General features: G+C 38.6%; 4 protein-coding genes across 7 annotated transcripts; 1 reads left to right on the plus strand and 3 right to left on the minus strand.

Annotated features, from left to right (window-relative positions):
- The first annotated feature begins 31,888 nt into the window (after positions 1 to 31,888).
- On the plus strand, positions 31,889 to 40,449 carry LOC131455229 (polypeptide N-acetylgalactosaminyltransferase 5). The gene is made up of 10 exons (XM_058622737.1): positions 31,889 to 33,406; positions 33,490 to 33,656; positions 34,212 to 34,331; positions 34,991 to 35,126; positions 35,268 to 35,387; positions 35,489 to 35,606; positions 35,679 to 36,008; positions 37,202 to 37,282; positions 37,656 to 37,805; positions 38,699 to 40,449. The coding sequence occupies exons 1-10, from the start codon at positions 32,385 to 32,387 to the stop codon at positions 38,831 to 38,833; spliced, it is 2,379 nt and encodes a 792-aa protein (XP_058478720.1). The 5' UTR covers positions 31,889 to 32,384; the 3' UTR covers positions 38,834 to 40,449.
- Positions 40,450 to 42,345: 1,896 nt separating this feature from the next.
- Positions 42,346 to 45,017, minus strand: cytip (cytohesin 1 interacting protein). Its single transcript, XM_058622580.1, has 8 exons — positions 44,701 to 45,017; positions 44,370 to 44,419; positions 44,198 to 44,252; positions 43,979 to 44,081; positions 43,682 to 43,775; positions 43,523 to 43,589; positions 43,340 to 43,406; positions 42,346 to 43,120 (listed from the first exon to the last, which is right to left on the minus strand). The coding sequence occupies exons 1-8, from the start codon at positions 44,866 to 44,868 to the stop codon at positions 42,648 to 42,650; spliced, it is 1,077 nt and encodes a 358-aa protein (XP_058478563.1). The 5' UTR covers positions 44,869 to 45,017; the 3' UTR covers positions 42,346 to 42,647.
- A 32,184-nt stretch (positions 45,018 to 77,201) lies between these two features.
- On the minus strand, positions 77,202 to 92,067 carry LOC131474392 (activin receptor type-1C). Of its 2 annotated transcripts, XM_058652239.1 has the most exons (9): positions 91,772 to 92,064; positions 85,837 to 86,070; positions 82,008 to 82,250; positions 81,566 to 81,796; positions 81,287 to 81,454; positions 80,376 to 80,532; positions 79,947 to 80,071; positions 79,620 to 79,750; positions 77,202 to 79,354 (listed from the first exon to the last, which is right to left on the minus strand). In XM_058652239.1, exons 1-9 carry the CDS (start codon positions 91,839 to 91,841, stop codon positions 79,229 to 79,231), a joined length of 1,485 nt encoding a protein of 494 aa, XP_058508222.1. In that variant the 5' UTR covers positions 91,842 to 92,064; the 3' UTR covers positions 77,202 to 79,228. The 2 variants fall into 2 exon arrangements, with proteins under 2 accessions (XP_058508222.1, XP_058508214.1); XM_058652231.1 differs by having other exon boundaries at positions 81,287 to 81,796; positions 91,772 to 92,067.
- Positions 92,068 to 98,228: 6,161 nt separating this feature from the next.
- On the minus strand, positions 98,229 to 118,554 carry LOC131448927 (activin receptor type-1-like). 3 transcript variants are annotated; one of them, XM_058621769.1, is made up of 13 exons: positions 118,226 to 118,554; positions 113,987 to 114,058; positions 108,444 to 108,517; positions 107,683 to 107,934; positions 105,965 to 106,237; positions 105,099 to 105,365; positions 103,711 to 103,916; positions 101,503 to 101,602; positions 100,343 to 100,489; positions 99,970 to 100,245; positions 98,884 to 99,081; positions 98,468 to 98,598; positions 98,229 to 98,376 (listed from the first exon to the last, which is right to left on the minus strand). In XM_058621769.1, the coding sequence occupies exons 3-13, from the start codon at positions 108,508 to 108,510 to the stop codon at positions 98,242 to 98,244; spliced, it is 2,052 nt and encodes a 683-aa protein (XP_058477752.1). In that variant the 5' UTR covers positions 108,511 to 108,517; positions 113,987 to 114,058; positions 118,226 to 118,554; the 3' UTR covers positions 98,229 to 98,241. The 3 variants fall into 3 exon arrangements, with proteins under 3 accessions (XP_058477752.1, XP_058477744.1, XP_058477735.1); XM_058621761.1 differs by having other exon boundaries at positions 113,987 to 114,061; XM_058621752.1 differs by lacking the exon at positions 113,987 to 114,058.
- Positions 118,555 to 121,591: the final 3,037 nt, after the last annotated feature.

A 121,591-nucleotide genomic window follows, 5' to 3' on the forward strand; every position in this document is an offset into this window, starting at 1 on the left:
TGTGACATCTGCACTGAAAGATAATCCTCCATGTGATTGTCAGACAAATTGGGGGTCAGCGGCATTGCAGACAAGGGAGTGTGGCAGGGGACACGGAGGAAATGTTCAATCACAAGCCAGCCCATGCGGAAGCCTCCCTTTTCAGCTTCTCCAGCCTATGGTTCATCTCTCTTTCGTGCTCTCGCCGTCTCTTTCTCTGCCCACAGCTGCTGGGCTTCCACTGGGAGGGAGCTGTATTATGGCTGGGTTAATTTACTGATTAATATCCAGCCACTAGATCCAGCTTTCCCCAGATGGCCAATTAAAAACTACAACTGGCAGTGCACATAGGCCTGGCAGCAGGTTGCCGTCGGGCCCAGGGCTGGAGGCTGTGACAGAAGGTGTGGGTTCTGTTCGGCCTGAATAAGACCTCTGACTACCTCTGACACCAGAAGGACAAACTACAGCCGTAACACGGAGAGGACACGGACGAGACACCAAAGCCGTTCATGAGACACTCACTGCGTTGTACTCGTACTTTCCGCAAGTCCAACGGAGTTGATCACAACTGAAACTACCATGTAACTTAACCATGTCGTCATTAGTTGTCATTGTTGATTGAAAAATGACATGCAAAATAAAATAATAGTGATGGAGCATGAGTAAACAGCTAAAAATATGTGGTAAGAATCAGTAATGTAGAAGCCAGGTGTATCTATCAATAAACACAGTTGAATAACAGAATCAAATAAACAGGATAGAAAAGGCGAAAATAAATAAATAATGAACAATAAAACTATGTTTACTTAATCCTAAGTCCACCTTTATATTACATCTTGCATAAAAATTGTAATTTTTACTCTGTATATCTGCATAATATTTAGATGTTTGCAGACCATACAGTCTTAGTCATCGGTGGGCCTTAGATTTATGCAAATACTTTTTCTTGTGAAGCATAAAAAAGCAAATGTTTATTAATATGTACTCTATCTGTTAATATTATGCATTTGATGCACTCTGAAATCAAACCTAATTTGAATACTTAAACCAATCTAAAAGCCCCTTTTTCTATATTTCCTCTGCGAGATGCACAAGTGCTAAATATTACCAGTCTGTAACGTAATCCAGGCTGCAACGGCGCAGTGTTAATTTCACGATAATAACCCTCGCATTATGAGACACTGCTATATTTAGATGGAGGCCATTTGAATACAGGTCTTGTCTTAACACTGACACAAACCTTATACAAATGGGCTGGGGTCACCATGGAAACACTCTAGATACAATGGCCCCTGCTGCTCTGAGAGGAAGGGTAATTAATAACTGAATTACAGAACAGCGATAGAAAGCCAGGCAGACCCAATGTATGCAGCTTCTCAGTCCCTTGATAAAGGAGAGTTTAATACAAACAGTTGTACTTCTACCGGGTCAGCTAAACCATTGATATCTGGGCCATCTCTGTTCAAAGAGGAGGGGAAAAAAAAAAGCCACGGACAGAATTGATGGCCCATTTCATTATGTAATTGCCTCTTTAACTTCCTTGTTCTGAGCAATCGCTCTTTAAACTCAAGCTCAAGGTAATATATGCAGAGATATGAGTCTAGTCTCACCGACAGATAATTCAGTAAATAGCTGTAATCTTTGCATCACCTTTAACCACCCGCGGCTTGCTAATATGTCATTTTAAAACTGCAGAGTGTTAGAAATGAGGTATGGTACAGTAACAAAACAAAAAACAAAACAAACTGGTGTAGCAGAGAGTTGTACATCAACACAGAGCTGAGCTCTGTGGCTCCTGCATCAGGACCAGAGGACGAGGTTTGGATGTGGATATCAAAAAGTCTGGTCCAGTGGTGGAATAAGACTCCAGACAGCCTTTAAGCTGCCACCCTCAGTGTCAGGGTACAGGGTGCACAAAGCTGGATATGATTACCTACAAGAGAGTGATGCTCGCTGCCCTCCAACCTCTGAACTTAAGGTGTACCCTACATGGAATCAAAGTAAACACCGAGCCCCTGTTCAGAGCCTCTGAAGTGACTGGATGTGAGAACACAACACGAGTGACCCGCTTCCTTTCATTTCCCTCTTCATAAAGATTCCACAAATGAAAAAAAGAAGAAGAAGAAGAAGTGATGCAACACACAAAGCAGTGGCGGGTAGGCTGCGCGCTTATTGAAGGGTCAGTAGTAGGATCACTGAGAGAAGGTCACCAAAGAGCTCAAACTCACACCCCATAATTGAGAAACCGGGGTCGCTGATTACAAGGCGAGCAGCAGAGAGGAACACGGGACAGTGACTGGAGAGCTGCTCACAGCAACCAGACAAAACGCCGAGAGGCTCTGGGAAGACAGAATAGTGGATGTCTTTCCCAGGTCCACCTCTGTGATAAAGAATGAAGACTTAATTAACTGAACAGCCAGATCTAACAGGAGCCTCTATATCAGGGAGACAGAGAGGGAGAACATTCCCTTTATGTAATTAGATCAATTGGGCATGAAGTGAAGAGGCTTCATCCAAGAGCAGTGTGTGGTTCTGAAGTGGGATCACTGGCTGACGTTTGATTACCTTTTGATTGTTCGAGCCACAGCAGTATAAACCTCTTACTTTGTAATTAAGTTTTTTAGGGGGGGGTTTTGTTTTGTGCTTATTTTTGCAATGACTGGTGCGCACATGAATCTTGGTTTTAAGAAAAGCTTGACCTTAATGTTGCGCCGTAAATAGTTTTTATAGCAAATGTGTGTGTCACATTCGTATCATTAGAGGTAATTAACGGCTTCTCTGATAATTCACCTGAGTGCTTTATGTCCACTTATTTGGCCTATAAATTACCTTCAGAAGGACTCACTTCAGCTGAGCCCTTTTTCCTTCATAACTCCACCATGCACTGGTGGAACACACAGTGTCACAATGCGGCGCGTCCCGCATTGTTGGTAAAAATCAAAAAATTTCACATGCGCTCTGGTGAAACATAAAAAAAAAAAAAAAAGTAAATTACATCGGTGCCACCAAAGTAATAAATCTCTTAATTATGTCTCCACTGTTTGGTTGAGAAAGTACTTTGTCTCTTAAATAAGGACTCGGAGTCAGAGGCTGGTCCCACCACGAGGCTCCCCAGGGAGCAGATAGTTCTGTGGCCCAGTGGAGCAGTAGAGTGCCTCTGTCTGTGTCTGTCTCTCCACACCTCCAGTCACAGACAGAGGACGTGCGTGAGGGATGGGCCCCGTCGTCCGGGGGAAACGGCTTGTGTCAGCCGCCCACACTGCGCCTCCTCTGTGTGAAATTGGCTGAGAGGATGTAGACATATTCCACGCAATGATCCATGGCTGAGTATAAACAAGAGAGGATCTCGCTTTCACTCCTAGAAGGTCAGGAAGCGTCCCCATGAAACAGTAAGTGACACTGCCTCTTCCACGCTCGCTAACAGTCTGACCGGTAGGACTTGAACTCCAAACCCACCCCCCCACACACACACACACACACCCTAGCTGTGCTGTCACACTTCTGTGTGAGGGTGTCGTGTGTACAGGCAATTCCTCCTCTCTCAGTGGGGTGCACTGATATTTAGTGGCTGGATGTGCCAACTTAATCAACTATTCCGGCGACAGATTCTCAAATCCACACTGAGAGTGCAAGCATTCGGCCTGTGAGTGAAGATCCACTGACCTGCTGCATGGAAACACCTGACGTTATCCAAACACTGCTCATATATCATCAGGTCAAACGACACATGTGGAAAATAAGGTCTAAAATATCATGTTAGAAGCATGCCAGATTCTCACCTCACTACTCACAGACAGAGGTACCAGGTCTGTGCATGAAATCTGATTGCGGCTGCAGTAAAATGGACTGGGGAAGGCATGAATGTAATTAAAGTGGCTGACACTTTTATGCTGGGTAATGGGAGTCCAGGGCCCAGCTATTCCCTGACGAGCTCCCCTCACAGTATGGAGTACATTTTAATATCACCCTGCACGATGACTTAAATGCAACTCTCAAGGCCTTCGCCGAGATGTAACATTGATGTGTAAATAGGATAAATGCCAACAACCTAGGGTTTAAGGGACACAGTAAATAAACACTACCTAATACACAAAATATTTAAAACCCGCTCAAGCATCTGGGAGCTGCCGAGGACGATGGCAACGCGAGGGCAGTGTGACGCTCACACAGTTGCGGTACTAGAAAACATAATGCAGCTGCAGGTAATTAAAATACACCACAATATTAATATGATTAACCCGCGGGGAAAAATTGCATCGCAACAGATTCCCGGTTATTAACAAAACATCTGGGAGGAAAAACAAAAGAAACTAAACTTCTCCGTGTGAAATTAGCCTTAATGAAATCACAGTCCGTCCTAAGTAGAGGTCACACACGCGTTGTGGCGTGTCCCGGCGCTAATGTTTGGAAACAAATGCGATAGAGTGAAAAAAACAGTTAGGCGTCGTCCAATCAGTAATGTATTTGTTAACGGTGAGAGGAAAGAAGGGAGCTTTTACATCACAGTGGGGCAGATAATGAAGAAGTTAATAAGAGGAATGGTACTTTGAAATGTTCCTCAACCACCCAGGTCCCACAATTTAATCTGTAATAAATAATCTGGCATCATCGCAAGATGGCATCTCATAATGGCAAATGAAATATGCTGGTATGATAGGTACAATAAATCTGGATTTTCCTATGGTTCCCTCAGGCTAGGACAATATGCAACTATAGTGCTCTCTGTCAGGAAGAGCAGATCTCCGAGCCGTCATAAAATCTAAATGGGCACTAATTAGGCAAGCCTTCCCTCTCACACTTACTATTTCTATTGACATTTTCGGCGCGCCGCCCCCCTCCCCCTGCACTACCATAAGTCACTGAGAGGAGAACTCCCAGGATTTCAGAGCACACGGCTGTTAAAGGGAAGTTCAACTTAGTGGTAATGAATAAATTTGCCCTCCCATGCAGTACTGTTTCTTTTGTCTTGGACCCAAGCATATTCATGAATCTAAATGGTAATTTGCTTTCTAACAACCAACACCGCCGTGGCAGACGCCACAGCCATAAATATACGCCGTAATTGTCTTTGAATTGTGACAAACTAATTCCCTTTTTTAAAGAAGACTAAAGGAACGAGGGCACGTTTTTTTAATTGTCATCAAAGTATTTCTTTGATGCAATAATCAGGTACGGCACAGTTTTGGGTTTGTATTAAAAAAAAAGGTTCCATTAAAAGTGTGGTCACTATAAATATCTTTTTTTTAAATTTGTGATATTTTCTTGCTTCAGACACAAGTGGAGTCTAGCTTCTCTGGGGGCATATGGGGGGGGGGGGGGCGAGGAGTGGGGGGGGATCAGGTAAATATATATACGTATGCATTCCTGCCTGCTTCAAATTAATAAAAACCTAATGCATGCTTGGCACAGCCCTGCTTGTTGAACATATGTTGCAAGCATGGCTAAGCCATCTGGCTCAGAGTCAAGTATTCCCACCAACTGTAGTCTTATGCTACCTGACAGTGGAAAAGCTTTATTCCCCTGGCATCGGGGGCACAAATGGAGAAATATTATTGAAATGATTATCTGCATCAAGACTCAGATTTGGGCTGACATTTCGCTGGCTCTGTGTAATCCGAGGGGTTGTCTAGGAGAGAGCGGATAGGGGGTTTGCCGGTAAGCCTTGGCGGGATGATTAATGAAGCCAGTATACTGGGTGGACCCAGCCCACCTCCACTCAGACCCAGAGGCCGAGCCCTGCATATGAAATTGGCCTATGAAGCTCATCTCCCTGGGAGAGAGCCACTGATGATCCTCCAGACGCCGCTCTGCCTTCAGTCACCAAACAGTGCTCCAAAGCCATGCCAGATCCAGACTTGGGAGATGCTCTGCTCTCTCTGTGTGCCTCTCACAGGGAGGCTGCGTGATGACGAACTGCATCCACACACCTGCTCCTCCTGTCAAGTGCATTTCACTCGCAAAGACACAGAGTCTGTTTTATTCTATTCTCTCGGCAGCTTTCGTGAAAACTCTTGTGCGACGTATTTAAAATGCGAGTTTAAAAACAGGGGAATCAATGTTCCCGCTGAAGTTTCAATGACTTTTGCCACATTTTGGGCAAAAAGACACTGTCGCCTTTATAAAGTCACATCATGGCACACTGCATGACAAGCCTTGTGTATTTCTATATCACCGCGTGCTTACGTTTTAATAACCATGGCTCCTCGGTGCTTTACATCACTGCAGCGCCGCAGTCGACGCTCTCCCTCATCCCCTTAGTCTTGATGGATGGGCTCGCGGTCGGATAACAGTGGGCCAAATTCTTGACCAAAGAGAGAAAAAGAGCCAGTGACATGTAGCTCATGAATGAACACTGACGAAGGAGAGGCGAGTAATTCCAAACAAGCGAACGTCCTTAATCATTCTGTGTCGATGATTAGTCATAGACAATGTCGCTTTGTTAAAAAAGTGTGCAGTAATTAATAACTGGGCCAGGACAGAACAATTGAGGGAGCAAGTGTCATGTGTTGTACAATACTGAAGAGGTGATTTCTAAATAGTGTAAATTAGGTGTTTACCTATTGTGATCCACACTGTGACACTGCAGCCTCTCTTTTTTTTTTCTTGCCTTGAGAACCAGACCAAAGAGAATGATTAATTGCAAGCTCACGGGTTTTACAGCTTCAAGAGTAAATCAACTTCTAAGAAGTGCTAACTTGCTAAAATATAAACTAATTTTAGGCCCCAGATATTAAAATATAATCCATCTTCTTCCTCCACAGGGAAAGCTAATTAGAAAATGTGACTGGCATAAGAGAGGAGAGGTGGAGGAATGGTGGGATTAGGCTCGGGAACAGGAAATCACACACCTCCCTACTAAATCTTGGGATTTCTGTACACCTGAAATCTGCTATTTCCCACAGATTGTCACATTTACGAAACAAAAGCTTGGGAAAAAATATTTGACTGTATAAATAGTAAATAAGCAATAAATCTGTTTTATTCCTTGTCCCCTTTGACAAATATTTATGCCTTTTCTCCATGGGTTTTTATTTGAGGATCTACCTACTTTTTAATGTAATAGCCAATAAACAACAGTTGCCCCGAGGCAGAGATAGAACCTGACTGAGGCACAAACAGCACTCTGCTCATGTGCCTTCTATGTGTTGACCTTATGCAGAGGAACATCCATAGCACACTGTACAGTCCTATTTAATGTTGTAAAGAATTTTTTTTAAAAAAATGCTCCGAGAAACGAGAAAAGCTGACTTAGACGTTCACAGAAAACAGAATGAAGCTGCTGAAACAATTACTGCTGAAAATTATTATTTTATTCCCCCCCCCCCCAATTAAATTCCAACTTAACTTGAGCACTCCTCGCACTGATATTTGAAATGTTAGAGGGCATGTTTTCCGTATAAATCAGTGGAAAATAAGCAGCGTGACAGGATTTGTGTGCAACATGTAGCAGCGCAGCGGCAGTCTGCTACAGAGCCGAGTGCTGCCATGCAGCCGGGCTCTCTCGAGTCCCACAAGACAATCCCCAGAGAGAGGAAATGCTCTGAGTGGTGACAGCTTAAAGGCAATAAGCCAATAATAAAGACCAGCAAAGTGGCCATGAGAGAGAGTTCTGTTTCCTGCTCTGTTCAAAACAACCGAGCAAACAAGTGTTACTCAGAAGTCCAGGTGTACAAAGTTAAAGTTGTCCCTTGTATTCGTGTATGCTGTAATTAATGAACGTGTTGTGTCCTCTCTATTGTCCTTTTTTTTTTTTTTCTCTCCCCATCTAAGTCATTGCTTCGTTGAGAGCAGCAAATAGACAATTTATTTTCAGCAGAGTTGTCCTGGTAACCCTTTCAGTAATGGGCATAACTTCATAATGCACTTACAGAGGGGACATTTCAAGTATTTCAGAGCTATAATAGCTTTCCAATTGCTACCCTGCTGGGTGTCTATTTGACTACTGCACCAAATGCATTGAAATGCTCTCCTGTTGTCCGCATCTGCTGAGCAACCCTCACTCAAAATCTGCCGATTGTAAATGGCATCAAAGCTATAGCTAAACTAAGTTAAAATCCAAATGTCAAGAGTCGGGTTTGTGAAGAACAAAATCATTTTCACAACAACCACGGATATTGATCTGCACCAGGACAAAATGCATACAAATCCAAACAGAAAGAAAATGTAATATTAAAAATAATATTCTAACACGGCCTGAAAACTAGAAAGAGTTCCCTCGTCCGGTGAAATTGGCCAGAGACGAAGCACAAATTGGATCCGAAGCAGAAAACTCCACAACATGACAAAAGTGCCTCCGATGCATTGTGGCCCAGTTCCTTCAACAATACCACACCAAACTTTGTCCCTTCATATGTCCTCTGCTGTGTGTAATCAACTTTTCGCTGTGGCTCTTAAGTGGCCAGCTCTAACATTATTCCTACACTTCAGTGCAGATTTATTCTGTGCGGTTGACACATTTCTGGGATGGTTTGGAAAGAAGAGTGCTGTAAGGGAAGGCAGTGAGTGGCGAGTGTGCAAAATGGGGGGAACACAAAGTAGAAAACTCATTTGGAATTCAGCACTGCAACATTGCCATCTTTTGGCCAGAGTGTATACTATAAAATCCCAGAGATGCTCCATCTCCACAACGCTACTGAGGTCCTTAGGCAGCAGCCTGACACAAAGGTATGTACTGGATTTATTTATTTATTTTATAAAGAAACAAAGGCATTACATCTTAGCTGACAATACAATAAATTCATATTTTTCACATGTTACAAATTAATGTTGTTGGTTTTTTTTTGGCTCAAACACAAGAATATTGATTGTAATCCCTTATTACGGTTCATTTAATTTCATCTTCACAACAACACAGTCTCAGTGTCATCTACAAATTAAAACACTGATACCTGAAGCCGGAGTACAACAAAAGCTTCAACTTCCTGTGACTAAATAAAGAATAATGGTCAGTTAGGTCAATTGTATCACTCAAAATATTGCATTTCATGGGATTGCTTTCAAAAACAACTGGACACTCCACGGCTCGCCGTCTGTAATCCTCTCTTCTTCTGGGAGTAAATTTACAAACATGCAGAGCGAACAGAAACGCTTGAGAGGCTCTACTTGTCCTCCACGTGAATAAATATTTGTCTGAAGCGCCCGCGCCGTCCTCCGTTCCCACGGTGGTGTATGGGACATCATGGATAAGCGAGAGGATGGGCTCTGACAGAGAGTGACAATTCATCCCTTCATCCCCCCCCTAACTGACATGTCACATTCTCTGATGACTTTATTGTGCTCCCTGTCACTGCACTTAATCTGTGTGTCAGTCAAGGCGGAGCAGCGCCACACCACTACCACCAGACAGCAAAAGCTAATCCCCACCCTTTTAATGACATTAGATTTGGAGTAATGCCATTCAGTGTAGCACTGATATTATCTTCTATTTGCATCATTCAGCCACCGACGCAGCCAGAGCTCGGCCAAGAGAGAGCTGGTCATTTCCCCATCCATTTCCACTTGGATGACAGATGTCAAGATGGAAACTGGCTATTATTTACTGTAGCTGTGTTTTTATCACAGGCAGACATGATGGCTCACTTTACACCGGGCTGTCAGCCAATGTGTCACAACCAAAGTCCTTTCTGTCGTAGTTGGGACAGTACAGTGTGGCACTGCAGTGTGTAGTAATATGTTGTTTTGTTTTTTTTATAATTAAAATGATTTATTTTGTTGTGGTTTTCCTATTTTGTCGGGGTACAAATTAATAGGAACTATATGATGCAAGTCTAAGACGATATAGGAACTTTTGGTGCAACACATACCGTCAGTTGTTTTTTTTTTTTGTTCTGCAAGAAGAAAAATACCATCATCACACACACAATATGCTGCTCTGTTTTTCACTCTTGCAAACTTGACAGTGTCTTTTGGATGCTGAGCAAAAAGTTTACCTGCTTATTAATGCCAAGGGACTGTCCTCCTCTCAATAAGCATCCGTGCTCTGCTCATCAGGTGCTATGATGACTCTGTAATGAACATGCCACGACTGATTTTGAGTTATTCAAATTCCCTCTGCCGTGTGTTCCGTCCTCCTGTCACTTAGAATGAGTAAGCAGCATTACCAGCCTATCAGCGTTAGAGGTAACACAATCTTTTCTTCTTTTCTTTTTTTCTTTCTTTCTCTTTTACTGACAGTGCATTTTCTCTGCCATCAGAGCTCCCAGAGCCTAATTAAATGTATTTAGCATCATAAATATTCCAGGGGGACAGGTTGACACAATGAATTAATGTCTCGCCTCAATACCAGAGTCTCTCTATTGGCTGTGGAGAGAGAGAGAGTTCGCCCCAATGCCAGGTAAATGCTGCTGCTGCTGCTGCTGGTGTTATACAGTGACGCTGTGGTGCATTTGATGTCTAATACTGTTTGCATACATTGATCATTTGGTGAAACGACAAGGGACTAGTGGTATATAGTATTTTACGTCTAATTGTAGCAATCCCATCAAGATTTTTATTTTGGGTGTTGTTTAAAAGAAAACACTTTATTGGTTGAACAGGTATATGCCAAACTTATATGTGTAAGGCAGATAAATAGTTGCATAACATCTGGAAGACTGGGAGCCAGAAATAAAACAGTAAAACTCTCCAAATGTTAGAAAAAAGAAAAAGAAATCCACCCCCAGCACCTCTAAATAACACATTACCTCTAATTCGTTTATTACATCCCAAACAAAAAAGTGTCAATGTAATGGTGCCAGCCAGACAACAAGCGAGTGCAGTTAATTTATTGTGCCAGACTAAGAAGAAATTCATAACAAAAAAAAAACCCAGCAACACTAAAAATGTGATACTCTTACACTGAGGCTCAGTCACAACTGAAAATTCATTGAAGAAATCTGGAGAATATTTATAGTGTGGATACTGGATCCTTAACTGACAGCAACATTAGCTACTGTGGGAAACGTGTCTGACCATTTTGTTTTTTCTAGAAGTTAAAAAAGTGTGCACTTATTCAGGATCTGCACATGTACTATAGTGTTTAAACACTATGGTTCACAGTTTTCATGTCCCGGCAGATTGCTGTGCCAGGGTGAGGCACAGCCATAAGCCGATATCCGCTGCTAAATTGGGGTATTTGTGTGACACAGCCCCCCTCACCTTGCAGCTACATTCACCAGTGCCCTCTGCTCAACAATGTCCCCTTCAAACCCCCTTTGGGGAGCGACAGGGAATTTTTGGACGACTTCCTTGGGTTTTGAAGCCTTTTCCCAATTCTTCACACATGGAGAAGAAAATATGTCACACTTTATTTTTTTTCTTGCGTGTCACTGGAACAAATAGGTGCATTTGCTCACGGGCTGACGGGTTTGTCGAGGACAGAATTACATGTTGTTATGTTCATTTTAACTCGAGATATTTGTCCCAATTTTCCTCACATTTTCTCCTGCCTATAAAAATTAACAGACGTCGTTTTTCTCTCCTTAACATGTGTAATTGCAATTTGCAGGAGCTAAACTAATTTTATGACACAGGGGCGCTTGTATTCATCTCCATATTAATAGAAAACAGGAAGTATAAATCCCAATTTCCCAGCAGCCAATGTCAGTGGGGATGTTCCTTGAGGGAGAAGACTGTCTCTTCTCCATTAAAATATTGGTGCTCTTCCCCCACTTTCCCTCCTTTTGAGCCGAAATCAGATGCTATAATTATGAATGGCACCTGAACTACATCACTGGGCTTGACACTTCTAATATCCATATATGCCATGCATGAACATTTAAGCTCTCACTGTTGAGGTGTTCTCCATGTTGAGTTATTGTGGCACCGTTCTGGAATATAGGCTCCTGTGAGTCTCATTTAGCTGTGGTTTGACTGATGGGCTCATTTCAATTAAGCATACGACTGCTGTCCCTTAGAAAAGAAGAGAACAAAACTTTTAATTTTCTCGTGAAGCCACTAAAATGAGATAATTTTACTCGGTCAGTCTTACCTATGTCCTCATTAAATCAAGATATCGTCCAATAAAGGGGCCATATGTACGTTTTTGTTCATGCGAAACAAGCAAACCAAGAACTTGAGCCATTGTTGCCTTCAATGGCCTTTTTATAGCTTCTTCATCCATGAATCTGCTTAGGTCCACTATGGTCCAACGTGACGTAAACGTTGTCACCCACTCACATCTACAATAAGTGCATACCAAATATCAGACTGCCCACAACTATGGGTAGGTACTTGTTTCCTAAAATGTGTACAACATTCTGTGTGGACACAGAACACATAGCAAGGCCTAAAGTGAAGAGGTTAGAATACACAATCTTTTCAACGCTACTTCCTCATCCTTATTGATGGGCCAAGGGCACACTGGATACTAATAAAGTAATTTATGCTATTTTTAGAATAACAAGATCAGGTTCTTATTTAAATAAATGGGGAGAGAGTCAAAACTTCACTTTTATTTGTCTCTGGGACATGAAACCTACATTTATGGAATGCTTAAAGATGTGAAGAAGTGTAGTTTCCCTGAATACAACACTTTTTTGTACATGCTATTTCTGCTGTGTTCCACAGATATCAATTTTGGCTTATTGATATCCTTTAATAACATGTTTGTTGAAACTTTTGTTAACCTCAACTGTATAATTGCATCAGCACAACAACATGAGTGGTGGAGCAAGTGGCAAAAATACTTGCAATTTGACTGTCCCCATGTTGAGATTTTTCACAGCCATCACAGACAGCTGTCAATAACTCTGCTGTGCCATGCTTTATCATCTGTTTTGCTCTGAATGGGAACATCCTTTACAAAATAGACATCATGTTTTATTGAAGAAGACCTGAAACTAGTGACTGAGACCATTAACTGCTTGGGGAAATGTTTACTGATACATTTTCCCGTACACTACCTTTCAAAATGAGTGTTGTTTTTTGTTTTTACAACCCCTGGTGGCTATTCAGGATATTCCTACTTCCTGGTTGGCCTCAAACACCAAACTGGAAGACCAGATACATTTTCAATGTAAAATGATATAAGTGGTCTGTCTCTTCTCCTTAATGTCTTTAACAGTAACTTACTAATGCTATTGCTACAAGATGGGACAACACAGGACTCATGCAAACTTCAGTACAAGCAAAACTTGGATTGACTTGGATAGAATCAAACAAGAGTTAACATTGGTTACTTGAAATGTGTCTTCTTAGTAAGCACTATAGTCAATGCTACTGCTTTAATCTTTTCTAATAATGATCATTACATTTAGAAGGCGAACCGTCATCAATGAGTGTGGGCCTCACTCTCAAATGCAGCCGTCTCTGACTGCATGTCATTACACCACAGACAGGAAAGCACGGGAACCAATGTCAGGTCAGGCTCTACAAAGCTACAGCTGATGTCGGTGGTCTCCGTTGCCTCATTAGTAACAACACGAGCAGTGAACTTAAGACAATGCTAATTAATGGAAGGGAACAATGGCTTAACATTTTTAGGAAGTGTGAAGCACTGAATCTGCTTGTATGACAGCGTTTAAGACACCTTAATCCGCTTGTGATGCGGAGCATGGTGCCTCGACCGCGCGCTGCCTCGACCGCACAGTGCTGGGGCCAGGTCAGGGGGAGCAGCTCCATACCTTAGCTGATATAGTCACCTGTGACAATCCTTTATGGGCTGATAAAGTAAGGGAAGTCTCTCAAGGAACACTGCACTGACTTGGCGGAGGGTCTCCCCCGGGAGCAGGTGTCAGGGTTGTCTATCAGAAGGCTGAAAGGAGAAAAGGGACATCTATTGTATCGCAGTTGTCATTGACTGATCGGGTCCATTTAGCTGGCTTTCACAGTGAATGAAACCACCTGAATAGATGAAAGCGAGACAGCCTTCCCGACAAACAAGGAGCCCTGGAATATTCATGGAGGATCTGTGAGGAAAAGATTAATGTATTAGAAATTAAAATGGGACCCGGACGTATGATCTTGCTCTAACACTTGGCCAGACCTGTGTCACCCGCCGCTAGTGCCTGAAGTCGGCACATGCCGCTGCCAAGGTGGAGAGGAATCATTAAGCACCCTGCCATTGTGTGAGCAGAATAATCAAACTCCCCCACCCCTCCCACCCCCCGCCATTCTTTCCCACAGCACTGACAATGAATAATTCTGGAGCCATTTGCAATGTTAACGGCACCTATCTAGGCCATCCATGCCTTTATGATAAGAGCTCCAAATATGCATTTCAACGGTCTGAACAGAAGCAGCTTCACCGGCATTTCAAAGGACACCTGTCAGTCATCTGAAAGAGCTGTCAGTCTCTGTCATGCAACGGTGCCGGTGAAATGGCCCAAAAGATAATCTTTACTCTCTCTCTTTCTCTCTCCCCACCTCTCTCTTTCAGATCCGAGCAGTTACATTTGCAATAGAGTGACAAGTGATTTACACTGGAAAATGGATTGTGTTTAAACTGGAAAAAAAGGGGGGGGGGTGTATTCTTTTAGGCCGCGTTATTCTTTGCTGGTGTACAGCTGTATCAAATATGCTATCGTAAATGTGATCTGGGCGACACCGAATGCCATTATGTGTGATACCACGAGCACTAGACAGGCTACTGAGCTCAAAGGTGACTTTGATAATTCCTATCTCTCTAAGCAGAGCTCTGTGTCTGCGAGGAGCACGAGCCGCGATGAGTGGAATCAAACAGGTATGTGTTTCCAAAAAGTTTGACCTTCTGTTGTTTTTAACAAGAACGCATCTTTAAATATCTCCCTATGGAGTTTTACTTCATCAGTTCTCTCTTTCCCAGCACTGCCCCTAGATGCATGTAAATGATTATTATTTTTATTCTTTTTTTTAATAAATACCATAAACCAGTTTGTGCAAAGCCACTTGGTTGGCATGGAGGCAAATGAAGCCCACTACCCCTCCGCATGAAGGCCAGTCATTTGTTAAGCACGACTAACTCTTGTGCCACCAGCTGTTGGTGATATTTACAGTTGAGTGCAGAGGATGTGTTTGGACTGAGGCTTCTGGGGCCAAGGCTGCACTAGGCCTCAGTCCCACTCTCACAATGGCCACTCCATGGGCAAGAACAGCCAGGGCTCACAGCACAAGACCACAGTACCATAAAAATCATAATTCAAAAGTACACGAGATAACACAAAACAAAACCGTACACACCCCGGACAGCTTGCTGGCTCAGCAGAGTCAGGAGGAAGCCAATGACCTTTGCGACAACTCATCCTCTCCAAAAGCTCCCTTGTCAATCTCCAAAACATACAATCCAATAAAGTAGGGGAGACCCTGAGTATAGACGGCCCATTTGTTTCCCCCGCTGTACGCCACTCTTCCCGATCATGGAGAGATCACAGTCATGGAGCATTATATCATGCATACCAGACATCAGTAGAACATTTTGATCACTGAAGTCTGCTACAACTGCCCGAAAACTGTCTTCAATGTGCTCATTTGCCAAACGCCAGAGTCACTTTAGTTCATCCAGCACAAGCCAATACAAAAGCTCTGTGGAAACCCCTTGTGCTTACCCATCCGAAATTCTTTGTTGTTTTCCAGCGAGTCAGGCCATTTTCAGACAGAACAAAAAGCAATTTTATAAGCAATTTGAATTTTGGGCACTCCTCTTTGTCACATAGTTTCCACACCATGTCCGCTCCTCCAACAATCTCCTCATTGTGGCTCAAGGAGGACACGGTTCAAGAAGTGAGTCACTCGATGAATGTTCACTTTCATTTCAGAGCGCAGTAGGCTGGCATAATCCCTGATACTGAACCCTGACTCACCGGGTCCCTGCTATATCGTGAGTTCTGTCCTTCTTCCATTGTGAAAAAGGACTTGCCCTCACACTTTTGACTGGACAAAGTTCAACAACACACTGGCTGATGAAGTTACATGTGTCAGGAAGACAACGAGGCCATTGTGAGGCAAAAACATTACAACGGAAAACCCAATGAAGACAAATGAGTGCACACGTTCAAGTAATTCGCCAGTGAATAAGATGTTGTGAGTTAATCAAATGAAGTGAATAAAGGAACAAAAGCGTGGAGCTACCCCCCCACCCCCACCCCCACCACCACCACCAAACTGCTCACACAAATGTCAATAGATGTGCTTGTACAACAGCTTTTTTAACAAATTATTCAGTGACTACAATTTTGCAGTTGAAAAAGTCACACACAGAAAGCCATTTACCTGAGTCACAAATGAGTATGTAATTGAGTCCTTAGGGAAAATAACTCAGCTTAACTACTGGAAATAATGTGTAAATTCAATACATTTCCTAATGAGCTCATTTGATTTTGCTGCAATTATATCTGCTAGTCAAGGAGCAGATAGGATTCCGCAGCTGAGTTGAGGTGAATAAAACCACCGCTGTATTCATTAAAATTAGCATATGGACCTGTCAACACTTCTCAGCGGCTCGTTGTAACAATGCCATTTAGCCCTGCATCAAGCAATGCCAGTGGAATGAATGCATGTGGTGAGTAAATGCCTCCCCACCCCTACCGTCAGGGTTGGAACAGGACTGGCGTGCAGGCTCTGACGCATAAAAGAGGCTGCCTTTTAACAGCCAGGCCTTGGCCTCTGACCAGGGGCCATCCACATCAACACCGCTTACACTCCACCATATACCTCCCAGCTACTCGCCCGGCCGACCAGCGTTCCATGCACGCTGAGACAGACAGAAAAGAGGAGCACGGCGGGAGAAATTAAGACGGCCAGTGTGTGGTCGCATGTGTCTGTGTGCTGTGTGTGTGTGTGTGTGTGGAGGTGTGCAAGATAACAGCGGGGGGGGGGGGGGGGGGGGGGGGGGGTGGAGAAAAGAAAAGATAGACGTAAAGATAGGACACTCCCTGCAAAAGTGAGCCTTTGTGCCGCCCTTTCATCAGCTGTCTACTGATCTTCATTGACAAGCTGCTTTTGTTTATCAAAACAACAACACTAAAACTACGTTATTTTCTAATAAATACCCGTGGTATTATCTGTGGCGAAACTTAAAAAAAAAAATATGCTTATCAAAAGGTGCCAGGAATGACAGGCCCATGGAAAAAAAAAAAGGAGAGCTCCTTCATTGTTGTTTGTCATCGTTATGCCGAAGCTGCCAGTGAGAGAAGGTATTGTTGCTCAGTGGAGCACACAAGACCCTAGTTACATTGTTGTGCCAGGATTTTAAAACAGGCACGAGTTATCAATAGACCACAGACTATTCGACTCACTCAGCTGTGCCTCTCGATACACTTCAGAACATCGCATGCCGAATAGCCAGCCACGATCTCACACAATTGGGCTGCTATACTGACAGACACTTTGTTTCCAGATGGACTCAGGTCTATGTCTAATGGATAGACGGTGCCATCATTCCAAAGCTCTCAGAGTCTCCATTCAGTACATATATGTGTCACCACGAGACTGACAACACAGTTCATCATATCTCATTATTGTCTTTTTGGATATTAATAGCCACACTTATTAAAGAGATGATAAGATTTAATGATTTGCTGGAAAGTAAAGATTTTTCAATTTCCCTGATTGAAAAAGTGTGCCTTGTGATGCATTATTTATAACTTTTCATTTGTTCATACAAAAATCATTAGTATAGTACGAAAGAGTGAGGAAGGAAAAAACAGCATGATTTCAGAGCTCTGAGGAAAAAAGACAGAAATATGAGATTGACATTTTTCTCACAGATCTAATTTTAATTGCTGTTTTCTTTCTTTCTTTCTTTCTTTCTGTTTTTTTAAACGTGGCCCTAAAATTCCTTTATTATATACACATTTTTGGATCAGTAACTGATTCCTCCTCTCTTAATTGTATCTCAAGTACTTTCTTTCATATTTACTGATGACTTTACCTATGGCTGAATGGTTTGACCAAAAACACACTTTTAGATTTTCAAATCAATTGGTATCAGTCATTAGTGTGTCAGATAATTAAAGACTGATTTTTGCTCCTGTGTAAAAGACAAAGAGACCAGTTGATTTTAAACTTCTTTATTGACCGGAAACAGCAAACAACATTTCATACATAAAACATTTAACATGTGTTACATACATTACTTAAAGTTTGTTTGAGGTTGCTTTATGTGTATCTTTAATCTATCACCACATCAGTGCATTGAGATGTGTCTCATCAGCCTCACCGACGAGGATTTACATTAAGACTTTGGCTGTAACCTGTGATTTGCTTTTAATAGCATTCAGTAAATTCAGCCCCATAAAAGTGGGAATAAGAGACCGGGCTAAGGAGAAGACAAGGCCTCAGCTGTGCACTGATCTACACACTGTGATTACCTGGAGCAGAAAACTGAATGTAAAGGCCTTGGGCTGGCTTTGATATTTCCATCGTCCTTTTGTCTGCTATGACCTGGACTGCATCTAACAGACCTAGACTGGAGGTCAGTAGGAATCAAGGGAGAGGAGAGGAGAGGAGAGGAGAGAGGAGAGGAGAGGATGAATTTAGAAATTAAGCTCAGTTGAAGGTTTCTTCTCGATGTTTTACCTCAGATACTGACTCTTGAAATGGCCAAGCACATACTGGGCTGATGTCCCCCCCTCCCCCCTCACTCTCTCTCTAACCCACACACACACACACACACACTGACACTCATTACAGTTACCTCTTGTCCAGAATTACCACTCCCACCCCAGTACTAAAAGAACTGGGGCTAACTTTCTTCTGTCAGGGTGCTTATTAAAAGATTACATATTCACACTTCTGTAGAACAGACCCTTAATGATGATAAAGGGAGACTCCCACAGTTTGTCCTCGCTTTATGACAAACTATAGGGGAAAAAGGTGTAGATGAAAAGGCGTCTCAGTCAAGGCACAGTATATACCATTGGTTAATGGTACACATGGATGAAAAGAATACTGTTTGATTTTAAAGTGTACCTTTGGTATGAATACTCTTTCTTTGTCTTAGTTGTCATTTCTTTTTTAATGGCACAAGGATGTTAAGGACCGTAGTAACAGGTACATACATATACAGTATGGCTGCAGGCAGATGGGAAGGTGGGTGACTCTAAATTGAGAACACCAATTATCAAGGTGTCATTCTGTTGAAGCTATAAGTACGCCCCGCTCTGTGGCCTCTCTGGCCTTATAGAGGAGACAACACTTCACTAAGAGCAGAGAATTGGTCCAAAGTTTGAGGTTGATTGGGTAAAAAAAAAAAAAAGAAAAAAAAAAAATCAACAAAAGTTTTAAACTTGGCTTCATGGCTCTTTGTGACCTGAGATCAACGGTTTGCATTAAAGTAGAGTGGTTTGTACATGTTAAACAACCAGTAAAATGATCATTGTGTGCTCCTAAAGCTACAGAGTATCTCTAAATAAATATGTAATAAACTATGTGGTTTAGATTTATGTAATACATTTGTAAAATGATGAATCAATAGAAAAGCTTGATCGGGTAACCAGATGTTACAAGTACTGTACAAATAGTGGAGAGATCAAAGATCCAATTGATGCACAGATTATTCAATGAACAAAATATATCAGAAACTATACTTTGTTGATCAATTTATAATTTTCTTAATCTCAAATGTTCACAGCATTCTGCTTTTTAATTCAATGGATTTGCTGCTTTCAGAAAGCTTGAGCTGTGGGAATATCTTTTTTATTTAATAGACCAAACAATGAATATGAAATAGGTACAAAAATAAATATTTTACACATCTACACCAGTGATAACTGTGGCTGCAGGAATAATGAAGCATTTCACTAAGATGTAAAGTTATTTAAAATATAAATTGAACTCTAGTTAACCTGTTATTTAATTATCTGGCTTATCTTAACTTTTAACTATTAGCAGAGGTTAGGGGGAAGAACAAAAAGCTCCTTCTGTCAATTCTCCACTCATATCAAAGGTTTTTTTTTTTTTTTTTTTTACTTTAATACTGTTTTCAATTTGCTTGTAACCTGTCTCCCTTATGTTATGTCATTACTTCCCACTGAGACTAAATAAATAAATAAATGAAGGCTTTACAAAACCTGAGATTAATTTATCATTCATTCATTCATTTATCACACAGTCAAGGACAGATGAAATGAAGTTGGATTCATGTTTGTATTATTATAATATTATTTTATATATTATATTAGTATATATATTATTGCAAACATGCATGAAGGAATGTTCTGACAGTATCTTCACTGAATTTGAGACAACAAATATTCAGGCTCATAACTTCCATCACAGACGCATAGAAAATAGCGTTTGCTTAAACTTTTCATCAGCTATTTAAGGTCAATATTAAGTCAGTGGGGGAGGGGGGGGGGGGGGTGCATGGAATTTAACTGCATTTTTGAAAAACTGTCATAGCCTTCAATGACAGCTCAGAAGCGTTTCTTAAAACATGTTTTTGTGTGTAGAGTAATCCAGCCGAGCTCAAATTTCTCTCGTCCCTTCAAGCGCAAAATACAAAAGGCCTATGCTGCCACTACCTGATTCAATCAAGTGTGTTACATTGTATACCCATGGGCAACAAGGCGACTTGTATTTTAATTAATAATGTAATACCCTGGTCTCAAAGGCTTGGCCCTTGGCATTTTTGTGTGTGTGTGTGTGTGTGTGTGTGTAAATACTCTCAAGATCCCAGCAAAAGATGCTGGGAGCATTTTTCTACACTCATGCAACTGGATGTGATACATAATGTTTGAAACTAAGACTCTACATCACTTCAAGCATTGCGTAACTGATGGCGTCATGTTTGTTAAAGCAGGTTTAAGCTTATAGGAACTGAGGGAAGTAGAGTATTTGTTATTGTTGAGATGAAGATTAATTGGAAGGAGAAGTTGCAGCAGCAGAAGCAAGTGCGATAAGAGAGGGCTAAAATGATATGGTTTAAATGAGGCAGAGATATAGCTGTGGGTGCATTGTTTTGAGGAATAATGACGCAGTGAAGGGTTAACACACACTCCTGGACCGGAAAAGAAGCCCGAGGGAGCTCATGGACTGACGGGACACGGGCTGTGTTCAACCTTTCTCTGCAGCCACACACGAGAACAAAGAAATGAAGGCACTTTTACAGTATGCCATGAGAATCGCTGACTCATTTGTTCACACATAAGAGACAACTGACTTACATCACTTCATGAAACACATCAAGACATGATGGAGGCACTTTGGAGTCTTATTTTTTAGCTGCATTGTTCAAATCTTTCATTGAGGAAATACAGATGTAACGTCAAACATCAAGTCTGTCAGTCAACTGTTAAAAAAAAATCTACAACTTGGTCTATATCAGTAATTTTTTACAAGGTTCCACAGCTGATGAGAAATCCAACAAATAACCGTAAAACATTTTTCTTACATGACAAATGACGTTTTTTTTAATAGAATAAACAGTATAATTAGCTAACAGGAGCACAGCCACAAGTAAATCTAAAGTGATTATTCCTGCCCTGAGAGGAAGTCTGTCTCCCTGCGCTCTGTCAAAAGGTCAATTATGGCCCCAAACCGGCATGCAATGACAGTGACCTGGAAGCAGTACTGATGACCCCACATCCAGGGGCCCAAAAGAGTTGATCATCTAACATGCAAGCTGCCTGGAGCCATGGAAATCTGACATTTGTCCTTATTCAAATGAACACAAACAATATGCATCTCATGTCTCTCCCTAACCTGTGCCAAATCTAAGGCAAAGGGACCAGCAGTCTTACTGCATTGTCCTCCATTCTAAGGCTGCGTACCCTTCCCTATGAATACAGCCACAAATCAGTCACATGGAGCCTGTGGGAAGACCAGACTGCAGAAAAGGTGCCATTGTCACCAACATCTTACAACACTGGTCATTCAGTTTTAGCCAGGGTCACAAACTGAGAGATGGTTAACGAAAACGTTAAAGGTTAGAATAAGTTAGAATAGTGAATAATGAGAGAATGGTGCAACATGGTATAACAGATTAAGATTTATTGTTGCTGTTGTTGGAACATTTTGTTTCATGTTTCCTTCACTGAAAGATCTAAATCACTGAAATGGCTACTATCAATGTTTTCATAATGACAATGGGGCTCACTTGTAGAGGATTATCAACTAAACTTTGCTCCAGCTGTTCCCTTAGCTCTTACTGTTGCCACTGACCACTCTCATAGCATCAACTAATAAGTCTTTAAGTCTGTTGCCCACAGCACACACATGTCTAACACTAAACAGCAGATTAACACATTAACCAAGAGTAGTAACAGCTACACAATGTATCTTGGACGTAAAGAAATTGGTAGTTATTTGTTATCTAAGTCCCTGTATCAGCTTAGATGCTCATAATATGTCAATGTTTTCTGTCTCTGGGTACATTGGTGGTTTTATTCTTTATATTTCCTTCGGTCAAAAAAAAAAGAATGTTAAAATGTGCATTAGTCCATCTCTTAAACATTTAATAACCTGCACTTTGACTTTCAGAAAATGAAAGTCAAATGAAATCTGAAAATGTAACTCTGTTTCCAGTCATCTTCTAAAAAAAAAAGCCTGGGCATTCTTTGTTTATTTATTTTTATTTTATTATATTTGACCTTTATTTAACCGGGTAAGTCGGTTGAGAACCAATCCTCATTTACAATGACGACCTGGGCGAGAGGCAGCACAACAAGGGGGGGCCACATAAACAACAAGAAGAGAATCATCAGCAACAAACAATATTAAACAATGTGTCAAGAGTCACATGTTGAATAAAAATGGTTAAAAGCAGGTGCAACAGTCACAAATTGTTGCCCACACTACATTTTTAAAAGAAGAAAGTGGAACGAATGAGCTGAGTTTTAGTGTCTGTTACTACGACCAAAAGTAGTGCAGACTTTGGGTAAGGTCTGTTGTTCAAACAGACTGCTGACATAGATATACACTATATATATCAACTCATAATATGAGTTAATTGCTGCTTCTGGTCTTTCCGTGTCATATTTTAATAATAAAAACTAGATTTATCATTAAGTTTTCTTATATAAAAAAAATATCCATTTATATACATCCATATACTATATATATATATACATAGCCTTTCAAGCTGAGGCCAACGTGAGCCCATTTACTACACTGGAGTAAAAAGCTTTTGCAAACACACCTCTATAAGAAGGTTATTGCCGTAACAACGCTATACACAGTAAATTCCCCCTGAATATCACTTGCCTGAAGCAACACCTACCACAGAAAACGTTTATCCATGTGGACTTCCCATCTCATGCTGTTTTTGTCTGTGTGTGCAGAAGGTAGCGGCCTGGCCTGGAACTGTATGACACAGAGCAAAGGCTCTCATGTCTTTAGGGCGTTCCACAGAGCATGATCATGAAAAGCAGAAACATGAAGAAAACTGCAAAAGGTTGAGCCACGGAGACGTCCTTCTTCAGTACGTCAGTTAATTTCCTTTTTTTTCCACCCCCCCCCCCCCCCCCTTTTGGTTCCACATCACTTTTCTATTATGTTTTGAACACAGTGAAAACATAATACAAATCATGCCGCTGAAAAAAAAAAAATCTAATCATTACACCCTCAAATGAAAAAAATGGATACCAATGAAAAATGTGAGGGAAATTGTTATTTTTCACATTCTATTGTTTGGTGCCTTTTGCCCCAAGCCATGCAGCACACACTGATATTAGTTTTAAATACAGATTGCTAGCAATAATAGAACAGAAGAGCCCATGCCTGCCACATAGGCCCAGGCTGGAGTGCCTCACACTGGCTGCGTCGCCAAGACAGCTTCAATCAAAAAGCTCAAATAAATGTAGTTCTTTGAGCTCTGTCAACTGTAAACTGTTATTGATCCCAACAAATGAAATTTGTTCAAGTTGATCGATCAAACACATTATCTGTGTTTTCCAGTCTATTACCAGCAAGTGGAAACTCAGAAGGCATCAATAAATAGAGTTGGGTCACCCTGGGTAGATTCCTTTTCAAGGTAGAGGGGCTGTAAAAACAGGCGACCAAACATAAGTACTCGTACTTAAAGGTAATGGACCTGCATCATGACTAAACGCTAAGTGCCTGGGGTGTCTAGATGTGGAAAGCACTTCTGTCACACCTTCAAGGTCTACAGACACTTGTGTATATACTGTATACTTGTCCTCCTCTCTTCTGCCCCCGCTAATACCCCCACCCTTGCGCACCAACATATGAAAGCCTTCCAGCTGGCAACCAAAGCCTGTACTTGGCAGGTCGGGGGTAACATGAGAATTAAATCTATATCGCCCCAGCTACCACTTCTCAAATATCAGTGGAGTCCAGCATTTCACGAGGGACTGGTGAGAGGAAAGCATGTCAGTGGAACAAAGAGCTCCTTCTGGCATTTCTCCATTCAACTGTTCTGCTTATTGCTATTACAGGAGTTAAGTTTTCATGTGGAAGTTTTATTGTAGGTGCAAATGATCCTGTGAAAGTGCTCCACTGGATGTTTGAACATCAAGGTTTTATTATAATGTACTTTCATCGACAAGATCTACCTGGGAATGAAGCACGATGTGTATTTGGACGACAAATATGATCAATTTCACTTGATGACTTGGTTTTCTCCTGACTTTTAAGTCTCTAGGACTACGGGAAGGCCCAGTGATGGACTGGTGACCTGTCCAGGGTGTAGCCTGTCTGGGTTTGGCATCAGCGGCCTCCACGACCCTCATGCAGAGGATAAAGTGGCAGAAGATGAGTGAGTGAGTGAGTGAGTGAGTGAGTGAGTGACTAAGGGAAATACAGAGTTCAGCTCAAACTGGCTCAAACATGAATACAGTCAAATGCAACAAGCTTACAGTAAATGCTATTGTCGTGAAAGTTAGTGTTGAGGTTTTGAGAGGTGCAAAGTCAACTTCATGGCAAATTGTGAGTCCACACATTGTGGTATATTGTTGAATTGTGTTGTGTTGTGACCTGTCACTAAGTGTAAGTTTGTACTATACAGTATTTGGACCTAAATGTGTATTTTCTCACCAAACACTGAAACAAAATGGCCATTTTAAACCGTCAAATTAGATTTTGCACGATCAGATCAGGAAAAGGATAAACACAGTGGAGTAGTGGCTACGTAGCGCTGTTGCCATGTAGCAAAACGACACGGTTGAATGGTTGTTAATCTCTGTGCGTTGACCCTGTGATGGACTGGTGACCTGTCCAGGGTGAACTCCGCCTTTCACCCTATCTCAGTTGGGATTGGCTCCAGCGGCCCCTGTGGTCCTCTTGAGGAGGATAAAGCTGTAGAGAATGAATGAATATCATACACTCACTGGCCACTTTATTAGGTACAACTGTTCAACTGCATGTTAATGCAAATATCTAACCAGCCAATGACATGGGAGCAACTCCGGATCTTGGGTCATCTTGGGTCATCTTCAATCCTCTTCCTAACCCCTCTTGAATTCAGCTGCCCACTTTTGCACCGTTAATAAAGCTGCAGCAGCATCCCCTAATTCACAGAATGTACTCATTTAGTCTCAATTAGCTATCAAATGTGGGTTTATCTGGAAGGAAACAACGCAGTCAGTATCACGAAAGGTTGAATTTAATGCATGCCAAGTTTAATTGCGCTGGTATTAATCCTTCTTAGTCAGGGTATGAACTTGTTTGAGCCCACCCTCGTACATGGTCAAGACTACCAGCTGAGGCTCAAACCAAATCCAAACATAAGAATGAGGAGGAAAAGTGATTTGTGACTTTAAATGTGGCGTGTTTGTTGGTGTTGGTCTGAGTATTTCAGAAAATGCTGATCTACTGGGATTTTCATGCACAACCATCTCTGCGGTTTACAGAGAACGGTCCAAAAAGGAGAAAATACCCACTTGCAGTTCTCTGCGGGGAAAATGCCTTGTTGATGCCAGAGGTCAGAGGACAATGGTCAGGCTGGTTCAAGATGATAGAAAGGTGTACCTAATTAAGTGGCCAGTAAGTTTAATATTTGAGGCAATGCATGTACAAGTAATTTCTCTGTGTGAGTTTCAGAAACCTGATTCAAACTTGACTAAACCTTCTTCCTCCATCTTTTCACATTTCTTCAGACTAAGAGGGGATTGACAGCTTGTCCACAAACCAGAGGCTGTCTTACTAGAAATGGGTCTACCCGCCTCTACAGCGATAGAGCAGCTCGGATAGCTCCTTTATTATGGAAAATTATTTTAAACAGCATAAAACGGCAGAGGCTCGTTCCTTCCGTGTTTCTGTCACTATCACTCCAGCTATTGATAAGATGTCTAAATTTATTGCAGAATAATTCTGCAGGAAAAGAGATAAAAGGTTGCTGAATAAAATATGAGGCAAAGGCTGTAAATTGTAGCAATGCATATCATTTCATTCAAATGTAGGACGCAATTACCATCTGCTACACTCATCAGTCCCCTCCTTTATGACTTAATTATATGTTTAATGCTATCAGATCAAGGAAAGGGCAAAACAGATGAATGAGAGAGAAAGAGAAAAGATTCCGCAACAAGACAAAAGGCAAATGAAAAGTAACATAAAGGGACGGAATTGATTTCATTCACCAGGAAATAGAAAAAGTTAATTTAGATACAATGTTCCCTCATCTCCTGTGCCTCCGTGAGATAATAAACCCATGGCATGTTGTCACTTGGTCTCAAACAAAAGAAGTCAACTTCCTCAAAACTGGAAGTCTTCCTGTTTTCTGTTAGACAGACAGCAGGTTGGTGAAGGTTCACGCTCATCAGTCCATGTATCAGTGTGTTATACTGTATTGATAAACTGTAAAACACAAGGATAATTAGTTCATTGCAAAATTGCATTTAAAGTTTGTTATTTCAGGACATCTGCCGGATTTTCGTCGTTCATTTCTTTTTTTGCTTTGTCTCGATATACTGTCCGTGATCTCTGCTATTTTCGCCCTTCTGTTCCCATTCTGTTGTCCTCTACTGCCGGGTTGAACTGGAACTTCACAACAACACTTAAACTTTTTGTTCGGATGCAGATCGTGTACAGCAGTGTTCACAAAGGAAAACTGGGGTTGTCCAAATGGCTGTGGGCTAAAAAGCTAGCCACTGGGCATCCCAGGTGCCAGCGGGCACTGTCCTAACTGTGTACCTTTGGCCAGAACTCATTATAGGGTGACATTTAGGACTGCTGCTGTCCATGCCAAGTCAGCCCTCTGGATTGAGACAAATTATGTAGTTATTTTTTATGTCAGACATTAAGTCATGTCCAGGGGGAGCAAAATCAGTATCACCTTCATGTCACCTGACCAAAAAAAAAGAAAGAAAAAAGATAAAGGTTGTCGACTTCTTAAACAGGGGGGTGTTATTGAACTTATTTCCAGGAATTTTCTATATTAAACAAGATTTAATCAAATTAAGGCCTCATCGGTGATGCAGAGACGGTAGAAACGGTCGTATAAAGATGCATGAGATTAGAAACAGTGATATAGCAAAAATTGCGAGAGCAAAATACATGTATGGATTCATTTTCAAAGAATTAACATACATACAATGATGGGAAAAATGATGGTCTTGTCTCCTCTATGGTCAAAATAAGATTTATTTTTGCTCCGTGGTGGTAATTTCTTCCAAGATGGATGAAAAGCAAACAATTGACAGAATTTGTAAAGAAAATATATCTGAAATTTTGCTCATTATTAAGATGAATCTACAATGTTGTAGACAACATGTATGTTGTTGCACAGCCACTGAATATCATGGAACGCTTCCAGTGCACAACATGAGCAGAACTAAAGCTCCATCTTGTGGAGTAAAGCAGGTACAACTATATAGACTCGTAGGTTTTCCACTTACAGGTTTGGCAAAGAAAAATGCATCAGATTGAAAAAATAAAATGTGTGTAAAATAGAGAGAGAGAAAAACAAGGCATTTGTTCACACTGTGTGTAATTATATTGTATAGTAAAATGTGCAGTAAAGGTATCAATAATTCATATGTTTAAGGTATTTTCTCTCAGAATGGTGGGAGAAATATTCATGATTAGGGAAACACACAAACACACATCAAACAGAGGAGGTAAATAGCCAAACACTGATGAAACATGGTCCCATGCCTAAGTGAATGGACCACACAAGCGTACAGGTGTGTATCTCACAGAGCATGAAATGAACCAAAGTTGTTGCTGCTTTGAATTATTGGACAAATTAAAGATAATTGCTCATTTGATGTATTCCGAGTAAAGCATTTATTTGATGCATATGCTGTGGATATTTTTCTTCAAGACGTAACAAACAGCAAAAAAAAAAGAAGGATGTAATTGATTATAAGTTAATTGTGCAAAGGTCTCCCTGATGGGAACCATCTGTCAAAACAAGCTGTACATTCACTAACTCTAATCATAATTAATTAAATGGCTAACAAATTATATACATCATAGTTAGCACAGGGGCGAAAATACCGCAGGATCTGTTATGAAACAAATTAGCTTTAACAATGAAAGAAAATTACATCACATAACTAAATATTACACTCGTTTCCGCAAGCCATATTTCTTAATGAATTCTCTAATTAATTTAATTCACACAATGTGCATAATTTGGAGCTGGAAATGTCAGTGGGTCAGACTTAACCATATTGTTGCTGGCTGTCGTTTTCAACGAGTGCCATATTAGCACAACATGACCTCTATGTAAATTACACATACCAACTGTTGTCATTTTAATTCCAGGGTCTAAATAACATGTTCTGAAGATATCATACAAATGCGTTTAACACTTTTAACATGTGCCTGTGTCACTGCACGATTCCCAGTTGCATTCATTTTGTCTAATCCCTTCTGATGGGAGACGCCGTGACCATTTATTTTATAGATGTCAATTACACCAAAAAGCAATTTTATTTTTTTTAATAAGTGTTGAACTTTGTTGACCGTGTGACTCTCTTGAATACTGGAAATGTGAGCGTTATTGAGCTCACTCAGAAAGCTATTTTTCAGTAATTATATAAGGAATCTGGAGTTGCATGTTAGTGTTTTTGTTCTGGTTTTTCTTTTTTCTACTTGCACAATGACCTTGGGTTTCGTGAAAGGTGCTTTATAAATCAAAGTTATCATCGTTATTATTATTATTAGAAGAAGAATTTTCCCTCAGATAACAGCTGAAGGACCATAAGGTACAAGGATAGTTCATATCAACCCTGTATATGCTGCTGATCACAATAAAATTTAAATAAATTAAATGAAATCCAAATCATCAACTGTACCACGTACTAAGACTTATTGTACTGATTAGGCTTTCAAATATTTATGTTATTGTTTTATATGTTATGTCCGTAAAAGTTGCGAGAAATGCCCTTTACTATTTTCTAGAGACCAAAATAACACGTCTTAAATTTTCAATGTAACTGATCTACAAACCAAAGGCGTTTTAATGAAACTAAATTGTATATTTTAGAAGCCAGATAGTAAAAAATAGGTCTTAGCTTGTAAAATAAGTACATTTATTGAAATTAATCAAAGGGTAATCTAGTAGTTTCAGTTCTATGTGGGTGTTTGCACTCAACACAAGAACATCAGAAAACAAATAGAAGTAATTGTGAGATAAAAAAGAAATAAAGAATGGAACTTAAAATCTTGACTTTTCTATTAAAACTAACTGAATTACGATGCAGGTCAAAAGACTGTGTTGCTCCAAGGTCCAGTGGCTTCTGACCTATTTTCACTGGCGCTTATTTTTTTTCATCTCAATCTAATAACCAATCAAAATGCTTTAAGTCAATATTATTATGTCAATATTCATATTCCTATATCACATTTGTAACACAGAATGATGTCAGTCTAGAAAATAGCTCTCTCATGATACAAAATTAGGATTTACATAAACTTAAATTATATTCAAAGAAACAGTGTTGCATGGACATTCACACACTGGTGACTGACTTTCACTGGTGTGTCACCTCTTGTTTTGCGGGTGTCTGTCCCTCTGCCTGATCAATTAAGAAAGAATACACTCACATTAACCAAATGAAGGCCGTAACCGAGTGTGACTGTAGAACTGGATGAATAAATTAAAGAATTGCCCGATGGCTGGAGCACATATATATATATATATACTGTATATACGCTAACACATGTATTGCATGGCTCGGGGCTGTCCTGAGGGCAAGCATTTAGCTAACACACTAATGAAAGAGTGTGTAGTGTGGCTAAGGGCAGCCACCATGGGAGGCAGCGCTCCCCTCCCTCCACATGTTGGGGACTGTTAATAGGCTGGATGGGACCAATCAGACTCCCAGGAGAGGCCTGCTGATGAAGAGGAAAACCTGTCGTTGTCTTCACTAATCACTGCCTAATGGCTGCAGTAACACAGGTTTTACAAATGTGATTGTGCATGTGTGTCTGTGCCCGTCTGTGGGTGTGTATCTTTTAGAATACTGTTAATCTCACTCAAATGTTCATTGGAGGCCGTTTCTATCGTGCTTTGTTATATTAATATGCTTCATTACAGACAGAGATATTTGGTAAAACTTCCATTGCATGCATTTCAACCATTATTTTTAGTTATTTCCAATGTTATTCTTAATCAATTTTTTACTGTAAAATCAATAATGAAAATAACAAATCCTTGCTTACAATAACAAAGATAAACAAAACAGCAGAAAAAACACGTCTGTTGTTAGTGGTTAGGACACAAATTAGTAATATTAATAATGATAGATCAATTTAGATCATGATTAAATGATTTACAGGGATGGATATTTCATTTAATAGAATAGAATAGAAATACTTTATTCATCCCCAAGGGGAAATTGTTTTAACATAGCAGCAATGCAACAAATATTATAAACATAAAACGTAAAATGTGCAACAGTGGGAAAAAATAGTGCAATAATGAAGGAGTGCAATGTCATACTGTATGTCACAGAGAGAAAATGTCCATTGTGCAAATGAGCAGGTTTTTTTTTTTTTTGGTTTTTTTTGACTATTACAGAGAGTTATTGTAAGTTTTGATGGCTGATGGCAGGAATGACTTCCTGAATCTGTCCTTGTGACAGCGGAGCTGTCTGAATCGCTTGGAGAATGTGCTCTCCTGGGCCTGGAGGATGTGGTGGAGAGGATGATCGGGGTTATCCATGATGGAAAAAAGTTTATTCAGCATCCTCCTCTCCACCACCGTTTCCACGGTGTCCTGTTTGCAGCCGATGATGGAGCCGGCCTTCTTTATCAGTTTGTTGAGTTTGTTAGTTTCACCGGCTCCAATGCTGCTCCCCCAGCACACCACAGCAAAGAACAGTGCACTGGCCACAACAGACTGGTAAAATACCTCCAACATCTAATGGACTTCCTTAATTAATTTAGCATTTAATTTAACATGGAGATAGTAAATAAAATCCTACCGGTCTGTCAGGTTTGTGTTCTCATGGAGCCTAAATAAATAAAAGCTCACCTGTGTTGATTTGCTATGACACATCACATCACATGAAAGCACACATTGTCAGAGAGGCTCAGTGGTAAAGCAAGTTATGCAACATTTCTACTTCCTATACCTATAATCTGCTCAACCTGTTTATTTGAATTGGAGTATCACTGCAATGTGCTGCTGCTCACCAATTAACCACAAATCAAATGTTAATGTATTCTTATATTTTCAATAATACTAATGGTAACAATGATAATGACTTATGTCTCTCATTGACAATACTTTTGGTTACATTTTCTGGGGAAGTATGTTATGGTCCAAGAAGTTCAAAATTACAATTTTATAATGATGTGGACAAGTCTTAAGATTCAGAATTTATTTAAAACATATCATAATATTGATAGGTCAGATATTGACATGGAGCAATCTTGTAGTTTTGCTACTAATTTTGCTTTTTTATATATACATAAAAGGTTGGCCCCTTTTTTCACCTTTTTCAACCGAAATAATATGAATTTAATGCATTTGCTGGAGGTTTGTCATTCCACCAAGCCGCTAAGTAAAAAAATATTTGACTTGTTACATAATCTTCACTTTGATGGTTCTATTTTGAAGGAAGGACACCTCGCTTCCGGCGCTACTTCCGGCTTACTTGACTTGAGTCGCTGACTCCGTGCACTTTTTTTTCCTGTCAATCTGTCCAATCACAGTTTAGTGACAAAGCGTTAGCCTTTCGCCGAGTCTTCATACAAAACCGTGTCAGTCACATTTTTGCCACCGTGGAACTTTAGCGGAAGAACTTCAGCGACTTTGACCAAGTTTATTTTTCCTCCGGGCAGAAGTTAGTGAGACACACGCGATGTCCCCGGACTGTTGGACGTGATTGGAGCGACACGGTACAGAGAAGTAACTTTACACTGTGTGTGAGTGCGAGTGTGTGTGTGTGTGAGTGTTGGACTATGGGTGTCCGACCCTGCTGTACTTGTGAGTGACAACACTGACTCCTGCTGCCGCCGCTCTCCCTCTCCGTGTCTAGCATGCCACGCAGGCAGCTAACCTCTCTAATCCCGAGGAAACTTTGCCTTCAGAACAAAAGTGTCCTCCGCTCTTTTACGACCTGACACTTAATTCATTCCACAGTACACTTTCCCTAATGCCTAAAACAATGATGAAGGTGAGGAGATACTTGAGAGGGAGTGGGAGGGTTCTCGCCTTCGTGTTCGTCGCCTCTGTCATCTGGCTGCTGTTTGACATGGCTGCACTCCGTATATCAATAAACGACTCCAACAGTCAGCTGCTGAAGGAGAGAGTTATAAAAGAGAGGGAGGTTTATAAACATCAGGTCAGGGTGACACAGTTGATGAAGAGGAGGTTTATAAGCCCAGTGCAGAGGGTGGATGTGGACCCAGACATCGACTTAGACCCGGTGTACAGACTGGGGAATCGTCTTGCCAAAGGTCGTGGCTCTGACTCCAAACATCAAGAAGAAGCTGCTCTGCAAAATGTTGCATCGAAGCACCGTGGTCCTGCAGAGAAGAAAGCTGTAGACCTGGACCTGAATGTAGACAAGTTAGAGAAAAGTAAAGTAGATGTTCCTCATAAAGAGACATTTCCTGAAAAGGTGGGTGATAAAACTCCACAGCCAAATGTTCAGAAAGTGAACCGCGCTCCTCTACCAAACAATGTGGACAAAGGGGATTCGATGACAAATGAAAAAGTCAAGGACAATCGTGACAAGACTGGAACAAACGAGAACCGGCTTCAGAACAAGGAGGGAGAGCCTCTAAAAGTAATGTCCAAGTCTTCCAACAAGGATGTCAAAGAAAATGGGTTGACTATGAATCAAGAGCAGAAAAAGGAGATGGCAATTATTAAGACTCACCTTAACATAACAAAGGAGTTCACTAAACCTGTAATGAAGCTCAAAGCAGGAGAGGCCTCCAAGAATAACTCCACTGCTGTCAGAAAACCTGCAGGTGTCCACAGAGTGCTTTCTCTCGATGTGACACTCGCTCCCAGAAATGCCAAGGCTGTGGGTCAGTTTGGTCAGGCAGCATTCGTTGCCAGTAAAGAAAACTCAGAGGTGAGGAGGAGATGGGATGAAGGGCATTTTAATGTCTACCTGAGTGACCAGATCCCAGTGGACCGTGCCCTCCCAGACACCAGGCCTGAAACGTGAGTTTTCTCTGGAACATTTGTTTTTCTCCTAAAGCTTGGGTCGCAAAGCTGCATCAGCCTTTTTTTGCGCTTCTTTCCAGGTGCGCACGGAATCTGGTTCACGACGACTTGCCCTCCACCAGTGTGATTTTCTGCTTCGTAGACGAAGTGTGGTCCACGCTTCTCCGCTCTGTGCACAGTGTCCTCAACAGATCTCCACCACACCTGCTCAAAGAGATCATTCTGGTGGATGATTTCAGCACCAGAGGTAAAAGAGTGTCTCTGTGTTCTTCACACGTAGAACATATGACCTGGATTTAGCTAGATTTAGGAAGTCTAAACTTCTTGGCTAGTCTGTAGAATATACGTTGTTACTTAAATTACTAGATAAACTAAAATATTAAAGATGACACATGAGAGTGATTTTAAAATATGAAGTACAGGAGGTTTTCACCGTGTTTTTACAAAAGCGCTCACAAGCTTTTCAAGGTTTAATTGATTAACTCATTAGAGGCTCTTTAGAGAACTCTTTTTTTATAGCTAACTAGTAGTTTTTCTATGCACTGTTTGTGTCCAGTCTTCATTTACTCATAACACCAGGGCAACAAATTGCCACAAAGGGGATTGTTGTTAAAATACAGTTATTGTTTATGAATTTACAGTTAACAGCAATTGGACAGGTTAGTTTCGTTATTCTCAGTGAATAATTATGAATAATGTGAAGTGCTATAGGCTTCCCCTTTCCTTCTTAATCTTTATGTACTTTTGTCTACATGTTAGAACTTGTCTGTAGTAGTTTCACAGCTTACTTGTACTCTGGCAGACTACCTAAAAGCGCCACTGGACGCGTACATGTCCCAGTTTCCCAAAGTGCGGATCGTACGTTTGAAGGAGCGAGAGGGTCTGATCAGAGCCAGACTTGCTGGAGCTGCTGTTGCCAAAGGTAAGTACAGCTGGATTGGATACGTAGCGTGACATAGTACCAGTGCGCTGACAACAAACAAACGACATTGAACACTACACAACAGACGACAACACAATGGACAGCTGCTGAACAGACTATTTTATAATGTTACTCAACATGACGAGAAATACTGGTCAGTGTCCAAGTATATGCCTTAAAATAGAATGTTTTAGTTTTGTGGCACGGACCCGAAAACCAGAAGTTACGTAGTGCCAATGCAGGGGAAGCAGACCTGCTTAGGCTTTGACTGAGGTGTCATTCACCCTGTTGGAAATTCATGTACCATCAATATAATCAATATATAAAGGTTGAAATGCTGCATTCTCTATTCTCTATAGTCATCTCGGTTTCTGGAATCAATATTTTAGATTTAGAACAGAAGGTTGGTGAACTAGATTTAAAATCAACACAATATCTTGCATAAATGATGTATTTTATTTCGTATCATATGTCTTTGTAGAAACCTCTTGCAGACTTTCACCTGTTCCCTAGTGTATTTATAGTGTACTATTATACATCTTATTCATAGTACACACTGTGTATGTGCATCGCCATATACCACCTGCCTTTCTTTGACAGGATATTAAATATCACACAGATAAACTGCAGATGTGACTATTTGTTGTCCTCTCATGTAGGTGAGGTCCTTACCTTCCTAGACTCCCACGTTGAGTGTAACGTGGGCTGGTTGGAGCCACTTTTGGAGAGAGTCTATCTAGATCGCAAGACGGTGCCGTGTCCGGTTATTGAAGTCATCAACGATAAGGACATGAGGTGACTGAATCATGAGATCATGTCTAAGGACATACTACATCTGCTGTGATTAAGTTCAATGCTGAATGTCATATAGAAGAGAAAACCAAAAAAAATGTTCACTTTGACATTGGAGATTGTGCTCTTCCTCTTTCTCTTCAGTTATATGCTGGTTGACACCTTCCAAAGAGGCATTTTCAAGTGGCCTTTGGTGTTTGGCTGGAGCACGGTTCCAGCAGACTACATTAAGAAGCACAACTTGACCATCGCAGATCCCATCAGGTCCCAAGTTTTTGCTCATTGTTTTTACTTTTCTGTTCATATTTCATTGATATTTGTGTTTTTTTGTTTGTTTTTTTAAATTAATTTATTCCGTCTTACAGGTGTCCAGTTATGGCTGGAGGCCTTTTCTCCATTGACAAAAACTACTTCTATGAGCTTGGTTCTTATGACCCAGGCCTGGATGTATGGGGCGGGGAGAACATGGAGATTTCATTTAAGGTATATTGCTCATTTAGAAAATTGGTTGTTTGGGATCTTTTCTTTCTTTGTCTAACATGTTGCCTTGGACAGATCTGGATGTGTGGAGGGGAAATTGAGATCATCCCCTGCTCTCGAGTGGGACACATTTTCCGAGGGCAGAACCCGTACAAGTTCCCCAAAGACAGGCAGAAGACCGTGGAGCGCAACTTGGCGAGAGTGGCCGAGGTCTGGCTGGACGAGTACAAGGACCTCTTCTATGGACACGGCTTCCAACACCTGCTGAATAGGAAGGTCATCGACATCGGCAACCTCACCGACCAGATCGAGCTGAGGAAGAAGCTGAAGTGCAATAGTTTCAAGTGGTACCTGGACAACGTGTATCCAGATATGAAAGCTCCTATAGTCAAAGCCGAGGGCATGGTATGTGATTTCCCTACACTTTCTGTGCATCTCGCTAAATTAGCAGTTAAAAAACTAAATGCTTGCCATGAATTTATTATTAGCCAAGTCAACTTTATTTATTTATTTATTTATTTATTTAAAAACAACCAGGGTTGACATAAAACATAAAAGTAAAACTAGTCAAATAATAAATGGTAAATGGTAAAAATCTATCAAAAAAGTGTCCTGGTTGATCATCTTGAAGTGAAGGCCAAGGAGAAGATGTGGGTCTTCAAAAGTGATTTAAAATGTTTAATAGTTGGGATTTAATAGTGCAGATTTAATGTCAATGGGTAAATGGTTGAATTGTTTGGGGACAGCTACAGAAAAGGCCCCGGCTCTTTAGCCGGGCTTTTGGGCTAAAAAGCAAAGTCATCAGACCTCAGAGTTCGGGCTGGGGTGTGAAGATGAAGGAGAGGTAATGTGGTTCCAAACCATTAAGAGCTTTAAAAAACAACAATAAAATTTAAAAATCAATCGAATGGGAAGCCAGTGGAGCAGGTGCAACCCAGGTGTGATGTGCTCTCTCTTCTTTTTTCCAGTCAAAAGGCAAGCGATGAGATGACTGGTCAAAGCTCACATACAGAGAATTACAATAATCCAGCCGAGATGTGATAAAAGCATGGATCAGTGTCTCTGAAACTCTGAGAGGGAGACAGGCCTTCCCCAATGCCGAGATTTTCTTATCAATTCTCGGAAGTTGTTCAGAAATGTTAGTGTCTCCACAAGACAGTTTATTAGAAAAGAGCGTATGTGGGAAAAAAAAAAGGTACTTCACAGTGAAGTAAGTGTTCCAATATGTGCTCTCTTCAAACGCACTTCTCCGCAGTCTTTATGAGGCAGGAAATCAGTGCTCCACTCAGACTTTCAGACAGACTTTAATTTGCATTTCTACATCAAACATAATTCTGTCACACAGCAATAACAACACATTCCATCACATGAGAACTAATGAGAAGTAATTAACTGAATACATGTTACTGTTTCCACCTTGTGGTAATAGTTGCACCACACTCTAGACATTGGAGAATAAAGATTTTTGTTTTGTTATCATTGCAATCGCTGATAATATATGTTGATATATATATATATATATATATATATATATATATATGTGTGTGTGTGTGTATATGTACAATTGTATAATTTAACCAGGATGTGTTTCCGTGTAGGTCTTCAATCGTGGCTTAAGAAAATGCCTAACACTGCAGAACAGCTCTCTGTCCTTCGAGATGTGTGATCTCAGTAAGAAGGTAAGTGCTTTTATTTTACTTCACACGTTATGTAACAGCAAATCGGCAATCTCATTCTGAGTGGAAGTGCCCCAATTTGTTTGATTTCTCTGTGTTGCTGAGGAATGTAGGCACATGGAGTGCACTTTTAGCCTCATGAGCATGGTAATTATGGAGGCGATACCATAAAAATATCCAAGAATCTACTTATGCAGAGTCCAAGACAGGACCCAAGCCACGATAAACAAGGGTGGAGTTCAAGAGCAGACCAAGCCTTTTCTAACTGTGGTCTTCTTGGACTCAGCACACTGAGCCATTATTTCAACATCTCTCTTGTTTCCACACAGCATAATTACAACCTTTGGCACTCCCTGCCTCTTTTTCTGGTTTTTAGAGTCAGCACTTTAATTACACCTGGATGAAGCTTATTCGCCAGCAGGACCTGTGTGTTGCACCACAAGGCGAGAATGGCTTTGCTTTACAGCCGTGCGATAACACCGAGCCGGCACAGCGCTGGTTCCACAAATCCACCACCACAGCTCTGGTAGGTTGATGTTGAGTCTGTGCTGTTTTGCTTGGTCTATGTGATGTGTAATCAAAGGACAGAATTTGCCTGCTTCCATATCCTGCAGAAAGTAAATGTTGCCATCAGTTTAAACTTAAAGGAATACTTCACTGATTTGCATTTATTACTAGAATAGGGGTAGTATTTTTGAAAAATTGTGCTTCCCAACCTCAGTTTCCCCTGAGTTGAGAAATATCTTCATTCTTTTTTTTGTTACGTGCCTTGGGAAGCACAATTTTTCTATTCTAGTAATACAAAGCTAAATGCAAATCGGTGAAGTATTCCTTTAATTGTGCTAAGGCCAGCGAGTATTCAGAAGCCAGTGTCAGAGTGTCCAACTCAAAAAGACTTAGGGGGCCAATGAGTCAATGTGTCTATACTGGTCATGAGGTCTATGGAAAAAAGCAAGTGTCAGTTAGCTAGCTAGTTAGATAGCAGGGGAGCAGTATGAGCTTAAAATTATAATGCAATATTCCACCATGATGTCGCCCTAAAGATATCCATGATGATATTTCACAGATTTTCAAAGTAAAAGTTCTTGTATTGATACAAACATATTTATGATAAATTTATGATAAATCTATTATTATCAAAAACAGAAATCTAAAATTAAGTAAATAATAAAGCATACATGCTGGTATATATGTAAATTAATGTTGGATGTAATACATTTAATGGTGTGATAATTACAACCAAATGTCTAATTGTTACTATTCCAACAAATCTATTCATATATATATATTTATATATATATATATATATACATACACATGTCTATCACCTCAGCCACACCCACTGTGCCCACAGACCGCCAGTTTGACACCTCTGCTTTATATTAATTAATTCTGTCTCCTGTTTTCATCTTTGTTAAGGCGGAGCACATCATAACGGAGTTTCTGAATCACTTGTGCCTGGAGGCGGGACCTAAGGGGGACACTGTTTACCTCAACACTTGTGATTCTCGCAACAGCCTCCAGAAGTGGCAGTTCACACACTACAATTTTTAGGCATGAGGCTGACGCTGATTTGTTTTTTTACGTGTCAAATTTGCACTATAGAGCGCTTCAGTGGCCTCACACTTTTGGAATCATCTGTGGTCCAACCTCAAAACACAGGACTGTACGGAGGAACTTTCATATTATGTGGAGTGTGTGGGAGACGTGCAATGTTTCTAATTTCCTTTTTTGGATTCATTCAGCGGGGACTGATCTTGATTTATAACACAGAGAAAAAGAAAAAAGAAAAGAAAAAATTGTTCCCTGGTTAAGGACATTTTTTAAGGTACTTTGCACTGGTATTTTGGTAAAAGGGCCTATTTTTTCTTTCTTATTATTGTTATTTTAACTGGGCTACAGGTTTGAGGTTCAAGTGTTATTCTGAATCTTTTTTGAAACCAAAGACATACACAGTGCCTCAGAGATCGCAAAGTGTTTTTACTTAAACACTAGAGGTAAATACGCATGGAAAATAGAATTTAATTTTTTGTATAAATGCGCCGCATCTACTTATTAGATGTCATATACTTTATATTTGGTGAGGCACTTGGGTGAAATGGATGCTTCTGTTCTGTGGTTTTTATTGCTGTGTTATTTCCGTGTAGATTTGGTTGTGAACTTTCTTTGTCACTAGGGGGAAGTGTTGGTTCATTCTGCCAAATGAACTTGTGCTGTGATTTCATGATTTTGTGATCTTTTATCAGACGCTTTAACCATAAACTGTCGGAAATGCATTTTCCCCCAGAATGTAAAACAGATGACGATAAGATTTGTTTATTTTATCATGTTTTTTTTTAATCCACTACACATCAGGACATGTGTGGACAAGTGTGCACTCCTAGTTAGGTTCACTCCAAAGGTTCAGGTGCAATAAACTCTAACACCAAACAACACCTTCATTACGGCTAGTAGGATTATAATCTCAGAGCATTCCATTCAGTAAATCTGCCGTTCAAACAATTTCCCTAATGTAACAACATTTTTAGACTACAACATCATTTACCTTGTTAGCATGAGATGATTTGTTTGGCATTCCTCTACAGTTACAGACTAAACAACACATTTCATTAAGAAACCATATGTGTGAGGTTTGTGTGAACAGGAGAGTTATTGCCCAAACTGCCTGAAAGAAAACATGTTGTGGTTCATGTCCACCCGAGAAACCGTCTTATAAATTCATCATCATGTGCTCGAACTCCTCTATCTTCTTGCGAGTGTTTCCTCTGCCGATTTTGCGGTAGGACAGGGTGCTGTACTTGGAGGAGGAGGAGGAGATGTGGTCGAAGGATTCCTGGTGACTGCCGCCGCTGTCCCTGGATTTCTTCAGCAGAGGCAGCGTAGCGTAGCCTGTGCTGGACGTGGCCTGATGAAACCCCACAGGAAAATGGAAGTTGTCCTCCCGCTCTGGCTCCTGCTCTAACGTAATTTGTCCATCGCCTGATATCTGGAGTTCAACACCTGACATCTCTTTGGGGACTTGTTCCTTTCCGTCCACCCTTGCATGACACCCCTCATTAGTTACATCAGTGGCTTCAAGGTTTGATATGTGAGCCTCTTGCACCAATTGTTCCTTTTTTTGTTCCTTGTTTTGAGTTACTGTAAAGAGAATAAAGAGCAAAATCTATTGTGTTTCTCAAAGAACTTCCACATTTATTAATTGTATTGCTAAACAATTTAAAGTTCCTCTTACCTGTTTCTGATGATGCATTCTGCTCTGTTGGATCAGCTTCTGCTCCTGGACCTGTAGAGTCTGACTTATTCTTAAGTTCAGTTTTTTGGGTCTGGAGCTCTTTGCATTCCTCTTCTTCAGCAGTCAGAATGGACTGCAAAGGTGTTTCTGTCTCCATCGCTAAATTCAATTTGCCATTTAAGACTTCTCCCTCTTGATCGCCCTTCTTCTGTGGGATTGTATTTTCCACGCCTTCACTTTTAATAAGATATTTGCCCTCGTTGGCATCAAACCCACACAGTGTGTTGGCCAACTCGCATTCCTGATTAGTCTGATCCTCATCGCTGTAGAACACAGAGTCGTCTCCCTCCTCCATCAAACACCCGGCTCTCTCCGCAGGCTCATCCATGGTCTGTAAGGCCTCACGTGTGATGCCGCCAATGATCTCCAGTACCTGCGACACCAGTGCATTCTCTTCTTCTGATGTGAGTCTCTGGTCCTTTGGAAGCACTGGGCTTGTCTCCATCTCCGTCTGTTCTTCCCCGCTGTGATGTTGAATGTAGTCAAACTGCACTGATGTGCTGCGATGCTGCGATGCTGCTCTTTGCAGAGGAGTTCTTAAATTGAAAAGATAAACATCCTCAGACCTCACATCGTCAGATCCAGTGTTATCAAAACACTATTCTGCATTGTAAATCGGTGCAAGGTCCAGCTCTCGTGTGCGACCACCATGTCAATCAGTATGTGCGCTGTAATCACTGAAGAACAGTGGTTTTGTTGTGGACCCATTACAAAGGTTCTTTGTTGCTCTGGCATCTGCATATACTGCATTGTACACCAGCTCTAATCTCTGCCGGTTGACAACGTGCATTCTGTAGTCTGGATCAACATTCTCCTATAGGCAAGAGCTTTATGTAAGTAAAGATCATTAGTAAAGCGCCTGAGATGCTGATGTAATGTTCTCTGCACACAGCGGTGGAAAGAACATTCACTGTTGTGCTGATTTAAAATTTTGAGTTTTAAGAAATAAAAAATATCAGATTAAGATTAGGTATTTCTTTCAAATGACAATAATTTATTAACTTTTCCACCAAACACTAATTTCTCTTGAAAATTCTGACATGGATTCATTGATAGATGTGCAGCACTTGTGAAACTTCTATATTTTTATGCAAAACGTGTTTTTTTTGTGGGTTTTTTTTTAAAACATAAAATTTAGTCAGTTTATTTTGACAAGTGGATCAACGTGATGTAAATTGTAACAAGAGTGACAAGGGTGTGAATATCAATAAGATGCATGATGCCCCATTAAGTGTCTGTGTCTCTCGCTCTACGCGATAGCAGGAAACAGACCTATTACAGGAAATGTATATGTAAATAACTATTGCACTCACCCAAAACAAAACCAGTGCTCGTTTGTGTTAAAACTGTTTATTACCTGCATCATTCCACACTTTAAAGCCACACTCAACCTGTTATAAGTAATTTTTTTTTCCCCCTATTGAAATTGCAACTTCAAATAGAGCATGCTGTATTGCTCTTTAGTATCTGAGCAGAAAATACAAGTAGGTTTATAAAACTCACACAAGCATGTGCATACATTTTATTTTTTATTCATAATCTCCTTTTGCAAATGTGTGAACATACACTGACTGTACTGTACAAGAAACAGTTTCAGGGCTTCTGAATACTGAAAGTGACTGGTGTATAAATTATTTTTGAAATGAAAACAGGTGAGTAGTACTGACATACCCACATCCTGTTTTGCTTGAGCAGACATCTGTGTGGTGAGAAGCTTTATATGTAAGCCATTCTCATGAATGCAGGTACTGCATTTCAGACGGTTACAATGGTATGAGGGGGGGTAAAGACATTTATTCAGTCAAATACAGTACATAATTACATTTCTTCAGCCATGACAATGTGAGGAATACATTAATTTACACATTTAAAGACAAACTATTTGACATTTTCATAATGCTTTTGTGCCAAGCAGTGACTCCTCTTCCTGTACAGTCTGAGACCGTCTTCACAATATCGGTCTTTTCCGTGTCTCTGTTAAAGCAAACACTAAACCCAGCCTTTTGAGTGTGTGCAAACACTTCATTATCAATCACTTCAGTATCAAGTAGAGTCAAGAAGCACGAGAGCAACGGGTCACTGAGTGTTTGCCCCTGTCTCCTCCTCCTCAACTGAGCGTTGGAGTCCAGGAATTAACTTGAGGATGTGTTTGCGTACATTGCTTCTCCTGCTTTTTCTGGGCAGAGTACCAAACAAGGAGGAGATCCTTGTTTCCTCCCATGAGGGAGAGAGGGAGCTGCTGCTGCCGGCGTAGCTGGAGCTGCTGGAGCGGCTGAGGGACTGGTGATGGAGGCTCGAGCTCAGTGAAAACCTGCCTCCGCTGTCCTGTGAAGGGAAATCTCTGGAGAAGAAGCAGCTGTCGTCCGTGGTGCTGGCTGCACTGCAGGGGCTGGGAGAGCACATGTCCCCGAACACGCTGGCCTGGTCACTGTCATCTGTCACCGCGCTCCTGTAGCTGCTGTCACTGGAGAAACGCCGGCTGCAGCGGCCTGTGGGGGAACTCAACGAGGAGTCCATGGAGAGGCGGAAGCTGCTGTTGCTCGAGTTACCTGAAAACATAATTAAGTCCCCAGTTAGCAAAAGCTCCAGTTGTCAAGAAGTTTGAGACAGGATGTTCGTCAGCAGCTGCTTTTCTCAGGGGAACTCCTTTCATCTACATTATCTGGAGTTTACACTTCAATTCACATTGTTAACGGTGTGGCTTTAGAGACGTGTAATCGGTGATGTGAAAGGAAGTGCTGTGGTCTGACAGCTGAGCCAACACTCACCAGGCATCAGACGCTTTTCCTGTAATGTCAGCTCTTGCAGCTCAACCAGTTTCTCGTGTAGTGAGTGCTGTATGGGCAAAATAAGAAGGAGAAAAAAAAGAGACGCATTCAGAATTTGCATCTACAAATACTCAGACCATCACAGAGCAACTGAGAGAGTCAGTGTTGCAGAGACGTGTGTACCTTCAGCTGTTTCATCTTCTTCTCCAGTTCTATCTGCTTCACTATATTCCCACACACAGTCTCCATCCTGGAACAAAAACAAAAAAATAATGCATCATCCTTCCACCAGAAACACCGCGATTAGTTGTAAATGTTGGCTTTAGAATCGCTGCCACTCACTTTAGGCTGTTGGTTGATTCCTTTATCAGGCCAAGTATGTCGTGGTGCGATGACCCTTCGATGCTGAGCCCGTTTATTGTAACGATAACATCTCCTACAGTAAATGAAGGCAAAAAAGGGAAGTCATCAGTTATGAGAACTCGATTGCTATCTATTGTGCTTAAGCGTCAGCGGGTATGTGCGCGTGTGTGTGGGAGTTGACCAGATGTACATCTGTCACACTATCTACACCAGAAAATGTGATGGGTTCTGTGTGTCTATTGTCAGTAGGGTGTGGGGAGGATGTGGCTGCTTCACCTGTGGTCAGGCCAGCATTCTCTGCAGTGCTGTCCCTGTGCACTTTGCTCACAAACGTGCACATTTCCACTGCAGCGGTGTTCTTCATCTGCAGTCCGTACGTCTGCAACAAACACACATTTGTCTTGAAAATGCCCAAAGAAATAATTTACCAACAAAAAAAAAAGGCATCAATGTAAACTTTAAAAAAAAATGTTCCTTCACTTAAATATTTAATACCTGAATTTCAAAACCAAATGTTTCATTGTCTTGTTTCTCCAGTTCAACTGTGATCCTGTGCAAAAAAAAAAAAGAACAAATGAATATGATGTGTTTTTATTGATTCATTTAAAGTTGTAATAAAGTTTTGCATGTAGTAAAAGCTCGGAGGAAGTTTCACATCAGGTTTTACCTTTGCGGGTCGGAGTAATCAATCAGTGAGGTGCAGGGGGTTAGTTTGGGCTGCAAAAGGAGAAATGCAAAGTTCTTCTTTAAAACAATGGACTTGTTCTGAAATGTTAAGGAAACTCGTTGATCCTATAGTGTTACATAACCTGAACGATTAAAATAGTTAAAAGGCTTACGGGCATTTGCCCGGGAGCTGCTGTGTTCACTTCTACACAGTTTGTGCCAAATCATTGCAGTGATTCTCATTTCAAAGTAATAACGAAGAAGAAAAATATTGCTCCACACTTGTGTCAGTGTTCACAGTCTATGTAAAGTGCATATGTTCAATATCTCACCTTGCAAACTCTGGGCAGAGAGCTTGTGTTCTGAAAGTGTCGATCTTTGCTCCCCCTCAGTGAACGCCGGGACCACAGAGAACTTTTCTTCCTCTGAACATTATCCACAATGTAATTCTCTTGGCTGCCCTGCCGTTGAAGTCCATTGAAATTCATGGTGGACTGCATGGTAGAGTAGTCCTCAAAGCACCATAATGTCCTGCTGCAACAGCAGCAGCAGCAGTGGCTCTTTAGTGACTGCGAGGTGTGGCCCCCGCTCGGCTGTGCAGCATAAACCGAAAAAGTGTCAGAGCGGAAATCCACACCATGTGATGATTGTGGTGGACCTGCATGTGCAAGATCACAGCTTCACTCATATACACTTTCCTCTTCACCTCCTTTAACTCTTTTTCTTTTTTTTTTCTCTCTTTCTTGAGAAAGGCTGGTCTGTTGTTTTGAAAAAGAAAGTAAAGGAGAGTGCTGAAGAATGTTTCTTTCTTTTGTGTATAATTCCCCTTCAAACAGTCCCTTTACTCTTTCTTTTTTCTTTTTTGCAGACTTTGCAATTTGATTTATGGTCTGTCAGAAATCAGCAATGCATGAGAAACTGCCACCTCATGCCCCCACCGGCACCTGCTTCCAGCCTGTCTCACTCTCACTTTGAAATGGGCTGAGCTTCATTTCTGCAGACTCGTCTTATGAAGACAGACAAAAGGCTGATTTAGCTCAGGGCCATTGTCACTCACACTCCCCACACAGACAGCATGGGTCAATGGACTGAAGGCATCAGACATAGCGGGATCAAAAAAAGAAAAAAAAAAGGAGAAAAGAATACACACAGACTAGCAGTGAGGCAGACAATGGCTGATGGGTCAAAGAAAAAGTGAACCACAGTGCACCAACCTTCTCCCACTAACACTGCCACTGCCTTCAAATGGTACTTTGTGTAACGTACATGAAAAGAGTGTGATCTTTCATCGTGCACAAAAGCTTCATTTCTCATTTTCTCTTCAGTTTTAGTGCTGTGCAGTACACATCAACTCCCAGACTATTTCGTCACAGCAAACCCCTCTGACAGCAGAGATGGTACCTAATACACGGTTTCTCAATCCCGCTGCCCTGCTCCAACACACCTGCTTCAAATGGTCAGCTGCAAAAGCCTGATAACGACTCATTTATTTGAATCAGGTGTGTCAGAGCGGGGAAAAACATGCAGGGTACATCAGTCACAGTAGAAAAACACAATAATAACGACGCCGTTGGCTTCATGTAAGTCCGGACAGTGTGACCGTGAACCACACTCAAAGAGATGAAACTCAGGTGTTGTTTTGCATTAAATAGTTATTTCAACTGAAATGATTGAATAATTCTGTGTTTTGGATGAAGAATGTCAAATAGCATGTACTTAACGTTATCGTTTGTTGTAATGAACAAACAATAATGAGCGTAATTTATGTAAGCAAGTTAATTAAGATGTACATCAGGCCTAGGAGGGCGTGTTGCACAGGTACTTGCACATGCTCAGTAAGAACAAGGCTGAAGGCGCCATTTTCTGGACTTGTACCCTGCTGTCCTGCCACATGTCTCTGATTTCTTCAAAATCTATGGCCATCCATCAATATCCAGGTAAGTTAAAGACTAAATCAAAAAAGAGAACCTAAAATATGCTTGTTTTATTCCAGTTGATGAGTATTTTTGACTTTGGATTGATGGTATAGGCTACGGTAAGATGAAAAACATAAATATATTTCTAGCTTGACTCCATTTTAGCTTTCCACTTTCGCTCATCTAAAATTAGTGACCTGGTTAACCATTCTTTTGTTGTTTAGGGTATATATATATATATAAACAGTTGAAACCAGAAGTTTACATACACTATATAAAAAGACACTGAAGATTACAAACTGTAATCTGGCTTTTTTATGTTTCTTTTGGAGTAATGGCTTCTTCCTGGCAGAGTGGCCTTTCAGCCCATGTCGGTACAGTACTCGTTTCACTGTGGATAATGACACACTCTTACCAGCTTCAACCAGCATCTTCACAATGTATTTTGCTTTTTGTCACATTTTGGACGACATACTAAAGTATGACTTTTTTGTCACATTTTGGACGACATACTAAAGTATGACTTTTTTGTCACATTTTGGACGACATACTAAAGTATGACTTTTTTGTCACATTTTGGACGACATACTATAGTATGACTTTTTTGTCACATTTTGGACGACTTACGAAAGTATGACGTTTTTGTCACATTTTGGACGACATGCTAAAGTATGACGTTTTTGTCACATTTTGGACGACATACTAAAGTGTGACCTTTTTGTCACATTTTGGACAACATACTAAAGTATGACTTTTTGTTTCACATTTTGGAAAACATACTAACCTATGACTTTTTTGTCACATTTTGGACGACATACTAACCTATGACATTTTCGTCACATTTTGGACGACATACTTACCTATTACTTTTTTTCAAATTTGGGACGACATACTAAAGTATGACTTTTTTGTCAAAGTTTGGACGACATACTAACGACATACTAAAGTATGATTTTTTTGTCAAATTTTGGACGACATACTAAAGTATGACTTTTTTGTCACATTTTGGACGACATACTAACCTATGACATTTTTGTCACATTTTGGACGACATACTAAAGTATGACTTTTTTGTCAAAGTTTGGACGACATACTAACGACATACTAAAGTATGATTTTTTTGTCAAATTTGGACGACATACTAAAGTATGACTTTTTTGTCACATTTTGGACGACATACTAACCTATGACTTTTTTTTCACATTTTGGACGACATACTAAAGTATGACTTTTTTTTCACATTTTGGACGACATACTAACCTATGACATTTTTGTCACATTTTGGACGACATACTAAAGTATGACTTTTTTGTCAGATTTTGGACGACATACTAACCTATGACTTTTTTGTCACATTTTGGACGACATACTAACCTATGATATTTTTGTCACATTTTGGACGACATACTAAAGTATGACTTTTCTGTCAAAGTTTGGACGACATACTATAGTATGACTTTTTTGTCACATTTTGGACGACATACTAACCTATGATATTTTTGTCACATTTTGGACGACATACTAAAGTATGACTTTTTTGTCACATTTTGGACGACATACTAACCTATGACTTTTTTTGTCACATTTTGGGACGACAAACTAACCTATGACTTTTTTTGTCACATTTTGGGACGACATACTAACCTATGACTTTTTTGTCACATTTTGGACAACATACTATAGTATGACTTTTTTGTCACATTTTGGACGACATACTAACCTATGATATTTTTGTCACATTTTGGACGACATACTAAAGTATGACTTTTTTGTCACATTTTGGACGACATACTAAAGTATGACTTTTTTTGTCACATTTTGGGATGACATACTAACCTATGACTTTTTTGTCACATTTTGAACGACATACTAACCTATGACTTTTTTGTCACATTTTGGACGACATACTAAAGTATGATATTTTTGTCACATTTTGGACGACATACTAAAGTATGACTTTTTTGTCACATTTTGGACGACATACTAACCTATGACTTTTTTGTCACATTTTGGACGACATACTAAAGTATGACTCTTTTGTCACATTTTGGACGACATACTTAAGTATGACTTTTTTGTCACATTTTGGATGACATACTAAAGTATGATGTTTTTGTCACATTTTGGACGACTTACTAAAGTATGATGTTTTTGTCACATTTTGGACGACAAACTAAAGTATGACTATATTTTTTGGGCTATTAATGCCTTTAATAGATAGTATAATGCCGAGGGACAGGAAATGGGGAACTGACATGCAGGAAAAGACTGTTCCATGCAGGATTTGAACCGGGACAGCCTGAAGTGAGGACTGTAACTTCAACATAGGGCGGTAGCTCTACCAAGTGAGCTAACATCGCATAAAATCTCTTTCTGGTCCCATTTTGGATGACATACTTACCTTTGAATTTTTTGTCACATTTCGGACAACATACTAACCTATGACTTTTTTGTCACATTGTGAACGACATACTAACCTATGACTTTTTTTGTCACATTTTGGGACGACATACTAACCTATGACTTTTTTGTCACATTTTGGACGACATACTAAAGTATGACTTTTTTGTCACATTTTGAACGACATACTAACCTATGACTTTTTTTGTCACATTTTGGGACGACATACTAACCTATGACTTTTTTGTCACATTTTGGACGACATACTAAAGTATGACCTCTTTGTCACATTTTGGACGACATACTAACCTATGACTTTTTTTGTCACATTTTGGGACGACATACTAACCTATAACTTTTTTGTCACATTTTGGACGACATACTAAAGTATGACTTTTTGTCACATTTTGGACGATATACTAACCTATAATATTTTTGTCACATTTTGGACGACATACTAAAGTATGACATTTTTGTCACATTTTGGACGACATACTATAGTATGACTTTTTTGTCACATTTTGGACGACATACTATAGTATGACTTTTTTGTCACATTTTGGACAACATACTAACCTATGACTTTTTTGTCACATTTTGGACGACATACTAACCTATGACTTTTTTGTCACATTTTGGACGACATACTAAAGTATGACTTTTTGTCACATTTTGGACGATATACTAACCTATAATATTTTTGTCACATTTTGGACGACATACTAAAGTATGACTTTTTTGTCACATTTTGGACGACATACTAAGCTATGACTTTTTTGTCACATTTTGGACGACATACTAAAGTATGACTTTTTTGTCACATTTTGGACGACATACTATAGTATGACTTTTTTGTCACATTTTGGACGACATACTATAGTATGACTTTTTTGTCACAATTTGGACGACATACTAACCTATGACTTTTTTGTCACAATTTGGACGACATACTAACCTATGACTTTTTTGTCACAATTTGGACGACATACTAACCTATGACTTTTTTGTCACATTTTGGACGACATACTAACCTATGACTTTTTTGTCACATTTTGGACGACTTACTAAAGTATGACTTTTTTGTCACAATTTGGACGACATACTGACCTATGACTTTTTTGTCACATTTTGGACGACATACTAACCTATGACTTTTTTGTCACATTTTGGGACGACATACTAACCTATGACTTTTTTGTCACATTTTGGACGACATACTAACCTATGACTTTTTTGTCACATTTTGGGACGACATACTAACCTATGACTTTTTTGTCACATTTTGGACGACATACTATAGTATGACTTTTTTGTCACATTTTGGACAACATACTATAGTATGACTTTTTTGTCACATTTTGGACGACATACTAACCTATGACTTTTTTTGTCACATTTTGGGACGACATACTAACCTATGACTTTTTTGTCACATTTTGGACAACATACTATAGTATGACTTTTTTGTCACATTTTGGACGACATACTAACCTATGATATTTTTGTCACATTTTGGACGACATACTAAAGTATGACTTTTTTGTCACATTTTGGACGACATACTAAAGTATGACTTTTTTGTCACATTTTGGACGACATACTAACCTATGACTTTTTTTGTCACATTTTGGGACGACATACTAACCTATGACTTTTTTGTCACATTTTGAACGACATACTAACCTATGACTTTTTTGTCACATTTTGGACGACATACTAAAGTATGACTTTTTTGTCACATTTTGAATGACATACTAACCTATGACTTTTTTTGTCACATTTTGGGACGACATACTAACCTATGACTTTTTTGTCACATTTTGGACGACATACTAAAGTTTGACTTTTTTGTCACATTTTGGACGACATATTAACCTATGACTTTTTTGTCACATTTTGGACGACATACTATAGTATGACTTTTTTGTCACAATTTGGACGACATACTAACCTATGACTTTTTTGTCACATTTTGGACGACATACTAACCTATGACTTTTTTGTCACATTTTGGACGACATCCTAAAGTATGACTTTTTTGTCACAATTTGGACGACATACTGACCTATGACTTTTTTGTCACATTTTGGACGACATACTAACCTATGACTTTTTTGTCACATTTTGAACGACATACTAACCTATGACTTTTTTTGTCACATTTTGGGACGACATATTAACCTATGACTTTTTTGTCACATTTTGGACGACATACTATAGTATGACTTTTTTGTCACAATTTGGACGACATACTAACCTATGACTTTTTTGTCACATTTTGGACGACATACTAACCTATGACTTTTTTGTCACATTTTGGACGACATCCTAAAGTATGACTTTTTTGTCACAATTTGGACGACATACTGACCTATGACTTTTTTGTCACATTTTGGACGACATACTAACCTATGACTTTTTTGTCACATTTTGAACGACATACTAACCTATGACTTTTTTTGTCACATTTTGGGACGACATACTAACCTATGACTTTTTTGTCACATTTTGGACAACATACTATAGTATGACTTTTTTGTCACATTTTGGACGACATACTAACCTATGACTTTTTTTGTCATATTTTGGGACGACATACTAACCTATCACTTTTTTGTCACATTTTGGACGACATACTATAGTATGACTTTTTTGTCACATTTTGGACGACATACTAACCTATGACTTTTTTTGTCACATTTTGGGACGACATACTAACCTATGACTTTTTTGTCACATTTTGGACGACATACTAAAGTATGACTTTTTGTTTCACATTTTGGAAAACATACTAACCTATGACTTTTTTGTCACATTTTGGACAACATACTAACCTATGACTTTTTTGTCACATTTTGGACAACATACTATAGTATGACTTTTTTGTCACATTTTGGACGACATACTAACCTATGACTTTTTTTGTCATATTTTGGGACGACATACTAACCTATCACTTTTTTGTCACATTTTGGACGACATACTATAGTATGACTTTTTTGTCACATTTTGGACGACATACTAACCTATGACTTTTTTTGTCACATTTTGGGACGACATACTAACCTATGACTTTTTTGTCACATTTTGGACGACATACTAAAGTATGATGTTTTTGTCACATTTTGGAACGACATACTAAGCTATGACTTTTTTGTCACATTTTGAACGACATACTAACCTATGACTTTTTTGTCACATTTTGGACGACATACTAACCTATGACTTTTTTGTCACATTTTGGACGACATACTAACCTATGACTTTTTTGTCACATTTTGGACGACATACTAAAGTATGACTTTTTTGTCACATTTTGGACGACATACTATAGTATGACTTTTTTGTCACATTTTGGACGACTTACGAAAGTATGACGTTTTTGTCACATTTTGGACGACATGCTAAAGTATGACGTTTTTGTCACATTTTGGACGACATACTAAAGTGTGACCTTTTTGTCACATTTTGGACAACATACTAAAGTATGACTTTTTGTTTCACATTTTGGAAAACATACTAACCTATGACTTTTTTGTCACATTTTGGACGACATACTAACCTATGACATTTTCGTCACATTTTGGACGACATACTTACCTATTACTTTTTTTCAAATTTGGGACGACATACTAAAGTATGACTTTTTTGTCAAAGTTTGGACGACATACTAACGACATACTAAAGTATGATTTTTTTGTCAAATTTTGGACGACATACTAAAGTATGACTTTTTTGTCACATTTTGGACGACATACTAACCTATGACATTTTTGTCACATTTTGGACGACATACTAAAGTATGACTTTTTTGTCAAAGTTTGGACGACATACTAACGACATACTAAAGTATGATTTTTTTGTCAAATTTGGACGACATACTAAAGTATGACTTTTTTGTCACATTTTGGACGACATACTAACCTATGACTTTTTTTTCACATTTTGGACGACATACTAAAGTATGACTTTTTTTTCACATTTTGGACGACATACTAACCTATGACATTTTTGTCACATTTTGGACGACATACTAAAGTATGACTTTTTTGTCAGATTTTGGACGACATACTAACCTATGACTTTTTTGTCACATTTTGGACGACATACTAACCTATGATATTTTTGTCACATTTTGGACGACATACTAAAGTATGACTTTTCTGTCAAAGTTTGGACGACATACTATAGTATGACTTTTTTGTCACATTTTGGACGACATACTAACCTATGATATTTTTGTCACATTTTGGACGACATACTAAAGTATGACTTTTTTGTCACATTTTGGACGACATACTAACCTATGACTTTTTTTGTCACATTTTGGGACGACAAACTAACCTATGACTTTTTTTGTCACATTTTGGGACGACATACTAACCTATGACTTTTTTGTCACATTTTGGACAACATACTATAGTATGACTTTTTTGTCACATTTTGGACGACATACTAACCTATGATATTTTTGTCACATTTTGGACGACATACTAAAGTATGACTTTTTTGTCACATTTTGGACGACATACTAAAGTATGACTTTTTTTGTCACATTTTGGGATGACATACTAACCTATGACTTTTTTGTCACATTTTGAACGACATACTAACCTATGACTTTTTTGTCACATTTTGGACGACATACTAAAGTATGATATTTTTGTCACATTTTGGACGACATACTAAAGTATGACTTTTTTGTCACATTTTGGACGACATACTAACCTATGACTTTTTTGTCACATTTTGGACGACATACTAAAGTATGACTCTTTTGTCACATTTTGGACGACATACTTAAGTATGACTTTTTTGTCACATTTTGGATGACATACTAAAGTATGATGTTTTTGTCACATTTTGGACGACTTACTAAAGTATGATGTTTTTGTCACATTTTGGACGACAAACTAAAGTATGACTATATTTTTTGGGCTATTAATGCCTTTAATAGATAGTATAATGCCGAGGGACAGGAAATGGGGAACTGACATGCAGGAAAAGACTGTTCCATGCAGGATTTGAACCGGGACAGCCTGAAGTGAGGACTGTAACTTCAACATAGGGCGGTAGCTCTACCAAGTGAGCTAACATCGCATAAAATCTCTTTCTGGTCCCATTTTGGATGACATACTTACCTTTGAATTTTTTGTCACATTTCGGACAACATACTAACCTATGACTTTTTTGTCACATTGTGAACGACATACTAACCTATGACTTTTTTTGTCACATTTTGGGACGACATACTAACCTATGACTTTTTTGTCACATTTTGGACGACATACTAAAGTATGACTTTTTTGTCACATTTTGAACGACATACTAACCTATGACTTTTTTTGTCACATTTTGGGACGACATACTAACCTATGACTTTTTTGTCACATTTTGGACGACATACTAAAGTATGACCTCTTTGTCACATTTTGGACGACATACTAACCTATGACTTTTTTTGTCACATTTTGGGACGACATACTAACCTATAACTTTTTTGTCACATTTTGGACGACATACTAAAGTATGACTTTTTGTCACATTTTGGACGATATACTAACCTATAATATTTTTGTCACATTTTGGACGACATACTAAAGTATGACATTTTTGTCACATTTTGGACGACATACTATAGTATGACTTTTTTGTCACATTTTGGACGACATACTATAGTATGACTTTTTTGTCACATTTTGGACAACATACTAACCTATGACTTTTTTGTCACATTTTGGACGACATACTAACCTATGACTTTTTTGTCACATTTTGGACGACATACTAAAGTATGACTTTTTGTCACATTTTGGACGATATACTAACCTATAATATTTTTGTCACATTTTGGACGACATACTAAAGTATGACTTTTTTGTCACATTTTGGACGACATACTAAGCTATGACTTTTTTGTCACATTTTGGACGACATACTAAAGTATGACTTTTTTGTCACATTTTGGACGACATACTATAGTATGACTTTTTTGTCACATTTTGGACGACATACTATAGTATGACTTTTTTGTCACATTTTGGACGACATACTAAAGTATGACTTTTTTGTCAGATTTTGGACGACATACTAACCTATGACTTTTTTGTCACATTTTGGACGACATACTAACCTATGATATTTTTGTCACATTTTGGACGACATACTAAAGTATGACTTTTCTGTCAAAGTTTGGACGACATACTATAGTATGACTTTTTTGTCACATTTTGGACGACATACTAACCTATGATATTTTTGTCACATTTTGGACGACATACTAAAGTATGACTTTTTTGTCACATTTTGGACGACATACTAACCTATGACTTTTTTTGTCACATTTTGGGACGACAAACTAACCTATGACTTTTTTTGTCACATTTTGGGACGACATACTAACCTATGACTTTTTTGTCACATTTTGGACAACATACTATAGTATGACTTTTTTGTCACATTTTGGACGACATACTAACCTATGATATTTTTGTCACATTTTGGACGACATACTAAAGTATGACTTTTTTGTCACATTTTGGACGACATACTAAAGTATGACTTTTTTTGTCACATTTTGGGATGACATACTAACCTATGACTTTTTTGTCACATTTTGAACGACATACTAACCTATGACTTTTTTGTCACATTTTGGACGACATACTAAAGTATGATATTTTTGTCACATTTTGGACGACATACTAAAGTATGACTTTTTTGTCACATTTTGGACGACATACTAACCTATGACTTTTTTGTCACATTTTGGACGACATACTAAAGTATGACTCTTTTGTCACATTTTGGACGACATACTTAAGTATGACTTTTTTGTCACATTTTGGATGACATACTAAAGTATGATGTTTTTGTCACATTTTGGACGACTTACTAAAGTATGATGTTTTTGTCACATTTTGGACGACAAACTAAAGTATGACTATATTTTTTGGGCTATTAATGCCTTTAATAGATAGTATAATGCCGAGGGACAGGAAATGGGGAACTGACATGCAGGAAAAGACTGTTCCATGCAGGATTTGAACCGGGACAGCCTGAAGTGAGGACTGTAACTTCAACATAGGGCGGTAGCTCTACCAAGTGAGCTAACATCGCATAAAATCTCTTTCTGGTCCCATTTTGGATGACATACTTACCTTTGAATTTTTTGTCACATTTCGGACAACATACTAACCTATGACTTTTTTGTCACATTGTGAACGACATACTAACCTATGACTTTTTTTGTCACATTTTGGGACGACATACTAACCTATGACTTTTTTGTCACATTTTGGACGACATACTAAAGTATGACTTTTTTGTCACATTTTGAACGACATACTAACCTATGACTTTTTTTGTCACATTTTGGGACGACATACTAACCTATGACTTTTTTGTCACATTTTGGACGACATACTAAAGTATGACCTCTTTGTCACATTTTGGACGACATACTAACCTATGACTTTTTTTGTCACATTTTGGGACGACATACTAACCTATAACTTTTTTGTCACATTTTGGACGACATACTAAAGTATGACTTTTTGTCACATTTTGGACGATATACTAACCTATAATATTTTTGTCACATTTTGGACGACATACTAAAGTATGACATTTTTGTCACATTTTGGACGACATACTATAGTATGACTTTTTTGTCACATTTTGGACGACATACTATAGTATGACTTTTTTGTCACATTTTGGACAACATACTAACCTATGACTTTTTTGTCACATTTTGGACGACATACTAACCTATGACTTTTTTGTCACATTTTGGACGACATACTAAAGTATGACTTTTTGTCACATTTTGGACGATATACTAACCTATAATATTTTTGTCACATTTTGGACGACATACTAAAGTATGACTTTTTTGTCACATTTTGGACGACATACTAAGCTATGACTTTTTTGTCACATTTTGGACGACATACTAAAGTATGACTTTTTTGTCACATTTTGGACGACATACTATAGTATGACTTTTTTGTCACATTTTGGACGACATACTATAGTATGACTTTTTTGTCACAATTTGGACGACATACTAACCTATGACTTTTTTGTCACAATTTGGACGACATACTAACCTATGACTTTTTTGTCACAATTTGGACGACATACTAACCTATGACTTTTTTGTCACATTTTGGACGACATACTAACCTATGACTTTTTTGTCACATTTTGGACGACTTACTAAAGTATGACTTTTTTGTCACAATTTGGACGACATACTGACCTATGACTTTTTTGTCACATTTTGGACGACATACTAACCTATGACTTTTTTGTCACATTTTGGGACGACATACTAACCTATGACTTTTTTGTCACATTTTGGACGACATACTAACCTATGACTTTTTTGTCACATTTTGGGACGACATACTAACCTATGACTTTTTTGTCACATTTTGGACGACATACTATAGTATGACTTTTTTGTCACATTTTGGACAACATACTATAGTATGACTTTTTTGTCACATTTTGGACGACATACTAACCTATGACTTTTTTTGTCACATTTTGGGACGACATACTAACCTATGACTTTTTTGTCACATTTTGGACAACATACTATAGTATGACTTTTTTGTCACATTTTGGACGACATACTAACCTATGATATTTTTGTCACATTTTGGACGACATACTAAAGTATGACTTTTTTGTCACATTTTGGACGACATACTAAAGTATGACTTTTTTGTCACATTTTGGACGACATACTAACCTATGACTTTTTTTGTCACATTTTGGGACGACATACTAACCTATGACTTTTTTGTCACATTTTGAACGACATACTAACCTATGACTTTTTTGTCACATTTTGGACGACATACTAAAGTATGACTTTTTTGTCACATTTTGAATGACATACTAACCTATGACTTTTTTTGTCACATTTTGGGACGACATACTAACCTATGACTTTTTTGTCACATTTTGGACGACATACTAAAGTTTGACTTTTTTGTCACATTTTGGACGACATATTAACCTATGACTTTTTTGTCACATTTTGGACGACATACTATAGTATGACTTTTTTGTCACAATTTGGACGACATACTAACCTATGACTTTTTTGTCACATTTTGGACGACATACTAACCTATGACTTTTTTGTCACATTTTGGACGACATCCTAAAGTATGACTTTTTTGTCACAATTTGGACGACATACTGACCTATGACTTTTTTGTCACATTTTGGACGACATACTAACCTATGACTTTTTTGTCACATTTTGAACGACATACTAACCTATGACTTTTTTTGTCACATTTTGGGACGACATATTAACCTATGACTTTTTTGTCACATTTTGGACGACATACTATAGTATGACTTTTTTGTCACAATTTGGACGACATACTAACCTATGACTTTTTTGTCACATTTTGGACGACATACTAACCTATGACTTTTTTGTCACATTTTGGACGACATCCTAAAGTATGACTTTTTTGTCACAATTTGGACGACATACTGACCTATGACTTTTTTGTCACATTTTGGACGACATACTAACCTATGACTTTTTTGTCACATTTTGAACGACATACTAACCTATGACTTTTTTTGTCACATTTTGGGACGACATACTAACCTATGACTTTTTTGTCACATTTTGGACAACATACTATAGTATGACTTTTTTGTCACATTTTGGACGACATACTAACCTATGACTTTTTTTGTCATATTTTGGGACGACATACTAACCTATCACTTTTTTGTCACATTTTGGACGACATACTATAGTATGACTTTTTTGTCACATTTTGGACGACATACTAACCTATGACTTTTTTTGTCACATTTTGGGACGACATACTAACCTATGACTTTTTTGTCACATTTTGGACGACATACTAAAGTATGACTTTTTGTTTCACATTTTGGAAAACATACTAACCTATGACTTTTTTGTCACATTTTGGACAACATACTAACCTATGACTTTTTTGTCACATTTTGGACAACATACTATAGTATGACTTTTTTGTCACATTTTGGACGACATACTAACCTATGACTTTTTTTGTCATATTTTGGGACGACATACTAACCTATCACTTTTTTGTCACATTTTGGACGACATACTATAGTATGACTTTTTTGTCACATTTTGGACGACATACTAACCTATGACTTTTTTTGTCACATTTTGGGACGACATACTAACCTATGACTTTTTTGTCACATTTTGGACGACATACTAAAGTATGACTTTTTTGTCACATTTTGGACGACATACTAACCTATCACTTTTTTGTCACATTTTGGACGACATACTATAGTATGACTTTTTTGTCACATTTTGGACGACATACTAAAGTATGACTTTTTTGTCACAATTTGGACGACATACTAACCTATGACTTTTTTGTCACATTTTGGACGACATACTAACCTATGACTTTTTTGTCACATTTTGGACGACATACTAAAGTATGACTTTTTTGTCACATTTTGGATGACATACTAAAGTATGATGTTTTTGTCACATTTTGGACGACTTACTAAAGTATGATGTTTTTGTCACATTTTGGACGACATACTAAAGTATGACTATATTTTTTGGGCTATTAATGCCTTTAATAGATAGTATAATGCCGAGGGACAGGAAATGGGGAACTGACATGCAGGAAAAGACTGTTCCATGCAGGATTTGAACCGGGACAGCCTGAAGTGAGGACTGTAACTTCAACATAGGGCGGTAGCTCTACCAAGTGAGCTAACATCGCATAAAATCTCTTTCTGGTCCCATTTTGGATGACATACTTACCTTTGAATTTTTTGTCACATTTCGGACAACATACTAACCTATGACTTTTTTGTCACATTGTGAACGACATACTAACCTATGACTTTTTTTGTCACATTTTGGAACGACATACTAACCTATGACTTTTTTGTCACATTTTGGACGACATACTAAAGTATGACTTTTTTGTCACATTTTGAACAACATACTAACCTATGACTTTTTTTGTCACATTTTGGGACGACATACTAACCTCTGACTTTTTTGTAACATTTTGGACGACATACTAAAGTATGACCTCTTTGTCACATTTTGGACGACATACTAACCTATGACTTTTTTTGTCACATTTTGGGACGACATACTAACCTATGACTTTTTTGTCACATTTTGGACGACATACTAAAGTATGACTTTTTGTCACATTTTGGACGATATACTAACCTATAATATTTTTGTCACATTTTGGACGACATACTAAAGTATGACTTTTTTGTCACATTTTGGACGACATACTAACCTATGACTTTTTTGTCACATTTTGGACGACATACTATAGTATGACTTTTTTGTCACATTTTGGACAACATACTAACCTATGACTTTTTTCTCACATTTTGGACGACATACTAACCTATGACTTTTTTGTCACATTTTGGACGACATACTAAAGTATGACTTTTTGTCACATTTTGGACGATATACTAACCTATAATATTTTTGTCACATTTTGGACGACATACTAAAGTATGACTTTTTTGTCACATTTTGGACGACATACTAAGCTATGACTTTTTTGTCACATTTTGGACGACATACTAAAGTATGACTTTTTTGTCACATTTTGGACGACATACTATAGTGTGACTTTTTTGTCACATTTTGGACGACATACTATAGTATGACTTTTTTGTCACAATTTGGACGACATACTAACCTATGACTTTTTTGTCACATTTTGGACGACATACTAACCTATGACTTTTTAGTCACATTTTGGACGACATACTAAAGTATGACTTTTTTGTCACAATTTGGACGACATACTAACCTATGACTTTTTTGTCACATTTTGGACGACATACTAACCTATGACTTTTTTGTCACATTTTGGACGACATACTAAAGTATGACTTTTTGTCACATTTTGGACGATATACTAACCTATAATATTTTTGTCACATTTTGGACGACATACTAAAGTATGACTTTTTTGTCACATTTTGGACGACATACTAAAGTATGACTTTTTTGTCACATTTTGGACGACATACTAACCTATGACTTTTTTGTCACATTTTGGACGACATACTATAGTATGACTTTTTTGTCACATTTTGGACAACATACTAACCTATGACTTTTTTGTCACATTTTGGACGACATACTAACCTATGACTTTTTTGTCACATTTTGGACGACATACTAAAGTATGACTTTTTGTCACATTTTGGACGATATACTAACCTATAATATTTTTGTCACATTTTGGACGACATACTAAAGTATGACTTTTTTGTCACATTTTGGACGACATACTAAGCTATGACTTTTTTGTCACATTTTGGACGACATACTAAAGTATGACTTTTTTGTCACATTTTGGACGACATACTATAGTATGACTTTTTTGTCACATTTTGGACGACATACTATAGTATGACTTTTTTGTCACATTTTGGACGACATACTAACCTATGACTTTTTTGTCACATTTTGGACGACATACTAACCTATGACTTTTTTGTCACATTTTGGACGACATACTAAAGTATGACTTTTTGTCACATTTTGGACGATATACTAACCTATAATATTTTTGTCACATTTTGGACGACATACTAAAGTATGACTTTTTTGTCACATTTTGGACGACATACTAAGCTATGACTTTTTTGTCACATTTTGGACGACATACTAAAGTATGACTTTTTTGTCACATTTTGGACGACATACTATATTGTGACTTTTTTGTCACATTTTGGACGACATACTATAGTATGACTTTTTTGTCACAATTTGGACGACATACTAACCTATGACTTTTTTGTCACATTTTGGACGACATACTAACCTATGACTTTTTTGTCACATTTTGGACGACATACTAAAGTATGACTTTTTTGTCACAATTTGGACGACATACTAACCTATGACTTTTTTGTCACATTTTGGACGACATACTAACCTATGACTTTTTTGTCACATTTTGGACGACATACTAAAGTATGACTTTTTGTCACATTTTGGACGATATACTAACCTATAATATTTTTGTCACATTTTGGACGACATACTAAAGTATGACTTTTTTGTCACATTTTGGACGACATACTAAAGTATGACTTTTTTGTCACATTTTGGACGACATACTAACCTATGACTTTTTTGTCACATTTTGGACGACATACTATAGTATGACTTTTTTGTCACATTTTGGACAACATACTAACCTATGACTTTTTTGTCACATTTTGGACGACATACTAACCTATGACTTTTTTGTCACATTTTGGACGACATACTAAAGTATGACTTTTTGTCACATTTTGGACGATATACTAACCTATAATATTTTTGTCACATTTTGGACGACATACTAAAGTATGACTTTTTTGTCACATTTTGGACGACATACTAAGCTATGACTTTTTTGTCACATTTTGGACGACATACTAAAGTATGACTTTTTTGTCACATTTTGGACGACATACTATAGTATGACTTTTTTGTCACATTTTGGACGACATACTATAGTATGACTTTTTTGTCACAATTTGGACGACATACTAACCTATGACTTTTTTGTCACATTTTGGACGACATACTAACCTATGACTTTTTTGTCACATTTTGGACGACATACTAAAGTATGACTTTTTTGTCACAATTTGGACGACATACTAACCTATGACTTTTTTGTCACATTTTGGATGACATACTAAAGTATGATGTTTTTGTCACATTTTGGACGACTTACTAAAGTATGATGTTTTTGTCACATTTTGGACGACATACTAACCTATGACTTTTTTTGTCATATTTTGGGACGACATACTAACCTATCACTTTTTTGTCACATTTTGGATGACATACTAAAGTATGATGTTTTTGTCACATTTTGGACGACTTACTAAAGTATGATGTTTTTGTCACATTTTGGACGACATACTAACCTATGACTTTTTTTGTCATATTTTGGGACGACATACTAACCTATCACTTTTTTGTCACATTTTGGACGACATACTATAGTATGACTTTTTTGTCACATTTTGGACGACATACTAACCTATGACTTTTTTTGTCACATTTTGGGACGACATACTAACCTATGACTTTTTTGTCACATTTTGGACGACATACTAAAGTATGACTTTTTGTTTCACATTTTGGAAAACATACTAACCTATGACTTTTTTGTCACATTTTGGACAACATACTAACCTATGACTTTTTTGTCACATTTTGGACAACATACTATAGTATGACTTTTTTGTCACATTTTGGACGACATACTAACCTATGACTTTTTTTGTCATATTTTGGGACGACATACTAACCTATCACTTTTTTGTCACATTTTGGACGACATACTATAGTATGACTTTTTTGTCACATTTTGGACGACATACTAACCTATGACTTTTTTTGTCACATTTTGGGACGACATACTAACCTATGACTTTTTTGTCACATTTTGGACGACATACTAAAGTATGACTTTTTTGTCACATTTTGGACGACATACTAACCTATCACTTTTTTGTCACATTTTGGACGACATACTATAGTATGACTTTTTTGTCACATTTTGGACGACATACTAAAGTATGACTTTTTTGTCACAATTTGGACGACATACTAACCTATGACTTTTTTGTCACATTTTGGACGACATACTAACCTATGACTTTTTTGTCACATTTTGGACGACATACTAAAGTATGACTTTTTTGTCACATTTTGGATGACATACTAAAGTATGATGTTTTTGTCACATTTTGGACGACTTACTAAAGTATGATGTTTTTGTCACATTTTGGACGACATACTAAAGTATGACTATATTTTTTGGGCTATTAATGCCTTTAATAGATAGTATAATGCCGAGGGACAGGAAATGGGGAACTGACATGCAGGAAAAGACTGTTCCATGCAGGATTTGAACCGGGACAGCCTGAAGTGAGGACTGTAACTTCAACATAGGGCGGTAGCTCTACCAAGTGAGCTAACATCGCATAAAATCTCTTTCTGGTCCCATTTTGGATGACATACTTACCTTTGAATTTTTTGTCACATTTCGGACAACATACTAACCTATGACTTTTTTGTCACATTGTGAACGACATACTAACCTATGACTTTTTTTGTCACATTTTGGGACGACATACTAACCTATGACTTTTTTGTCACATTTTGGACGACATACTAAAGTATGACTTTTTTGTCACATTTTGAACAACATACTAACCTATGACTTTTTTTGTCACATTTTGGGCAACATACTAACCTCTGACTTTTTTGTAACATTTTGGACGACATACTAAAGTATGACCTCTTTGTCACATTTTGGACGACATACTAACCTATGACTTTTTTTGTCACATTTTGGGACGACATACTAACCTATGACTTTTTTGTCACATTTTGGACGACATACTAAAGTATGACTTTTTGTCACATTTTGGACGATATACTAACCTATAATATTTTTGTCACATTTTGGACGACATACTAAAGTATGACTTTTTTGTCACATTTTGGACGACATACTAACCTATGACTTTTTTGTCACATTTTGGACGACATACTATAGTATGACTTTTTTGTCACATTTTGGACAACATACTAACCTATGACTTTTTTGTCACATTTTGGACGACATACTAACCTATGACTTTTTTGTCACATTTTGGACGACATACTAAAGTATGACTTTTTGTCACATTTTGGACGATATACTAACCTATAATATTTTTGTCACATTTTGGACGACATACTAAAGTATGACTTTTTTTGTCACATTTTGGACGACATACTAAGCTATGACTTTTTTGTCACATTTTGGACGACATACTAAAGTATGACTTTTTTGTCACATTTTGGACGACATACTATAGTATGACTTTTTTGTCACATTTTGGACGACATACTATAGTATGACTTTTTTGTCACAATTTGGACGACATACTAACCTATAACTTTTTTGTCACATTTTGGACGACATACTAACCTATGACTTTTTTGTCACATTTTGGACGACATACTAAAGTATGACTTTTTTGTCACAATTTGGACGACATACTAACCTATGACTTTTTTGTCACATTTTGGATGACATACTAAAGTATGATGTTTTTGTCACATTTTGGACGACTTACTAAAGTATGATGTTTTTGTCACATTTTGGACGACAAACTAAAGTATGACTATATTTTTTGGGCTATTAATGCCTTTAATAGATAGTATAATGCCGAGGGACAGGAAATGGGGAACTGACATGCAGGAAAAGACTGTTCCATGCAGGATTTGAACCGGGACAGCCTGAAGTGAGGACTGTAACTTCAACATAGGGCGGTAGCTCTACCAAGTGAGCTAACATCGCATAAAATCTCTTTCTGGTCCCATTTTGGATGACATACTTACCTTTGAATTTTTTGTCACATTTTGGACGACATACTAAAGTATGACTTTTTTGTCACAATTTGGACGACATACTAACCTATGACTTTTTTGTCACATTTTGGACGATATACTAACCTATAATATTTTTGTCACATTTTGGACGACATACTAAAGTATGACTTTTTTGTCACATTTTGGACGACATACTAAAGTATGACTTTTTTGTCACATTTTGGACGACATACTAAAGTATGACTTTTTTGTCACATTTTGGACGACATACTAAAGTATGACTTTTTTTGTCACATTTTGGACGACATACTAACCTATGACTTTTTTGTCACATTTTGGACGACATACTATAGTATGACTTTTTTGTCACATTTTGGACAACATACTAACCTATGACTTTTTTGTCACATTTTGGACGACATACTAACCTATGACTTTTTTGTCACATTTTGGACGACATACTAAAGTATGACTTTTTGTCACATTTTGGACGATATACTAACCTATAATATTTTTGTCACATTTTGGACGACATACTAAAGTATGACTTTTTTGTCACATTTTGGACGACATACTAAGCTATGACTTTTTTGTCACATTTTGGACGACATACTAAAGTATGACTTTTTTGTCACATTTTGGACGACATACTATAGTATGACTTTTTTGTCACATTTTGGACGACATACTATAGTATGACTTTTTTGTCACAATTTGGACGACATACTAACCTATGACTTTTTGTCACATTTTGGACGACATACTAACCTATGACTTTTTTGTCACATTTTGGACGACATACTAAAGTATGACTTTTTTGTCACAATTTGGACGACATACTAACCTATGACTTTTTTGTCACAATTTGGACGACATACTAACCTATGACTTTTTTGTCACATTTTGGACGACATACTAAAGTATGACTTTTTGTCACATTTTGGACGATATACTAACCTATAATATTTTTGTCACATTTTGGACGACATACTAAAGTATGACTTTTTTGTCACATTTTGGACGACATACTAAGCTATGACTCTTTTGTCACATTTTGGACGACATACTAAAGTATGACTTTTTTGTCACATTTTGGACGACATACTATAGTATGACTTTTTTGTCACATTTTGGACGACATACTATAGTATGACTTTTTTGTCACAATTTGGACGACATACTAACCTATGACTTTTTTGTCACATTTTGGACGACATACTAACCTATGACTTTTTTGTCACATTTTGGACGACATACTAAAGTATGACTTTTTTGTCACAATTTGGACGACATACTAACCTATGACTTTTTTGTCACATTTTGGATGACAAACTAAAGTATGATGTTTTTGTCACATTTTGGACGACATACTAAAGTATGACTTTTTTGTCACATTTTGGACGACATACTAACCTATGACTTTTTTGTCACATTTTGGACGACATACTATAGTATGACTTTTTTGTCACATTTTGGACAACATACTAACCTATGACTTTTTTGTCACATTTTGGACGACATACTAACCTATGACTTTTTTGTCACATTTTGGACGACATACTAAAGTATGACTTTTTGTCACATTTTGGACGATATACTAACCTATAATATTTTTGTCACATTTTGGACGACATACTAAAGTATGACTTTTTTGTCACATTTTGGACGACATACTAAAGTATGACTTTTTTGTCACATTTTGGACGACATACTAAGCTATGACTTTTTTGTCACATTTTGGACGACATACTAAAGTATGACTTTTTTGTCACATTTTGGACGACATACTATAGTATGACTTTTTTGTCACATTTTGGACGACATACTATAGTATGACTTTTTTGTCACAATTTGGACGACATACTAACCTATGACTTTTTTGTCACATTTTGGACGACATACTAACCTATGACTTTTTTGTCACATTTTGGACGACATACTAAAGTATGACTTTTTTGTCACATTTTGAACAACATACTAACCTATGACTTTTTTTGTCACATTTTGGGACGACATACTAACCTCTGACTTTTTTGTAACATTTTGGACGACATACTAAAGTATGACCTCTTTGTCACATTTTGGACGACATACTAACCTATGACTTTTTTTGTCACATTTTGGGACGACATACTAACCTATGACTTTTTTGTCACATTTTGGACGACATACTAAAGTATGACTTTTTGTCACATTTTGGACGATATACTAACCTATAATATTTTTGTCACATTTTGGACGACATACTAAAGTATGACTTTTTTGTCACATTTTGGACGACATACTAACCTATGACTTTTTTGTCACATTTGGACGACATACTATAGTATGACTTTTTTGTCACATTTTGGACAACATACTAACCTATGACTTTTTTGTCACATTTTGGACGACATACTAACCTATGACTTTTTTGTCACATTTTGGACGACATACTAAAGTATGACTTTTTGTCACATTTTGGACGATATACTAACCTATAATATTTTTGTCACATTTTGGACGACATACTAAAGTATGACTTTTTTGTCACATTTTGGACGACATACTAAAGTATGACTTTTTTGTCACATTTTGGACGACATACTAAGCTATGACTTTTTTGTCACATTTTGGACGACATACTAAAGTATGACTTTTTTGTCACATTTTGGACGACATACTATAGTATGACTTTTTTGTCACATTTTGGACGACATACTATAGTATGACTTTTTTGTCACAATTTGGACGACATACTAACCTATGACTTTTTTGTCACATTTTGGACGACATACTAACCTATGACTTTTTTGTCACATTTTGGACGACATACTAAAGTATGACTTTTTTGTCACAATTTGGACGACATACTAACCTATGACTTTTTTGTCACATTTTGGACGACATACTAACCTATGACTTTTTTGTCACATTTTGGACGACATACTAAAGTATGACTTTTTGTCACATTTTGGACGATATACTAACCTATAATATTTTTGTCACATTTTGGACGACATACTAAAGTATGACTTTTTTGTCACATTTTGGACGACATACTAAAGTATGACTTTTTTGTCACATTTTGGACGACATACTAAAGTATGACTTTTTTGTCACATTTTGGACGACATACTAACCTATGACTTTTTTGTCACATTTTGGACGACATACTATAGTATGACTTTTTTGTCACATTTTGGACGACATACTAACCTATGACTTTTTTGTCACATTTTGGACGACATACTAAAGTATGACTTTTTGTCACATTTTGGACGATATACTAACCTATAATATTTTTGTCACATTTTGGACGACATACTAAAGTATGACTTTTTTGTCACATTTTGGACGACATACTAAGCTATGACTTTTTTGTCACATTTTGGACGACATACTAAAGTATGACTTTTTTGTCACATTTTGGACGACATACTATAGTATGACTTTTTTGTCACATTTTGGACGACATACTATAGTATGACTTTTTTGTCACAATTTGGACGACATACTAACCTATGACTTTTTGTCACATTTTGGACGACATACTAACCTATGACTTTTTTGTCACATTTTGGACGACATACTAAAGTATGACTTTTTTGTCACAATTTGGACGACATACTAACCTATGACTTTTTTGTCACAATTTGGACGACATACTAACCTATGACTTTTTTGTCACATTTTGGACGACATACTAAAGTATGACTTTTTGTCACATTTTGGACGATATACTAACCTATAATATTTTTGTCACATTTTGGACGACATACTAAAGTATGACTTTTTTGTCACATTTTGGACGACATACTAAGCTATGACTTTTTTGTCACATTTTGGACGACATACTAAAGTTTGACTTTTTTGTCACATTTTGGACGACATACTATAGTATGACTTTTTTGTCACATTTTGGACGACATACTATAGTATGACTTTTTTGTCACAATTTGGACGACATACTAACCTATGACTTTTTTGTCACATTTTGGACGACATACTAACCTATGACTTTTTTGTCACATTTTGGACGACATACTATAGTATGACTTTTTTGTCACATTTTGGACAACATACTAACCTATGACTTTTTTGTCACATTTTGGACGACATACTAACCTATGACTTTTTTGTCACATTTTGGACGACATACTATAGTATGACTTTTTTGTCACAATTTGGACGACATACTAACCTATGACTTTTTTGTCACATTTTGGACGACATACTAACCTATGACTTTTTTGTCACATTTTGGACGACATACTAAAGTATGACTTTTTGTCACATTTTGGACGATATACTAACCTATAATATTTTTGTCACATTTTGGACGACATACTAAAGTATGACTTTTTTGTCACATTTTGGACGACATACTAAAGTATGACTTTTTTGTCACATTTTGGACGACATACTATAGTATGACTTTTTTGTCACATTTTGGACAACATACTAACCTATGACTTTTTTGTCACATTTTGGACGACATACTAACCTATGACTTTTTTGTCACATTTTGGACGACATACTAAAGTATGACTTTTTGTCACATTTTGGACGATATACTAACCTATAATATTTTTGTCACATTTTGGACGACATACTAAAGTATGACTTTTTTGTCACATTTTGGACAACATACTAACCTATGACTTTTTTGTCACATTTTGGACGACATACTAACCTATGACTTTTTTGTCACATTTTGGACGACATACTAAAGTATGACTTTTTGTCACATTTTGGACGATATACTAACCTATAATATTTTTGTCACATTTTGGACGACATACTAAAGTATGACTTTTTTGTCACATTTTGGACGACATACTAACCTATGACTTTTTTGTCACATTTTGGACGACATACTATAGTATGACTTTTTTGTCACATTTTGGACAACATACTAACCTATGACTTTTTTGTCACATTTTGGACGACATACTAACCTATGACTTTTTTGTCACATTTTGGACGACATACTATAGTATGACTTTTTTGTCACATTTTGGACAACATACTAACCTATGACTTTTTTGTCACATTTTGGACGACATACTAACCTATGACTTTTTTGTCACATTTTGGACGACATACTAAAGTATGACTTTTTGTCACATTTTGGACGATATACTAACCTATAATATTTTTGTCACATTTTGGACGACATACTAAAGTATGACTTTTTTGTCACATTTTGGACAACATACTAACCTATGACTTTTTTGTCACATTTTGGACGACATACTAACCTATGACTTTTTTGTCACATTTTGGACGACATACTAAAGTATGACTTTTTGTCACATTTTGGACGATATACTAACCTATAATATTTTTGTCACATTTTGGACGACATACTAAAGTATGACTTTTTTGTCACATTTTGGACGACATACTAAGCTATGACTTTTTTGTCACATTTTGGACGACATACTAAAGTATGACTTTTTTGTCACATTTTGGACGACATACTATAGTATGACTTTTTTGTCACATTTTGGACGACATACTATAGTATGACTTTTTTGTCACAATTTGGACGACATACTAACCTATGACTTTTTTGTCACATTTTGGACGACATACTAACCTATGACTTTTTTGTCACATTTTGGACGACATACTAAAGTATGACTTTTTTGTCACAATTTGGACGACATACTAACCTATGACTTTTTTGTCACATTTTGGACGACATACTAACCTATGACTTTTTTGTCACATTTTGGACGACATACTAAAGTATGACTTTTTGTCACATTTTGGACGATATACTAACCTATAATATTTTTGTCACATTTTGGACGACATACTAAAGTATGACTTTTTTGTCACATTTTGGACGACATACTAAGCTATGACTTTTTTGTCACATTTTGGACGACATACTAAATTATGACTTTTTTGTCACATTTTGGACGACATACTATAGTATGACTTTTTTGTCACATTTTGGACGACATACTATAGTATGACTTTTTTGTCACAATTTGGACGACATACTAACCTATGACTTTTTTGTCACATTTTGGACGACATACTAACCTATGACTTTTTTGTCACATTTTGGACGACATACTAAAGTATGACTTTTTTGTCACAATTTGGACGACATACTGACCTATGACTTTTTTGTCACATTTTGGACGACATACTAACCTATGACTTTTTTGTCACATTTTGGACGACATACTATAGTATGACTTTTTTGTCACAATTTGGACGACATACTAACCTATGACTTTTTTGTCACATTTTGGACGACATACTAACCTATGACTTTTTTGTCACATTTTGGACGACATACTAAAGTATGACTTTTTGTCACATTTTGGACGATATACTAACCTATAATATTTTTGTCACATTTTGGACGACATACTAAAGTATGACTTTTTTGTCACATTTTGGACGACATACTAAAGTATGACTTTTTTGTCACATTTTGGACGACATACTATAGTATGACTTTTTTGTCACATTTTGGACAACATACTAACCTATGACTTTTTTGTCACATTTTGGACGACATACTAACCTATGACTTTTTTGTCACATTTTGGACGACATACTAAAGTATGACTTTTTGTCACATTTTGGACGACATACTAACCTATGACTTTTTTGTCACATTTTGGACGACATACTAAAGTATGACTTTTTTGTCACATTTTGGACAACATACTAACCTATGACTTTTTTGTCACATTTTGGACGACATACTAACCTATGACTTTTTTGTCACATTTTGGACGACATACTAAAGTATGACTTTTTGTCACATTTTGGACGATATACTAACCTATAATATTTTTGTCACATTTTGGACGACATACTAAAGTATGACTTTTTTGTCACATTTTGGACGACATACTAACCTATGACTTTTTTGTCACATTTTGGACGACATACTATAGTATGACTTTTTTGTCACATTTTGGACAACATACTAACCTATGACTTTTTTGTCACATTTTGGACGACATACTAACCTATGACTTTTTTGTCACATTTTGGACGACATACTATAGTATGACTTTTTTGTCACAATTTGGACGACATACTAACCTATGACTTTTTTGTCACATTTTGGACGACATACTAACCTATGACTTTTTTGTCACATTTTGGACGACATACTAAAGTATGACTTTTTGTCACATTTTGGACGATATACTAACCTATAATATTTTTGTCACATTTTGGACGACATACTAAAGTATGACTTTTTTGTCACATTTTGGACGACATACTAAAGTATGACTTTTTTGTCACATTTTGGACGACATACTATAGTATGACTTTTTTGTCACATTTTGGACAACATACTAACCTATGACTTTTTTGTCACATTTTGGACGACATACTAACCTATGACTTTTTTGTCACATTTTGGACGACATACTAAAGTATGACTTTTTGTCACATTTTGGACGATATACTAACCTATAATATTTTTGTCACATTTTGGACGACATACTAAAGTATGACTTTTTTGTCACATTTTGGACAACATACTAACCTATGACTTTTTTGTCACATTTTGGACGACATACTAACCTATGACTTTTTTGTCACATTTTGGACGACATACTAAAGTATGACTTTTTGTCACATTTTGGACGATATACTAACCTGTAATATTTTTGTCACATTTTGGACGACATACTAAAGTATGACTTTTTTGTCACATTTTGGACGACATACTAAGCTATGACTTTTTTGTCACATTTTGGACGACATACTAAAGTATGACTTTTTTGTCACATTTTGGACGACATACTATAGTATGACTTTTTTGTCACATTTTGGACGACATACTATAGTATGACTTTTTTGTCACAATTTGGACGACATACTAACCTATGACTTTTTTGTCACATTTTGGACGACATACTAACCTATGACTTTTTTGTCACATTTTGGACGACATACTAAAGTATGACTTTTTTGTCACAATTTGGACGACATACTAACCTATGACTTTTTTGTCACATTTTGGACGACATACTAACCTATGACTTTTTTGTCACATTTTGGACGACATACTAAAGTATGACTTTTTGTCACATTTTGGACGATATACTAACCTATAATATTTTTGTCACATTTTGGACGACATACTAAAGTATGACTTTTTTGTCACATTTTGGACGACATACTAAGCTATGACTTTTTTGTCACATTTTGGACGACATACTAAATTATGACTTTTTTGTCACATTTTGGACGACATACTATAGTATGACTTTTTTGTCACATTTTGGACGACATACTATAGTATGACTTTTTTGTCACAATTTGGACGACATACTAACCTATGACTTTTTTGTCACATTTTGGACGACATACTAACCTATGACTTTTTTGTCACATTTTGGACGACATACTAAAGTATGACTTTTTTGTCACAATTTGGACGACATACTGACCTATGACTTTTTTGTCACATTTTGGACGACATACTAACCTATGACTTTTTTGTCACATTTTGAACGACATACTAACCTATGACTTTTTTTGTCACATTTTGGGACGACATACTAACCTATGACTTTTTTTGTCACATTTTGGGACGACATACTAACCTATGACTTTTTTGTCACATTTTGGACAACATACTATAGTATGACTTTTTTGTCACATTTTGGACGACATACTAACCTATGACTTTTTTTGTCACATTTTGGGACGACATACTAACCTATGACTTTTTTGTCACATTTTGGACGACATACTATAGTATGACTTTTTTGTCACATTTTGGACGACATACTAACCTATGACTTTTTTTGTCACATTTTGGGACGACATACTAACCTATGACTTTTTTGTCACATTTTGGACGACATACTAAAGTATGACTTTTTTGTCACATTTTGGACGACATACTAAAGTTTGACTTTTTTGTCACATTTTGGACGACATACTAACCTATGATATTTTTGTCACATTTTGGACGACATACTAAAGTACGACTTTTTTGTCACAATTTGGACGACATACTAACCTATGACTTTTTTGTCACATTTTGGACGACATACTAACCTATGACTTTTTTGTCACATTTTGGACGACATACTAAAGTATGACTTTTTTGTCACATTTTGGATGACATACTAAAGTATGATGTTTTTGTCACATTTTGGACGACTTACTAAAGTATGATGTTTTTGTCACATTTTGGAACGACATACTAAGCTATGACTTTTTTGTCACATTTTGAACGACATACTAACCTATGACTTTTTTGTCACATTTTGGACGACATACTAACCTATGACTTTTTTGTCACATTTTGGACGACATACTAACCTATGACTTTTTTGTCACATTTTGGACGACATACTAAAGTATGACTTTTTTGTCACATTTTGGACGACATACTAACCTATGACTTTTTTGTCACATTTTGGACGACATACTAACCTATGACTTTTTTGTCACATTTTGGACGACATACTAAAGTATGACTTTTTGTCACATTTTGGACGATATACTAACCTATAATATTTTTGTCACATTTTGGACGACATACTAACCTATGACTTTTTTGTCACATTTTGGACGACATACTAAAGTATGACTTTTTTGTCACATTTTGGACGACATACTAAAGTATAATTTTTCTGTCACATTTTGGACGACATACTAAAGTATGCCTTTTTTGTCACATTTTGTATGACATACTAACCTATGACTTTTTTGTCACATTTTGGACGACATGCTGATATATGACGTTTTTGTCACATTTTGGACGACATACTAACGTATGAAGTTTTTGTCACATTTTGGACGACATACTAAAGTATGACGTTTTTGTCACATTTTGGACAACATACTAAAGTATGACTTTTTGTTTCACATTTTGGAAGACATACTAACCTACGACTTTTTTGTCACATTTTGGACGACATACTAAAGTATGATTTTTCTGTCACATTTTGGACGACATACTAAAGTATGACTTTTTTTTTCACTTTTTGGACGACATACTAAAGTATGACTTTTTGGTCAAATTTTGGAAACATACTAAAGCAGGGGTCACCGACCTTTTTGAGACCGAGAGCTACCTGAAGGTTAGAGAATAATATGGAGGGCTACCATATTAACATTTTATGCAGTTTACCATTTAAATGATAAATATTATGCATTCAATTGCATACACATTAATTCCAGTGCTTACTCCTAATGATTATAACAGTTTTTATAAACAATATCAAGGACATTTTACTCAGTGATCATATGGATACATACAAGTGAGGTGAAGTGAAATTAGCCCGCGGGCACCTCGTTGGCTGCTCGTGGGCTACCAGGTGCCCGCGGGCACCACGTTGGTGACCACTGTACTAAAGTATGACTTTTCTGTCATATTTTGGACGACAAAAATGTCATAGCTTAGTATGTCGTCCAAATTGAGACAAAAATGTCATGTTAGATGACTAATTTTAACTAAACAGTGCATCATTATCTAAAAGTTACAGTTAAAAAAGGTGTGTACTGATGTCCAAAAAGTCTCCAAAAATGTCCTTGTTTAGTACGTTGTCCAAAATTTGACAAAAATGTCATAGTTTAGTATTTCATCCAAAATGAGACAAAAATGTCAACGTTTGGTATGTCGTCCAAAATTAGACAAAAATGTCATGGTATGATGACTAATTTTAATTAAACAGTGCATTTGTTTTTAAAAGTTCCAGTAAAAGAAATGTGTGTACTGACCATTGGCCCCGAACATCTTCACATTATCAAATCTTGCCCTCTTTAAAAAAAGTTTGGACAACCCGGTCTAAAAGCTTCAAGTTTTAAAGGTTCAATCCAACCCAATTTGCCAGCAAGAAGCAGGCCCGATCAAAATTTTGCCACAGAATTTTCTTGTTTTATTATTTACACCTTTACACTGATTTACACTGATTTTCCTACTGTGACCTTTCAAAAGGGGGCTGCTGTGCAAAGGAAGACCATTATGCAAGTAGGGCATTTTGGGTGAACTTTCACCTTAATATGAAAGGCACACATCTAATAAAGAATAATAATAATGATAATAATAATACAAAGGTCTGGTGTGTTAAGAATTAAGGACAGCCGTGTCAGCATACTAAAAAGGATGTCAGTCTTCTTTGTTTGCATAGAATGATTTCACTTCAAAACATGAAAAACTTGCACTGATTTCTTTGCTCCAGGCTGCTGTAGAAACATAAAGCAAGCATAAACCCTTCCCTAAACTACAAAAAAGGCTATGACCTTTGACCTTTAATAAAATTATAAACCAAATTATTGTTATATTAAAACAATTATATATTTACACAAAGATAATTATGGGTAGTGTATTCAACTTCTGCAAATAAACCAATAAATCAGACTCTTCACTTAGTGTTTTTACTACAGGGAGGAACTCACAAGTGCAATTCATTTCCTGCAAACTGTGTGACCTTCTCTGAAGCGACAGGTACTGCAGTAAAATCTGTTAAAGCAACTTACAGCAACAATCAGTTCGAGAATGACTCATCTGTGTAGTGCTGATAGCCTTGGTGTCCCAGCTTCATTTCCTCTGTCTGTAACGGATAAATCCACATCAACGTGCACACAAATAGAGCAGCAGAAGATGAAGCGCAGACTGAGTCACATCAGTTGGTCAAAGTGTGATGGGGAACATGAAAAAGGGACCAAAAAGTCTCTGTGACGTTCTGCTCTACTTGCAGAGATGTGCACTAGAGACTTACTCTGACTCAGTGACCTGACTTATTTCTATACAGAGAAAATGTGCAGAGAAATGACTCATTGTCATAAAGTCCAACATTTAGCAACATCACAGAGCAGCTGTATATAACTCAACTGTATCTAACTTTAATAAGCGATGTAATCATACAAAAGCAGTATCACATTTATTCACATTTAGCTACTGTATGTCATATATTAAGTACAAGAAAAGACAGCAATTTGAAATTGAATATGGTGGTCACTCTTTCGTAGGCAGAGACAGATGTTAAGCAAAGTTTAAGGAATTGTTTTAATTTTTCTCAAATTTTATGAAATCCAATTAATCTTGAAAGTGGAATAAAACAACCAGTCGGTCATATTTAATGAAAGCAGTGTCACATTTATTAATATTGAGCTATGTCACAGACAATATATAAAAAAGACACAAGTCATAAATTGCACATGGTCGTCACTGTCGCTCCACTTTGGAATGACTTACAACTTATATACTCTAGGTATGTATAGGTATCTTCAGTGAGTAGAGGCAGAGCCAGATGCTTACATGTAGCATTGCAGCACAGTCAAATAAATACATGACTGAAGTACTTATCATTTTCACAAAAAGAAAAAAAAAAAAACATAAAAACTTGCCAGGATATAAATCGCCTATTGTACAGTCTCTGTTCCAGAGCCAGTGCTGCTGATGCTCAGCCAGTAATTCTGATACCTTCATGACAGGAAAATGTATGTTGTGGTATGTAACTTGCTATGGCAACTAAAACAATATAAACCTTAACTTGAGATATGTAACTAGACATGAATATGAAACCACAGTGTGTGGGAAACATGGAACGTTGTTTTTTTTGTTTCACAGCTTCACAAAAACTACAATGACTTTTCTGATTCACATCTTGAAACAAAGAATCACTGCACGTGGTGTAAAAAAAAAAAAACAACAACACAGAGACACACAGATTTACCTGTGAGCACTTTCCATAAGCCTCTCATGACAATGCACTGACAGTGGCATTCGTTTGCATCCATAACCCAAACAAATCTACTTTCATATTCTGATGAGCACTGTTGTCAGTTGTTTTTTTGAGTTTCCAAAGTGCAAATAAAGTATAAATTGAATACAATTATTGTATCTGAGAAAACACACACATTTTCACATTCATGATAAAGCTTATTTTGTCCAAAAACTAGGATTCAACTGTGAGCTGAAAGTTTTCAGTGTGCAAAATTCACAAGCTTCTCCAGCTTCGGTTCTTAAGTTTACACTTGTACATTCTCATCGTGGTAAGACGACCGACCTCGGAGGCCGTCAAAATTGAGAGACATCTTCGCACTCTGGATCGCAATTAAACGTCGGTTAAAAGCAAGGGTTTACCCTGAGGGTGGAGTCGGAGAAGGTCAAGTTGTTACATCTGTCAGTGTTTCCTACTGTAACCCATTAAAGACAGAGAAAGACTGAACTCAGCTTTCATTAGTGTGAGCAGTTTTTCTGTGAACCTCAGTTATGTATTAACTCCAGGAATCCGAGGTCATCTCTTGGGGAATATGAAAGGTCAGTCAGTGGGTGTGGATGTGTTTGGACCAACAGACTGATTGACCACTGTAACCAACTAAGGCTTCCATTATGTTTAACTTAAGGAATTCCTCCACCTTTGAACATCTGTGCAGATTCTCACTTCTCACGGTCACAGTTGTGCAAATGTCTCTGAATCAGTAGAAACTGGATTTGTAGATTTCTTGAGGATTTCTCGTTACGCTACTGATTTAAAGGCATTAGGAGAACTATGACCAGGATGATTGCTGGTTGTTTGGGAGGAAAACCTTCAACACAAAACAGAAGTGAAGAAGCCTCTTAGACGAGAAATGAAATGTCATGGAGCAACCATTCCGGAGCATTCAATAAAACATTTATGTCAACATTTATATCAATTCAATTTGTTGTTGTTTTCCAATGTCCTCTGTGATTGTCCTTTAGCACAGCAACACTGTGTTTGCTACAAAATATGGCACAAAAAATACAAAATACCACAATGTGCAACTTCAAGCTTTGGCAACTTAAATGTGTGAGGTAGCAAAAATAATCTGTATATACATTAAACATACATTTATTTATTTACGGCTCTTCCTTTCTAAAGAGGAGCTGTTTGGTTCAAATATAGGTTCATTCCATATGTCTGTGTGCAAAACAAAATCCAGCCTCAGACACCTCCTTAATACTTTGGCAACAACAACAACAATCTGATGAAGCTCTCTTAGGGTGCGCAGTGTAACTATGTCCTGCAGAGGGCAGCCTCCGGCAGTCAGAGAGCTCAGTTTCTCCTCGTTTGCTCTCAGTTCCTCTTGCTGAAACAGTTCCAACACTAGTGTTGATCTGCAGGGCAACAAATCCATCTATTCTTTTGTGTCCTTGATGACGGACAGCTGAGACAAAGACTTCTTGACCCGTAGAGCAGTGAGTCGAGCAGCGGGGTTACCGTACCAACACTCCCTCATCAGTTTGCCCATAACACGCATGGCCTGCGGCATCGACATGGAGACAGTGTCATTCACATACATGACATAACACTGTTATTATTTGGAAGTAATTAAACACTTGTGCAGTATATTAAATTTCTGCCTATAAACTCTCATAAATGTTATTCCCAGGACCTTTTTCATTACAAAAATATCTCGCTACGAGTTACAGTTGTATATAAACATACACACCAAGGAACTATATCATCACAGCGACAGTGACATCATGTTACGTGAGGCTACGTCACACCTGATCATCTCATCTCACCTCACAGCTCTGCCACTGGTTAGGAATACTTGGTCGGAGTTTCTGATCACACACCACTTTCCTCATGTCCTCAACGGACGGATCTGAAGGCACAAGGTCGTAATAAGGCAGCTGGAAATCTTCATTAAGTTCTGTTAAAAAAGACACAAATGGCTATTTTAATGATCACGCTTTTCACACACACACACACACATGAAAATGATGGGGATGACTACATTTGCATCAGTGTTGTCACGTATGTGCCATTACTAAACCATACATTAGCTTCTCATTTAGCAGTAATATAGCTGTCGATGGGTGTGTATATTTGTGGGTCATAGAATTTACCCCTGACGGAGCATCTTTGGGCCAGTTCCCAGAACACCAGGCCGAGCGAGTAGATGTCCGCTCGCTTAAATGACTCAAAGTTGTTCATATTGATCGTCTCGTCCAGGAGTTCTGGGGCCATGTACCTGCAGAGGACAAAATGATTAACGTCTAATGCAACAATAATAAATAAATACAAAAAAACAACCTTTTTAGATTTTCTGAATCAATGTGAGCGTTAGCAGGAAGTCTTTGTCCTGCGTTGACTAAATTCAGAACTGCAGGACACATTATCATCGTCGGAAATATGGAGCAGCTCCACAAAAACAAGCGACATATAATAAATGTGATGTTCTTGTAGATGTGAGGAACACTGTGGGCTGTGTGCTTTAATACAAAACACCCGTTTTAGTTGATGTGTGTTAACTGTGTGATGCACTATTATCCTACCTCTTAGTTCCCACTCTGTGATTGGACGGTATGTCTATGGTGTTGGTGCTGGAGTCGTGTTTCACTGCTAAACCCAAATCTGCGATGGCTGCGGTGCCATTCTTCTTCACCAGGACATTTTTAGACTTAAGGTCTCTGTGAGCAATAGCAGGCTTCCCTGAAATCAAGAAGGGGAAACATCATTTAATAACATCCAAAAATACAGATTTATGTAGCAACAAATAATATCAATCTTTCAGAAAACTGATGAAAAAATAGGATTAATATTCTTTGGATTTTGGACTCAAGATTTATAACTTGGGATAAGGATATTTTTTTAAAACAGAAAAATAAAGTGGCATACATATTCTTAAGATACACTTATGCAGGTATAGATTTTATTAGGTTTAATCACTTTAAGACGAAATAAAAATATAAATAAAATATATATATATATATATATATATATACATATATACATATATATATATATACATATATAGATATACATCAAATTTAAATCTGATGTCTTGGGGATAAAAAGACAGACCACTAGAATATGAATCTTGATTATTATACTTCTAGAGCATTAGATTATAGGTTATATCTATTATCTATTAGATTATATTTTAGTACAGTATATAGTGGTTTTACTCATAGACCATAGTACATAAAAAGTGTGCACAGTCTGTCGGTTGAAGCTTAACAGGAGGTAAGAGTATACAGAATGGCCACCAGGGGGCAGAAATTTTTCAATGGAAGTCAGTAAACATTTTCCAGAGGAGTTAAAGGTCTCAGTCGCAAGTGTTCTTTAGTAGCATATGATGTCAAATGTGTAAATTATATTCACACTGAGAGGAGAATAAACAATAAATGATATACAGTTATTGTTCTAGATCTTAATGTTCCTCACTCATTAAGTGTGGACTTACCCTGCGTGCCAATGATTTCCATGTGAAGATGTGCCAGCCCACTGGCGATTGATAAAGCCAGGACAATCATGCCTTCCATAGAAACAGTGTATCTGTTCAGGTAGTCATACAGGGAGCCGTGTTCATGGTACTCTGACACCAACCACAGCTGAGTCCACAGGCCGTTATCTGCAGCACACAGCAAATAATACGTTTGCACACTTATTGCACAGTAATGCTGAATAAGTGAGGTAACTTTATCATAACAAATCAAAATTCTACAGCTACAGATTTGGAGACCTTTGTTGTCGGCAGCGATGAATCCCAGGATGTTCTCATGTCGGAGCATGATCGTCTGATAAATCTCGGCTTCACGGAACCAGGACCTCTCGTCCCTGGTGGAAAAGATCTTCACCGCCACGTCCTCTCCTCGCCACTTGCCCCGCCACACCTCGCCGAATCGACCCTTTCCGATCGTCTCCTGCAGCACTATTGTCCGAGCTATGGTTCTCTGGACCAGCAGAGGCAGACCTGAGCAGTAGAGGATGAATTAACCCCAGTTCGCTGAGACGTGTGTGAGGTAGTGAGATACCAAAATGAATGAATGAAGAGAACGGTTGGGAGCAACAATAGCAGTGTTTTGGTGACAGAAGTCACGCACCGGAGCTTTAAGGCGGCTTTTGAATTAGCTGACAGCAAGTGATCTGTGCCTTTGTATCTGTTACAGAGTTTTTTTCCTCACCTGATCCAGAACCTGAGGTGCTCATGTCATAGATGAGTTCTTTGAGACATTTGTCAGGTGACATGAGCATTTGGTCGTCCAGAGGCTCCTCCGGGTCTTGCTTGTGGGCTCGACTGTAGGCACAGTAGTTTCCCTGCACGATGAGAACACCAAGAAGGATCCCAGCGAACAGCAGGCAGGACGGCACCAGGATGACCACAGTGAGCTGCAGCCTGCTCCAGCTGGGTTCTTCCAAAGGCCTCTCTGATAATGCACATAAACACTAATGAGAATGTTTGCAATAATAATAAGATGAATTCAATCCACCAGTGTTTGCCCCTAAAATAACAGTTTGAAGACGATAAAGCTGTAGAATAGGGAGAGAGAACTTCTTTTCCTCCCTATGATGGTTGCACCCTCTGGTGGTGATTGTTGAAATGACACTATGGATTGAAATCATCACATTTATACACAATACACAGTCTTGTCTGATGCACTGACTAACTCATTTGTAGAGAGAATATTAAATTATAGAGATGGAGAAAAACTGTGAACTTTTATTCCTGCCAAAAACTGTGTGTGGCAGACGATTTCTTTCTCAAGTGTCTCAAATTTGAATCATTGTCCGTAAATGTAACTCCTCATCGCCTTGATGTAGATGACAGTATGCTCTGATCATAGACAGGTGTGCTGTGCACTAAAGCCTTGTGCTAATCAGCACAGTGGCCTTGGCAGAACAATGTAACCTGGCGTCTCCATCCATGACCTTCATTCTGTTTGTGTGGGTGGACAAAGATGTGGACACATACGAAAACAGCAAAGCTGGTGGGCACGGTGTTAAAGTCAGATTTACAGATACGTTTAGCACTGTAGCAAATGATTATAATCATGATTATCATTAGTAAATGAGCGATAGATGGAAATACAAAGAATGTGACACTGAAATTTACATAGTATTTTAACATATAATTTTAACATTTTTCTTTAGGCTTCTCCCTCTCTAGGGGTCGCCACAGTGGATCAGCGTAGACTTGATTTGGACGCAGGATGCCCCTCCTGACGCACACCTCCCATTTATCCAAGCCAAGGTCATAATAGATTTGATTTTTCATTAGTTTTAGTTTTTATTTCTTTTTGACCTTTTGTTTTTTAAAATGATTTAGTTTTTATTAGTTGTTATTTTTTCGTTCATGCTTAGTTTTTTTTCAGTTTTTATTAGTTTTAGTTTTTTGTAATATGGTGCAAGATTTAAAAAGGTGATAATAAGTATTGTCTCTCAAATACAACCTTTCAAAATTGCCAGCAGAGAAAAAATAAATATACTTCATATGAACCCAAAAGGATTATGTATGAACTTAATTTATAAAGATGAAAACTAAGCACATTTTCACTACAATTCTAGTTAGTTTTTCGTTTTATAAACACACAATTCAGTTTCAGTTAGTTATCCGGGTTTTGTTTTTTTTAACTCTGATTTTTATTTTAATTTCAGTTAAGGCAAATGTTTTTTTCAGAAAAATTCGTTCGGGAAATATGAGGAATTCATTCACTCACTCATCTTCTACCGCTTTATCCTCCACACATGACGCTGGTGCCAATCCCAGCTGAAATACATCCATCCACTCTCACACTCACACCTAGAGACAATTTAGAGTGTCCCAATTTGCCTAATCCCCACATCTGCATGTTTCTGGACTGTGGGAGGAAAGCGGTGAACCATTATTCACCGTTAATCCGTGTTTCAGTTCACTGAGTGAGACTGCACAGTCAAAACTCCGACGAGGTGATTAAAAACCACTGCACAGCTCAGAATCTGAGTCCAACCAAATTAATAACAACCTGTGCCCACAGAGGGCGCCGCTGCTGAGAAGAAAACACATGGTGTTTCGTTCCAACCCCCTCACATTTGTTGTTTGTTTAGCCTTTTTCCATCCTTTCAAACTCCCAAAGCATGAAATGTGTCCACCAGGAGAGCAACGTGCGACATCCGCAGATGCCCCAATGTGCAGCGCAATGCCTCGTGAACCAAACCACAGTTTCCTAAGACATCTGTAGCCTTTTACCTAAATACACATCCTGCCAGATGATATGATGCAAAACAAGGCTTTACTCTGACCTGGTGGCAAAAGACATAGAGACTCTGCGTGAGACAAGGAGGTGATTTTGCAACAAGTTCGCTGCTGACACATCCTCTAAACAAAATGATGATTAAGAATTAAGGGATGGACACTGTCTCTGTCAGCGTGTTATAGAACAATAAATGAAGCTAAACTGAAAATGCAGCGACACAAAAACTACTGTCACACAAAACTGCAAATTCAAGCTTCCATGTATGAAATACACAGGAAATATCAGCACACCACATGAGCACATGAATGTTGTTTGTTCCACCAGCAGCACAGTGGAACAAACTCATTGTAGTGTCCACATTCACAGTCAACACCAGCCCAGCCTCAGGCTGTTGCTCCAACAGTCTTATCAACAGTCTGCAGGGCTCCTCGCGTTAAATCTCCTGTAAAACCTTATGAAAGTGACTATTTCAGCAAGCTGTAATTCTACGTTTGATGCTCAGTGGAGGAAAAATGTAAACTTTTCCTTGTTTGTTTTTGGTTTTATTTGGCATTAAAAACCAAAAGTGTATACATGTTTGTTTCATACTAGGACAAAGGGAAATATTAGGAGTGTAAGAAAAGGCATTGCAGTATTTCATGGCATGACATTGTATCGATGCGTTGAAGTCCTGTATCGGTAATATTCTCGACAGTGCATTTCTGTTTTATTTGACGCATATTCAACTCATATTGCCACCGTTGGCAGCAGGAGGGGGAGTCATTTGACTTCCCTGGAAAAACTGTATATTGTTTTTGCATAGAACAGTTATTTTTTACTATGAAACTGTTTGTATCATCACCTCTATTTAGGGAGGGATGTGTATTGTATCACCAGATTCTTGTCTATACACAGCTTAAGGAAATAAGTTATATCATCACAGCATCAACTGAATCACACTGGTGTTCATCCGTATGTTAACTTTATTTACAAAACTAAATGATGTTCTAGTGAAGAACCTGGTGGCTATTCAATATATTTGTACTTCCAGATTAAGCTTCACCAGCAAACCACAAGCTATATGTCCTATATATATATATATGGTCTATAGTGTATGTACACAACCTTTGTGCCGGATTGTCAGTCAACCTCATGGAACTGACACATCGGCAAACTTAAAAACCTTTCTTGTCTGACACTTTACTCCCTGTCACCCTCAGTCCTTAACTCGGAGTACATAATACTTAAGAGTAAATAATAGTTTGAATGCAACTTTAAAAAGTCGTTTTCTGAATGTGCATACACCTATATGGTATTTGAACTGAGAAGTTAGTCTGGATGAACAGTAAAAAATGATTCTCTGTAAAAAGCATGAATGAACCCCAAACTCCCAGCATTTAGCAGCGGGTCGTGTGTCCATGGGTGAAAAGTACTCGCCCTCTGATTTAAGGAGAACTTCCAAACACCAGATGCATGAGAGGCTTTTAACTCACACGAGGACAACAAGCCCGACAAAGTATTTATTTATAAATCAGACGAGGGAGGGTGAGGATCACTAACCACCATCTCACAGCCTCGGCCAGATTTGTTATGTCACAGGATCTAGTAGGATCAACATCCACCTCGTCTAGTCAGGGCCAGAATGAGTGGGAAATCCCACACTGATTAGGCTGCTGCTGCTGCCGAAATGAACGCAGAAACAAGAAGCTGTCTGACTGAATGCATTTTGGAACCAAACCCATGTTTAAACCCATGTTTTATTCTGAATAAAACAACAATGACGTTGGACTCGGGGGTTTACCTGAGTGTAGGTGCAGGGTCACGTTGTTGCAGAAGTCCGTGAAGCAGCAGTTCCTCTTCGACACATTATTGCGGGAGCTGTAACAGAACACCTGGCCCTTCATCTCGGCGGGTGTCAGGCAGGACTTCACCGTCTCCTCCTTGCCATCAATCAACATCACAGAGTTCCAGCAGGCACCATCGGAGGTTGTCTCACACACGTGGTTGGCACACAGCTGGCACACACACCTCAGACCTAAAAACACAGCGTGTCGTTAAAGGTAACTCGTTTTATTCACAGTAGAATCTTTTTTTTAAAAAAAGGGGCAGTTTTCATTCAGAGTGTCACAGTTAACTGTGCAGAAGCAGGATGCACCTGTTATGTAAGGAGGTCTATGCCCTTAGATGGCTGAAGGTGGAGCAACCTGTGTAATGCCTCTTACTTTAACACCTAGATAATCTTGTGTTCTACTTGGGACTGCTGTCATGCTTTGTTTGATAACACGTTGAGTGATTGATAAGAGACGCTGCACTGCCAGCTCACTGGATTAAAAAAAAAAAACATTAAAAAAAAAATTATATTTTATTGTAATATTTAAGGGAGGCTCCACATTTGTACTGCATTAGAGATGTTCATAATAATACAATACAAATAGGTAAAAAATATTTTATATTAGGACAAATTAGGAAGTGTAAAGCTAGAGGCTACATTTTAACCTGCACTCATACAACAATCAAACACAATATCTGGCCATTGTCAGAGCGTCTGCACAGTCAAATGATTTTGAATAGTGTGGCAACATTCTGACAACTTTCTTAAGAAGAGAGCTCCGTGTCTGTACCTTGGATTTCAGCTGCTTTAAAAATAAAGAAACAAATGAATGGATTCAGTCAATAGAAGTTTTAAATGGGCCTATACTTCATGGGACTTTCTCAAAGTGAAGAGACACAGTTATCCTTGAAATGCCAGCTATATGAAGTGTACAAAGACAAATCTGGCATTGAGGTTAAGAAATAAATACTCTCAATACGGTCTGACCTCTACACATATATAATATAATTTAGTTTGATTTCATACTGATTATTATTTATGTAGGAAGCAATGCACTTATTTAAATGGATCACAACAACAACACACTGAGTGTATGTACAGTATGAATGTAACCATTTTGGAGAACAATGAACAAATATTCTGCCGCAGATGAATGTGCATTTTACTAACGTGTGAGTCAAAGTAAACAACGATCATTGTAACGAGAAAGGAAACACATCACACATGCTGTTTTTTATTTTTTGCTAAATAAACTAACCATCATTCTGTGCAGTCTGATGAGATATGTTAACATTGGGAATATCATGAGTCAGAATCTCTTTTCTGAGAGTTTTGTAAAGCTCTCCCCGCTGTAAGGGCACAGATCTCTTGACAAAATCAAGAGGCAAAAGAAAAACAGATTAGGACTTACGTTCAGAACAAACATGGGCTGGAATGAGAGTGAAAGAAGTAATTCCGTCACCACATACCTGGGGAGTTGCCTGGCAACAGCGTTAGCGAGGACAATGATAATTAAACAAAGTTGCCTATTTCTGTAGCCCTGAAAGTCAAGAATAAGAAGGATGATTTTAACTTTTTTTTTTTTTTCTTACAGCAGAATATTGAGTGTATGTGTGTTTAGTTGTGGGTCTTAGCGAGGAAATAATGATACTTAATTGTGTAGCATCATTCATTCATTTCAACAGCTCTTTCCTCCTTGAGGGTCACAGGGGGAGCTGTAGCCAGTCCCAGCTGACAGAAACATTCACTCACTCACACATTCACAAAACCTACCTTTTTAGAAAAGCATACAGCTAATTTATTTATTTTATTTCTTTTATTATCTTGTTTTTAAAATGTAGCACTTTGAGGTTAGTTGTTCAAATGTAAAGTGCAATACAAATAAAATCTATTATTATTATTATTACTATTATTAACCTAATCCCCAAGCTCCATGTCTTTGGACTGTGGGAAGAAGCCGGACCTACTGGGATCTGAACGGGTGACGTTCTAGCTGTGAGGGAAAAAATGCTAGCCATCGCACCACTGTGTGGCCCCTGTGTGGCATCACTTGTGCCATGAGCACCCAAAATGTACACTGGTGTCTATAATGAAGCATCCAGAGTCCTAAGATCAGGATCAGCACTCAGTTATTCTGCTCCTCACTGGTGGAACAAACTTCCTGAACACCTGCTCAGACTGTCGGCACGTTTTAATCAGGCCTTAAAAACATTATAGTTTACTGAAGCGTTCCCTTAAATTCTCAACTAATCATCTTAGTGCATTTGAAAGACTGAAGAATGAATTGATGACTTTTATTGGCAAATCACAATTGTATCTCTTCTGATTTGAATTTTAATGTAATGTTCACGTCTTGCTTTTATTCTGTGATTCTGTGATTTCTTTATTTCTGTGCCTTTGTAAAAGCACTTTGAGTTTCCCTGTGTATGAACCCTGGTGGAGACATATGAAACACTATATATAGATTATGTGTTTGTGTTCATTGCTCAATAACAGAGCATTATTTTATTCACTAATAAAAATAATCAATCTTTTCTTCCTGCAGTGTTCACACAAAACTGACATATTTTTGAATGTATACGTTACAATATCTCATGTGGGGGGAAATACCTTACGTATGTAAGTTTATTTAAACTTACATACAGGCAAAGACATAAACAGTTGTGAAAGTGGGGCTTGACAGGGGAGTTAATGCAATCTTTTATTGCTGTTTGTCCTTGAAAGTGTGAAGGGGAAAGGTCACGTGTTACGCAGTGCGGCTGCAATAGGTACTGACACACACAGTCCACATGTCCCACACATGTGACCATGTGCACCATGTGTGCGCTGTTCGACAGCCAAGAGACATTTGGGAAGTTTGTGTCACTCTGGAAACCCATCGCTCACAAAAGTCCACAGAGAAAACCGGTGGTGTTTTTTTTTTCAGCTCACGTGTTCACAGGCTTCATTCTGGCAGTTTTGTGTCACCAAACAAAAGGTTTCAAAACACCAATTTCACAAAATAACACATTTGAAGCCATGGATGGAGGCAGCAGTGGTTCAAAAATGTCCTGCTTGACGTGATCTAAAATCACTGATTTTCTCTATGGACTTTGGCGTTAGGGAGTGAGAGGTTTACAAAGCAACACAAACTTTTGGAAAAGGCTGTGTAATGGTGAGATAAAGCAGTAAATCTATTTTTGGGAAACTGGAATACTTTAGCTGCTTTTTTTTCTGTGAGTCTTTTGTTGAATATGGTTTTTCACTGAGCTCCTGCGGCTGCAATCACATGTGACCTCATGCAGCCACATTTAAAATATGAACTGTCCCTTTGAGAGCTTTGCTTTGTTTTATGATGGTCAACAAAGTTTGTGTAAATGGAGCAGTTATCTATCAGCGACGGTGACTCTGGAGTTGATGAAGAAACTGCACATCTTGGTCTGTGTTCAAATATTTCTCATTGCCAAGAACGGTCCTTATGGGACAAGAAACATTTGCAGCTCTGATCCTATAAATTTTATGATTCATTTCCTGATACTGACTTTATGTGTGTTTAAATCAAATCACTAAGAATATCAAGGGCCGATGTTGTTCTCTGAGATGCTCAGTAAAGTAGGCATGGGCCTTTTGTGTTGAGGTAATAATCTTTGAGAGAGAGAAGTAGGTAAAAACACTAAATAAGACGACTGAGAGCGGTCTAATTTGACTTTGTGTAATTAAATTGGACCACACTGACTCAGAAAGTGTATCAGACTCTGGAGTAATCATTTCCTGGGGCAGACAGACTCATTGAACTCCTTTTCAAAATGCTGCCAATGATATTTTTGACAGTCGCTGAAAATGGGTCTAAGTGGAAGGAGAGAGTTTGCCAAGTACAACACAAGTCTCTCTTCTTTCCCATTGAAGGAGATGTGGAAATGAATAGCACACTGAGATGTGTTGTTGTTTTCCCCCCAATTTTAAAATGTGCATTGTAATTGGTCAAATGCAAAAACACCCTATCCTCATCCATTCACCTCATCTTATGAGCTGAATTTGTGTTTAAAAGTCAGATTCTATTCTTACAGAGACTGAACTTTTACCCCCTTTCAAAATTAACTCCCACCACACACACACAGACATGCACACACCTTGTTTTCACATGGTACACATTTTAATTTCTGTAACTCTACATGCACAAGATGTGTTTGTGTATTTAATAACCACGAGTAGACAGGGGAAGAACTTTGATCTGTGGAGGGCAGCAATACACCTCTCAGTGTACAGTCTGCCTGAAATTATTATTAATATTATTATTAAAATGAAGAATAATAACGGAAAAAGAAGAAGAAACCATTGGTCCTTCATTTATAGTCTGAATAAAACAAACAGTCTGGAAGCTGCCACTTTATAATATCCAATGATGAAAATGCAGTGTGATTAGCAACTATGATGATGATGATGATGATGATGATGATGAGTTTCTTAATGAACTCATCTGCTGAGTATTTTCACAATGAAGTCTATAAAATGTGTGGGGAAATATGCTAATTTAAATTGAGAGCCAGATGGTGGAAAACCAGCGAACTCAATTCCCAAAGAGATTCAGTTTGATATAATATATACTGTATATATGACAAAGAAAAAGAGTATAGTGGAATATCCTCACACAGAGGAGAGTCTGGTGTTATTAGGGGAAATAATTAAGTATTTATCAAAATAGTTGCAGATTCATTTTTAACCAACTATTTGTTTTAGATCTGGGGAGAATAAACAAATTTGGTCTACAAAAATAAAAAGAAACACCATTCAGATGTCAATAACAGGTAACTGACGATGGAAGTAATGCTGCTGAATACAACTAGTAAAGCTTTTTTTAATTATGCCAAAAAATAACACTGTCATTTCACACTAACATTATAACGTCTGTATGACAATAAAAAAAATAACTATTGTTTTGAAAATACTGATTTGCCAAATGAATTATTCTGTTTCTGTCATTTTAGAACATGTATACAAATGATTTACACAATAAATCAATACACAAAATGCTTAGAGAGAATAGATAGATAAGGGTGAGCGAAACTGGAGACTAAAAAAAACTAAAATAATAATAAATATTAATAAAGAGAGTCTTTAAAAGTATGTTTTGAGTCTGTTAAACATTGTTATACTTAGTTTAAGGGCTATGAAAAGTCAGTCTATCTATTAAACCATAACTGTATATGGTGGTCAATTTCATAAACATTAACTACATGTATTTGTTTATTATTGCTGTTTTACGGCAGTTGCCATTGAGTTGAATTACTGTGACTTGTTTTTGCCTGCATTTGATAATAAATGCCAATTTAACTCTCACAATATTCAATACAAAATGTATATATAATGTAAATACAAAAAAAGGTTGTTTGTTGGAGGTAATCATTTAAATTTAGAGATCAATCGCAAACAACAACAACAACACCCCAAATCTTGCTGCTTTTCTCAAACTCGTCACCTGTGGCCCCACAGTCGATGTCCTGTATTATTTTAATATTATAATAAAACTGATCAACAGTGAACAACAATTTTATTATTATAACAATAATAATAATACAATTATTATTGTTATTATTATTATTATTATCATAATGATAATACATGAGGTTATATTTATCACTTTTTGTTTTACTCTTTTCTTTTCCCCTCCTGACCAGACAAGAACTTATGTGGCCCCAGGTCACTTTGAGTTTGAGACCCCTAAAAAAAAGTGTGTTCTTTGTAGAAAATAGTGAGTTTAAGTCAGTTAAAAGTCCGTTTAACTATTTAGCCACGACTGAGTAATGTTAGTTTATTTGACGAACAGTCCTTCAATAAACTCTTTAGATGTTTAATGTCATATAAAGTGAGAGAGTGTACTCTGTGTGCCAGTACAGTGCAGTACAGTACAGTGCAGTATCTACTGTACCTGCTGTCAGATGGGCGACACACAGGAAGATCAACGCCGTTTTAAAGCTCAGATTCCTGGCACAAATCATGGCAAGAGACGCATCTGCTCCTCTTTCTTCTTCACCTTCTCCTCCTCCTTCTTCTTCTTCTTCTTCTTGCAGCACCGCACGGTTCACGCACCTGCTACTCTCTGCCAAACGCAGCGCTGCATATTGTGGCGAAGTCTGTCGGCCATGCACCCTGACGCCAAAGCTCTGAGTCTCTGTGTGTGTGAGAGCGAGAGAGAGGCAACGTGCGGGAGAGAGGGAGAGAGAGAGAGAGAGAGAGAGAGAGAGAGAGAGTTTGCTCCGCCTCTGCTGTGGAGAATATAAGAGGATTATCTCTGCAGAACCTGTGGTACAGACAGACAGACAGACATGTGAAGGAGTGAGAGCTGCTGCTGCAGATCCACTAAACTCGAACTACTGGTAAATATGCAAATGACCTCTGTCCACCCAGCTGTCTCTTTACTCACTTACTTATTTACTGACTAAGTGACCGAACCAGATCAACGTGTTTGACGTCACTGACATGATAAACACCCAAAGTTTTCCCTTTGTTTTACATGTAATGTAAAAAAAAAGTGTCTTTTTTTTTTCTTGAGGAAAAATAAGTGCAATTTCAACAATATTATGCCAACGTTTACCATTTAAATCACAGCGAATCCACGCCACAAACTGTATGTAAGAAGGTGCAAAATTGCACCTGACAACATCCTAATAATTTCAAATTTCAAAATGTCTTCATTGGCACAGTGATGCACACGGTGCCCTAATGGACAAAAGTGTCGCAGGGTCCTCTTGAGTCACGCTTAAGTTCCCTCTGGAGTGGTAAAAACAAGATTAAAGTTTGCTTTATTTGTCCCGAAGGAAACTAGTCTTGGACACAAAGGCTGTTCCACCAAACAACAATGGCCTGAATTTAGGAGATTGACAGATATGGGAATGAATGAGTTCTTGTATCTATTCAGAATCTATTCTTGTTTTTGATTGGAAGCCTGTGGTGTCGTCCAGATGGGAGCAGCTCTTCCTCTGTGAGTGTGAGACACGTGAGGAGTCAGGAATGACTTTTCTTGTGGCCTATAAAGCAAAATATACATTTAAAAAGTTTCTAAATGAGTGCTCTATAAGATGACCTTGCAGCTTTGAGTGCCCTTCCGATCAACAAGGATGCCGCTATGAAGTTCCCCACTGCGTCTACATGACAGTGTCCTAAAGGGTGTCCAAACTTGTCCAAACAAAGGGCCAGATTTGATAATGTGAACATTCCCGGGGGCCAATGTTGTTGTTGTTTCATAATAATTTTTATTTTACCAAATCTAAGCCACACAGGAATGAAACAAATCTCTCATAACAGGAGATGAATGCATGTACATGTGTCACAGCTGGGCACTCAAAATCTGACCGAGGGTCATGATTGGCCCGCGGGCCGGACTTCGGACATGCCTGCCTTAGAGGAAATGATGTTCAGTACTGTACAGAAAAAAGCCCATCTCTGTGTGAGAATGTGGGGAATGATATATTAATGGTGCCTGGCCCACCGGTGCACAGTAGGTGCCCTTTGAATTTTCTCCCCCTGCCCTTACAAATGTCTGTGCACGCCACTGTTTGCATTGTCAAAGCATAAAAGTGTAAAAATAAAACAAAATTGTGTAACAACAAAATGAAAACAAGAGCTTTCTTGCTCAGACTTTCACTTATTAAAAAGGCAACCTGAACAAAGCCTTAACTCTAATAATCTTAACTTAATCACAACTCACATCTTACCTTAACCTTAACAGATAACAAATACACACACCACTCTGCATCGACTTCAATTCATTTGGACATAAAACCATATCCCTAACCTTAATTACAACCAGTTAAACCTGATGCTTAGCCCACAGAGGTGAGGTTCTTCCTCACTGAGACTGGGTTTTGGTCCCTATGAGGACAACTAGTCTAATGTTATACCAGAGATGTTTCTAAAAAGGCAATAAAAATGTACACACACACACTTAAAGACACATGAACCTGACAGGAGATTTAAATGAACTTTCTCTTTCATGTGCACACGCAACACCGTGGCTCCTGGGTGAACTGGCAGTTCTTTCCTTTGCCTGTTTGATAATCCAGCCCTAAACTGCCTACCTCACGCCCATGAGGGCACCGCAATTCCTCTTGCTGGATGTGAGCGGCACTCAGATCGAGCGAAATGGATTCCCAGCACGTAAGTAAAACACTCGCAGGCCACATTTCAAACTGAACGTGTCTGTTGGACATTCTCCTGTGTACAAAGCTCAACTCACCTGTACGCAACGAGGTATTTACAGCAGGTCAGAGACATGTGACTGAGTCGTGTTCCTGCTGCTCAGGCTCCATGGCAACAATAGGTGCCAGTGTCACCAGGGCCAGTGAAGGGGTGAACTGAGCTTTAATCCCAGAGACTACACCAGAAAAAAACCACGCTACAGACATCACAGCTTTGAAAACAATATTTGTTTCAAAGTAATGATTACCTCTGTTCTGTTATTACTTATACAAACACCACTAACACTGAAACTCCTGCTCTTATTGTACCATAGCATGGCTGGGAACGGTTAACTGATAACGAGCCAATAACATTATCTTGTTCCTATTTTTTATCAGCTCATTCATGGTTAAGTTATTAATTAGACAGACGCCTCTCTGAAAGGAGGAAGAACTGGTTACTGCTCCTTCTTGCCTCCCTATCATTATATATTTACATAAAACAAAGCCCAGAACCTTGAGGAAACACAAAAATAACTGGTTGAGTCAACTCTCTGTCACTCGGTGCCACACAGATCAATTGTCTTTTGAATATTCACAAAGACGTGGTGTCTCTAAGCATCATCCTCTGTCACGTGTGTCTATATCTTTCGGTTGTAAATGTAGTTTCAGTTTGAAGCTGACAGGATAATTGTCCGGGGTTTTTGACCTTTTTCCCCAGTTAAATGTTGATTTGTTGCATTATTAGTGCAGATTTCAAGCTTGTCCGAGTGCAAAGCTATATTAGTGCGAAGAACATTATGAATAATGAAAGTAAAGGCAGTCATTGAAATATGGAGTTTGTGTTTTAGTGACAGACAGTCTCAAAGTGATGTACTTCAGCTGAAACACTATACAGACTGCAATGACCAAATTTACAGTTTGATATTGAAGACCCGGGGTAATTCATTGATTTAAGCTGCACTGTGGACCCTTTAAATATAATAAATATGACAATTACATGCAAGCTGTTGCCAAATGAGTTCACACAATGCCAAAAACATGCAGGCAAATTGGACACTGAACCTGACCTATTGGCCGTAGGTGTGAGTGTGAGAGTGGATGGTTGTTCGTCTCTATGTGACCCTGTGATCGACTGGTGACCTGTCCAGGCCATACCCTGCCTGTCAGCTGGGGTTGACACCGGTGCCCCCGTAACAGGTTGGAGTATGGCTAAAAATGGTAAGAAGAGCCCATGAAAAGTTTAGAACTAGAACACACACCAAGCTGGGCACAGGAGCAGTGGGCAGCACTTATATGTGCCAGGGGAGCAATGGGGGAATTGGGTGCCTTGCTCAGGGTGCACTCCAGCCTTTGGCCCTTCCCAGGATTGAACAAGCGACCTTTCAGTTACAAGCCCAATTCCTTCCCAATAAATTTATATTGTCTCAACATCAAAGTGTTGAGACAAAATATGTTCAGCAGGTCGTGCTGTTGTGCGCATTTTACGTGGTTTTCACTTCATCGTTTTCTGACAATTTTGGCCTATGGCATGAATTTTGGCAAGATTGTGTGTTTTTGTGTTTGTATTTGATCTTGTTATTTCCCGGCCTACAATAAGGCTAAAAAATACACTGTACAAACAAATGTTACACTCATACCATTAGCGCAAAAAATGTGCCACTGGAACTCATTAAAAATTTTGATCTCACTTCCATTAGAGCATAAAACATGTATTTTATTATATCTACGTGTCAATTTTGGGCTTTTACTTTGGAAATGATCTTTTCTACTATTCTCCACTAGATGGCACTGTCACAAATGTTGCTGCTAATTATCGACATGTCCCAAGCTGTAATAATTCAACCCCCAAAAAATGTACTTTACATTTTATATATGGGACAAAATCCTGGACAATTAACCCTGGACAAAATCCGGGTTAAAAATCTTTTTAAAAAAAAATTGTATTTGATATCAATAATTAGGTCAGATGTAGGTGAAATGAATCAGCTCAATGAAAGCATAATATAATAATCTATAATGTATTTTTTTTTTGTGCTTGGCAGTACAAGTGTGACTAATATTAGACATTTGCTATTTAGCACGGAACATAAAGCTAAAACTGCAGATAGTGAAGTGAGTGTCATTAGTATTGCAGCTGATTGTGGTCAGAGACCAAAGTTAGAGACACAATTCATACACAAGATCACAAGCTATTGTACAATCAAGTAATAGTCAGAATAAAATAAATGTCACTTAAAACCAGGAGATCAGAGGCAGCACGTACCATGAATAGCTTCAGGATTCTTCAGGATGGAGCAAACTGATCAAGACAAGTGAGACAGATTAAATATTTTTTTTCTATTTAATTCATATAAATCACTAATTGATATAAAATGTTAAAGAAATAATAATAATAAAAAAAAAAGCTGAAGTTTGACTTCATTTACTTGACAATGCACGCATTAAGACAACAATGCACGCGTTAAGACAGTATACAGGCTTTACAGGCTTTACAGGCTTCACTCACAGGCCTCTGGAGAACACGAGCTCAGCGTCACCTAGCAGATATTTTATTTGTTCTTTTTTTTAGCTGTTTGTGTCTGTAAAGCTGAAGAAACAAAAACGTTGAACAGGTATACGGTATAACTCAATATTAAAAAAAAATCTGCGGCGGGAGTTCCTTTCTGATGGACGAGTGAGGAAAAGAGCAGTGCCACTGATAGACATCTGTACAGCTAGAATGTGGAGAGGATCCGTGAGATCCTGATAAAACTTGTTGTAAAACTGACAGCATTGTAAACAGGAGTGCATGACACAAAGTAAAACACTACATGCTGTGACCCTGAAGCCTTGTTTATACTCGCGTGAGGCAACGTCAAATGTCAGTATGCTCTGGACCGCGAGGCGTGTGGATAAGCCGGAAGTCAACAAGTAGCATATACATCAGTGGTTACATTAGAGTAGATGAGAGCCTATGTTCAGGTACTAATGCAGTGTTGATCAGTATTTGCTGTAACAGTGTCTGCTATGAATAACTTTGTTTAAAAAATAACTTAAGTGAACCGCTTTTTTTTTTTTGTTAAACATTGTAACCTTTTATTTACACTAACATTTTATTATACGGGGACTCACTTTTTAGAGGCGACATATCGTTGCATCCCAATTCACAATATATATATATATTTTGACAAAAAGCAGATTCATTCAGTTCTGCGACACCTAATATTATTTTTAAAGAGATTAACGAGACATATTTTTCATAAATAAATCACATTTATTTTCTGTACGTTTCATCCTGTGAGCCATCTGAGGGTCCTGATCTTTAAGTCAGACTAATTTACACAATTCACACATCTTCATCTATACTCTCTGTACCTAGTTTTCTAATGCTATTTGTTGATGATAACATTGTTGTCCAATTACAAATATGATGCTGTTTAATTGACACTGTCTTGACTTAGTCTCACTTGTAAAAGAGATTCTGACCTCAATGTGACATGGGTTAGGGTTACCAAGTAAAATAAAGGTTAAATATGTATAAAAAAAATATATCGTCTAATATGATGTATTAAGGTCATTAAAGAGATAGATTTGGAAAGTGTCTGTACCCCCAAACAGCCTTTGATAATGCTGACATCAGACTCCTTCCCTGTTTGTCAATTAGTGTCGCAAGAACTTTTGGATCCATAGTTTTGATGACTTCATCTCTGTCCACAAACCCTTGCGTCGAGTATAAACCAGACTTTAGTGTTTATAAAAAAGTATGCTTGGTAAATTGGCAAGCTCAGTTGGCAAGTTGACTTCTTTCCCAAACCAATCCACGATAAATCAAAGGAAAACTGAAGTACTATAACATAAAGATAAAGTGATGCTGCTAATATGTTAATGACATTTTCCAACCTAATAAAAAAAAACTGTAGTTCAAAATCTGTAGTTCTAACAAATACAAGCCTACTGAAATGCCCAGGTAACCAGTTTCTTCCTTGAAGAACGTCCCTAACAGTGTTATAAGTGGAGTAGATATTTTCCTATTTTCCAAGACCACTGGCAGTCTCAGGAATGCCCGGTAAGCCATCTTTGGATGCCAAAATGTGTCCTGCCAAGTGTTTCAAAATAAATATCGGTCTGTGCCACTATAAGGGCACTGATCCTATCCAAGTCTTTTGATTGTTGAGATTTCTCGACGCTGGTCCACCCTCAGTATTTAAAGGCCTTTAGTGTACGTCTTCTCAAGGCAGGCTCAAATGTCTGTTTTGATTTTGTCCAGAGAGTTGTCGATCTTTGTGAGAGTCTTTTTGATGCGCAACGCTGTCAATCTGGCTGACGGATTCTGGTACCAGCACTCCTTCATGAGTTTGGCCATGGAGGATAAAGTCTGGAAGTGAATTTGGAGAAATACATCGATGAGCTTTTTTTTTACTGGGAGAGCAGAAATATTTACTTACAGGGTTTAAATGTTGACTTACGGGGTCTGAAAACCATCTATTTGGGATGTTGGGCCTCTGCTGATCCACACACACAACTTTCTTCATGTCCTCAAAACTGGGATCACTTGGGACCACGTCGTGAAAAGGCGGCTTGTAGTCCTCCACAATACCTGCGAGTACAGAAGAACATGCAACATTTCATGACAGGAGTCGCATCTATTCAAATAAAAAAGTCAAATAGTAGTTATACTGACAACTGATGAACATAGAAAGACATTAAGGTGTATAATCATCAGATTAGAAGATGATTTATTAAAAAAGTAGATAATCAAATGCAAACTGGAGGTGTGCTTGTGTTCGCTTGTGTGCAGTCTGCGCTCACAGGTAATGCAATGTGACAGTTACTGATTTTATAAGTGTCACTGAATCCAACAGGTTGTGTTAAACATACTGACCATTGCTGACTGTTCTCCTGGCAATCTCCCACAGGACGAGGCCCAGGGCCCAGATGTCCACTCTCTTGTAGGACTCAAAACAGTCCATCTGGATAGAGTCATCGAGGACCTCGGGGGCCATGTAGCGCTTTGTGCCAACTTTAGGGTTGTTCCCCACATCCAGCTCGTTGGTGTCTTGAAAATGCATCACTGCCAGACCTAAAACGACAAGACACAAAGACTTTAAAGATCCCCTTCCAACACACAACCCATCATATAAGTACTTTAGCACCAAAATGGCATCGAACACTTATTATTTTGTGAAAGTCCATTATCTGCTGTGAGTAAATGATTTTACAAAAACACATTATGAGCAGATTTAATGCTGAATCACTACTTTGTTTGTTGTAAACAGTCCTCTTCACTCCACATAGGATGCACTCACATACAACAAGCCTCCTGGGAGACAAACAACTGCTGCCATATTCGTCAGGACAGTAAAATGCGTCATCCGGAGCAGAATTTATTGCATCAATCTTGTAACCATGTCAAGCCTGTTATGGCTTGTACCTGAAATTGTATTCAAGTATCTGCGGAGGGAACATAGGCTTATTGGATGAAGTGGCCTGAGTTCTTCTTAAATGAGTTTTGGTTAAGGGCTGAGAGGTTCATTTAACAGCGGTTCTTCTTCCAGTTTTCACAATAATTACGGTGAGAGGAAAGATGCGAGGAGTGGAGTGACAACACTGCAAATGCAACTCTTATGCAAATCCCACACACAAAAACATTAAATAAGCCATTTCTGTAGCTTCACTGTTATGGAAATTCACAGTGTAGTGTTTATTTTAATGAGCACTATTTAATTTAATGGTTAATATGTCTAGTGGACCCTTTAATAAACATTTGCCTAACATTCAGCCTCACTCTGTAAATGCCTGTACACTTCTGGTTCCTCCACTAGAATTTATAAATGTTTGCATAATTAAATTATGAATGTTTGTAGTAACTGGTGCAACTTAATGATATACTGTACATGCATATAAAAGCAAAAAAAAAGAGGTGAAAAAATATACTGTGGCAATACAGAAAAAATGTAACTATTCTCACCAAGGTCGGCAATGCAGCACTGTCCATTCTTTTTAACCAATATATTTTTGCTCTTAAGGTCTCGGTGGGCGATGGCCGGTTTGCCCTGAGTGCCGAAGATCTCCACATGGAGATGTGCCAGGCCACTTGCGATGGAGAGCGCCATGCGGAGGCAGTTGGATGCGTCAAGGGTGCTGAGTTGAAGGTAGTCGTACAAAGAGCCCATCTCATGGAAGTGAGTGATGAGCCACAGCTGAGTGCTGGAGTTCCTCGAAGTCATGTCCGAAGCTATGAAGCCTATGTTTACAGATATAAATGCAATAAGTCAACTCGATACATATTGATATTTTTAACATGTATTACCTTCTGACCCGAGTCAACAAGTTTTACATACCAAGGATGTTCTCGTGTCTCAACAGCACTGTGTTGTAGATCTCAGTCTCTCTGAACCAGGACTTCTCATCTCTGGAGGAGAAGATTTTGACAGCAACACTTTCCCCCTGCCACTGACCACGCCACACTTCACCATAACGGCCCTTACCTGCAAGACAAAAAACAAACTTAATTAATAGACAGAAACAAATCATGTTTTCTGTTGGGTTTTTCTACCTTGCTTTACTCTTTTCTCTACAGGGGCAGTTTCGAGGGGAAAATAATCAACTGTGGACTTCTCAATAGTTGCTCTTTTACAAATAGCATACAACATCACTAATTGTCTGGTGACATCAGGTAAATATTGAGCAACTAGACCCAGAAATCGATTCATACAAACTTAAATTGTTGGTACTTTGTAGGAGAATCGGGAAGCAACAGACACTGTAAGTAGTGTAGCACAATGAGTTAACCTCTTGTTGCAATACGAGTTAACCTTGAACCCTGAAGACTATGACAACATGTTTATGCCATTTGTAAAAGGCACTTAAGACACAACAACTCATCAAAACTCAAGTTTGGGCAATTTTGGCTCAAGGGACACCATTGTTGGAACTATTGCACAGTTATACTGGGCTGGCTCACTCTCAGAAAGAAATCCCACAGCCCTTATCCATTTTGCAACCACAATATGTACTTCAAACTGATGTTGTTTGTACAGAAAGTACTTGTTTTCCATGTATTCAATTAACTCGGAAGCACTACGACGAGGAGGCACAGGAGAATGAATCATCATCAGTAAACATGTACACAAAAAAAAAATTCCAGTTTTATAACCGGTCATACTCATTCAAGGAAGAATTTACACAATGCGTCAATGTTTTCACTGGTCTGTCATTATACAGTGGGATCTACAATTTATCTTTCCCATTGACTTGAATGGGAAGAGAAGCATCGACATGATATGCACCAATAGAAAAACTGTATTTGAATGTCTGACACGGTGTTGCTTAACAGCACAGCTGCTCTGAGGCTTAAATTGAGCGAGGACCACATTTCTTTTAAAAGAAGTCCACATTTTTTGTAAGTGGGCCCCTTAGTCGGCAACTAATTTAAAAAGAATGAGAAAGCTAAATTAGTTTTTACTGAGGTAAAAAAAACAGCCTTGACCAGGACACTTACCCACACACTCATTGAGTGTAATTTGTCGAGCAACAGTTCTCTGAACAAGGAATGGAAGTCCTGAGCCACTACCAGAAGTGCACGAATGATCCAGTAAATCCTGGGGAAAGAGAAAGACAGGAATAAAGACGACATGACTTGTGTATTTCAATGTGCGTCATCTAAATGAATCCTTGTAGCTCGTCATGTTTGGCTCAAGGCTAAACATGACGAAATAAGGAGCTTGTGGGACGGATCAAATACTAGTACAAGCAGGCCTCCTTTGATGTGGCACCCACATGTGATGGACGGGAATACGCTGAGTATTTGAGTCTAAGTGTGTGTCACTGCTGAAGGTGCAGAGTGCCCCCTGCTGAGTAAACATCAGAAGTGCTATCCCTCTCCCTCATGACCAGTGTGGGTGCTGGCGATTTTATCTAATCCATCAGCCAAATCCAGACTCCAAAACAGGTGCATCACTGCTAAGCCTTTTATTTTTATCTCTGCTCTAAAATGTGCAGCGCACTGGTGCTGCCACAGGAGGGCAGTACACATCCACAGAGACAGGAGCTGCTGAGCAACAACAATGACTGCACACACTGAGGAAAACAACAGAGAGCAGCGATGCTGAGAGACTACTTGGAATCTCAACACAGGAATGAGAGACAGATGCCACAAAATGAATGACGAGCTACTCTGCAGAGAGAGCATTGTTTTTAGGAAGATATATATGGACAAGGCTGTTAGGCAGCAGAGCAATCAGAGTACTGCAATATTGTTGTATTCACAGATGACTTCTGGGCAGCTGACTGCAGAGGGACAGGCACATGTGGTTCAGTCTGATTTGCTTTTCACAGCTAAACCACTGTAGCTAATAACATTTCTCATGCTGCTGCCAGGCACTTTTTAATTATGCTGAGACAAACATTGTGCTGCTCCATGTTTGGACCTTTCTGTTGCCAAGTGTATTGATGGACTTTGGAAAGAGCTTGAATAAAAGCCAAAACAAACTCTTCCTCTCTGCACATGCATGACCATACTCTAACTGGACATGTTACTTGCAAGGTTCATAAAGCTAATAAGCATGGGTTTGACACGTTTACACGTACTTACACAGATGACAGCAAAGGCTTCCACAAATTAAAAAAAAAACTTGCACTACAGTACAATAACATCTTTTATAACCACATGGGATCACAAAATGGATGACAACAGCCATGTATTTTGTTCGGGGCACAAACTAGACTGTGAGCATACAACATGATTACACAGTGTGGGAGCCAATAAATGTGCTGGGTTGTCTTTCAAAACTAAACGCTAACCACAGGACTCCACCTAAACTCTGGATCGGCTTAGCGGGCCTCAAAACACAAACCACTCTCAAGAGAACTTGCAGTCCACGGTTGAGTGGAGAGAAAATAAACAGCAAAAAGACATTCCTCTAACCAACTGGAAAAATGACTGAGAAGATGCAAAACAAGTTTTACACAAGAACTGCCCGCACTCAAGAGTTCAACTAAATTCCAGACTGTAACCTTCTCTGTATGTGTCAATATGTTCATAACATTTACTGAAATAAAGAGGAGAGGTTAATTATGACATTTAACAATAAAGATCTAGCAAACTTGTTTAATTCTGAATTGATCTGAAGTACTCTGTAGTTTAAATAGCTAAAAGGGTGACGAGTCTCATTTGACAACCATTTTGTTAAAAAGGAAAAAAGATGTCTGAGCAGCTACAAGATGTCGTCAGTTTAGGGTCCGTGCCATGTTTGTTCAATCACAGCACAGAAGATTTTAACTGTTGATTACAGTGCCACCGCATGAATGCCTTGATCACAAAGCTGGATTAGAAAATCACAAAATAGGGAGAAGTCCCATAATCGGACAGCACAATCCCCCAAGATAACACAACACATAATTTTAGAAGGGGGTTTTCCATCCAACTCCCAGTACTACACACATATACATCTCAAGAGCAACACACAACAAGCACTCAACCTACCACCCAAAATCCCAACACAGTGATGTGCTCTCACTATTTCGAATAATTGACAGGTCATTTTTAAACACTAGACGGCAACAAAATCTTTATTTTTTTCTGGTGCTCAAATAAAACCTTTGTGGTGGCTTATATAAAAAAAACAAGCACTTAAGATAACCTAAATTTTCATATATGGGAGACATTCTCTTGTGCAGACAGTGAACTCTTTATAATTCCACTACTCACCGCCAGAGTGCTCTCCCCCACATTTGATGCTATGAGGCCATCAATAGTTCCATATTCAGCATCTCGGGATGTTAATCTCTCCATTTGGTTGTGGTGAATGCGTCTGAACACCAGGATCGCGATAGCAGAGAGGATGATGAGGACGATGATGGGCGCCACAATGACAACAGTCAGGGTGGTCACACTGTAGTTTGGCAGCTCATCAGCTGTGAGGGTGGAGAAAGATTTCAAATGTGTGAAATTCTTCAGGTCATTGATGTGTGCCTATTCATATAAATAATTGTTTTAATTCTGACCAGACAACACATGCTGGGGCTCGATCATGCACATTTACGCACTCTGCAGAGTTTCTCAGAAAACCAATTGAGGGTAAGAGTGCAAGCAAATCTCAGCCTCAAGAACTGACCGCCATTCACACTTTCCAAAAAAATTCCAAGGGAAAGAGTCCTCAGCTCTGCCTGCAGCATAGACAATGATCCCCTTTTCCCAACTCACATAATGAACTCTTTCTCTCAAATGCACATAACTAGTAACACATTCAACAAGCCGGTGCAGTTGAATGGAAGTGTCTTAGTGTGGTCTTTAGAAATGATGACAGTTACCTGCCTTCTCTTCCTAAACGGTTCATATGAGCCACAATTCGACTATCAGCTGTGGACAAAAGGCTCATTTAGCACTTTCTTTTCATTTTCAGTTCACTTGCTTTTCACCATTGTTGTCTCTTGTTAGCAGTACTTTCTGAGTCTACTGCAAAGGAGATAATCAGTTTTCAGTTTACACTGGCACATACATGCCCAGTGTCACTAAAATGGTCAAGTGATATACATTTTTAAGTAGGGTAGTTGATATGGAGCGGAAAAGCTAATCTCGACTGAGATTATTTTACAACATAACAGGGAATTAGAGACATAGGACACATTTTCAGAGTCATTTTAGGTTCAAATATTCCTTCATGAAGAGAGAAAGTAAAAATGTAAAGAGACTAAACGGTTAACAATAGCTCTATGTTTAGTTGCCTGCTTCTCCTTCACTCTCAGGTGGCTGCCCCCTCTTGGCTTGCGTCAGCCAGCTCTGACAGCCTCCGAGAGGACAGGTGGGAAGTGGACCATGACTAAATAGTATTCGAGTTGCACCGTCTGCCCCGTCACTTCTGTTTCATGGGGTGCCAGGAGTGAGACGACCACGCAGAGGTGTAAATCAGGCCAACAGAAGCGGTACAGAATAGCATTGGCCAACTCAGCAGAAAATGATGATATGTTACTTCTAAAACACAACAATGGCTGAACTACATGGACACTACTCGCATTTTCGTTGACACCAACAGATTGAGCATACAGTTCAGAAATAAACTGTATTTGTGTTGCATTTAGGGGAGTATATTACTGTACCTTTGACAGGCAACTCCACAGTGCTGTTCATGTTACACAGGGGCCCCTGGCAGCACTCCACAATCTGGTCCCTGGAAGGTGGGGTCTTACATGTCAACGTGCTCTGCTCATAGACTTTAAAACAGCCCTTCTGGTACACCAAGGAGCCCCCATTGACCGTCAGGGAGGAGAAGCACTGGTGGCCCATGCAGCGATTGCCAGTTTCACATGAGGTGCCTTCACACACGCACTCATGCTCCTGTTTAATCAGGGCCTTCACTTCCTCCTCTGCAAAGATTCAGGAAGAAAACAAGGTTAGTATTTAACAAGTAAACCTCACTCGGTATGCGTCAATATGAACATGATGGCGTTTACACAGTGCAACTGCAAAGAGAGTTTCTTCAAAAACAGGGAATTATACAAGAGTTTAAATTGCAGTGGTACATTGTCAAAGTTCTAACAGTGCTGATTAAGCCTATCAGTGCCACACGACACTCTGTTTTTCTCATTATAGCAGTGCTGACATGAAGTGATTGGTTTTCTGTCAAGATAGATGGAGGCAATAGCAACTTGTAAAGGCTGGAGTATGACAAAAAGCCCCAACAAAAAAGTCTCAGAAGTTAATTCTACTACTCAAAAAACCCAGTTGTTTCATGGTTTGAAGCGATAAATGCCTCTTGCTCGACAGATCCTTGTTTCAGATAAAAGAGGCAGCATACACATAATGTTACACCAGTTCTGTTAACATAGACTAAACACAGGCAGAATAATAACATTAACAACAAGACACCCCAAGTTATAACAAGTATACATATAAATAACCAAGTAACATAAGGGCCATCATAAACAGCAGCCAAGAGAATTGTGTACAATGTGTACAAAGTCACCTTTCCCAGGAGCTTGCACAGTGACGTTCATGTTACACAGATGGCCCTGGCAGCACTTTATAACATGGGCCGATGAAGGTGGTACGGCACAGGTGGTTCTGCCCTCCTCATTGTCCCTCAGGCAGCCCTTCTGTTGGACGGCCATCCCATCAATCATCTTCAGAGAGGAGAAACACTGCTGCCCTGTGCAGCGATGGTCACGCTCACACACGCCGCCCTCACACACACACTCCTGGTCTCTGAGGACTGGTCTGCCAGCAGACAGTTCTGTATCTGATAACAGCAGAAAGAGATACGGGGAAACCCATTAGAGCAATACCATTAGTATGCCATTAAATTAAATGGCATTCTTTCAGATCAGAAAACATGCAGGTTGAAAAGGACTGTGTTGGCCAGCTATTGAAGAGACTGCTGAAGTTTAAACGCATGAGGAAAATATTACATATTCTGTAATCCAACCTGCTAATATAAAATTTGTAGTTTTCTATGGCTGTTGGGAGAACACTCAAACATTTCCTGCCAGGTACAAGTTAGTTAATTATATCATGTTATCTTTTCATCAATTATAGTTATTCAAAATGAAATACAAACAAATATGCTGAGTTATTTTACACATAATTAGAATCGCGTCTCATGTGAATCGATAATAGTGAGACATGATGTGGTACTACGCATTCCATGAAATGTCACCGTCTCATATGCAACTCTGTATATATTTGGCCTCACGTTACCTATGGATCCAGTTGTTTTGTACATTATATGGTGTTATTTTAAGTGGTAACTGGTTGGGATGTCACCAATAAGAATGTCAACACCCGTTTTTAAGGCCTCAAGAATCGTGATTTGGCCACAACATATCCCTGTGCAATTCAAAGTTCATCGGCATCACCAGCACCCGAGTTCCTATTGGACAACACCAGCAGTCAATCACACTGGTGTCCATTCAGATGTGCCGTGCTTTATCATCTATTTTCCTCTAACAAAATTGGCATCCTGTGCTATTGCAGAAGACCTGAAATTAATGACTGAGGCCAATAACTCCTCAGGAAAATGTTAACTGAGGTTATAAATCAAGTGAGAGGTAGACTCATTTCCCCATAGACTTCCATTCAAATGGAGTTCTTTAAGCAAACAGCAAATTCGCCCTGTAATGGTTATTCAATATATTCTAATTTCATGGTTGGCATCTATATTTTATATGTGGTCTATGGGTTTAATGATTTTAACCACAGTCACGATATATACACATATATATATATATATATATATATATGGAGCTCACTGTGTTGACTGTTTAAAAAGTCAAAACTTGTTAGGAGAGACAGCAGACAGAATATGAATAATGTAAAATGTAGTTGAGGGCAAAATAACACTTAAACCCTGATTTTAAATTACCTTTAGAGAGAGTCTGTGAGTAAATGCTCTTGCCATCACTGGCTATTAAAAATCTGCTTGCACTTACCACTTGATGAACATTATTGTATCTCTACTGAATGTCCTACTCTATTGTTTTGTTGCTGTTCTTAGTGTTTCAATGAGATCATCCATGGAAATTAAGTTGAATGTGTGTGTATATATACACATATATCAACAGCAGTTAACAAAGAGTGAAAGATGAAATTCACTTGAGGGGATGTGTTTCATGAGAATTTATAGGAACCATTTTTGAAAATTATATCCAGGGCATTTCTCACAATGTTACAAAGCCAATAGCTCACCTTTCCCATGTGATTCCAAGGAGACGTTCATGTTACACAAATCCCCAGAGCAGCATTGTACTACCATCTCAGGCGATGGTGGGATTCCACAGATCAGAGGCCCTTCATTAACCACAATGCAGCCCTTCTGGAGGACTGATGCCCCATTCAGGATTGAAAGAGAGGTGAAGCACTGTCGGCCAAAACACCGGTCCACACTATCGCATGATGATCCATCACACACACATACAAAGTTCCTTACACTGCTCTCACCTGCAAGAAAAGAAAAAATCTATATAGTACATTGTACATGGGGAGTAGGTATGGGGAGTGCCTAAAAACTTCACTTTCCACTGCATTCCACCACCACTGCAGTTGTTTAAAATAACACTGAGAGACAGTGGAAAAGAGGGAGACAGACAGGGGGAGGTGATGAGAGGAGGAGAAAAAAAAATGTGTGAACATTTGGTCTGTGGATGTAAGACACTTGACGGGGGCACAGTAAGGTACAGAGGCTGATAGATGGTATAATTTAGGTAAAAAAAAAGAAAGGGGAACATTATCGCTGCACACATTTTAAGACAATATGTAACCTACTGTACTGTAATGAGGTGGATAGCTTTGCAACACAAAACACTATCATCTGATGTAGCAAGCGTGATAAATTCAATCAGGTAATGCCCATCTGTGTTAACCGAATCCTATCCTCCCTTTAAGTCGAACATTTGAAAGCTGTGTTCTCAGACGAATATGATGAGATGGTGGAAGAGAGTGAGACTTACCCTCTAAGCTAGAGCAGGGAACGACCAGGACTATCAAAACCAAGAGAAACATGTTGCCAGCTGTCATTGTGGACCTAGAAGAGAAAGAAAACAAACACAAAACATGAACACCAAGACTGAGCTGGGCTACTTGTGGTTAATGGATGTGTGATTAGTGCCACTTGAACAAAGTCGGCAAATGGGTCTGAAATAAACGATGGCAATATTTATATTATGCTTTAAAATACCATAGTCATCAAATAATTCACAAGAAAGATGACAAAGAGAGCAATATCAACAGGATTAGCAGTCGACCTATGCATATTATTGAGAGCAATTTTAAAGAAGGAAGACCTTCTCTTGTTTTTTTGAAAGAGTCAACTACAACTTTAAAATACTCAAGTAAAGTGGGTCCCATGCCTTCCTGTTGTCCTGGCAACAAGGCATTGACTGGCAAGCAATGGGGAAACTGGTACTCTCCTATTGGCTGTGCCTTTGTGTGTGCATGTTTCTGTGTACGTGTGCTGGAGGGACAGACTGCTTGGCAGTGAGGGGAGAGAAGCAGACAGACATGAGAGGAGGAGGAAGAGAAAGAGGAGCACAGCGGGGAGAATGAGTGTGGGTGCCCAAATACTATCATTTAGAGACCTGGAGACAGTCTTATCTTTCAATATTTAATGTGTCTCTAGCAGCATCAACATACGGTGTGTAGTTGGCGTTTGTTTGCTTTGGTTTACCCAGTGACAGATTTGCGACCAATAGTTTAGCTCACATTGTAAACTCTAGGGAGGAAAAAGGCCTCTAACGACTCATTTTATTAAGATAATATGTCAGTTTTGTGGAAACATCATAGCCTGGAGCCAGACCCGCTTATGCCATACTCAGCACAAGGAGCCGTTATCTTGGCAGCGTGTGTGTGTGTGTGTGTGTATGAGCTTCAGTGCATCTGTGCCACTGATAAATACCCCAGCACCCCCGGCTAATTCCACCCCCCTTCAAGCCTTTGTGCCCAACTCCCAGACATAAATGATTAAGCATGTAGTGTTAGAATTAGCCCAATGGCTGCATCTGTACAGACCACTCACACACAGACTGCATGCTGCTACCTTAATCAGAGCACAAAACAGAGGCTGCCACACAGAGATAATCAGGAGCTCTGTCGGGGCGACGGGGGGGGCACCAGTGGAGGCAGAAAGTGGGCAGGAGGGCTTGAGGAGGAGGTGTAACCACGGGCAAGTGGGGGGCAGTGGGTCAGAGAATGAAACAGGGCCAGGGGGAGAGGGAGAGAGAGAGAGAAGGAAAGAGAGAGAGAGAGAGAGAGAGAGAGAGAGAGATGGGCTAGACTGGGCTGAGGTGGGCTAAAGGCAAAGAAGTGGGACAAGGAGGTGTCTAGTGTCAGCACCCACGGGGACAGGGGGAAGAAGGGCACCATGCTGGCAGTGGACTGGGCTGTTGAAAAGCTAGGAGGCAAAAGGAAACAGGACAAAGAGATAAGCAGGGGAGTGAGAGACAATAGTCTGAAGCCCTTTGCTAGACCCTAAATAAACTGGTTTTGTCTGACTAGCCATCTTGTTATTGACTCATATATCATTCATGTAGAAAGCCAACAGAGAGCTGAATATCCTCACACCAGCTGGCAGATCAATAACTCACCTCAATTAACTAAGTAGAGCATGTCACCGGGCTCCACTTCATGGCTTCAATTAATGTAGGTAAATGATTTGCTGCATTTTTCATTTTTGTTTACATTTACAGCTGCGAGACACTCAACAGGCATTGAAATAATCTCTGTCTCAGTTTGTCTCCCCCACGCAGACATTTTGTCTTGGATCGGGTCTCATAAGCAGTGAGCCATGCAATAAATATCAAGCAGCTATCCATGTTATATGTTTGTTGTATGTACACAACAAACCTTTCAGCCTACGCACTGCAAACATGTGGCTCCCACCTGTAAAATGTACAGTGTGCCTTTCTATTTACACTATTAATTGTATGTAAGCACGGAAAAATTAAAGGAAACTGCTCCACATCTAGCAAACACATGAGGCATGGTTAGCTGGTGTCATATATCATGAAACAAGCTAACAGGTTTTCTTGATGAGTACATGGCCAGGACTAGTTCTGATACTGGAAACCTCAGACGGGATTCTTGGGAAGGAGAGAAGCAGGGCTAGCATTTGCAGAACCAAATGTGTTCTGTATGTGAACGTGAGTATGTGTATGTTGCAGCCGTCTATCCTCGCGTATTGAATTCTCTGGCAGTCTTCTGCAGTGTATCTTCACAGAGCTGACATCCTGCCAAAGCTGTGATCTTATTTCCCCCACTATCTGTCTCAACCCCCATCTTTCCCTTTATCCCCTCTTCCTGTATCCTCTAATGTGGTGTTGTAATAGGCAACCACCAACCGCCTCTACTAGGGTTTTGGATTTGGTTTTAAGAAAGTAAAATCCTCACTGGGTAGTACTGAAGTATCAATAACCACCTGAACAAACAGTGCTACCATCAATATGTATGTTTTGTTTATTCTAAATTCACAACAAATGGTTGGGAAACAGCACTGGTAGCATTTCTAGTGTCTACTTATCAACCATCTACTACTAACAGTGTTATTTAGCTCAAGAAATTTTGCGTAGCATTTTGTGAAAAAGCAGTGACTTGTAACTAGGGATGCACATACACCATTTTTTTCTGACTAAGCAAGTACAAAATACACTTATTTTATTTTTGAGTACTTGCCGACACTATGATAATAATACCATTGTTTGTCTCACTTTCACTGTGAACGAAATACAACATTAGATACTACTGCTGTTTAAACATGCCGTAAATGCTTCTCTTATGCTTGGTTTCCATCATGGTACAGTTTGATTTGGAATGGTAAAACCCTGGGTCAGGCATTTGATTCAATTGAGAACACTGCCTTTACTCGGTGAGCGAGGTGTGGGCTGTGCCCTATGGCTGCAGCAGCAAGAAACCTAGCATGACAATGAACGATGACATCGTACTTCCAAACTGGTGACACACTGGCTTATTGCCGCACACCTGCTCAGCTCACTTGAATGAGTTAAGTGGTATGTGGTGCAGCAGTGTAAGCACCAGACTCAATACTTGTAACGGTATATCTATCTATATATCTATCTATACATCCAACATATGTAGCTATACATTTAGTTGCAAGTCAATGGGGTATTATTGTAACCCCTTAATGAGCACTTCTCTGAGAAGTTGAGCAGAGTTTAAAGTGATTAGACAATGATTTTTAAACTTGCCACGCAAATCAAACGCTGTTTGTGGTACAACAGAACTCAAAAAGACAATCATGCTGTTCTGTGCACATTCCCACAAGGACTTTATACCCTGTTGATGAAGGATAAAGGATTTGTTGATGTCATTATAAAACTGACCCAATAGCATACAAAACATTTTGTTTGGGTGGTTTATTTTTTTTGGTCTGTTCTGTATTCAGGTCAGCGGGAAGGAGAAAATGACAGAACACTACTCTGTCTGATGAGCATGGTGTATCGCTGAGGTTGAGCAGGGAGGAGGCTAGAAGCTCTGCAGGAGCTGCTGAGTCATCATGCTGGCAAAGAGGGAGACAAGAGGTAGAATATGCGTCTGAGCTGGCAGGCTGGCACAGTTACCGTGGCACAAATAGCCTGCGCACCGAAGAAACTGCAGCAAACTGCAGGAGGGAAAGGGAGGAAAATGGCAAAGACTGGGGCAATGCAGAGCCTGCTGTTTTTGTCCCTGTCCCCGTCCCCGACCCAGACAGCCAAAGTGCCAGCATGCCATCAGGGACACACAGATGGCTTGCTCCTAGATGGCTGTGGGTGTAATATCGACCTGAGGGCAAAAGCAGCAGCCCACTTTCATATTCACACTACTACTCAGCGAATCCACACGTTCAACTTTCTGCCTATATGCAAATACAACACTTGGAATGAAAACTGCATTGAACGAGTACACACCCTTTTTTTTACTTCGAATTGAGTGTAAAATAAAATGAATCTTCTCTTTAAGGGCAGGGGTGCAGACTAATGCTTCCAATATCAGTGCTGAATTGAAATTAAATCTTGCAATCTAAAAAGACAGCACTGCTGAACTAAACCTGGATTTTCAAAGTAAATTACTATTTTAGAGTGTGTGAGGACATAACCCCAAACCACACTGTGACCTCTAAAATATCTCTAATGTAATTTATCTACGACAAGTGTGATTAGTCCTGTCATCTAGTGGCAAGATTGCTTTGTATTTGGCTGAAGGATCCTAAACATGGTGAGATCACAGCAAACATGCGGGTTCATGCAATGACGGTCTAAATAAAGTCTAGATAACAAATCTGTGTCAGGCTGCACTATATCAGTTTTTGGAGGTGCCGGTTTGTGTGGTTGATGTCTGACGAAATGTAGACAATGATTTTTTTTTTTTTTTTTAAACTGCACTTAATGTTGCATTTGCCATTCTATTCTGCATCAGTAATAGCACATTTTTCCTGATTTCCTGATTTTATTTAGAAGTAAACCCATTGTGAGATTTTCTCTACTTGCAAACTAGAACAATGGTTTAGGATAGTCACATTTTTTAATCAAAGCCCGTCATTTCACACACACACAAAAACAGACAAACACTATATTCGACCAAGACCAAATGTAATCGGAGACATCTGTCTTTTCTTCCTGCTGTGATCCCACCCAACCTCCCACCTCTGCAACAATCACCACCAATTTAAGTAAAGCATTACTGAGTTGAGTGATTGCTATCAGTTCTACTCCATCTCAAAGTGATTTATTAGCAGACAGGACAAGATTACTGCTGGGCAACAGTTGTGAGGAAGACGGGAGATACTTGAAGACAGAAACAAAGACTGATGGTCTGGGAGAGTCTAACCCACAGACAATTGTTCTGTTTCATGATTATGTAGAAACTTTGAAGGTTGTTTGCACAGCGAAGCACAACACAGTAAAATTTATGGACAAGATTTCTGTGGCTCTCGTTAGATTTATGGTAGCTTTGTTTTGTGTGAAGTCTCGTGAGACACAACTCCTCAGATTTTACGGCATTGTGAAGTGTTTTACGTAATGGTCACCATAGCAATTAGACATTCATTTTCACACAGCCATCAAAACATCTGAAACGGCCAATTCAAATACTGTCCTTATGGCCCTGAGCTGTGTTTGCCAGCAGAGGAATGCACAAACATTCTCCCTCCAAAACGACCATCTCACAAAGTTCACTGCTCTGGGGCAGTACTTTTCTCAAAAGGACACCTTGATTTGTATCCCTGTCCATCGTTTTAACGCATTTCCATCCTTATGAAAGGAGTAAATCAGGCAACCAGTCCAGGGAACTGAATGTGCTGATCCTCAAATCTTAGGAAATATTTAGACCTGATAGATTCTGGTCTCTATCTGGCAGAGACCGCACTACAGGATTCAGAGAGTTAAGCCGACAACCCACATACATCAACCAAACCATTCACCACTGTGATGATAATCACTCAGCAAACAACTTGCACCAAAACAATGAATGTGTTAACGGCACTATGGTCTGTAGCGTGACTGACCTGGGTCACTACATCCTGCTGCCAATGGAGTCTTTATGGTCGAGAGTTTCCTGGTCTTCCAGAGAGGAGAAACTTCTAAGGAAAAAGACCAGTGATTAACAGTCTCTTACAAACTTAATCTTAAACTCACAAATAAGAAAGTAGGATATAAACTGTTCTTTCATATTTAGGGCTGGGTAACATTTCTGCTTATTAAGTCTTATTTATTGTACTAATTAATAAGTCAATGAAAATTCTGACCAAGGGTAGATCTCTGATATCCGATGTTAAAGACGATTCAGCACATATAGAAAAAGCTTAAGAGATTCAATTCATTGACAAAATGCCTGCACAAAATTAGAGCCAAATATCTGGGACTGGGATGATCAGAGAGAGGCAGCAACTGAAACAAAGCCACAGCCGCTGAGCGATAAGAGAAGAGCACTGGAGCAAGTGAAGGGCTCATAAAATGTGTATTGCAGACTGTCTCCAGTGCAGTCTGGGGTTAGTGAGGAGAGAGGAGGGGAGCCAGAAGCACTGCAGAGCTGAGAGTGTGTGTGCATCTGTGCAGACAGTAGTGTCTCGTCTCCCCTCTCTCACTGTCTCCACCAGTGTGCGTCTACATTTGGAAACTGAACAGAAGGAATCAATAAGTCTGTGCAGAGCCACCAGAAGACAAGGAACATGCAAAATGGCAGACACTAATTCAAGACTAAAATCTGGCAGATGCACAGGCAGTCTTTTATCTTGTTCTCATTCTCCCTCTAACTTCCTGTGTCCTGCTTAGACTGCAGTGCCCACAAGTCCCAGACAGCATTTCTCCTCATGTGTTTGAGCTGCTAAGTCTAATGATAATTAAAAGGCTTATGATTTTTTTTCCCTTTGACTAAAAATAACACCGCAGACAGAGGGTCCCTTTCTAGAAAGATCATCGAGTAGAAGCAAATTTCACCCAAACGCTGTGTTCCTCTGGAGCCTGCTGCCTCATCGGATGCCAGGTCTGTTGCTTGTAAAAAATTCTAGTAAGTCAGCATGACACAGAGACACATACATCTGGCCAAAAGCTGAAGAAATATCGCCGAAGCTTGGGTTGGTGCTAACCAAATCCTGCTCTCTTTCCATGCTCCCTCCCCTTCCTTGAAAGCCACCTACATGGAAAAGCAGAGTCTCAGACTCGTGTTCAGACTTGAAGCAGTCTATCTTGGTCTCATAACTGCAGTTCTCTTGTTAATGACAGACTGTGTAACCTGATTCCTCACAGACATATGCATACAGACACACACACTCCACCCAACCCCCAAATGCTCTCTCAGGGTTTTCTGAAGTGAGTGCTTCCCTCTCACTCTGCATGCACATTGTTCCAACCCAAAGTGCCAGATGATTCTAACAACCAAATTACCGAGGCAAGAAATCATTGCTATTGGACATTTATGTCCCCATATCTAAACACCCCTTATCGTGATAGAAAACTTCAACTATTCATCAATTATAAGTGTTGACTTGCACAACAATGCTGTAGGATGATCGCACCTTTAATACGGAGACTCACCCCGAGTTTATGCTGGTCCACACAATGTTGTCCCAGTGTGTGATTCTGGATTGCATGTCAGTGTTCTACATTGGAAGGCGAATATGAAACAACAGTGTCTGCATCTGTCCCACCATCCTGGGACATCTATGCCCTTTTACAGAGACAGAGAAACAGGCTTGTGACTACCTCCACTCTCACAGATCCCAGCTATGCCACCCCTCCCCCTAATGCATGTTTACACAAAATGGAGAGATGGAATAAAATGACTATTATACATTACTCAGGTACCAAATATTACTACAAAACCAGATTGAGAAAGACTGAAGGCCCCTAGAACACCAAGAGAAGTTTAGGTGTGTTTGGCCCATACCACTCCCATTGTTGGAAATACATTGTTCGACTCATGAGACATTGGCTCTTGAAACAATGACACCGAACCAAATCCAAACAATACAATTTTTGTAGACCAGGAGACGAGAAGGGGGAGGAGGCCAGTCACAATAGCAATGTGAGTCAACACTGTCATGCTGGGGCCTGTCACCTCAGCTAAGAGGAACAGGATCCCAGAGATCCCCTGGAGTTGAACCATATCTCAGCCCAGACTGACTGACGTCCCTTTATCCGACCGCTATCAACCAGACGCGACGCCACAAGTGGCTGCGGATGCCAGGCACCCACAATGAGGCTGGACCCTAGAGACTGGCCGGCTATGGGATTACGCTGTCCAGCTCATCAACCAACCACACAAACACCTAGCCATTAACTGCCACTTAATACAGCCACTCACCAGGACAAGTAACTTCAACTGAGATTTCTCCAACCCCGGCATGACCTTCTGTTACTTCTCTGACTCGGGAATATCAGTATCTTACAATCCATCAAAGACTAAGGCACAACAGCATCAACCTTTTCAGTTATTGTCCCTATGCTGTTTTTAAATGCCCACCAACTACTCATGTGTTACAGAATCAGCTGGTGGGAGTTATTAGTGTTCAAATCAATTTCAAGAGGCTAATCCAGGCTGATTTATATCCACCATGCCAGACACTATAACTATATATGTTTGCCAATCAGACTGTCATGCAAATGCTACAATGTAGGGATGTAATGGTACTGTCAATTTCACAAAATCACAAGAACAAATTAGTCTTGGTAGTGTTTAGTACTTATGACAGTTTCAAATGTTTTGGTTTTTTCTTTCTCTTGTCTTCCAAGTGAAAATTGCAGTTGTGTTTCTCTTACAGTGGACACCAGTGGACAGAGAATGACTGCAGGAACATTTTTTTTTTAAATTGTGGAACTTCCAGAGGCTTTATAATCTAAATTAGACAATGCTGGGCTACAATGACCCACACATTGAGGACTACAACGTCCTCAAATTATTGCACAGCCTTATTTAATTTCTGTTTACTTGATATAAAAACTGAAAACATTGGATGTTCCCATTTCAACAGCAAACTCAGATGCCCCCTACTCATGTGAACTACTGGTGGAGCCTGATTAGTATGTAGAAATGTAATTTTTGTGGGACCAAGGATCTAACACAGTGAGTTGATTCTGAGAAAAACAACAGTTCAGTGTGAGACATTCCCGTTCACACATCTTTTAATCAGCTCAATTATCTCTGAGTGTTTTTCAGCTAGCATCAACACCTTAGTAATGAAGTTTGCACCCTCTGATCACCATTTCCTGTTTGGGCTGATTGTTCCCCTACTCATAAAAACATGTCTACAAATATTGTTTGCCTCATGTATGCAGAATTCCTGATAATTTTTCTAAGTGTTTCTTAAATAGTAGTTAAAAAACTACAGCACAGACAACTTAAACCCACACAGAAAGCTCTCTAATATCTTTTGGCTCTTACCCCCTGCAGGACAATTGTGATGTTAAATGTGCTCAGCATGAAATGATGAGACACAAGCAGGAACGACCCTCCCAAAGACAGTTTGCATGACAATAAACTCTCACAGAGTCTCAAGTAGCAGCAACGTTGAGAGCTTGATTTAATTGTTAAATTTACAGCAATAGAGAGGGGACCTTTTCTTTTTCTGTGTTGTTGTGAAAATGTGGGACAGATGCTTATCAGAATCACATTATAATTGTGATGAATATATGACTGACAAAAAAAAATGTAATGTTATAATACATGTGTTAGTAAACATGCATTTAGAAGATTTTAAACTGAATGGAAAAGAAGAATGACTAAAAAAAAAATATTGACAGAATTTAATGATAGCAAGTGAGCATACACAAACACTGCATATTAATTATTCTCTGCATTCTCCATAGTAATTAATATAAAATACTACAATTGGAATGTTGTAAGTGTTTTGTTTTTTATCGCGATGCGCGATAATATCATATATCGTCCCATCCCTGCTGCTGTGGTCAGAGGGGACCATCACTATTAATCAACACACAAACCAGACCAACCTTTCTGACACAGACACTACAAAATAGCACGGTTTACAGAGAGAAATGTAATCCTCTGCTTACTCAGCTTATTCAATATTAGCAGAAAGTGGTGGATAAACTGTATAAAATATGTCTCACTGTAAAAGCAGGCGTTGAAAAGCTCAGAGGGAGACAGAGTTTCTAGTGAGAGCGCGTCACGAAGCTTTTTCCACGAAATCAGCAAACTTCTCCACGTCTGCATTCATTATACAGCACAGTCGGACAAACACACACTGGTTAAAATGACATTTTAGACACGAAATCATTAAACTTACCTTGTCAAAGTGCTCTAACGAAGGCTCGGGGACTGACAAGGGTCGAACTATTCTGCCATCTTCCGAGAATTCACCGACAATACCCGATTTGTTTTCCAAAGTCTGAGGAGCACAGCCTACATGACGCCAACATTGTCGTCGGCGGAGCCTCGGTGGGATAAAAATTCAATAAAAAAAGTGACAAATTCACTCGGTGTTGGGATTTAAGGAAGATAGTAAACGAGGAGACATTTTCTCCGGTGCCACTCTTCACACATTAGCACCGTCTGGACTTCACAACTCGATTCGCTGCGAAGGCAAAAAGCCAGAACTGGAGGAGGAAGTTAACCTCGCATCGATTACCTCAGAGGTAAGCGGAAACATTGACGCACAAGCTTCCGGCTAACCATTTCAAAATAAAAGCAAATATAGCGAGCGATTATTGGAAGACGATTTTAGATATTTTTATTTATCGTAAATATAAATACTAAGTAAGTTGTGTGTGTGAGTTTTTTTCAGCAACGACAACAACAATAATAATAATGATAACTGCATTATTTTTTTCTTTACACAACACCTTTGAAAACACAAATGTAAGGCAAAACTGCACATTTCAGAGCATTAAATGTCAGTATAAATAAAAGCAGGACACATATAAAAGCAAGAGGACAAAATCACATGAAAGGAGATGGGACATTTTAAAAGCAAAAACAATAAAATCACACAACTAAATCCATAAAAGAAATTTTAAGAACTGTATGTTTGCCACACTGTCAACTGACTGTTAGCAATGCCAGGTATAAAAAACACAATAACGAATGTGTTCCTTACGCCATTATTGTTTTAATTCATAACTTATATGGACTTATAATTGATAAATCATTATTAAAATTAAAAAAGACCTTAATAATAACTACTATTGCCCCTTGTCCTCAAGTGTAAGAGCCAATCATTTGTTTATTTTTGCTTTGTAATCAAGCATGTGATGCTATATAATATGTTATTTGATTTTTTCATCTTTAATATAAAGAATATGAATCTCCTAAGAAACACAACTCTGCCTATTAGACGAGAAGCAGACAAACAGTATTGGAACTCTGTAAGGCGGTGGAATAAGAAAATGTTTGACCAAAGAGGACTGAGGTAAAATGGACAGATGCATTGGACACAGCCTGCCCCCAAATCCTCAAGATGACATCATGTCTACCATGACCTTAAACATATGTCATTAGCATCAGATGGACTCAAACTCGCTCTGGAATAATCTCCTCTCTTGTCCATTATTTATGTGTTTTGGTTCGCAGTATAGGCTCTAAATTGGCTTCTTACTGGCAAGGACTGAACACAATAGCTTTCTCTTGGAGCCAATCTTGAAGAAATAGCTCAGTCTGTACAATAACGTGCTCTTTTTAACAACTGGATTTTTACTAGCATTGGCTCTATGTTTGGTATAAATAATATTTAATCAAGTTAAGATAGACCAAGGGTTAGAAGTATTGATGGTTCGGGTCACCTATACCTTTCTTGTTGTACTTTTTTCTTGCTGAAGAAAAAGTCTTCACGTATGTGTTGTTTGCACTGCACAGAGTTCAGACTTTTGGGCATATAGAATTGTTATTCTATATTTTTATTTTAGAAAACAAACATGATCAAATGACTAAAACTGAAAAAAGAAAACCAGTATTAAATAGTTATATTGTTAATGATGCTATACTGTATCCACTTAAGTTGCTACCTATGTAGTAGTTGAGTAACTAGATTTACTTTATTCCAAAAGTATGTTTAAGAAGTAGAGTAAAACATTGTTATTATTTAATATACATTCCCAAAATGCACACTGCAGACCATTAATGTTGTTTTCTGCAGCTAGATGGCAAAAGTGCAGTCACCCAATTCAATATGATCAGAACAACAAAATCCAGAAGTTCACGTGAGCTCAAGATGGTGCCATTGTTCTGTGGTTGGTGTTAATATATTCACAACTCACAGAACCAATATTTAGGATAGGAAATTATACATTCCTGAGATTTAGTAGCCAGACAATATCAGTCATTTTAAATGAAACAGGGGAAAAATGACAGTGTGTTGTCATATATATATATATTTGCTGTTATCAATTAAAGTATTATAGTTATTTCAAATGAACGCCAGTACTCATTATCGTTACAGCACAATAAATATATGGTAGATCGATACTGAAGTAAAATATGTTCATCCAAGTGGCATCGTCCGTACATTCTAGACATCAGTGTATTTCTCCATGTTGTTGTTGTTGTTGTTGTAATTGAGCAGAAGAGCTCATGGCTGCACACTCAGGTCAAAATGAACGACCCACAGAGCAGTGGCTTCTGGATAAACCTGGATGTTCACCTCTGTGTTTGTTTTGTCTCACACGGTCTGTGTTGTGTGTGTGTCCCTCTACCTTTGGGGGAAATGTCATCGACTCATAAAAAACAAACAAAACAATTCTATAGAGCCTAGACGGTAAACAATACAGTTTGTGCAGGAAGAACGACTGACTGAAAAATAATAATGACCAGGCACCATTTTTAATGTTATTTGAGAAACACAAAATGGCTGCAGCTAGATGGATTACACTGTTTTAATCTCTCTGGTTAATGTCAAAGTCGTGACAAACATTGCATTCTTCTTCTTGAAGAACGGTACAGGAGAATGCCATTGATTAGAACCTCACTTTAAGGAATGTTAGTAGCAGCAACTGCACAGCTAAGATAAACAGAGAAAATGACCGAAGTCAAAAGTCATTAATTTAGCCCAAAAACCAGGACACATTCTATATACTTTGTCTTTTGGATTGTTTTATTACAACCCTGTGTTTTATGGAAAAGTTAAAGTTTTGTTAATGATCCTATACTGTACCTCCTTATTTAGTTGTTACATGATTAAGCACACTTTTGGTTCAAGTGTTGTTTGGAGATGGATGTATTTACAATCCCAAAAGGAACCACCATCATTTTGGGTTCATTGTTTATTGCAGGCGAATGGAGAAATTGCCCTAACCACTCACCACCACCCACTCAATTCATTGTGTAAATTCATGTGAGCACAAGAGGGTGCTATTGTTCTGCAGACAAGACAAGAAATGTCATCCACAGACACAACAAACATCGAGTTAGGGAAGGTATAACTCGACACATTGGAGGGCAGAGCCATAGATGTAAACCCATGTTCTCAGCCTGTCGTTCACAATGGTATGACGATTAGCCATGTCAAATGCAGTATTGAGATCAAGAAGAACCAGGACTGAGCACCTACACCGCCATCCTCTACCACTTTATCCTCCACATGAGGGTTATGGGGGCGCTGATGCCAATCCCAGCTGACATGAAAGGTGAAAGGCGGGGTTTATCCTGGACAGATCACCAG

Source organism: Solea solea, chromosome 2, assembly GCF_958295425.1.
Source record: "Solea solea chromosome 2, fSolSol10.1, whole genome shotgun sequence".
Lineage (NCBI taxonomy): Eukaryota > Metazoa > Chordata > Actinopteri > Pleuronectiformes > Soleidae > Solea > Solea solea.

What these genes read in the sequence shown, in the direction of transcription:
- LOC131455229 (XM_058622737.1), top strand. Translation starts at nt 32,385, where the DNA reads ATGCCTAAAACAATGATGAAGGTGAGGAGATACTTGAGAGGGAGTGGG. An exon ending in GGATGATTTCAGCACCAGAG is followed by an intron (nt 33,657 to 34,211) that starts GTAAAAGAGTGT and finishes GTACTCTGGCAG; the next exon opens with ACTACCTAAAAGCGCCACTG. An exon ending in TGGAGCTGCTGTTGCCAAAG is followed by an intron (nt 34,332 to 34,990) that starts GTAAGTACAGCT and finishes CCTCTCATGTAG; the next exon opens with GTGAGGTCCTTACCTTCCTA.
- cytip (XM_058622580.1), bottom strand. Translation starts at nt 44,868, where the DNA reads ATGCAGTCCACCATGAATTTCAATGGACTTCAACGGCAGGGCAGCCAA. An exon ending in CTCTGCCCAGAGTTTGCAAG is followed by an intron (nt 44,420 to 44,700) that starts GTGAGATATTGA and finishes CTCCTTTTGCAG; the next exon opens with CCCAAACTAACCCCCTGCAC. An exon ending in GAATGCTGGCCTGACCACAG is followed by an intron (nt 43,776 to 43,978) that starts GTGAAGCAGCCA and finishes CATTTACTGTAG; the next exon opens with GAGATGTTATCGTTACAATA.
- LOC131474392 (XM_058652231.1), bottom strand. Translation starts at nt 91,841, where the DNA reads ATGATTTGTGCCAGGAATCTGAGCTTTAAAACGGCGTTGATCTTCCTG. An exon ending in TGTCGCCCATCTGACAGCAG is followed by an intron (nt 86,071 to 91,771) that starts GTACAGTAGATA and finishes CTGTGTTTTTAG; the next exon opens with GTCTGAGGTGTGTGTGCCAG. An exon ending in GACCCTGCACCTACACTCAG is followed by an intron (nt 82,251 to 85,836) that starts GTAAACCCCCGA and finishes GTGCATTATCAG; the next exon opens with AGAGGCCTTTGGAAGAACCC.
- LOC131448927 (XM_058621752.1), bottom strand. Translation starts at nt 108,510, where the DNA reads ATGACAGCTGGCAACATGTTTCTCTTGGTTTTGATAGTCCTGGTCGTT. An exon ending in CTTGGAATCACATGGGAAAG is followed by an intron (nt 106,238 to 107,682) that starts GTGAGCTATTGG and finishes TGCTGTTATCAG; the next exon opens with ATACAGAACTGTCTGCTGGC. An exon ending in ATAGATGGTTTTCAGACCCC is followed by an intron (nt 98,377 to 98,467) that starts GTAAGTCAACAT and finishes ATTCACTTCCAG; the next exon opens with ACTTTATCCTCCATGGCCAA.